This window comes from Narcine bancroftii, chromosome 7 (assembly GCF_036971445.1).
Source record: "Narcine bancroftii isolate sNarBan1 chromosome 7, sNarBan1.hap1, whole genome shotgun sequence".
Lineage (NCBI taxonomy): Eukaryota > Metazoa > Chordata > Chondrichthyes > Torpediniformes > Narcinidae > Narcine > Narcine bancroftii.
Window position 1 is genome coordinate 10,164 of NC_091475.1, and position 144,179 is coordinate 154,342.

Sequence of the window (144,179 nt, forward strand, 5' to 3'; positions counted from 1 at the left end):
AATCCAGCTGGGGAAAGGTGGAACATGCGTCTTTCTTCTACACCATCTTGCCACGCCCCCCTGGTTATTTGCTTTCATGGTGAATTAACAAACCCAGTCAAGGGTTAAATGAAGTGGCCATACAAAAATAGATCCAGTAAACTTCTGTCCTCTTTTCCAAAGAGACAATGAAAAGGTCTTCCTTATTTCAAAAGCCACTGATACTGTGTTCCCCCTTTCCATGAGTAACACACAACATCTATTCAGGTTACTGTAACTCAACGCTGTCTTTCATGAGGTTTCAACATCTGTGTTGCAGGGTTTTGATTTCTGTCAACTTCAAACTGAACTGATTGCTTTGTCCCTCATTTTGATAAAGTATTTCTCCAAATCATGTGACAGTCATTGGAATTTGTAACAGTTGCCAACCTCCATTTCTTGTAAACCATGTGACCTTCATACTTTTGTAGATAACAAGACTTTGAAAGATTACTTCACCTCTGTTTTAAAGGCTTAAGTATATCACTCACGTGGCCCTGAGTTTAATTTCTCTTGTTCAAGAGGCCTTAAATGATTCAGTTTAAAAACAGATGGCTTCCTTCAGTTTTTAATAAAGTGAACACTGCATTGACCTTGAATAATTAAAGAACCACTTAATCCATTAGCTCTGTCTTTCCAAGACATGTTGACTTTGTTTTCAATGAGAGTTCTTTTTCAATGGTTCTCTGTAAATGTGCTGTGTCCCTGTACCAGCCCACAGCTAACTTACCAAGAATACAGATACAATATTTTAACTCTAATTTACTGAGACTTTTTTATGAGAAATATAGTTTAACATTAAAGGTTAACACAAATGTGTTACAATTTTCTAAAGTAACCTTCTGTGATTGGTTTAAATTTTGCCTACCTGCATTTTTCTGGCTTGTTAAATGTATTGGAAAAATAATGTTGTTTATTAATTTTGTATTCAGTGCATAAAATCCAGAATTGTTGTTCTATTTTGTTATAGATACACAAGAAGTAGGACAGTGTAAAGCAGAGGTTGTGCAGTGTTGCAGAAAATCCATTGGCTGAGTTTGACCTTCCATGATGACTGAGTAGAGTGTGCACCTTCTCATTGAGATGGCATTTGATCTGAGAAACCCCATATCCTTCTTCATTCCATAGATGTGCTTTTATGTTGTAAATTATTCCAGATGTCGATGGTGGAAGAATCAGAGGTGCTACTGTGCATGTTAGAGAATAGGTTGCGAAGAAATGGTGAATAAGATTAATTGATTATTTCTGAGGGTTAGCATAATTTCAAGTTTAAAGTGGAACAGGGAAGTCTGAAGACACTGTAGTGAAAACAGAAATGCTGGAGGAACTCAGTAGGTCTCGCGGCGTCTGTAGAAGGTAAATATATATATCACCAACGTTTCAGGCCTGAGCCCTTCAAATGCAGACATTTCCGGTGTGTTCTGTAGGAGGATTGAAGCTGGATGTTAAATTTACCATTGTTCATTGACACTTTTTAAATGTTGTTGTTGTAAGGGGTGGTGGTGGTTGTGTTTGTAATCAAATCCAGATAACTTTTTTTATTTCCTTGCCCACCCTTATCGATTTCATTTTTCTCACGTCACTAGGCTGGTGCAACAACTCACCCATAACTTGATCCCACCACCAGACACATCTTTCCCTCTCTGCCTTCCGCAATGACTGCTTCCTCCGTGACTCCGCCTCCTCATCCATTCCCATTAATTGGCCTCTTGGTATCTCACCCTGAGATCACAGGAAGTGTTACACTTACACCGACACTATCATTCGGGGCCCCAAACAGACCTTCCAAGTAAAACAACATTTCACTTATGAATCTGCAGATGTCATCTTCTGCATCTGGTGCTCCTGTTGAGGCCTTCTCAACATCAGAGAGATTAGATGCAGATTGGGAGATCATTTCATTGAACACCTTTGCTCTGTCTGCTGCAATAGCAGGGATCTCCCAGAAGTATCCCACTCCCACATGCTTGTCCATGGTCTTGTGCACTGCCAAACCAGGGCCAACAGCAAAATGGAGGAGCAACGACTAATATACTGGGCACTCTCTAACCAGGTGGCATCAACATTGACTTCTCTGATTTCTGTTCAGCCCCTCCCTGTCTCCCTTTCTTCCACACAGCTCTGCTTCCTTTCCTTCAGCTCTTCACCCCATCCCTCTTCAGAGAGCTATCCCCTCCCCATCACCTCACAGATTTTTTTTCTCTTGTGTGTTTCCACCCATATCTACCTATGACCTCTTGCCTGTGACCCTCTGCTCTTTCCCTGCCTGTCATCCTCCCATTTTATTCAGGTTCCTTCCTCCTTTTTGCTCATGCGTTGGTGAAGAGCTCAATCCCAAAACATAGATTATATATCTTTAACTGTGCTACATTTACCAAAAAAAATCACTGAGCGACTTCTTCTTTCTTTGGCTTGGCTTCGCGGACGAAGATTTATGGAGGGGGTAAATGTCCACGTCAGCTGCAGGCTCGTTTGTGGCTGACAAGTCCGATGCGGGACAGGGAGACACGGTTGCAGGGGAAAATTGGTTGGTTGGGGTTCGGTGTTGGGTTTTTCCTCCTTTGCCTTTTGTCAGTGAGGTGGGCTCTGCGGTCTTCTTCAAAGGAGGTTGCTGCCCGCCAAACTGTGAGGCGCCAAGATGCACGGTTTGAGGCGATATCAGCCCACTGGCGGTGGTCAATGTGGCAGGCACCAAGAGATTTCTTTAGGCAGTCCTTGTACCTTTTCTTTGGTGCACCTCTGTCACGGTGGCCAGTGGAGAGCTCACCATATAACACGATCTTGGGAAGGCGATGGTCCTCCATTCTGGAGACGTGACCCACCCAGCGCAGCGACTAAACTGCGACTAAACTGCGATCACGATGTCTGCACACTATTTTGATTAAACTTAAGATCTTATATTTATTATCCTGCAGTCTATCGAGCAATTCTGGTTCTTGCAATATAGTGCACTGGAGCCAATATAAATATTTCATAATCTCTAAATGGACATTATTGCAGAATAATCGCAGTTGTGCACTTCCCATCCTTTCAACCACAGTTTCCTCCTGGCCGTGGCATCCTTGTGTAACATTTTTTAGTATATCTTGACCTGCTCATGCTGTTTGACAATTGATTCTTTTGTCTTCCTGTATTAAAAATCAAAATGCATTGCTCTTTTTAATTGCACTCTTATATTGCACTCATTAAATTTCGTCAAAATATGTTCTCTTGCTGCTAATCCAGAGTAGACATGTGAATCTATGTGCCACATCTTTAGTTTCTTAATGAATTTCTCTCGCTAGTAAAAATGTAGTATTAAACATGGAAATGAATTTATGAATGGTATTCATGAAGCTGAATAATGATCTTTGAGTCTATTCTTTTTAACCATTACATTTTTTTTGCCCAATTTTAGTTCCTCTTATAAAAGATGCAAAGGCATAATTTTTGATTGTGCCACAAATATTTGTTTTCAAATTATGAAGATCAAATAATCTGAATTATTTTTAAATTTGTCAAGTTACTTTACATTCTGGATTTTTTTTAAAATGAGCTGGATGTCACTATCAAGGCTTGCCTTAATTGTTAATTCCTAATTGTCACAAGCTTGAACTGCCCAAGTCTTTCTGCTGAGGACAGTACTGTTGGGCCAGACCTTATGGGATCTAGACTTTGTGATAATGAAGGAACTCTGATGTATTCTCAAGCTAGTATGGTAACTTAGAGGGAAATTGTAAGGTAATAATGTTTCCTGAAGGCCTTTTTAGTGGTAGAGGTCATGGATTTGGGATTACTGACAGAATAAGAATAAAATCTATATTGCTTTATTAGATGCAGAATGCCATATTGATGGGATTTTTACCAAGTAGATGCACTGTGAATAGGAAATAAATGCATCAACTTATCATTGACTTTATATTTTGTCCTAAAATTATCAAATTTTTTTTTAACAATCAAATGTAGTCTTGATCTTGCCTTGTCAGTACATAAGTTCAAGCAGCAAAATCTGAAGTTTCTGCCCTCCTGTTGCACATAAATACTGGGTGATGCTTGTTTGAGGAATACTAAGCAAATTTTGTGTTCCATTCAGTATAACTAAATCAGTGAACAGCTCTAAAACAGATTATTTATGTCATTTGCTGTTTGTGTGTTGAGGCTCCTTGCTGGTAGTGAAGTTACCAATATGAATAGATTTTTGGATGTTTTAATCCATAGACTGCTTTCCCCGTGCTCCTGTCATCTGTGGCCTAATTCTTTTATTTACCTTGCCAACTATGAAGGGAGAATCTTTTTAATTAATTGTTGACAAACAATTATCCATGTTTCCAATATTTTCATATCTATTGCAAGTCCTCGGAAAGGAAAATACTTCACAGCTCAAACCACCTCATTGTTTGCTGATGACATGACAGTGGTGGTGGGCCTTATCAGTAAGAATGAGGAGGCAGCAGATAGAGACACTAACGGACTGGTGTAGAGCAAACAACCTGTATCTGAATCTTTTTTAAAAAAGAGATGGTTGTCGACTTCAGGAGGCACCAAGGAGATCGCGCTCCCCTGACTATTGATGGCGCTACCATGGAGGTTGTCAAGAGTATCCAGTTCCTCAGTGTATACCTGGTGGAGAATCTCTCCCAGTCCTTAAACACCAGCTTCAGAGTCAAGAAAGCCCAGCAGCGCCTCTATTTCTTGCGAAGGCTGAGGAAAGTCAATCTCCCACCTTCCATCCTCACTACATTCTACAGAGGATGTATTGAGAGCATACTGTGCAGCTGTATCACCACCTGGTTTGGAAGCTGTACCATCTTGGACCACAAGACCCTGCGGAGGATAGTGAAGTCAGTGGAAAAAACCATTGGGGAACCTCTTCCTAGCATGAAGGACATCTACAACATTCGATGTGAAAGACTCCACGCATCCTACATGTAAACTGTTCTCCCTTCTGCCATATGGCAGGAGGTACTATAGCGTCGAGACATTACATCTAGAGTGGGGAAACAGCTTTTTTCCCCAAGCCATCAGGCTCTTGAACTCCCAGTACAGATGTGGATAGTGCACCATGGACTTTCAGTGTATACTTCTTCATACCTTAATATTTTAATTTGTTAACAGATTTTCTAACATACATCTATGTAAATATGCTCCATGGTCCTGGAGAAAGGCTCTTGTCCTACTGTGCGAGCATGGTATGAAGGATAAATAAAGTTGGCTTGACTTTTATAGTCTTTCTCATGTGATGCCAGGAGTTGTTCTGAACATATACGATTGAGACTTGAGTGCAATAAATATGCTTTATTTTTTTTTTTAAAATGGAGGTATTCTGGTATTATGAAGAGAATTTTGGCAGGATGAGAAATTCTGCAACCAATAAAATCCAAGTTAACTTGATTCAGTTGTTTAAACTATTTATCGATATTGGCTGAAATTACCCTTGCAGTCTTTATTCTCCTGGTTTTTTTTTGTTTGGTTATTTGTGGTCTCAAGCTCTATGTCAAGCCATCTTTTGAGAGGTATATTCAAATGTTAAAAAATTAGAAAAATATTGCAGCTTCTGGAAATCTGAAATAACAACAGATGCTAGAAACATTCAAAAGGTCAGGCAATATTTCTGGAATGAGAAAGAAAGTCAACATTTCAAATTAGACCTTTGCCAAAACTGAGAAAGAGAATAAACAAAGTTGCAGAGAAATTGAGCAAGGGCTGGATAGGACAAAGAATATGTGAGGTGAAGTTAGGATGAACTTTGAGATAAGTTGTAGATATCAATGGTTGAGTAATGGGGGTAGATAAAGGAAAAGATGGATCAAAATCAATGAGTGCCATGTACGAATGAGAAAATTCAGAGAAAGGAAAATGAAAAGGTACAAAATGTGAAGCTATAGTGCATGACTTAACAGAAGAGGGACAAAACTGAGTCAATACTACGTGCATGACCTGTTTTGATGTAGTGAAAGTGAATTAACCTGAAGTTGTAGAATTCAACATAGGCTTGAAGGTTTCTCATATGTTTTCCCATGCTAGTAGCCTTTCCTGACCAATCTCTATTGGCCTGAATTGATTGAGTTCTCTGGTGATTCCTTTAAAATTGATATTCTGATTTTTTTTTTCCCCAATCACTTGGTTTCGCTTGATCACCTCCTCAAGATCTTTTCATATTCTTGACTTCTCTGACTGTTGCCTCATGTATCCTTGCTCATTTCATACCAGTTATCAACTGACAGTTGCATAGATCATATGCTTCCAAATTTAAATCCTCTGCTTCTAATCTTACGTAAAGACCATGTTTTGAGAAATTGTTAATAATGCTTTGCCATCCCTCTTTATTGAAATATATTTTTAATATTATTGGAAGTTCACAAGAGAGCCCATGTAAATTTAATGTCTTGAGGATGTGTTTGTCTTAATGTTTTGGGAATTCTTTGTGAATATCTTGTGTATGAAGACCGACCTTTCATGAGGTCTTGCTTGTGGAATGTCTTTTTCAGTACAATGTGGAAACCTAGATGGCAGAAGGCTAAAAATATGAGAGAAAGTTTTGACTATTGCCAAACTGTCAATTATCCTAATAAACTCTTGAAAATATAAACTTTGATATTAATTTACTGTATTTTCTTAAATAATCAAATTAATATCAATCTTAGGCCGGTAATGTTTAGATTCTAAAATGGCATTTTAACTTAAATCACTGATATGGTGTGATCTTTTACTGAAAGATTTATCTTCATCCATTCCCCAGGGAGGAAGAGGAACAACTGCGAAAAATGATCAGGGCAGATCATGAGAGGGCTCTGGAAGAGGCGAAGGAAAAACTGAAAAAATCCAAAGATCAAATCCGGGCTGAGATTCAGACAGAGAAAAATCGAGTGGCACAGGATGTAAAGAAAAGAGAAGGCAAACAATTACCACAAGTACCTATTCCAAAATTAGTAGGAGTTAATAATGGAGACCCTGGTGATCCAGATACCCGAGAAAAACAAGAGAAGATTAAGGAGGTACATGAGATGCATGAAAAGCTGGTCTATTGTTTAAACTGGTAGCTTTTAGCAATTTTTCTCATGCCTGTTTCATTGCATATTTATTGAAGGTTATTGGGAGATAAACTGAGTAAAACTGCTTCACTATCTGCACCGACAGCACATTTTGTATTCCATGCATATGGTGTAAATTGTGAGTCGGTCATTAATCATTTCACCTTGAGTTGGAAGGTTGTCCATTTATAGACCACTTCAAACTTAATCCAGACAATAAAGATGGATGCAGAATATTTTAAGGAAGCTGCTTTTGAATGAAATGTGAAACCAAAGCTCATCTGTCGGACTGATGGATGCAAAAGATCCTATAATGCTATCTAAAGAGAAAATTTGCAATTTGCAGATTTCCTTGCTCTCCTCGTCAAAAATTGATTGGATCCAGAACTCTAAAATGGATAATTTGCGAGGAATTTAATGTACCAATCATCATTTGGAAGACTTTGCAGAAAGCAAAATCAAGTGAAAGCTTGGATTGAGAGAGGGAAAGGGACTATGAAAATATATGGTTTTAATTTGTTATATACGTCTCCATTGCCAATAAAGCACAGAAGGAAAACAAACAATGGAAGTCCTTTTCGTGACATTGAGGTGGATTGTCAATTACGTGTATTTGAGTCAGAAGGTATATTTGAACTAAAATGGATTTGTATTGGACATTTAGTTTTTAATCTAAGTTAACACTCTGTCTTTTATAGAAGACAACAGTAGTTTTTTGTACTTTTCTCTGCTTGCCTGAAGTTGTTGTCTGATTTGTACATAATAGCAAGGATTGCCGGGTACCCCATCCTTCCTATTACAGTAAATTCTGGTGCAATGTTCCCAGCCTTGAGTAGTTGTGTGCAGGTTGGCTGACGCTTTCAAAATACAAATCTTTCCAGACAGATGCTCACGACTTTGACTCATGCATCACTGTCCAATATTTCCCACTTGCTGTAAGCCATATGACATGGTCGTGGGAAAGCTTTGTTTTAAAGTCACAGACTAATTAAGAGTAAAAATGTTGCTTTGATATTTTGGATATTCACAAACACAATTTCTCACACCCCATTTTGGTTCAACAATAATCTTTGTAGCTTGTTGGGGTTAACATTTGTGTTGATTTAAATTTTGTATGATTGGGTTTTGGTGAAATTTTGCCTTGATTTAAAGTTGAATTTTAAACAATATATTAACAATGCTGCAAAATTATCAGACAACAGGTCGTCCCCAACTTCCGACCCTAATGGGGACCAAAGGATTGGTTGTAACTCTGGTTTGGTCATAAGTCAGGGAAAGGGGACTTCAGCCTGCAGAAGGGATTTCGGACTGCCACTGGGAGCGGGGACCACTGCATATAGAACTTTTAATATAAAATATGTACTTGTACAGTAGTTTTAATGAAGATTTTAAAAAATTTTGGTTATATGCGGGTGGACACAACTCGCATAGGTCTGAAGTCGAGGACCTCCTGTACATTCATCTAATGGACTATTTTGTATCATTTGTTGATATGCAATTTTTGGAAAGAGTATGGTGTCATTCACAATTTTAAATTTAACGACTCAACGTGGTAGAAGCTGATTCTGGTCATTGAAACCCATGCTACTCAATTAATCTATCAACCCTGCATATTTTTGGAGGGTGGGAGGAAACTGGAGCACCTAGAAAACCCATGGAGGTTCTGAGGAAAACCTGCAAGATCCTTGCAGACAGTGTTAGATTCAAACTCTGGTTGCTGCATTAAATGGTGCTAAGTTTAATTACTTAAAAAATGATTACATTGTGTTAGAAATTTGGTAAAAAGACAATGAACTGGTGCAGCTTTACAATGTTGTTGGGTGGGGATTTGGATGTTGTGCCAGCTTTATGGAATATGGGGAGGAACTTCAAGGTAGCGGTAATGAAATAAGTGCTGGAAATGCTCAGTACCATTTGTCTTCTCTGAACTTTTAGTGTTTTATCATTTTTCATTTTCAGCATCTGCATTATTTTATTGTAGTGGCATTTCCATGCAACTGCTCTCCTTGTACTGTGATAGAAGTCTCAAATTTTGGGGTTTCTGTCTGATAAGCATTACTCTATGATACAAGACATTTTGTGGATGGCGCACAGTTCATCTGCGGTGCCCTGGTGGAGGTGGAAGTGAAAGTTCAAATTTTAAGCTTCAAGTCTAACCCTAACCCTAGTCTGGCATCAACACTAATAATACAGATTTAGACTAAAAGAATATGGAGAAGTATCTGGTTATAAAATTAATGGGGGGAAAAAAGTGAAATTATGCCTTTACTAAAGGGGATTATGTAAACTGTAAGAAGGTCATTGATTTTAAATAGCCAGACGTGGGAATAAAATATTTCTGTACTCAAGAGGAAGCTGACTGAAAAAATATTTAATTCAATTATTTCAATTATTAAAAAGAATAAAAGATTTGGAAATGTGGAATACGTTACACAATTTACTCACCTAAAAAAATGTTTTTTTTCCTAGAATACTATCTTTTTCAATTTATTCCAATTCCAATTCCTCAAATATTTTTAAAATAAATATATATAAAGAACTGTTGTGTTGAGATTTGTTTAGGGTTCTAAAGGAAACGAGTCCAGACACAGGGAATGGATAACTAAAGGATTTATTATCCGAGAAACAAACAGGCAACACAGTGGCAGATCAGGAACAATGAACAGAACAAAGCAAAGTAATTCACAATTTACAAGCAGTTGGAGCCTAAACCCAGCAGCAGAAATGCAATCAGAAGCATTTCCAGGAGGGGGTGGGGAACGCAACTAGCTTCCGACCCTGGAATATGCCCGTAGGAAAAGGAGATTCCAACTATGGAAGGTACCTTACACGTTGGCTACCTACAGGGTTATACATGCTCTTGTACCCCTGATCATTGGGGGCAAGGCTACAATAGTGCTATCAGGTGGGTCTACAGCGATATCCTGATTAGCTTGAGGAGTTGCTAGTCCCTTACCTGCGACTACATGGCAAAGAGAAAGTAAAACTGAGGTACTGCAGTTTATAACCTGCCCTGCTCAACAGGGGCTGTGAGATAGGGGACGAGCCAGTGGGAATGCATGCTCTGGTTGGTCGGCTAACACCTGATTGGCAGGCTGGACGGTTCCTCGATGTTGATGGGCAGCCAGATTTGGCTTCAAACATAACAGAAAATGGTTACTGTCTATCAAGAATGTAGTAAAATAGGGGAGCCAAACACACAAGATTTTATTTATAAATGTAATTTAAGATTGTTAACAATGAATAGAGAAACTCCTATATTGAAGCATTTAGCTGAGCTTTTGAATTAGGATGATAAAGAAATTGGGGGAGGAGATTTATTGTCTGGAAAAACACCATTTATTTCAGAATAGATTGATTCTGTTTTCCATGGAAAATAGATTTTCAAAGATTTGGCAGTATCAGAGAATTAAGAAGAAAATCTGTTTTTGAAGCAGGAAAATGTATTTCTTTTAATAGAATGAAGAAGTACAAGATACCTGAAAATACTAGATTTTGTTATTATCATGTTATAATTTTTTGTGAAAATTATGGACGCGCCGTTATTACCAATAGAGATGGAATTATAGTCATTGTTATGTAATGGAAATATAAAGAAATTTTTCTCAGTTAATACAAAAGAAAGCCTGAAAAATAGGGCTTCATAATTCTTGACAAAGATGGGAAGTAGATTTGGAAAAAACAAATAGATGAACGAGATTGGATTAGGAAATGTAGAGAAAATATGAAAAGTACAATAAATGTCAGATATAGAATGATACTGTTACGAGCCCAGAGGACCCCAGAACCCAGCAGCAATAGATATTCACCAAGACAAGTGGTTACTTAAACAAAAGTTGGTTTTAATTATCTTTAAACATGAAAACAGAATCTCACTTTAACTTATCACCATTGATTTAACTAACCTAACTTAATCCCCTTCTAATTCTAAGCGCAATGAAAAGTTATTTTATTCACAGTCTAATCTCACTTATCATTCCTCCAAGTTCTCTGGTTGTAGGCAATTCTTATATTGTGCACAGAATTTAACATAAATAAAGTTCACCAGGCTGTGGTGCTTGAAGGGTAAATGGTTACCACTCAGGAAGGTTCTTGTTGGTTTTCAGAGAGAGATTTTGTTTTGATCCAGGACACCTATGACTGATTCCTTTTTAATCAGTCTTGCTGATGAAACTTGCCCCCTCAGGGTTCTCCACGTTGACCTCTTTCTTTCAGGTTGCCACAGAGTGCCTTTTTGTTTCTCTTGTTTCAAGTGACAGCCAGTCCTTTCCTCTTGCATGAACTACAATGGCTTTGACCAGGCTGAACTAAGCACTTACAACCCATCTTCCAAATGGGGTTTTCCACAAGCTTGCCAGCTTGTCCTGTTCCAGTCCCAGTTGCTGTTGCTGACTGTAATGCTGTAGAACTGATCTGTGTCTCTCTTTTCCTCTCTCTGAGAGAAAGCCTGTTTGACTCTCTGCTTGGAAAACCACATGACCCTCTTAGAACAGCAAGTTCCCCTCCACAAAATCTGCGGCTCCGACAAGCTCTTTCATCTGTTGCCTTTTTGTAAACAACAATCATTAGTCAAGTCTCTTGGGCTCTCTCCAAAGCTTTTGCAATGGCTGTAGGGCCGATATGTCTAGCATGAGCAGAACTCCAGTATTTTAAATAAGATCTATTTTTTTGTATGTTTGTATGTGACCTCCACTAAAATCCCTGCCCCAATTTATCTCCCAAAAACATATCTATATTCTGTCACAGTACAATATAATTGTATTCATCAGTTATATCCAACTCCATATAAATTTTTTTAAAAATTGGCACATTTGTGCATTCTACTTGCAGTATCCTAATGTTGAACCTTTTTGGTTAGAAATTAGTAAATTATTGGAACAAAGATTGGGGATTAAATTCTCATAGAATCCAATGTTATTTTTATTGAGTGATGTTAAGAATATTGAACCTAAGTTGAAATTGAATATGTGTCAAAAGAAGTTAGTTCAAATTGCTTTCATGGCAAGAAAATGTATTGCCATAACTTAAGTCTGACACTGATCTGGGGAAAGAAAGATGACATGGTGAAGTTCGGTGTTGTATACGACTTGAGAAAATTACTTACAATTTAATAGACAAATATATATTTTGGAAGATATGGAGCCCTTATTTACAAAATATGGGTGCTGATATTTAAATGAATCTCTGACATTCTCTTTCTCCTTTGGGTCTCAGAATAGTAAAAGAAACTTTAAAGTAATAGGCACCCTGTTGAGGGTCTCTTATCCCTTTCTTACTCTTTCTTTCTCTGTAGGGGGACTAGAGGGGGTGGTTATATAGAAAGGTTTTCTTTTTATATGGCACATGTATTTGTATTGATTTGAATTATCTTTCATTATGTGCTTTATTTATGTGGTTCTAAATTTATAAATAAAATTATATAAAAAAAAACACCAATAATACAATACAATGCCTTTATGGTCATTTAAGACCAGACTGTAAAACAGAAATATACGAAATAACCTTTCTCCAAACGCTAATGTTACCTACACATCATGAGATTACACAAAAACAACGTAGACAACACAAGACTGCTATTCCTACACCAGATAAAACAAAAGAAGACAAAACTACAAGACTGGAACACACCTATGCAGAGCTACATCTTGAATAAAACAAATCAAAAGAGAATCCCTTCAAAAAGTGTTCATGAATTTGCCTCCTGTGCTCCTGCAACCTCTGCAGCCATATAGCCTCCTGTTTGTTCCAATGGTGAACCCAAGATCCTAGTTCCATTCCTCTAAAATTAGAAAGCTGGTACAACCCAACTCCCTTCAAGGACCCTTGCATGTCATCAAAACCCTCATGAATCTTATGTGTCAATACCTGTTTATCATGCACTCAGCAGCCTTTTGTCAGTCCTTAGGCCACCAATCCCTTTGCTGGTGCACTGCTGTTGTCCTCTTCCCTGTAAGGTCCTCTCTCTTAACCAGGAGGTGTTCTGCTCTGGTGTCCTGCACTTCTCTGCTGATCACATGAAAATTGCGACCCTTGTGGTCTGCTGCCAAGGATGGGTTCTGCTGTCTTGGGCATGGACCTCCATGGGTTCACTGGTGTTTATATATTTAAAAAAAAACTGCCAGTCCCTTTCACTGACCATTTAAAATTTGTACAGGTCAGTTGCATAATGACTGGGCATTAGGACCCCACAGAGAAGCACTGTCACAACTGCCTGATTTCGCGGGTCTATGCAAGTGGAAGCGTTGCCATTATTGTAGCTGTAGCAGCACCATGGTAAACAGGATGCTATTCAAATAGGTTCATTGTTTTGGATGGTAATGAATTTCTTGAATATTGTTGGAACTATTCTCATTTAGCCAAATGTAGAGTTTTCCATTAATCTCTCGACTTGTTCTTTGTAGATAATGTGTAAGGGTAAAAGGTTCCATTATTATCACATAATACTACATATAGAATGTAACACAAATGAAATTCTTTAACTTTTGTTGACCGTAACGCAGACAGTTGTCACTTTGTCCAGCTTCCCTCACAGAAACCTACAGCACCTGGTGTTCCTAGGCGGTCTCCCCTCCAAGTATTGACCCAAGAGGGGAGTCACCTCTTCAGGAATCCTAACCTTTGACTTGTTTTTATGGGCAATATTTGTATGGTTTAATCGTCGTGTTTCTAGCTACATGTGAATCCCATAATGTTGATAGTGGGGTCTCGGATGCAGTAAAGCCATAGTATGTCAGTGGTAGGTTGTAAAACTTTCTTTTTGTTGAAGTTGTTACCTGAATGGTGAAAATATTGATCGTCAGCTCATGCCTGATGTTGTTGTGGACTTTCTACATGAAAACAGGATCTATTATATGCTTGAGAAATTGCCAAAAAAAATCAACCATTCTGGGCAATCCCTCTTGATACTGTCAGGGAGGTCATTGATGAAACTTCTGAAAGTTTCAGGTAGGACACTGCCCAGAGGAACACTTGCAGCAGTGTCCTGGAGTGGAGATGATTGACCACTATAATGGAATATTTGGGAGAAAAATTGATAAAATTAGAGTAGGTTATATACATACACACACTTTAAAACACATCTTATTTGAAATAGTGAAGAATTCATATTCAGTGAATTTACAGAAACTATGGAGAATGCTGTGCACATTTCACAAGTAGGTGCTAATTGAAACGATGTCATTAAAGCAACAAGTAGAAGACACTCTGGCTGTTAAAAGCTCTTTACAAGGGTTTTGACAAAGTGCTCAGAAAGGTCACTCCTAGGTTTTTGTTTATCTAAAGACAACAGCTTGACCAAGAAGACTAACTCCTATTGTTTGCTGGAGAAGGTCGGATTTTGCAAGTGAGAGAGTCACGTGGGCTTTCCGGCAGTCAGAGAGACAGAGACTGAACAGACAGCTGAAACAAGCAGGAGAAGCTTGTTGGAACTGAAACAGAAAACTCCAGAGTGGCGGATGGTTGGCACTGTTATCTGTCTGCTGTTTCTCTTGGAATAAGAGGACCAGAAAGGAACTCTGTGCTAGCCTGAAAGAAAGACATTATCATCTGGAGAACCCTGATGGGGCAAATTTCATCAGCATGACATTGAGGTGACTAATGGTGGTATCTCAGTCATGGAAATCCCAGAACAACAAATCTCTCTCGGCAAATCCTACGAGAACCTTCCTGAGCGGTAAGCATTTACCTTTCGAACACCAAAGCCTGGTGAACTTTATACATGTTTAATTCTGTGCACAGTATAAGAATTGCCTGCAACCAGAGAACTTGGAAGAATGAGAAGTGAGATTGAACTGTGAACCAAAGAACTTTTCTTACATTTACCCACACAACATACACGTGCGCTTAGAATTAGAAGGGGGTTAAGTCGGGTTAGTTAGTTAATAGAGATAAATTAAAGTTTGATTCTGTTTTCATGTTTGAAGATAATTTAAAAACAACTTTTGTTTAAGTAACTACTTGTCTTGGTGAATGTCTATTGCTGCTGGGTTTTGGGGTCCTTTGGGCTCCTAACACCACTAACACTACTCTTCCTTAAATGGAATGACTTATCATGTGTGGTGATTTTCTTTTCCCTTGATTTCCTTTGACTTCCATTTTAACAGATATTCTTGATTCCATAAATGCTAAAACACTGCCTCAATGCTTAACCTTGGCTCTGAAAATCAACTCTTTTATCCATATCTGGACCAAGACTACAAGGAGGTGTGGAACTGATACCTGAGAGCACTGAAATTATAACCATATAACCATTTATGGAGCGGAAACAGGCCATGTTGGCCTTTCGAGTCCGCTCTGGTTCACAGATTTTGTGCGCCCTCTTCAAACATACTTTTGAATAGTAGAGGAATTGAGGGTTGTGGGGAAAGACAGGCAAGTTTTAGCCACATTATTATTCTATTTTGTGTCCACAAAATTTGTTTTCACCACTCCTGGTTATTCTGTAATGCCAGGATTCTCAAGGAAGGTGAAAAGGCTATTTTCAGGTTGAGTTTAGTTCTTCTATCTAACTTGTGGTTTAGACTGTTCTTGTTTTGATTTATCCTGCAGATTTTGATCAGCACCAATTACCAAATTCAATAAATTAGGAACCATAACTTGTGTATAGTTTTGTGAATACTATGCAGAGATGCTTGTTTTGCAAATACATGGTGGAGATGTGGTTTCTGTGGAGTCAATGAAGCTGGCAATATTGTTCTAGTACAATAAATGTGATAACAAATTATGGGCATCCACAGTATTCCCACACTTTGTTTCTGAAGTGGCTGAATTATTCTAACTTCAGTTTTAATAATGGAGAGGATATTAACATCTGAACTTTAAAGAAACTTTACATCAAGTTATTAATGCTTGGCTGTTAGATTTGCTTTATCATCATACATGCTGCACTTTGCATACAATTTCCCAAGTGATAACAAGTAGTCGTGGCTGAAGTTTAGCCTTTCCTGGCGAGGTTAGGCAGACTTTGACACCACCTCCCCCCCCTCCCCCCCCCCCCCCAGGCCACTGGTCGGCCTGCTGCCGCCAACTAATTTCATAGTGATGCCTGAATTTGCAGCTAAAACTGGATTTCATATCTGTATCTGTTTGATTTGAGGACTGTGAAGGTAAATGCATTAATGAATTATAGTAGAAATGGAGGCTGCACCAGAAACGTTCAATTATGAAATTCAAAGGTGAGTTGTTATATTCTGTTCACCTAGGCACATCGAAATGGAAAGCAAATTATGTAGATCAAGTGAGCTTTTTTTAAAAATAAGTTTTTCATATGGAAATAAATATTAGATTGAACTTTAACCAGGTATAACTGAACATGCATGCAAAAAATAGAATCTTTGCATTGTGAACATCGATATTGCTCTATGCCTGAAACTGGGCATATTGGGATAAATCTGGAGTTGATCAATTAGTTTTATTTTAAATAGTCAATCTATTGCTTATATAATCCATAAATGAAATACTGCAGAAACAGGAAATTAAAAAAACACTAGAATTACTCACAGGTCGAGTAGGATAGAGGGGAAATGAAGAAAAATAATTGACATAAGATGCTGTCCAATCACATGAATGTTTTCAGAATTTTCTGTATTTTGTATTATTTAATTTTGCAATCATAAAATTTGATGCGAAGCTTGTTTTTACTCTTTGCAGATGATGAAGCATGCTTGGGGAAACTATAGACAGTATGCTTGGGGGCACAATGAATTGAAACCTCTTTCAAGGAAGGGCCATTCAACCAATATATTTGGTGAGTATCTGGATATTCAGTTAAAATCAATTGCTTCCATTGTGAAAGGAATAAAGCTATGGGCATTACAATGTGAGGAGCTGCAGTAAATACTGACAGTGTCCGTCCTTACTTATGATTGAAATGTGAATATTGTCAAGAAAACATTATTTGTATTTAAATTTAGTTAACTGAAAATGTGCTATTTGATAAATGGTGCTGATTTTTAGCAAAAAGAATAAGCCATGGAGTTGCTTTGTACTGGGGGGCCCTTAGTAGGTTGAAAAAGTTGGATGCAAAGTAAGGAAAATGGTTTGTTGTGATTATTAGAAGTTGAAATAAAATGTTTTGCATTGATCTGCAATGGCATCTCAGCTTATTAATATAAAATTGTGAATTAGTTTCTAGATTATACACTGTACAATTCTGCCTTAATTTTAGTGGTTTGTACACAAAAATTCCAATAATTTGGCATGCCTGTGACTTAGTTGGTGTTGGATTTTTCAGACTATTGGATGTTATTCTAATTAATACTCCAATACACTTTTTAAAAAAAAAAGAATGATGCATTTTCTAGCAAACCTGATAAGGTTCAAGATAGTGGGTTCTAGGATGTCAGTGGAGTGCAAACTATTTGGATTTCCAAATAATCAGATGACAGATCATTAAAGTTTTGCTGTACATCCTCCTCTGAATCGTCTGCTTCCTTGTCTGACATTGCCTGCAAATTTGCATTGATGTCAATACAGGTCTTTCTGTCTCTTTGGCTTGGCTTCACGGACGAAGATTGATGGAGGGGTAATGTCCACGTCAGCTGCAGGCTCGTTTGTGGCTGACAAGTCTGATGCGGGACAGGCAGACACGGTTGCAGCGGTTGCAAGGGAAAATTGGTTGGTTGGGGTTGGGTGTTGGGTTTTTCCTCCTTTGTCTTTTGTCAGTGAGGTGGGCTCTGCGGTGTTCAAAGGAGGTTGCTGCCCGCTGAACTGTGAGGCGCCAAGATGCACGGTTTGAGGCGAGATCAGCCCACTGGCGGTGGTCAATGTGGCAGGCACCAAGAGATTTCTTTAGGCAGTCCTTGTACCTCTTCTTTGGTGCACCTCTGTCACGGTGGCCAGTGGAGAGCTTGCCATAGAACACGATCTTGGGAAGGCGATGGTCCTCCATTCTGGAGACGTGACCGACCCAGCGCAGTTGGATCTTCAGCAGCGTGGATTCGATGCTGTCGGCCTCTGCCATCTCGAGTACTTCGATGTTAGGGATGAAGTCGCTCCAATGAATGTTGAGGATGGAGCAGAGACAATGCTGGTGGAAGCGTTCTAGGAACCGTAGGTGATGCCGGTAGAGGACCCATGATTCGGAGCCGAACAGGAGTGTGGGTATGACAACGGCTCTGTATACGCTAATCTTTGTGAGGTTTTTCATTTGGTTGTTTTTCCAGACTCTTTTGTGTAGTCTTCCAAAGGCTCTATGTGCCTTGGCGAGTCTGTTGTCTATCTCGTTGTTGATCCTTGCATCCGATGAAATGGTGCAGCCGAGATAGGTAAACTGGTTGACCGTTTTAAGTTTTGTGTGCCCGATGGAATGTGGGGGGGCTGGTAGTCATGGTGGGGAGCTGGCTGATGGAGGACCTCAGTTTTCTTCAGGCTGACTTCCAGGCCAAACATTTTGGCAGTTTCCGCAAAACAGGACGTCGTATAGACAAGGATATTCCCATACTTTTGCTTGAAGTATTTCAATTAAGATTTAGGCTTTAACTTCAATACTTTGAAAACAATTTCAGAATCAGAATTTATGGTTATGATCAAGTCAAGAAATGCTGTGGTTTATGGCAGCCCCACAGTGCAAACACTTTTATTTTTACCATCCTATACCATTGTTTAAAAAAAAGTAAGTAATTGTGCACGAAGAGTAAGGCAGTGTCTTTGGTTCATTGATTATTCAGGACTCTGATAGCAATGGGGAAGAAGCTGTCCTTGTGCCATTGAGTGCTCGTCTTTAGGCTCTTGTACTGCTTTCTCGATGGTAGCAGAGTGAAGAGGGCATGACCTGGGTGATGTGGGTCTTTGAGGATAGAGGCTGCTTTTTTTTTTAAAGACACCGCCTCATGTGGATGTCCTCGATGGAGTGAAGCCTGGTGCCTGTGATGTTGCAGGCCAAGTTAACAACCCTCTGGAGTTTATTCTTGTCCTGGGAGTTGGCGCCTCCATACCAGGCAGTGATGCAACCAGCTAGAATGCTCTCCACGGTCCACCTGGACCTACCGAATCTCCTCAGAAACCTCACAAAGTATAGCTGCTGGCAAGCCTTCTTTGACATTGCATCAATATGGACACATCAGGACAGATCCTTGAAGATGTTAAACCCCAGAAGTTTGAAGTTCTTGACCCTCTTCACGACTGAGCCCTCTGAGGACTGAGTCATGTTCCCATGACTTCCTCCTGAAGTCCTTAATCATCTCCTTGGTTTTACTGACGTTGAGCACAAGGTTGTTGTCGTTACACCATTCAACGAGCTGATTGATCTCCCTCCTGTTCACTTCCTCATTGCTGTTTGTGATTCTGCCGACAACTCATGTCATTGGCAAACTTATAGATTTTACTGATTTGGAAAAAAATATGTAGTTTGTGGAAATTTAGGTAAATTACACATTTTTTAAAAACTTTTCTCTGTACATATTGGTTATCTGTTCTTTAAAGGTAAGTGAGGAAGAAGCATTTTGTCTGCTTCCATGCCCATTGCTTCAGTGGAGTTCTAGACAGTGGGAGGGAGGAAAAGATGGTCATGTTGACTTGTTTGCAGTTTGAGTGACTTTTTACTGTTCAACTGAATTTTCTCTTCACCTTGATACCAATCAAACCTCCGAAACGTAGTGATTTTGATAATTTTTTTAGCATGTCTGAGATAAGCAACGAGTTTATGACATTGTCGTTAATTTTGCTTGGAGCATCTTTTTGTTCTGTTTAAACTGAGTAATCTGAAGTAAGCATAGGAACATCTGAGGTCTTCAATTTTTAATAAGACCTTCGATAAAGTCTCCACGGTTAAACTGTGTTTGAATTAATGAAACATTGCAGTATTTGAAAGTTTAAATTCTGGAAACATTTTTCTTGGATTCTTGTAAACTTGTTTTCCATCCACATTTTGTCTTTTAACCTATTGTTTACTGATCCCTCTGTATAATATGAAACCTATGTATGCAATGTAATGTGATTTTCTTTGGCTTGGCTTCGCGGATGAAGATTTATGGAGGGGTATGTCCACGTCTGCTGCAGGCTCGTTGATGACTGACAAGTCCGATGCGGGACACGCAGGCACGGTTCTGATTAATTAACAGTAATTAGGGTGGCACAGTTAGTGTAGTGGTTAGCGCAATGCTATTCCAGTGCTAGTGATGCAGGGCTGAATCAGGCACTGTCTGTAAGGTGTTTGTATATTCTTCCTGTGTCTGTGTGGGTTTCCTCCACCCTTCAACAAGTATGAGGCTTGGAGATTAATTGGAGTATTTTGGTGGCACGGACTTGTGGGCCAGTTACCATGCTGTATATCTAAATTAAATTACAGCAAATTTGTATAACTAGTTTAGAAAATCCAAAATTTTGAAGAAATTTTAGTTCAACATCCCACTCAGTCCTATAAATAGATGAAATTGTATATACATTTTCCCATCAATAAAATATTTTCTTTATTCACACTTTATTCTTAAGGGTGAAATACAGAAATTTCTCTTATTATAGTAAGCTTTGATTCAAAGATAATAGCAACTGTGAATTAAATAGTGTAAAACTTTTTAGTCCAGTTGTTAATCCATTTTTGTTATTTTTTTCTGTGTGCTAAATAGGTGATAATTTGAGTTTATTTCGAGGCCTGATCAGGGGACAACTTGTTACATTTTTGGTTAAATCGCCACTCAAACTAGTCTTTGATATTGTCAAATGCAAAATCCATCAGAAATTGATGCAACTGGGCATTTTAAGCAGTAACTTTATCAACTAAAATCCCAAATGTATCCTAAAGTTATATTAAAGCAAATAAAAAATGATTTATTGAAGTAAGATTTTTAATTAGTACCAAGCTGTCAGTAATTTGGTTTCAGATTGCAGAGAATCTCAGTAAAGCACCACATCAATAACTATTCTGAGCTCAGCAGAGACTCCCATGGTGATTAAGCTTTGGGCCATGGCCAATATTTAAAAAAAAAAATTTAGTGCAAATGGTTATGGAATCTCAAATTGGGCATAAAATTACTGTTTTTTTGTACTTGATATTCTGCTTTTAGGTGAATTGTTGTTGAGTGGTCTCTAAATGCTGTGGACAAGGGCAGCAGGGTTAGTGTATCAGTTAGCACACCGCTGTTACAGCACCCAGGACTAGGACTGGGGTTCAAATCACATGCTGACTCTAAGGAGTTTGTACATTCTCCCTTTGTCTGTCTGGGTTTTCTCCAGGGGCTCCAGTTTCCTCCCATCATTTAAAACGTACTGAGGTTGTTGGTTAATTGGGTGGCACAGACGCATGGACTGAAAAGGCCTGTTAGCATTCCATATGTCCAAATTTAAATTAAAAAAAAAATTGATACAAATAGAAAAGTTTAAAACTGCAGATGATAATTAAGACATCATCTTTGGGAAGAGAAACAGATTGGGGTCAGTGTTTAAAAAGTTAAAAAAAAAATCAAATGTCTTAGACTGCAGAGAACGGAAGGGGAAAAGATGACAAACAATCTCTAAGACTGAGAGAATGACGCATGTAATTGCGTTGGTGGAGAGAGGTGAAATCTTGCTAATCGCAGGCAGTCTGGAGAGATGCAGATAGAAGGAGTGGTCTGAGGACAGAGGAGGCAAAAAGTAAAAAGAAGTGCTCGAATTATGAAATGCAGCCCATAGAAATTGTTGAAATTAACCATCTGGTCAAGCAGCATCTGTCCAGAATGGAAGTACTGAGTGACATTGCAGTTTGATATTTCATCAGAATTGTCTGGTTCTAATGCAAAATGCAAAGACTAATTATCTAAAAATCTGATGTCATCAACCTGTAATTTTCTCTCTGCGGATGCTGCCTGGCTTAATGAGAACTGCCAGCATTCTGTTTTATTTTCGGATTTCCATCATTTGTACCCTACAGTGTTTTGTACCCTACAATTTCAGTTTTATTTATTCTCATTTGTATCCTTCAACCTGCAGACAAGTCGTCTATGATTAACAAGCCGACATCACTGCCATTCTCTTTGTCTTCTACCCATCCCTGTTTCTGCAACTTTAAAGCATGTTTGATTTATAACATATCCCAGTTCAGATGAAATATTACGGTAATTCTTTTCTCTTTGCTTGAACTTCTATTTCCAGTATTTTATGCCTTCCCCCAAGTGTAGAGAATAGACAACAGTCCAGTTGAATATGGGAAGAATAGGTTTTTTTTATTTCTAATGGTTCTGTAAAAAAACTTGGAACAGTTTTGTCACATTGAAAGCAAAATGAATATGCAAAACCTTTCTCAGTAACATCTCATTTGTTAATATTTTTACCAGTTACAATGAAAAGAAAGGATTGCAACTAAGTGATGATTACTGAATTTAATTTATGCACATGTATTTTGCATTGTTTTCTTGTGTTTGATCTTCCATTTATATTAAATGACTTTCAAATAATACAGCATCATTCCAGTCTTTGACCTACTTCTGTGATAACTTGCTAGAGTCGCGAGCAATGCACATTCTGTATCACCTTAATTCACTCTGTGGCTACATTTCTCCTGAATTTTGATGCCTTGAAGAGAGATCGAGCTCTGTCATGTTATCATGGAATATTCTTGCACCATAAGCTAGCACATGTCATGTGGAGGTGCATGTTCAGCTGGATCTTGTAATCTTTTGAATATTGCATCTGTGCTATAGCCTTGTTCATCATTTATTCCATCCTTGACCTATTTTTATGGGGACGAAATTAACACTTGGTGCGCTGACTTTTAAAATCCTTTCTGCATTTGTTCAGGGCAGTTTTAGAGATCTCATGTGACAGTGTTTCTCCAAATGTACTTTGCAGGATCTTGTGATGTTCAAATAGCTGACCTTCTTGAATGCATAAGAACTAATAGTTTGAGGTTGATAAATGAGAGAAAGAAATTGCTGTATTTCAGAGTGTGCTCTTTCAGATAGTGAAGTGTGGTTACTCTTTCTATTTGGAATATTAAATCTGATCAAGGTTCCAAATATCTTCCTAGTTACTAGAACAAATGATGAATTTATCTTGAGTTTAGTCATCTCAATTAGTTTAATTCCCATTAAATCTAAAACACCCTATTGTTTTAGATGAGTGAATCTTTATTTTTAAATTGACCACCTTGGATCAAAAACATTTGAGAATTTGACTAACATTTGACTAGTTCATATGCATTGGGGACAGAAATCTATTGAAGAAATGCTCTCTCAAAGATTTTCATCTGCCTCTTTCACATCCTGTGGAATTAGCTGTAAAATGAGCATGTTTGGAAGATTAAGACATCACTGTTCTGTAATCCTTTGTGATATAATTTTAGCCTATATTTAAAATCAGTCTGATAATTTTCCTTTTGCATGTGGATGATTATATAATCTTAACAGGACTGACTTTGTGCTGGTCTTGGATGCATTTCACTAATTTAAAATTAAATTTTGATTTGTATCCATCTTTGACTGGATTTATTGAAATACCACTTTTTTGTGGTTCTTGCTCTTCAAACTTTGTGATTTACTTTTCCTTTTTTTGTTGAAGACTTTATTTAAAATTTTATAACATGAATACAATAGAGAATTACATTTAAAGAAAAATTTAAAAAAATTAAAATGGTATGATTGCAATATAAAAATAGATTGAATACTTTTCCAAAACTGTTGCAATCGATCACAAAGCCAGACAGTATGCAAAAAAGTATTGGCCATCTGATCACATCGAAAACCAGAATCCAACTTACTAAGACCAAATTTTTAAAATTTCTCCGGCGTTAAATATAGCTGATGAATAAAATTATAATTAATCATCGTGATTTACTTTTCCATCGGATAGTTTCATGGATAGGAGAGGACTGGAGGGGTATGGACTGGGTGCTGGTCAGTGGGACTAGGAGGGTGGGGATTTGTTACGGCATGGACTAGTCGGGCCGAACTGGCCTGTTCTGTGCTGTAAGTGGTTATATGGTAAGTGGCATTATTTAGAATGCAAACACATTAGTGGAATAAACTGAAATGTCAAAAAAAAATGTATTTTCTTATTCTAATTGAAGTGGTTTTATGGTCTGTTGCAATATGGTGTTTTGATGAAAAATATTTGCACCTAAAGGTTGAGCATTTTTTACCCAATCCTTCAACCTTGCCTTGCAAAACAACGTTTCATCATGAAAACAAAATGTTCTTGAAATGTGTAGCAGGATACAAGATAATTAAGGTCTGAGGAAACATTGAAGTGAAATGTTCTCATAGATGTTGTTTGACTTGCTGAACATCTTTTGTGTTGTTAGCTCTCCAGTATCTCTTATAGGATGAGCAATTAATCTTGTATCGATATGATGTTCATATTTGAAAATCATAGTTACTGGCCATGTAATTACTTTTAAGAGAAGCAAGTGCAGAAGGAGCTTCTGTGGAGGGAATTCCAATATTGTGGTTCCAAGTGATAGGCAAAGTATGATAAATCTTGATTCCATTTCATGTTAGAAGTAGAAAACGCATGAAGTGTGGCATATATGCTATTTAGGAGACGAAAGAGCAAAGGAATACGGTAGTTGGAATAGTACTGACAAAGCAAGTTCTTGGTACCTACCATGTGTTTTGAGTTGAATAATGTTGAGGGTCGAAAGGTGAAGTAAAAGCTGATAAATATTGTTTCGACATGAATAAATGTTTTTGATTTGATGGTAGAGGAATAGATAGGGAGGAACTGTTACACTGCAAGAAGAATGCAGATTGTGTACTGAAAGCAGTGGCTGCTGTACCACCAGTTCGAGTTATGAAATAGTATTAGCACAAAAGTGAACCACAAGTAAAACGATAAATAAGGGTTCATTTGTTCACTGCCAATTGATGTATTGAGCCATGGCATTCTGAAACAAATTTCATGTCTTTTGGAAATTCTCAAATATACTGTGATTTTTATTCCTGCACTTCAAAAAAATGTTTTCAAAATGTTATTTAGTTCATTCTCCTGACTGAAGCTGACCTAGTTACAGTTTGCATGAATGCTCAGTTCCCAATTCAATTCTGATTTGGGAAATTTATGGATACAAAGTACTTGATGAACTGAAGAATTTTGTACTCTAAAGGACTACATCAAGTCTAGGCACTTTAATTGCTAAAAGATGGGTATATTTAAGTAGTTTTATGTTAGTAGTAATGTCAGCTTGCTTAAATTTCAGGCTGCAACTTGTAAATGAGAAAATAATGTTTAAAAATAAAAAATGGGACAGCAGTGCATGATGGATTGTGAAATACAGTAGATTTGCAAAATCACAGGGAAGCAAAATGATCATTTTCAATGTGACTGGTTCATTATTCCCCACTGCCACCCTCCAACTCCCAAATGATCAAGTCATTGTATGATTCACTAGATTTGGTGGAGAATGGATTGAAGGTTTGTTGAAATTTCAAAATGCAAGTTAGTATGTTTTTATTGGATGAGATTTTTAAGGGCTCCAGAACCAATATTACAAATTGACCATGATCTAATTGACACAACACACTTGAGATGATTTCTTCCACTGAGGGTAGGTGAGATACAAACCAGAGGATGTGGGTTAAGGGTGAAAGGGGGAACATTAGAGGGAATTTCTTCACACAGATGGTGGGAGTGTGGAATGAATTGAAGTGGTGAATGTACGCTCAATTTTAACATTTAAGAAGAATTTGCATAGGTATGTCGAGGGCTATGGACTGGCTGCAGGTCAGTGGGACTAGGCAGAAAAATGGTTCAGTACAGTTTATCTTCTGTGATGTTTTATACCTTCCAGAATTTACTGTACAATTTAAAAAATGGAAATGGCCTATCCAATTTTGGTGTTTATTAAAGTGAGTTCATGATTATGTTCTGTTGAAGGAATGTTATGAGGCAGAAAAACAAACCTGGAAGCCAGAGTTATTTGAAAAAAACTTGGTGGAAAAGTCTATACCAGTGGTACACCAGTCAACATCTGAGTTGACATGATGATAAAACTAAATTAATAAATTCATGAAGATTTCAGCACAAGATACTTTTCTAAAGAAGCAGAAGCAACAAACATTATGAAGCACTTCAAAAATTCCCAGACATTCAAAAACATTAAAAATCCATATTAATTATTCAATCAAATATTTTAAACCAATTATCAATATTACAGGAAACTTGAGGTCTGCATTTTTGACTAATTATTGCCTTTCTTGCTCAATGTCATTCCTCTCTGTAAAAGTAAATAGATTTGAAGCTCTCATGCCAGGCCTAATATGAGATTCCCAGTAGAATTGCTGGAGATTTGGTTATAAATTTTAATTGGAGTGAGTGAAAGCTGGCACGTTTACTATTGGTAATGTTCATAACAGTTCGAGGGAATGCAGATGTTAATTCATTTTTGTTGCTTGTACAAGGGCTGGATGTGCTTCGCCTGCCCTGCACCATATAATAGTGGAAAATTACAACTTCTAAACTTCTAGTGTATGAAATATTGCAGCTTAAGTAAAAGCAGATTAAAGTTCTCCATTATAGAATTTGCAGTTTCCTTTCATTCCAACATTCCTGGAATTCCAAAGACAATGGATGCTCTAATCTGAAGCTAAGTACAATCTGCTGGAGGAATTCAATGGGTTGAGCAGACTTCCTGGGAGAAAAACATGGACCATTCTTTTTCTTCCACTAATGCTTCTTGATTTGCAGAATTCTTCCAGCAGTGTGTTTAGTCTGGAATCCCAAGGATTGCTACCAATTCCATTTCAGGGCCTCAAATTTCCTGATGTGATAAAGATCTTTTCTCTATTCTACCTGCAGGGGTCCTATGTGAAATAAGTTTGGGCAGTCTGAATGGATTCTAGTGGGGTAAGTTGGGAGGACTAAAATTGTCGATATTTTGGTGGCATTTGGAAATCTTGTTCTGCATTTTACCAGAGATTTACTTTATGCCTATGATTTGGATGAGAAGATGAGATGCATCTTTGGAATAAAATAGATATAATTCCCTTAGTTTTTGGGGCAGTGTTAATGAAGTGAAATTGGAGTTTCAGAAGTGATTTACCACAGGAAAAGTGTGCAAGCAAATGGGTAGCACAAACTCTGCTTTTTTAAAAAAAAAAAAAAAAAATAGGCAGAACTGAAAGCATTTATCTTGGAATCTTGATCGGGAATTGAGCAAAATGAATTAAGAGGATTTTTTTGTAGTAAAACATGAAAGTCTGCAGACACCCATGATTGAAGTAAAAACACAATGCTGGAGAAACTCAGCAGGTCAAACAGTGTCCTTTATATAAAAGATACATAACTGACGTTTAGAGCTCAAGCCTGAAACTTTTAGGTATCCTGATGAAGATTACCTGCCTGCAGGCATGGCTAGTGGAGTTCAGCTGGCACGTTTAGGTGGCCATGGAATGGACGACTTTCTGGCACCTAAACGTGCCAGGTGATGGCTAGCCATCCAGCAGCGAAAGCTGGCTACCCAGAACAGCAGTCTGACAGCCTCCGGCGCGGGGCTGGGGTGGCTGGCGAGGGGGGTGGGCGGGGGAGTACGGGGCTGGGGCGGCCGTCCCAGAGAATCCTGACTTATCGAAAGCTCTCACCTTTTAAATTTAGCGGGATTTTGTTTTGCATGCGTAAGCCCTGTAGCCCCATGCCAGGGTGGCTGTCACCAGCGGGGAGGGTGGCTGTCACCAGCGGGTCGCCAGCTGACAGTCAGCCTGCCCGCTGCTAGGCAACTGAAAGCTGCTAGCAGCTTTGCCTTGGCTGCTTTCAACTGCAATGGGGAATTCTCCGAGCAGGATATTATACCTACTGGAGAAGGGTAGGGTGAGTAGACCTCCTGGCCACCTTTTCCCGTTTCAAATGGCCACCCGACAGCTGCGCAGGAGTATAATGTGTGGCTTTACAGTCGGGTACTGTGGCCATCTGAAAGCGGCTATTGTTTATGTATCTTTATCTTTGCTATATAAAGAACACTGATTAGTGTTGTAATTAGTTCTGAGTCATCTTTAAGTCTCAAATTATCCATCTTCCTAATTTGATTGAATTTGACTTTGGAGTGTTTTTTTTCATGTTTCGCAGTAGGTTTTTAAATTGATGCAGCTCACTTTAAAATACCATACCTATTAATATTGTGGGGGAGGGAAAAACACATGTAGTGAAGATACAGTTTGAAGAGCTAAGAGTTCTTAAACTATCAAGCTCATTTTTTCTCAGCCTACATTGCAAGAATTTTTGTTTGACTAATACATGTTTTTATATATATGACAAACAAAAATTATTTAATTTACTAGAATAAATCCAAATGTAATCTTATGACTATCAAGGGAGCTGCTTGCTCCAATTGCAATTAATGTTTCTCGTATCATTTGTGTCTATTGAACTGTCTGGTTTGCTCTTCTAAGCCCTTAATTATTGGAGTGAAAGTTATTCTGTAATTAACCACATCGATATGTGATCAAGCAGACATGAGCATCCAGTGTCTTGAATGTTAGTATTTTATTTGCCACATAGAACAGTCAGAATTTATTATCATGAACAAGTCATGAAATTTTGTGTTTTGCGGCGGCGTCATAGAGCAAACATTCATATTATAACCATCTTCCACCATTATTATTTTAAAAAAAGTTAAGAGTGTACACAAAGTAAGACTGTGTCTCTGGTTCATTGATTATTCAAGAACCTGATGGCGGAGGGGAAGAAGCTGTCCTTGTGCCACTGGGTGCTCGTCTTTAGGATCCTGTACCTTTTGATGGTGGCAGAGGGAAGAAGGCATGGCTTGGGTGGTGGGGGGGGTCTTTGAGGAGAGAGGTTGCTTTAAGACATTGCCTCATGTGGATGTTCTCGATGGAGTGAAGCCTGGGGCCTGTGATGTCTCAGGCCAAGTTAACAACCCTCTGGAGTTTATTCTTGTCCTGAGAGTTGGTGCCTCCATACCAGGCAGAATGGTCTCCGCGGTACACCTGAAGAGGTTTTTGTTTTCAGTGACATACCGAATCTCCTCAGACACTTCACAAAGTATAGCCGCTGGTGAGCCGCCTTTGTGATTGCATCAATGTTGAGGCTCCAGGACAGATTCTCAGAGAAGTTCTTGACCCTCTCCATTACTGAGCCCTCAATGAGGACTGGGTCATATTCCCCTGACTTCCTCCTGAAGCCTGCAATCATCTCCTTGGTTTGGCTAACATTGACTGCAAGGTTATTGTTGTTACACCATTCAACGAGCTGATCTATCTCCATCCTGTACGCTTCCTCATTGCCGTTTGTGATTCTGCCGACAACTGTGGTGTCATCGGCAAACTAGTAGATAGCATTTAGAATTGTGCCTGGCCACACAATCATGTATAATGAGTAGAGCAGTGGGCTGAGCACGCATCGTTGGGGTGCGCCTGTGTTGATAATTAGTGAGGAGGAGACATTGTTTCCAATTCGTACTGACTGTGGTCTTCTGATGAGAAAGTCAAGGATCCAGTTGCAGAGGGGGGTACAGAGGCTCAGAGTGTGTAGCTTCTTGACCAGCACTGAGGGAATAATGGTATTGAAGGCCGAGGTGTGTTTAGTGAAGAGCAGCTGTATGTATGAATTGCTGTTTTCAAGTTGATCCAGAACTGAGTGGAGAGCCAGTGATATTGCATCTGCTATGGAGCGATTGTGACGATAGGTGAACAGTGGGTCGAGATCTTTGCTTAGGTACGTGTTAATTCTGGCCATGAGCAGCCTCAGAAAGTATTTCATCACAGTAGAAGTTAGTGCTACAAATATAGAGGTATATTATAGGCTGGCAATAGAGGATAGGGAACTGGAAGATCAAATGTGCAGGGAAATAACTGAGATGTGTAGTAGAAACAGGGTTGTGATAGTTGGGCATTTCAATTTTCCTAACATTGATTGGGAAACACAATCAGTGAGAGGGCACGATAGCTTAGTCTTTGAACAATGTGTGCAGGATTTCTTTTTACAGCAGTATGTTGAAGTGCCTACCAGAGGGGAGGCAGTATTAGATCTATTGTTAGGGAATGGAATAGGGCAGGAGACGAAAGTATGCGTTGGTGAGAACTTTGGATCCAGTGATCATGGGTCCATCAGCTTCAACTTAAATATGGAAAGGGATAGGTCAGGTCCAAGGTTGAAGGTCTTTGAGTGGAGTAAGGCTAGATTGGAAGAAATGAGAAGGGATTTGCAGAAAATTATATGGGCTGATTTTTTTATTGGAAAGGATGTAGAGGAGATTTAGAGGGTATTTAAAGAAGAGATATTGAGAGTACAGGATCTTTACATGCCAGTCAGATCGAAAGGCAAAGCCAAAAACCGAATGGAACCGTGGTTTTCTGGAAAAATAAGGAAGCTGGTTTGGAATAAGAAGGGGGCATTTACTAAATTTAAGAAGCAAAAAATGGATAAGATGTATGATTATTACATAGATTGCAGAAAAAATCTGAAGAAGGAAATTAGAAAGGCAAAAAGAAGATATGAGATGTCAATAGCTGATAAGGTAAAAGTGAATCCAAAGGGTTTTTACAGATAGGGGAATAGTAAAAGGAGGGTTAAGGATGGAATAGAACCGCTGGAAAATGAGAGCAGTGAACTGTGCAAGGAACTGTATCAGATGGGAGAGATATTAAATGATTTTTCTCATCTGTGTTCACAAAGGAAAATGACATTGGATTATGTGAGATAAGAGAGGCAAATGGCTTAGTTATGGAAAAGATAGGGATTAGTAAAGAGAGGGTTTTGGAACTTCTAGGGTCAATAAAAGTGGATGTCTCCTGGTCCTAATGGGATTTTCTCCAGGATGTTAAGGGAGGTCAGGGGGCAAATACCGGTGATTTTTCAACGATCACTGGAGGACAATGTGGTGCCGTGGAATTGGAGGGTTGCTAATGTAGTTCTGTTGTTTAAAAAAGTAATGAGGTGTTGGCCAAGTAAGCTTGATTTCGGTGGTAGGAAAAGTTATGGAGGATTTTCTTAAAGATGGTGTGTATGAATATCTAGATAAACAGGGATTGATCAGGAGTACCCAGCATGGGTTTGTGAAGGGGAAGTCATGTTTGACAAACCTTGTTGAGTTTTTTGAAGAAGTGACAAGAAAGATGGATGAAGGTAGGGCAGTTGATGTAGTCTATCTGGATTCTAATAAAGGTTTTGATAACGTTCCACATGAAAGGAAGGCTCAGTCACTAGGGATTAATAGAGAAATAGTAAGATGGGTCCAGAGGTGGCTGAAGGAGAGACAGCAGAGGGTCATGGTGGATAACTATCTGTCAGGATGGAAGCCTGTGATGAGTGGAGTACCTCCAGGATCAGTGCTAGGTCCCATGTTGCTCATAATTTATATTAATGATTTGGATGATGGGGTGGTTAACTGGATAAATAAATACGCAGACAATACGAAAATAGGGGGAGTGGTGGATAGTGAGGAATGTTTTCAGGGATTACAGAGGGATTTGGTTTGTCTGGAGAGTTGGGCAGAAAGATGGCAGATGGAACTTAATGTAGAGAAGTGTGAGGTGCTTCATTTCAGTAAAAATAATTGAAATAGGGCATATGTGGTAAAGGGGAGGACATTGGGGAATGCACAAGTACAAAGAGATCTTGGAGTTATGGTGCAGGGTTCCTTGAAGGTGGATTCTCATGTTGACAAAGTGGTTAAGAAGGTATTTGGTATGCTGGCCTTCATAAATCATAGCATAGAGTATTGGATCTGGGAAGTGATGTTGCGACTGTTTAAAGCATTGGTGAGGCCAAGTTTAGAGTATTGACAATAGACAATAGGAGCTGGAGTAGGCCATTTGGCCCGTTGGGCCAGCACCGCCATTTTAGATCATGGCTGATCATTACCATCAGTACCCCCTTTCCAGCCTTATCCCCATAACCCTTAACTCCGTTACCCACAAGAGTCTTATCTAACTCTCTTTTGAACATAGTCAGCGAATCCGCCTCTACCACCCTCTGTGGCAGAGCATTCCACAGATTCACACTTCTCTGGGTAAAAAAAATGCTTTCTCATCTCCGTCCTAAAGGGCCTACCCTGTATTCTTAAACTATGCCCTCTAGTCCTCGTCTCCCCCATCATTGGGAACAAGTAATCCGACTTCACCCTGTCTGTCCCCCTGATAATTTTGTATACCTCAATCATGTCCCCCCTCATCCTTCTAATCTCCAATGGATACAAGTCCAGTTTTTCTAGCCTTGCTGCATATGACAACCCTGCCATCCCTGGAACTAACCTTGTAAATCTGCGCTGCACACCCTCTATAGCTAGTATGACCTTCCTCAAGTTTGGAGACCAGAACTGGACGCAATACTCCAGGTGGGGTCTCACCAGGGCCCTGTATAACTGCAGAAGGGCGTCTCTGTTCCTATACTCCAATCCCCTCTTTATGAAAGCCAGCATTCCATTTGCCTTCTTCACAGCTTCTGAACCTGCATGCTAGCCTTCAGTGACCGGTGAACAAGTACACCCAGATCCATTTGCACTTCCCCACTCCCTAGCTTGTCTCCATTTAAATAATACTCAGCTTTCCTATTACTTCCCCCAAAATGAATAACCTCACATTTGTTCACATTGAAATTCATCTTCCATTTAACCACCCACTCCTCCAGCCTGTCCAAGTCCCTCTGCATTTTCCTTACATCCTCCTCACACCCCACACCGCCACCCAGTTTAGTGTCATCTGCAAATTTGCTCATGTTATTTATTATCCCCTCATCCAAATCATTAACATAAATTACAAACAGCTGAGGACCCAACACCGATCCCTGAGGCACTCCACTCGTCACATCCTGCCATTCTGAAAAAGACCCATTTACTCCAACCTTTTGTTTCCTATCTCTTAACCAATTTCCTATCCATGTCAGCACCTTACCTCCAATACCATGCTCCCTGATCTTGCCCACTAGTCTCCCATGCGGTACCTTATCAAAGGCCTTCTGGAAGTCCAAATACACCACATCCACTGGCTCTCCCGAGTCCACCCTCTTTGTCACATCCTCAAAAAATTCCAGAAGGTTAGTCAAGCATGACAGTTCTGGTCTCCAAATTATAGGAAGGATATAGATAAGGTGGAAAGGGTGCAGAGAAGATTTACAAGGATGTTGCCTGGCTTAAGATACCTAGAGTACAGAGAAAGATTGGAGGTTAGGACTTTATTCCTTGGAACGTAGATGGTTGAGAGGGGATTTGTAGAGGTGTTTAAAATTATGAAGGGAATAGATAGACTAGATGCAAGTAGACTCTTCCTCCTGAAAGCAGGGGAGGTTGAAACAAGAGGACACAAGTTGAGGGTAAGGGGGCAAAATTTTAGGAGAAACATTAGAGGTGCTTCTTCACTCAGAGTGGTGGCTGAATGGAATAATCTTCCGGAGGAAATAGTTGAGGCAGAGTCAGTTCTTTCATTTAAGATGAGGCTGGATATGTACATGGATAAGAGGGGGTTTAGAAGATTATGGGCGGAGAATAGGCGGGGGGAGCTAGCGGAGTTGTTTGAGTGAACCGTTGTGGACTTGTAGGGCCGAGATGGACTGTTTCCATGCCATAAACGGATATAATGGTTACTGGGCGACAGTCGTTGGGTCAATTCACTCTACTCTTCTTGGGCACTGAAATGATTGATGCCCTTTTGAAGCAGGTGGGAACTTTTGACTACAGCAATGAGAGGCTGAAAATGTCCGTGAACACTCCAGCTAGTTGGTTGGCGCAGATTTTCAGTACCTTGCCTGATGCGCCGTCCTGATACCTTGCGAGGGTTCACCCTCTTGAATGATGTGACATCACCCTCCGAGACAGTCCTTCATCATTTGGGACAGCAGTGACCATTTGAGTAATATTTCTAACATTTCAAAGATCTGATTAACCAAAGGATTAAGGAATAAAATCATTTATTGGTATGTAAATAAATGACAGTTGTTGAAAATAGTCACAAAATCCAGAATAGAACGAGAAAGTTGGCTAACAAGCAGTGGGCCATTGCCTTTTTTTGCATCTGCTGTACCTTTGTCAGCTTCTTGAGCTGGTCAAAGTATTAAAACTAAGCCTCTCGTCATTCACCTCAAAACTCCTCTTCACCTTTGCTTGAGTCTGCTTTGCTCTACCCAACTTTGAATAATTTTGGTATTAGGGAAGACACTCAACTCGGTCACGGTTTAATTTCATCTCTCATATCATGCATCCAATTATAAGAAGGCAAATTATATGGAGGGAAAAGAATAAGTTGCTTTAACTAGTCTCTGAACACAATGAGTTCAGATAACTGAAGAAATCACTTCAGCAGAGAAGCACCAGACTTCTTTTGTGCTACACCAAGGTCTGTTTTAATGATCGGGATTCAGAGTTCCATTTTATTGTGAGAGTACATGCATGCCATCACATGAAACCCTGAGATTCTTTTTCATGCAGGTCAGCAGAATTTCTACTTATTGGCAACTGTAAGCAGCCCTCAAGAAGAAAGATTTGTATGCAAAACAGAGAAATGTAAACAAAGAAAGAAAGAAGCTGTGCAAGTATGGGAAAAATAAATATTCAGTAATAAATAATGAGCAAAGTAAGAGTCTTGAAATGAGTTGTTTAGGAGACTGATGGTTCAGGTGGGAGCAGCTGTTCCTAAACCTGGTGTTATGAGTCCTCTTTCCTGATGGTGGGGTGACTTTTGCCTTGGTACTGGGTCCACTAACTTTTGCAATATTTTTCTCTCAGGGGTATTGGTGCCCCCGTACTAGGCCATGATGCAGCCAGTCAGCACACTTTCCACTCTAGAAGTGAGCCATATTGAACCTCCATAAACTCCTGAGCATGTTGAGGTGCTGACATGCTTTCTTCACAATGACCTAAGTGTGGAGGGGTCAAGGAGTGGTCCTCTGAGGTGGTGACTCCCTGGAATTTCAATTTGCTCACTTCTCCATCTGACTTTTTTTCTTCTTTTCCCCTCCCCCCTCCCCTCAATGATCACTGGATCATACACCTCTGGTTTTCTTTTCCTAAAGTCCACAGTCAGCTCCTTGTTTTTGGTAACATTGAGTGCGAGGTTGTTGTTAATACACCATTCAGCCAAGTTTTCAATGTCCCTCCTGCATGCTGACTTATGACCCCTTTTTATACAGCCTAGAACATTGTTATCGTCAGCAAATGTGTAAATGGTGTTGTTCTCGTATCAAGCCACACTGTCATAGGTGTAAAGCAAATAGAACAGGGACACAATATGCAGCCCTGTAGAGATGGAGATTGTGGAGATGTTCTTGTCAATTTGCACTGATTGGAGAATGGAAATGAGGAAAAGTGTTCATTATTGTATTGCACCAAGAGCTCTGATCTGTGTCCATTGGGGCTTTTTTCCCCCCACTGATCTGTGTGATAGAGTATATAGAAATGTTTTTGGGAGATAAATTGGGAAAGGTTTGTTAGAGTAGGTCACATACAAAGACTTTAAAACAGATCTTATTTGAAATACTGAAAGCTCTGCTAATGCTAGACATATCGGGGCCTCAGAGCTTTTTGCAAGAGCTTGGAAGAGAGCTCCAGAAACGACACTAATGGATTATTGTTTATCATGAAAGAGCAGACTGGAGTCGCTATTGTGTGCAGTAACGTTTTGCTGTTGTAAGAGAGTCATGTGGTTTTGCAAGCAGACAAAGTCAAACAGGCTTTCTCTCATTCTCTGTGAGAGCGTGAGAGACACAGAGCACTTCACAGTGTTACAAACAGCAAGAAGTTGCTGGAACTGGAACAGGACAAGCTGCCAAGAATCCCCATTTGAAAGACGACCTGGTCAGAGCCCTTGTGATTCATGCAAGAGGAATAAGGAAACAAAAGGGAACTCTGTGGTGACCTGAAAGAAAGAGGTTATCACCTGGAGAATCCTGATGGGGCAAGTTTCGTCAGCAAGACACTGAGGTGACCGATGGAAGTACTTCAGTTGTGGATGTCCTGGAACAACGCATCTCTCTCTGAAAACTAACAAGAACTTTCCTGAGCAGTCACCATTTATCTTTCGAGCACCAAAGCCTGGTGAACTTTATAAATGTTAAATTTACATTTCTCTGTTTTGCATACAAATCTTTCTTCTTGAGGGCTGCTTACAGTTGCCAATAAGTAGAAATTCTGCTGACCTGCATGAAAAAGAATCTCAGGGTTTCATGTGATGGCATGCATGTACTCTCACAATAAAATGGAACTCTGAATCCCGATCATTAAAACAGACCTTGGTGTAGCACAATAGAAGTACAAGAATTGCCTGCAACCAGTGAACTTGGGGCAATGAGAAGTGAGATTGGACTGTGAACCAAAGAACTTTTCTGAACTTACATACGCATCCGCTGAGAATTAGAAGGGGGTTAAGTTAGGTAAAGTAAGTTAATAGTGATAAGTTAAAGTGTAATTCTGTTTTCATGTTTAAAGATAATTAAAAGCAACTTTTGTTTAAGTAACGATTTGTCTTGGTGAATATATATTGCTGTTAGGTTTTGGGGTCTTCTGGGCTCGTAACATCTGCATCTAAATTCTGCATTCAACTGTCCTTGTTTAAAATCGATGTATTACTTCAATCTCCTCTGTTTTAGCTCCTTGATTTAAAAAAAAATGATATTCAAGGTGGAGAATGTGTTAGTTCCTGGAAATGTTGTCAGTTGCTTTTTAACCTGAGCCACATTAACGGTTGATGTGTCGTTAAGTAAACATTAATATGAAATATTGAGAGGACATTGTAGTAGCTGATTGTTTTTTAAATTGGTTGACATAATGTTCTGATGTGTCTATTCAAGTGACACTGTCTTTGCATGTTCCCACTCTTCTCTGTGCAATCATAGAGGAAGAAATTTATGCAAAGGTTACTGTTTTTATTTCTGATACTTGTCTCAAGTTCTTCAAGAATGAATCCTTTCGCTCCTTTTTATTAAAATCATTTTGCACTGCTTTTCATGGTCTTTGGCAATCCAAAGCCTATCCTAGTGAATTCAGTATCACTTTGCTTGAAGCGTAGACATTTTTTGAAAATAAAGCACAGCAAACACAAGCTTCCACAAAATGAATGGTAATAATAGTCTGCCATCTGTTTTGGCGATCCTAAATGAGGGGTCAGGACCCTGGGTAATGCCCTTGTCTTTCAGAATAGTGCATGGGATGTTTTGCATGCTCTTCAGAGTTCAGTCAGATACTTGTTATGACATCTAATCGAAAGGCAGTACCTCCAGCAATGCAGTATTCTCTCAACGTTGCATTGATTTATCAGTTAGTTTGTATGTTCAGGTCACTGTGTCAAGCTTCACCCTAAAGCCTCTTGATTTGGATGCAAAATTGAACTGAATCAGAGTAAAAATGCTGTAATCTCCATGCTACAATGACTTAAACGATTTGATATCATCTAAAAAAATATAGGTTCAAATGACTTTAATTTCAGGTTTCTGCCAGCTCTTCATCACTGCATGAAAATGCAATTGTAGATGAGCTGAATAGGATACTTCACATTTTTTAATGAAGTAGAATAAAATAAGTGAATTGGGAGAGGGAGGTAGTCATATAATGGGGGAAATCTTAAAGATCAGTACGGTGGAATAGCTATTAGAGATGCTTTACAGTCTAATTTCAGTCTTGATCTCTGTCTGTGTGGGGTTTGCATCCTCTCCCAGTGACCTTAAAGTAGGTGCCCCAGTTTTCTCCCCAATTTGTGCAAGTTGGCCACTGTAAATTTGCCTTGAGGATGTAGAAAAGTGCAAAAATCTGGGAAGTTCATGAAATGTGGATGAAATAAAAATGGGATGAGAGTAAATAGGTGAATGATGATCACAAAGATACGGCGAATTGAAGTGACCATGGACAATGGTTCGTGCTGTTCTGTTTTTCTTCTCTTGGACTGGTCAAAAGGTGGAGATGAGAGTTATGCATCTCGAAGTCATGTCAATGACAGGCATGGGTTTTTAAAAAAAATTTTTTATTTTTCACACTATAGATCACATTATTCAAGATATACACATTTCTCCTTTCAAATACATACAGTGTCGTTTTCTCCTCCCCCCTCCTCCCCTCCCCCCCCACCTTCCCCTCCATCCATTCAAAACTCTGAGTCCAAGATACATCAAACCCATCAAACAACGTTGTCACTCAACATTAACGAACAAAAACTTCCACTGAGTCAATTCTTTCCATTCTCTTTTCCTTTTGTCATTTTAGGTGATAGATGTCCCGGTAGGTTTTCTCTATTATATTCCATGTACGGCTCCCATATTTGTTCAAATAATGTTATATTATTTCTTAAACTATTTGTTATTTTTTCTAATGGAATACATTTATTCATTTCTATATACCATTGCTGTATTTTCAAATTATCTTCTAATTTCCAGTTTGACATAATACATTTTTTTGCTACAGCTAGGGCTATCTTAACAAATCTTTTTTGTACACCCTCCAAATCAAGTCCAAATTCTTTATTTTTTATGTTACTTAGGAGGAAGATCTCTGGGTTTTTTGGTATATTGCTTTCTGTAATTTTATTTAATATCTGGTTTAGATCTTCCCAAAATTTTTTCACCTTTTCACAAGTCCAGATTGCATGAATTTTTTACAACGAAAACATCTGTCAGATACTGTTGGATCCCATTTATTTAACTTTTGAGGAGTGATATATAACCTATGTATCCAATTATATTGTATTATACGTAATCTCGTATTTATTGTATTTCTCATAGTTCCTAAACATAACCTCTCCCATGTTTCCTTTTTTATCTTTATGTTTAGATCTTGTTCCCACTTTTGTTTAGTTTTATCATTTATTTCCTCATTCTCCTTTTTGAACAGATTTTTTTCCTTTCAAGCATACTGTAGTTTATACATAATTGCTCTAGCAGTTTTAACTTTAATTTTTTTAATCAAATTTTCTAAAACTTCCTTATCACAATGTTGCTCCTTACCCCAACGTAGCTTCTTGCTGTGCAGGACCTCTTCTACAGGACAAATGCAGCAAAGCCAGTGTCTGCTTACAGTACGTAGTTGCGCAATGCAAGCTGAGTTTCAAGTCTTTTTTGATGTGTGCATTGAAGCAGAGAGAAAATGGGCTTTGAAGCTCTGCAAAATGTTCTTCACCCTCTGTCCCTTCATCTCGAGGTCACTCTCCCAGCTTTTCCCTCTTTATATAGAGTATATAGAGCATAGAAATATTCAGGACAGTGCAGGCACTTCAGTTCTCAGTGTTGTGCCATTTGCCGATGTTACTATATGATAGTCTTGTCAGTGATCCTGTTATATTGTACCTGCCTCCACCATTGTTGCTGGCAGTGCATTCCATGCATCCACCACTCTGAGGAACTTGTGTGTAATTTTTCCTTTTTATCTTAGTCTTGCTGAAGGGTTTTAACTTGAAATGATGAATCATTTCTACCCATGGACGCTGTCTGATCTGCTGAGTTCCTTCATCAATTTTTTTGCCTGCTCAAGATTCTATCCTCTACAGCTTTTGTGTCTCTCTGTTCTCCACTAGTCTATTCCTGCTATATCACATCTCTGGCAATAAAAGTTTAGGATGTCAAAACAATTATTTTTCCTCTTGTCTTGAAAATGCTTCTCAGTGAAGATGTATATTAATCTCCTGCAGTGTTCCAGCACAACCTTCGGCTATTTGAAAAAAAAATTGAAGATCAAGACCTTTATATTCATCATAAAGTTTCTGCCACGTAGCAGTGAATCCTGCTATCCTGCACACACATCGAAGACCTGGATTACCTCAAGGCATGGACCAGTGCTGTTCCAAAAAGATCTTCCAGGTTCACTGGCAAGATGAACAAAGCAGCATCCACAGCATTGAGGTTCTAATTACACCCATTCAGCTGTAGCTCTAATTTATTGTCACCTATATTAAGTGCAATGCAAAAAATTGAGCAGTCCACCTAGTCATTCCATACATAGTACAAGAAAGACACCATACCAAATTGAAGAGTTGCAAAAAGAGATCAGTTGATACGAGTGAAGGCCACATAATTTTGCTATTTTGAGTTTTAATCAGTAGACTAATGGTGGTGGGAAAGAAACTGTCCTTAAATCTGTTGGTGTGTGATCTCATTCTTGTCAATCTTCTTCCTGGTGGATGGACGGCTGGGATTGGGTCATAAATCCATAGCCAGGGCTTTGGGACCCTGACTGCGTGGGCGGCTAGGGCTGAGGTGAGAGTCCGCGGTTGAGGTGCTGGGAGCTCAGGTGGGTGGGCAGCAGAGGCTTTTACGTGGCATCGACTATGAGTGTATATTGAGATAAATTTGGAAAGCACCAAAGAAAGGGCTGGTAAGATGAATGAGCAAGATACTTTGGAAGAGTGTTGTTACAGATGAGATGGGACAGAAGCCTCTTTGTATACCATAGCTATTCCATGATTTTCTAATCCCTGATACCCAAATGTGCTCAAATTCTGTCACGGAAGACACAAAGATTAGAGCTGCAGTGGGACCTTCTAAATGTAGTATTATGTGACAATAATGGAACTTTTACCCTTTACTTTGACAGCTTTCAAAGCTTGCAGAGGAATCTGGACCGGCCAAAAAATAGGCTGCAAAATGACATGGAATTTAATGTAGACAAGTGTTGGAAGGTCAGCCCAAGGTAGGGCATGCATGGTAACTCGAAGGGCACTGAGAAGTGCGGTAAAATAGAGGGATTTAGGAATTCAGATTCCCAATTCCCTGAAAGTCTTATCGTAGAGTGGTAAAGAGAGATTTTGGCATATTGGCCTTCATGAATCAAACTATTGAGGATGGGTTGGGATGTTATGGTAAAATTGTACATTGATGAGGCCAAATTTGGAGTATTGTGTGCAGCTTTGGCCATCTATCAGGAAAGATATCAATAAAATTGAAATAATGCATAAAATATTTAGTAGGATGTTGCCGGACTTGAGAAACTGTTACAGGGAAATACTTAGCAGGTTAAGACTTTATTTGCTGCAGCATAAATGAGGGGAGATTTAATAGGGATGTATAAAATTGATGATGTCATTAAGAGTAAATGCAAGAAGGCTTTTTCCACTGAGGTTAGGTGTGATATAAACTAGAGGACATGGGTTAAGGGTGAAAGAAGAGTTTATTTATTTTTAGACATACAGCACAGTAACGGGCCATTTCGGCCCACGTGCCAATTTACACCTAATTAACCTACATCCCTGGTTTGTTTTGAACGGTGGGATATTAAAAGTTGACACTTTCATGAGAAGATGATGGAAAAGTGGATACAGAACAGATACCCGACTGCCCTCCCGGATCTTCGCTCCTTCTGATCCATGCTCGCTTCCCCCCTCCCTCCCTCCTCAGTGGTGCAATCACACTTTAAGGTCAGGCTGTCATTTTGCAGCACCAAATGGTGGCCCCACGCTGAGCTGTAATAGTTCCGGAGGTGTGGCGATGCCACATGGCACTGCTTCTTCCACCCGCCCCCCCCCCCCCCCCCCCCCCACTTCAGTGGATGCATGTCACTGGCCTCCTGAAGATTGAAGGCAATCTATCAAACAATTCAGATGTACGTATTATCAGATAATGGATATCCTTCAGAGAATAACCTGTTTCACCAAAGCTTGGCTAACAGCTATACTAATTACAAATATGCTATGCAGAAACGTATCATATTTCGGTGTATAAGTAGTCTTGAAACTCAAAAAATGGGGGTCAACTTGTATGCCAGATATACTTCTGACACTCAAAAAACACTGGTCACTGATTCAGTGTATAAGTCAGCCCATGAAAACTGATTCAGCGTACAAGTTGATGCTTGACAAAACAAAACAACCCGACCACAACAAATTTTTATGGAACCAAAACACAATTAGAACCCTTCAACATCGCTATCATTGAGGCAAAGATGACGACAAGCACATTCATGCTCTCACTGTTTAAACAGTCATCATATGGGGTCTAAGACTGTATCTGATGTGATGGCTTCAGCATCTTTATCAGTGTCCCACAATAAATCATCTTCCTTGCCATCAATTGTGCAAGAGATATGCACTTTTTAAAACAAATTTATTACGGTCTCTACTTTAACTTTATCCTGTGCTTTGAGCATGAAGTGATGCCGGGTGATGGGGGGGGATGCCGGGTGCTGGGGGGGAATGCCGGGTGCTGGGGGGGGAATGCCGGGTGCTGGGGGGGGAATGCCGGGTGCTGGGGGGGAATGCCGGGTGCTGGGGGGGGAAAAGCCGGGTGCTGGGGGGGGAATGCCGGGTGCTGGGGGGGAATGCCGGGTGCTGGGGGGGGAATGCCGGGTGCTGGGGGGGAATGCCGGGTGCTGGGGGGGGAATGCCGGGTGCTGGGGGGGAATGCCGGGTGCTGGGGGGGAATGCCGGGTGCTGGGGGGGGAATGCCGGGTGCTGGGGGGTGGGATGCCGGGTGCTGGGGGGGGGAATGCCGGGTGCTGGGGGGGGGAATGCCGGGTGCTGGGGGGGGAATGCCGGGTGCTGGGGGGAATGCCGGGTGCTGGGGGGGGAATGCCGGGTGCTGGGGGGGGGAATGCCGGGTGCTGGGGGGGGAATGCCGGGTGCTGGGGGGGGGAAATGCCGGGTGCTGGGGGGGGAATGCCGGGTGCTGGGGGGGGAATGCCGGGTGCTGGGGGGGGAATGCCGGGTGCTGGGGGGAATGCCGGGTGCTGGGGGGGGGAATGCCGGGTGCTGGGGGGGGGAATGCCGGGTGCTGGGGGGGGGAATGCCGGGTGCTGGGGGGGGAAATGCCGGGTGCTGGGGGGGGAATGCCGGGTGCTGGGGGGGGAATGCCGGGTGCTGGGGGGGGAATGCCGGGTGCTGGGGGGGGAATGCCGGGTGCTGGGGGGGGAATGCCGGGTGCTGGGGGGGGGGAATGCCGGGTGCTGGGGGGGGGATGCCGGGTGCTGGGGGGGGGATGCCGGGTGCTGGGGGGGGGGGATGCCGGGTGCTGGGGGGGGGATGCCGGGTGCTGGGGGGGGAATGCCGGGTGCTGGGGGGGGTATGCCGGGTGCTGGGGGGGGGGGATGCCGGGTGCTGGGGGGGGATGCCGGGTGCTGGGGGGGGGATGCCGGGTGCCGGGTGCTGGGGGGGGGGATGCCGGGTGCCGGGTGCTGGGGGGGGGGATGCCGGGTGCTGGGGGGAATGCCGGGTGCTGGGGGGAGTTGCCGGGTGCTGGGGGGGGGAATGCCGGGTGCTGGGGGGGAGGGATGCCGGGTGCTGGGGGGGGGGATGCCGGGTGCTGGGGGGGGAATGCCGGGTGCTGGGGGGGGAATGCCGGGTGCTGGGGGGGGAATGCCGGGTGCTGGGTGGGGATGCCGGGTGCTGGGGGGGAATGCCGGGTGCTGGGGGGGGGAATGCCGGGTGCTGGGGGGGGGAATGCCGGGTGCTGGGGGGGGGAATGCCGGGTGCTGGGGGGGGGAATGCCGGGTGCTGGGGGGGGAATGCCGGGTGCTGGGGGGGGGAATGCCGGGTGCTGGGGGGGGGATGCCGGGTGGTGCTGGGGGGGGGATGCCGGGTGGTGCTGGGGGGGGGAGATGATGCCGGGGTGCTGGGGGAGATGATGCCGGGTGCTGGGGGGGGGGATGCCGGGTGCTGGGGGGGGGGGGATGCCGGGTGCTGGGGGGGGGGGGATGCCGGGTGGGGGATGCTGGGTGCTGGGAATGTTGTAGCACGTATTGCCTCACCTTTTGTAAAGGACTTTTCTGCACTCGACATCCATGTATTCCATTCCTCATGCACATGGTCTTTGAATGGCTTGTTCAAGCAGACATCGAGAGGTTGCAATAGAGACATCAAACCACCCAGAAATAACAGTCATGTAAGTATTATGTAGTGCTAATCTACTTTTAAGTGGTTATGAATCCTATCCCAAACCAGCAAACTGTTCCTTGCATAAACTGCCTGGCCGCCTGTCCTACACGTTGTCTATCCATAGTTTCACACCATTTTCAGCCATCCACCCTTTTTATGAAAATGCACAAAAGTACCTGCTAGGAATTTTATTTTACACTTGAAGATTACCATGGGTCTTGTCTTCATCCCATCAGCCATGTACAATAACACCACTGTAAACCTGGTCCTTTCTTGGCCTGTACTTCTGGTTTCTACAGTTTTCACACCTTTCCATTCCACTGTCTATTGCCTTTCATGTGGAAATTCATGGAGGTTTTGTCCATGTTTTCAATATTTGCCTATGCAAACTGGTGTTTCTGCTGGTTCAGAATAATAAACTGGGGAAAATTAACTTTATGATCAACATTTTTTGGTAGTTTCTGAGCAATTTTTGTTTTTGGTGTAATAACAGATTTTTCCTGTTTAGGAAATGAGTGCACCAGCCGACTGTGGCCTCAAAATCTTTACTGAGGTCTGGGTGCGACTTTGCTCACTTCAGTGCAACTGTTCTTATTTTGAATGACTAGCAATTTTGGCTCTGTTCTACAATGTGATTTTCCAACTTTGCCCAGCGAGTGATTCCTCTTCTCATCAAACGTTGCCTTTTTGGTATTTTTCTTAGTCTTCTTTCTTTCTCCAATCTCTTACCAACTTCTCGTATCAAATTTTCTTGCAACAGCACATTTGTTGCTTTTCGTAGCCATTTCTAACATATACCCGATATATGATAAAACCCTTAAAATGACGTTGAAAAAGGGGAGGGGGATCAATTTGTATACTGAAATATTCAGTAATTCAGCAGATATCTTAAAGCCAGCGAATGGAAGGTGAGCTCTGCTCGAACCGGAAGTAGACATCATTCTCCCGGTCGACTTGTCGGTTTGTAACTACGGGTTGTTTGCAACTAAGATGTTTTCAACCTGGGGACCTGCCTGCGGTCATGTTCAGTACTTTGTTGCATATCCCTTGCATGCAATGACTGCTTGACGTTCTGTGATTCATAGACATCACCAGGTGCTGAGGTTCTTCTCTGGTGATGCTCTGCCAGGCTCCACTGCAACCATCTTCAGCTCCTGCTTGTTTCGGGGTCTTGTCCCTTTAAGATTTCTCTTCAGCTTATGGAAGCATGCTCAATTGGATTTAGATTGGGTGACTGACTTGTCTATTCAAAAACTTTCCAGATTTCAGCTTTGAAAAATTCCTTTGTTGCTTTAGCAGTACACAATGAACTGAATCTGGAGCAAGGATAAATTGACATTAGCAGAATCTTCACCTGAAATGTGGGTTATCTCTTTCATTCCACAGATACTGTCTGACCATTGAGTTCGCCAGTATTTTAAAAAAATGCTTCCTGAATCATCCTCAGGGCTGAGGATGACTTCCACTCCAAGTTTTTAAGGTATCTTACAAGCCCTGATCTTAACAGGTTCTTCCTGGGTCTCAAAATCCAGTTATTCATGTAGTAAAGTTAAGCACAACTTCTTGTTGTAAGGTCTACCATATTGAATGTTTTTTGTTTGCAACTTTTTCTATTGAAATTCTACAGATGCTGTCTGTCATTTAGAGTTTTTGGTTAATCTTCATTAATGCTGTTTGAAGGTGAATGTATCATTAACATTAAAAGTAGACAATTAATTAAAGACAAATCCTCTAATTTTGAGTTTGTTGCAGGATACTTGAGAAGGAAGATGGAAGGATAGTAGAATCAGAATTTGTCATGAATAAGTCATGAAATTCAGTGTTTCATGACAGCATCATATTGCAGACATATTATGACTGTCTTACAACATGACTACTAAAAGAGTAAAAATAATCGTGCACGAAAAGTGAGGCAGTGTCTATATTTCATTGATTATTTAGGAATCTGATGGCAGCGGGGAAGAAGCTGTCCTTGTGCCATTGAGTGCTCGTCTTTAGGCTCCTGGTACCTTTCCCTCTGGCAGCCGAGTGAATACGGCATGGCCTGGGTGGTGAGAGTCTTTGAGGAAAGAGACTACCTTTGTAAGACACCGCCTCATGCAGATGTCCTCGTTGGAATGAAGTCTAGTGCCTGTGATGTTGCAGGCCGAGTTAACAACTATAGAACACACAACACAGAAAATAGGCCATTCGACCCTTTCCAGTCAGCCAAAAACATCATACTGCTAGTCCCACTGACCTGCACCCATTCCATAACCCTCCAGACCTCTCCTATCCATGTATCTATCCAGTTTATTTTAAAAACTTAAGAATGGCCTGCATTTACCAAGTCGGATAGCAACTCGTTCCACACTCTCACCATTGAGTGAAAGAAATTCCCCCTAAACCTTTTCCCCTTTCACCATAAGTGCATGTTCTCTTGTATTTCTCTCCCAATTTAAATAGAAAGAGCCTACTCGCATTTACTCTGTCTATACCCCCTCATAATCTTGTAAACTTCTATCAAATCGCTTCTCATTCTTCTACTCTTCAAGGAATAAAGTCCTAACCTTTTAATCTTTCCCTGTAACTCAACTCCTGAAGATCTGGCAACATCCTAGTAAATCTTCTCTGCACTCTTTCAACCTTACTGATATCCTTCCTGGAGTTTGACAACCAGAACTGCACACAATACTCCAAATTTGGCCTCACCAATGCCTTGCACAACCTCACCAGAACATCCCAACTCCTATACTTTGATTTATTAAGGCCAAGATGCCAAAAGCTTTCTTTACAACCTTGTTTACCTGTGACACCTCTTTCAGGGAATTATGGATCTGAATTCCCAGATCCTTTTGTTCCTCTGCCCTCCTCAGTGCACCATCATTTACTATGTATATCCTGCCTTGGTTTGTCCTTCCAAAATGCTTTACCACACACTTCTCTGTATTAAATTCCTTCTGCCACCTACTAGCCCATTTTTCCAGTTGGTCCAGATCCCTCTGTAAGCTTTGAAAACCTTCCTCTGCCCACATCGTCGCAAACCTGCTGATCCAATTTTCTACATTATTATCCAGATCATTAATATGGACAACAAACAATGGTCCCAAAACCAATCCCTGAGGCACACCACTAATCACAGGCCTTCATTCTAAGAAGCAATTTTCCACTACCACGCTGTCTTCTCCCATTCAGCCAAGTTTGAATCCAGTTTACAAATTCTCCATGGATACCTAGTGTCTGAATCTCCTGAACGAGCCTCCTATGTGGGACCTTGTCAAAGGCCTTACTAGACTTCATGTAGACAACATCCACAGCCTTTTGTTATCTACTTTCTTGGTTAACCTCAAAAAAAGTTCTAAGATTTGTTTAACACGACCAACCCTGCGCGGAGCCATGTTGACTGTCCTTAATCAGCCCTTGGCTGTTCAAATACTTGTTTATCTGATCTCTCAGAACACCCTCCAATAATTTATCTACATCTGATGTCAGGCTCACTGGCCTCTAATTTCCTGGTTTCTTTTTTAAACAATGGAACAACATGAGCTACCCTCCAATCGTCTGGCACCTCACCCGTGATTAAGGATGTTAAAATATTTCTGCCAGGACCCCTGCAATTTCTACACTCATCTCTCTCAAGGTTCGAGGGAATATTATTTCAGGCCCGTGGTTTTTTCTATGTTTATCTGCTGTAAGACAGCAAGCACCACCTCCTCTTTAATCTCTATATGTTGCATGCCACTACTGCTTACTTTCCCTCCTTCCTTATACACTATACCAGATTCTTAAGTAAATACTGATGCAAAAAATCTGTTTAAGATCCTCTCCCATCTTGTAAAGCTTCACACAAAGATCTTCTAAGGGATGAATTTTGTCCCTTACTCTTAACACACCTGTAGAACCCTTCCCTGAACTCTCCTTTCTGGACCTCCTTATTCTTTATACCCATGTTGTTGGTCCCTTTGGGGACCACGATATCTGGCTGATCACCCTCCCTCCTGAGAATACCGTGAAATCGATCTGAGATATCTTCAACTCTGGCACTAGGGAGGCAATATACCATTTGGGATAATCAGTCTCCTCCATGGAACCTCTTATCTGTCCCCCAAACTGTGGAATTCCCATCACTACAGTTCACCTCTGCTCATCCCTTCCCTTCTTAGTCACAGAACCAGATTCCATGCCAGATACTTAATTGCCGTGACTTGTGCCTGGTAGGTCATGCCCCTCAGTATCCAAAATGATGTACTTGTTTTTCAGGGGAATGCCCACAGGGGTGCCCTACACTGCCTGACAGTTCCCTTTGCCCTCTTCTTACTGTTACCCATCCATGCTCCTCCTGCCTACCTTGTCCTGAAAGTTGGCGCCTCCATACCAGGCAGTGATGTAACCAGCCAGAATTCTCTCCATAGTACACCTGTAGAAGTTTAAGAGTCTTTGGTGACATACTGAATCTCTCAGACACCTCACAAAGTATAGCTGCTGGCAAGTCTTCTTTGTGATTGCATCAACATGGGGGCTCCAGGTCAGATCCTCATATGTTGACATGCAGGAATTTGAAGGTCTTGACCCTCTCCACTATGGAGCCTTCAGTGAGGACTGGGTAGTGTTCCCCTGACTTCCTCCTGAAGTTCACAGCCATATATAACCATATTGTGACAGATTATGTTGTGTTTGTATTGTATATAGGTATGTTTTTGGGAGATAAATTGGGCAAGGTTTTTTTTAGTGTAGGTCACAAATAAACACTTCAAAACAGATCTCATTTAAAATACTGGAGCTCTGCTTAAGCCAGACAGGGAGGCTCCTGGGGGTCTTTGGAAAAGCTTTGAGGAATGCCAAAGAAACTTCTCTAATGGATTGTTGTTTTGAAAAGTAACACATGAAAGAGATCGGAGGATTAGTTTCGGAATCACAGTCTGTCTGAGTGGAGGTTGCTGTTCTGAGAGGATCATGTGGTTTTGCAAGCAGAGAGGGTCAAACAGGCTGTTTCTCAGAGAGAGATTAATTCTGCAGTTTTACAGTCAGTAGCAATAGCTGGGACTGGAACAGAACAAGCTGGCAAGCTTGTAGAAAAACCCCATTTGGAAGACTGGTTGTGAGTGCTTAGTTCAGCCTGGTCAAACCTTTGTGGCAAGAGGAGAGGACTGACTGCCTAATGCTTCATTGAAATAAGAGAAACAGAAAGGCACTCTGTGGTGACCTGAAAGAAAGAGGTTATCTTCTGGAAAACCCTGATGGGGCAAATTTCTTCTGCAAGTCTCTGGCGTGGCTAATTAAAAGGGATCAGTTTGTGTCCAGGACCAACAAATCTCTCTGAAAACCGACAAGAACCTTCCTGAGTGATAACCATTTACCTTTTCAAGCACCAAAGACTGGTGAACTTCATAAATGTTAAATTCTGTGCACAGTACAAGAATTGCCTGCAACCAGTAAACTTGAAGGATTGAGAAGTGAGATTGGACTGTGAATCAAAGAACATTTCAAAACTTATATATTACATACAAGTGTGCTTAGAATTAGAAGGGGGTTAAGTTGATAGTGATAAGATAAAGTTTGATCCTGTTTTAATGTTTAAATATAATTAAAAGCAACTTTTGTTTAAGTAACCATTTGTCTTGGTGAATATCTATTGCTGCTGGGTTTTAGGGTCCTTTGGGCTCGTCACAATATAACAATTACAGTACAGAAATAGGCCATCTCTGTCCCTCTAGTCTGTATCGATCCAAGTGATCTCCTCTAGTCCCACTTCACAAGATTTACAAGACGAAGGAACAGAAGCAGGCCACTTGGCCCATTGAGTCTGTTCTGTAAATCTACACTAAGCTACACTAGTTCCAATTTCCATCCTTTTCCCCATATCCCTTGATACCCTCACTAATGAGATACTTATCTATTTCTTGTTTGAATACTCCCAGTAATCTGGCTTCCACTGCTGTATGTGACCATGAGTTCCACAGATCCATGACCCTCTGGCTAAAGAAGTTCTTCCTAATCTCTGCCTTATATAGATAACTTCTAATTTTCAGACTATGACCCCTTGTTCTTGATTCACCCACCAAGGGACACATCTTACCCGCATCCACCTTATCTAAACATTTCAAAATACGAAATGCCTCTATGAGATCTCCTCATTCTCCTATACTCCAATGAATAGAACCCAAGAGCTGCCAAACGCTCCTCGTATGAGGGAATCATCCTGGTAAATCTCCTCTGCGCCCTCTTCAACAATATCACATCCTTTCTAAGATGAGGGTCCCAAAACTGCACACAGTACTCCAAATGAGGTCTCACCAGTGCCCCATAGAGCTTCATCAACACCTCTTTACTCTTCTACACTATTCTTGAAATGAATGCCAACAATGCCCAAATCCCTCCAATCCCCTCACATCCATGCACATATTCAACTTTTCCTTAAATGGAAAAAATTGACCTTGACCTTGCTTCAACCACCTCTTCCAGAAGGTCATTCCACTCAGCCATTCCTCTCTGAGTGAAGAAGTTCCCTCTCATGTTACTTCTAAACTTTTGCCCCCTAACCCTTAACTCATGGCCTGTCATTTCAATCTCACCTACCCTCAAGGGGAAGAGCCTATTCACATCTATCAATCCCCCTCATAATTTAAAATACCTCTATCAAATCCCCCTCAATCTTCTATGCTCCAATGAAAAAAAGACCCAGTCTACTCAATCTTTCTTTGTATTCTAGGCACTTCAATCCAGGCAACATTTTGGTAAATCTTCTCCGCACCCTCACACAGTATTCCAAAATTGGCCTCACCAATGCCTTGAATAGTCTCAACAACACATCCCAACTCCTATATTCTATGCTTCAATTTATAAAGTCCAGCATACCAAAAGCCTTCTTTTCCACTCTATCCATATGAGATTCCACTTTCAAGGAACGATGAACCGTTATTCCTAGATCTCTCTTCCTCTGCATTCCTCAATGCCCTCCCCTTCACTGCATATGTCCTGTTTAGATTATTCTTCCCAAAATGAGTGAATTTGGGTCAATACAAAGCTGACCAACATGCATACAACTGTGTAAAGTAGAAGGGCAAGAAAACAAAAAGTATAGAAATGTAATGGGGGGGAGAGGAAAGTTACTATAAAGCATGGATTTCATTCAGGCTAACAAGATGGATGCCGGGTTCCTGTGCTCCCTCTCAACTCACTTTGACCCCAGTTCCCACTGCTTGTCTGGATCACTGGAAAATTTGTTGGCATGATGTGTAATATCCAAGAAATGTCAATTAAAATAATTTAATAGATATTAGCATTTGAATAATCAGGAAAAATCAGCATCACTGATTAAAATAACCCTGTATTTCAATCCAATGAAAGTCAATTGCGGGAAAAGGACTTTAACAAGAGGATTTAGATTTTAGAACCCTGATCCCATTCTGTACATGGGAGCCATAGGTGGACCACAAGCAGAAGGTGGTGTAACATTTATTCTTGAAGAGCTTGTTACTATTCATTTAAGCTCCATTGTTTCCCACCCAAAACTCTCACTCTGTTGTTTTGTGATACTGGCAGTAAGTTTGTTCTCATGAAATTTACCATTCCATCCATACCTCACCGTTCCATGCAGTCTTCTCTTGTATTTTAGTTGGTAGTCGAGTGAGCTTGTGATATGGCAGAAAGGAAGTGCACCAGGGTTTGGAAAGCATAAATAGATGAGATGGACTATCAAGATGTAAGAGTGGCTGTGCAAGCAGTCCCAGGCACCTTGGAGGGAATGACTCTGAGCACATTTCTGATTGACGAAGGCTGCACTGAAGTAATAATCTGTGTTTAGATTGGCCCTCATTTTTGGTCATCGTTCACTTGTGGACAAACACCATATAATGGATTGAAACTTTTTTTTAGGAAATTCTCAGTTGGGTGCTACGATAGTGGATGCATTAGATACCCTCTACATCATGGGTCTTTTTGATGAGTTTCGAGATGGGAAAGAATGGATTGAGAAGAACCTAGATTTCAGTGTGGTAAGTCATGAGAATTGCATTCTGTTTTAATGCTGAGTGATCCTTTTCCATTTGAAGGGAAGTGTATTTATGGTAAACATACTACGTTTTAGACTACATCATCCCAACATCACAATATTAGCAACATATGCATAGACAAAGGAGCTTGCCTTTTCATTCAAAGCCTACATAATTTAATTGTGTTCAATCCATTGTCTTTGCCTACCTTCTCTTTCTCAATTCTCATTAAGAACTTTCAATCTGAAACATTAATTGGTTTCTCTTTCCACAAAGACTACTGAACTGGCTGAATTCTTAAAGCATTTATGTTATATTTATGATAGCTGCTTGAACTGTAAATGAATTGACTTGATCAATGAGAGATCCACATTTCATTAGTAAGTTGATTCCATATGATACTCATGGGAATTTGGTGTTTGCCGCTCTTGCATTTTATGCCCTCACTACCTTTCATCCCTTATACTGGATATACACATGTAATAGTCAAATTTTGTAGACATTTTTAGGTGAAACTTAGAGTCGACTGTTACATGCATAATACTTTTGACCATGGTAAGAACCTGCATCGTTTGAGGCATCAGGAGATCGGATGCACGGGAAGCCAGGACCAGCCGAGTGGTAAGTCTGTGTTTGGGGCAGTGGGAACTCGGATGGACAAGTGGACAGTTGGGACCAGGTAGTCAGTCTGCATTTGAGCTCGGATGGGCGGGTGGCTTGGGCCTAGGCAAGAGTTCACAGTTGGGACATTGAGAACTCCAGTGAATGGGTAGCCTTGGCCAAAAATGGTGGGGAGTGGGGGGGGGCTGACTTTTACATGCAATATATGGAAAAGACCATATTTTTGGGCCAAAGCTAGGGGGTTAGAGTTTGACATGCATATACTGTATAGGGTAGTTCTTCTCTTTACTGTCACTTACTAGAGAGTGCCCAACGTGTTGATGGCTCCACGTTTTAATACTCCATTTAATATTAGGTTTTGATAACATAAATTGTTGGCATCCAAATATACCTAATTTTACTGAAAATTAAATACTGATCATACCCATTATTCAAAAATGATTCAAAGGACTTAAAAAGCAGAATCTTGTGTAAAGAATGATAAACTGCTAACAATATTGGTATGGTCTCAGTTTTGACATCCAGTTTGATGTTGTCCATTGGATTAACTTTTCTGGGAAAACCAAAGGGCAAATAGAGAGTCACAGATCAGAAGGAATCATTGATCATCTTGGACATAATTTGCTCAGCAAGTTTCACCTGCAACTGGATGCAAGTTTGAACAATAGAAATCCGGCATGCTTTAGAAATGTTTTCTATACTGTATGTATTGCAGGGTGGTTGATTTGAGTCCCATTGATAGTGTAGGTATATTGTTAAAGTAGTAAAGTCGTATTGGAGCTTTCAATGCCAGAGATTTGCTTGGAATTCTAGTTTGTTTATTATTACATGTACCAGATAGAGTAATTAGGGATTGTTTTGCGAACAGAGCAGTTAAACATTTTGTACATCGTACAATAGTAAGACGTAGAACAAAAGGGAAAAGTTAGAGAAATTAGTCATTGCAGAACAAAGACAGTGTAACTTTACAATTTTAAGGTTCATTCAGGAGTCTGAATTATTTAAATTCTGGTGGCTATGTTGTAAAATACATTTTAATATGGAATCAACTTTATGCTAAAAATAGAACAAATGCTTGAGATTAAAGTGGAAAATCATTGAATTCTACAGATTGCAATCAGAATCTCTTCTGCATTTTGAAGGGTATATCTTTCTAAAGCATAAATTGTATGCTCGATATACACAAGACTGGTATAGGAATATCATCTATTTTCCTAAGTTTGAAAAATTGATATTGGTTTTTTTAAGAAATTTGAGAATAAATTGGTGACAACTTTTCAGAGAAGTTTAATTTTTTTCTAAATATAGAAACACAGCACAGTAACCGGGCATTTCAGCCCACGAGCCCATGCTGCCCTAATCACACCCGAATGACCTACACCCCCAGTGGGTTTTTTGAACAGTGGGAGGAAACTGGATCCCCGGTGAAAACCCACACAGGGAGAATGTACAAACTCCTTATAGACAATGCAGGATTTGAGCCACAGCTCTGATCGCTGGCACTGCTACGCCAACTGTGCTGCCCAGAAGGATGAACTGATTTCAAAGTTTCTGTGTGTGTGCAGGTACACAGCTATTTTGGTCATCGTCTTCCAGCACAGCAATGGTGCCCTTTTCCCACCACATTCACTTGAACAACAACATTCCTGTCTCTATTAATCCTCTGTTGCCAGCTCTCATTTTGTAGCCTTTTGTGTCCTGCAAATCAAGTGCTTGTCAAGATACTAAAATATTGAGAGGACTTGCTTTCAACACAGTCAGGCATAATGTTTCTGATTCCACTAATCTTTTGGGTGAATCTATTCTTCTTTAATCCCCTCTAAAGCTCTTGCTACCCTAAACCTCTGGCCTTAACTTTTAAACATCTCTGCTATGGGAAGACATTTCCTGCTGTCTCCCCTATCTGTTTCCCTCCCAATTTTGTATAACTTTTTGTTTGTATTCTTGGTGCAGAAGAGAAACCCAGTCTTTCTAGACTTTCCTCCTAACTTCAAACAAATCTCTTTTACACTCTTGTGCTGCAAATATTTGACTTACTTCTGCAGTTTTAAATTTAATTTTAATTTGGAGATACAGTACATAACAAGCCCTTCCAGCCCCATGCTGCCCAAATACACCCATATGACCAATTAACCTACTTGTGCTGTTTGTCTTTGGAATGTGGGAGGAAGTTGGGGCCCACAGAGGAAGCACACACAGATGTGGGGAGAACAAACTCCTTAGTGGCTTCTTTTACTTTTGTTCATTCAAACTTGATGTACACTTTGAGACCCTTTCAATGATTTTTATCTTTATAATTGGTATATTTTAGCAAATTAAAACTGTCAAGGGCAGTTTAGTAAGATCGAAGCAAGAAATCAAATTGGAATGGTGGGAATAATATCATTAAATGGTTCTGGTGCTGATACCTGGCTGGTGAGAATTTGTTAGCAGGTGCTTCACAAGATATGATACTGTTCCTTGATTTTCGAGTAAAATAGGAGAAAGCAGGCAATACATCATCGAGAGAGACATTGATTAAGATAAACCGAAAGGATTCTGTGCAATAGGTTTGAATTAAATGACCCCAACTTTTCAATTTCCAGGATTGCAAATACAAAGTTTTCAAATTGGGATCTTATCTTTTGCAATAATCACATCTTTTTCCCCCAAAAGAGTTCCAATCCAGACATATAATTTGTGGCCGGCAAGAATATCATCCTGGAATCAATTTTGTAAATCCATGCTGCATTTCCTTCAGAACTATTGGATGATTTACTCCTTCAGTTTCTGAAAGTATTCCTGAAGCACATTGCTCTAAATTTAATTTGCCAAATTCCTGTAGGAAGATGTTTTAATCTTCAATTTCCTTGCAATTAAAGTCAACATACCTTCCAAATGGGTTTCTATACATACCCATATACACCATCTTGGAACAGCCACCAGGAGTTGGATCATGGAAGTGAAATGAGAGTAGTTGACCATGATGTCATGGCAGCATTGAACAAAATCTTGCATTAAGGAAAACCCTGCAATGGTTGGAATTGCACCTCTCATAAAGGACTATGTTTGTATTTATTAGAAGTCAACCATCCCAATTGCACAACTTCGCTGAAGGGGTTACTTAGGACCATGACTTAAGCCCAACTAGTTTTAGTTCCTTATCTGTTGCGCACCTTGCATCATCAAGTTGGGATTGTTGCGTCCTAAACCAGCAGCAATGGAAAATTCACGAAGACAAGAGTTTCTTCAAAAACAATCATTTTTATTATTAATTAGTAATAATATAACACTTCTTATTGAACTCTAACTTAACCCCCCACTATGTACAAATGTATGTGTGTATGTTAAAACACAAACCATTGCAGTTTAAGCTTGATTCTGAAGAGATGATTTTTAAAGTTCAGTCTCAGAAAGCTTTTGTGTTGAAACTCAGACTCCTGTTTAAAGCAATTAGAGTAAATGTGAGGTATCAGATTTCTTTAAATTGTTGCTCGTAGTTGTAAAGTATTTTGAAACATCAAGTTATCAGACCCCTTTAAAACTCTCAAATTTCTTGTTGAGTTGTTTTCAGAGTGTTGTTTCTTCATACGAGTGTTGCTTTCCCTCTCTTGCATGGAGATTTTGGAATCTGTCTTCCATACAATGAATCTGTTCAAAGAGACAGTGAAGTAGCTATTTTCTTCTACTATGATTTCACAAACCCAGGCAAGGGCTAAACAAAGTAACCATCTAAAAATGATTGTTTCAAATGCAAGATTACTTTTGCTTTCTTAATCAAAAGTGACCATTTCCATGGACACAATGAGGCTGCCTCTATTTTAAAAAGACATAATTTCCTACTTTGACATTCATAATGCCTTCTTCAAAGGTATAAATTATGAGCCAATGGACTCTGGCCTATCTACGCAGGTCATTGAATCAAGAACTTACTTGAATAGCTGCCATTTTTCAGCACACGAAGCATTCAATTCTAATTTTTATCGCTATGTTTTTTCAGATGCTTTGGCTCCGAAAATAGCTTGCCATCTGCCATCTCAAAGAATTAGGTGTGACCCTATATCCAAGCCACAAAATAACTTTGTGTATATTTTATAACTGATGATTGATCATTACACAATTCTGTCACAGGATCTTCACTGAGGATTGAGTAATGTTCAATTTCATTCACAACCCTTCAGCAAATGAAGCAGTTCATGTCTGTAAATAGCAAGATCTGGGCAATATTTACACACTTAATCTGATAAGTAGCAATTAAACATTCAGGCGGTAAAATTACATTGTCCTTTTTATGCAAAAAAAAGAGGTTAAGGACAGTTCAATTGTGATTCTTGTTTTATTTTTATCTATTCTGGATCCTACTTACTGGAACCACTGGCTTGTCTTGAACCGAATCACAATCCTGTTTATTGATGAATCAGTCACAAACATCACTGGAATGACACCATAAGAGGTCGATCTGACTGGAAATAAAACCCATATTTTTAGCAATGGTTCAATGATTGAAAAGTATATGATGTGATCAATGAAATGTTAAATAATGTTGGCTGTTTTAAATTGTTGGTATTTACCTCTGAAAGAACCAAAACTGATCATGAGGACAATTGTATATTCTATTAAAGCAAGTAAAGTTATTTATGTATTTAAATAATACACAGACATATGTACATGGCCAACTTCTTTTGTTCTTTTATAGAATGCAGAAGTTTCAGTCTTTGAAGTGAATATCAGATTTATTGGAGGCCTTCTAGCTGCTTATTATCTCTCAGGAGAAGAGGTACCTTTCTCATGACATTTCATATCAGTTATTTATAGTTTTGGTGCATTTACAACAGGAATGGTGGAAAAACCACAAGGGCCAGAATAAAATCAAAATGTTTCTGAAAGATTAAAATTGGCCAGAAATATAACGGGATAAAGCAAGTAGGTCAGAGGTTATCTTTTAGTAATTAATTTGTGGCTTTCCTCTCCAAAATAGTCTTCTATCTAGAATGCATTACAGGAATGTGATGAGTATTCTCTTCTTGGCTGGATGAGTGTAACTACTGTCTGGAGCAGTGGATTTCAAACTGCCCACCTCAACTTGAATTCCACCTTAAGCAATCCCTATGCCTTAAGTGCTCTGATCAGTAAGGGATTGTTTACGATGGTATGTGAGTTGAGGTGGGCAGTTTGAAATCCACTGCTCTGGACAGTAGTTACACTCATCCAGCCAAGAGGAGAATACTCATCACATTCCTGTAATGGATTCTAAAGATCGAAGACTATTTTGGGGAGGAAAGCCACAAATTAATTACTAAAAGTGGTTGAGAACCACTGCTCGAGACCAATTGTTACTGAAATATTTTGCATGGGAAAAATTGTCATTGGTCCATTTCCTTTGGTGTTGTGAAACCGTGCACATAACAAATCAATGAGCTATGATTAAAACAATGGTTTTCAAACCTTTTTCTTTCCACTCAAATATCACCTTAAGCAATCCCTTACTCATCATAAGGCATTTATAGGATAGTATTTACTTAAGGTGAAATGTGAACTTTGCGGAGCACTTTGAAAACCACTCGTCTGGAGAAACAACTGAAGAGTTTCTATTTGATTGGCGCCTCATTCACCACACGAAACATTCACTCCCTCTGTCACAAGTGCCTTGGCTGCAGTGTGTACTCACCACTCAGCCCACTCACCACACTAAACATTCACTCCCTCTGTCACAAGCACCTTGGCTACAGTGTGTACTCACCACTCAGCCCACTCACCACACTAAACATTCACTCCCTCTGTCACAAGCACCTTGGCTGCAGTGTGTACTCACCACTCAGCCCACTCACCACACTAAACATTCACTCCCTCTGTCACAAGCACCTTGGCTGCAGTGTGTACTCACCACTCAGCCCACTCACCACAATAAACATTCACTCCCTCTGTCACAAGCACCTTGGCTGCAGTGTGTACTCACCACTCAGCCCACTCACCACACTAAACATTCACTCCCTCTGTCACAAGCACCTTGGCTACAGTGTGTACTCACCACTCAGCCCACTCACCACACTAAACATTCACTCCCTCTGTCACAACCACCTTGGCTGCAGTGTGTACTCACCACTCAGCCCACTCACCACACTAAACATTCACTCCCTCTGTCACAAGCACCTTGGCTACAGTGTGTACTCACCACTCAGCCCACTCACCACACTAAACATTCACTCCCTCTGTCACAAGCGCCTTGGCTACAGTGTGTACTCACCACTCACCACACTAAACATTCACTCCCTCTGTCACAAGCACCTTGGCTACAGTGTGTACTCACCACTCACCACACTAAACATTCACTCCCTCTGTCACAAGCACCTTGGCTGCAGTGTGTACTCACCACACTAAACATTCACTCCCTCTGTCACAAGCACCTTGGTTACAGTGTGTTCTCACCACTCAGCCCACTCACCACACTAAACATTCATTCCCTCTGTCACAAGCGCCTTGGCTGCAGTGTGTACTCACCACTCAGCCCACTCACCACACTAAACATTCACTCCCTCTGTCACAAGTGCCTTGGCTGCAGTGTGTACTCACCACTCAGCCCACTCACCACACTAAACATTCACTCCCTCTGTCACAAGCACCTTGGCTGCAGTGTGTACTCACCACTCAGCCCACTCACCACACTAAACATTCACTCCCTCTGTCACAAGCACCTTGGCTGCAGTGTGTACTCACCACACTAAACATTCATTCCCTCTGTCACAAGCGCCTTGGCTGCAGTGTGTACTCACCACTCAGCCCACTCACCACACTAAACATTCACTCCCTCTGTCACAAGCGCCTTGGCTGCAGTGTGTACTCACCACTCAGCCCACTCACCACACTAAACATTCACTCCCTCTGTCACAAGCACCTTGGCTGCAGTGTGTACTCACCACTCAGCCCACTCACCACACTAAACATTCACTCCCTCTGTCACAAGCGCCTTGGCTACAGTGTGTACTCACCACTCAGCCCATTCACCACACTAAACATTCACTCCCTCTGTCACAAGCACCTTGGCTGCAGTGTGTACTCACCACTCAGCCCACTCACCACACTAAACATTCACTCCCTCTGTCACAAGCGCCTTGGCTACAGTGTGTACTCACCACTCAGCCCACTCACCACACTAAACATTCACTCCCTCTGTCACAAGCGCCTTGGCTACAGTGTGTACTCACCACTCACCACACTAAACATTCACTCCCTCTGTCACAAGCGCCTTGGCTGCAGTGTGTACTCACCACTGAGCCCACTCACCACACTAAACATTCACTCCCTCTGTCACAAGCACCTTGGCTACAGTGTGTACTCACCACTCAGCCCACTCACCATACTAAACATTCACTCCCTCTGTCACAAGCACCTTGGCTGCAGTGTGTACTCACCACACTAAACAATCACTCCCTCTGTCACAAGCACCTTGGTTACAGTGTGTTCTCACCACTCAGCCCACTCACCACACTAAACATTCATTCCCTCTGTCACAAGCGCCTTGGCTGCAGTGTGTACTCACCACTCAGCCCACTCACCACACTAAACATTCACTCCCTCTGTCACAAGTGCCTTGGCTGCAGTGTGTACTCACCACTCAGCCCACTCACCACACTAAACATTCACTCCCTCTGTCACAAGCACCTTGGCTGCAGTGTGTACTCACCACTCACTACACTAAACATTCACTCCCTCTGTCACAAGCACCTTGGCTGCAGTTTGTACTCACCACACTAAACATTCATTCCCTCTGTCACAAGCGCCTTGGCTGCAGTGTGTACTCACCACTCAGCCCACTCACCACACTAAACATTCACTCCCTCTGTCACAAGCGCCTTGGCTGCAGTGTGTACTCACCACTCAGCCCACTCACCACACTAAACATTCACTCCCTCTGTCACAAGCACCTTGGCTGCAGTGTGTACTCACCACTCAGCCCACTCACCACACTAAACATTCACTCCCTCTGTCACAAGCGCCTTGGCTACAGTGTGTACTCACCACTCAGCCCATTCACCACACTAAACATTCACTCCCTCTGTCACAAGCACCTTGGCTGCAGTGTGTACTCACCACTCAGCCCACTCACCACACTAAACATTCACTCCCTCTGTCACAAGCGCCTTGGCTACAGTGTGTACTCACCACTCAGCCCACTCACCACACTAAACATTCACTCCCTCTGTCACAAGCGCCTTGGCTATAGTGTGTACTCACCACTCACCACACTAAACATTCACTCCCTCTGTCACAAGCGCCTTGGCTGCAGTGTGTACTCACCACTCAGCCCACTCACCACACTAAACATTCACTCCCTCTGTCACAAGCACCTTGGCTGCAGTGTGTACTCACCACACTAAACATTCACTCCCTCTGTCACAAGCACCTTGGTTACAGTGTGTTCTCACCACTCAGCCCACTCACCACACTAAACATTCACTCCCTCTGTCACAAGCACCTTGGCTACAGTGTGTACTCACCACTCAGCCCACTCACCACACTATACATTCACTCCCTCTGTCACAAGTGCCTTGGCTGCAGTGTGTACTCACCACTCAGCCCACTCACCACACTAAACATTCACTCCCTCTGTCACAAGCGCCTTGGCTGCAGTGTGTACTCACCACTCAGCCCACTCACCACACTAAACATTCACTCCTTCTGTCACAAGCACCTTGGCTGCAGTGTGTACTCACCACTCAGCCCACTCACCACACTAAACATTCACTCCCTCTGTCACAAGCGCCTTGGCTGCAGTGTGTACTCACCACTCAGCCCACTCACCACACTAAACATTCACTCCCTCTGTCACAAGCACCTTGGCTGCAGTGTGTACTCACCACTCAGCCCACTCACCACACTAAACATTCACTCCCTCTGTCACAAGCACCTTGGCTACAGTGTGTACTCACCACTCAGCCCACTCACCACACTAAACATTCACTCCCTCTGTCACAAGCGCCTTGGCTGCAGTGTGTACTCACCACTCAGCCCACTCACCACACTAAACATTCACTCCCTCTGTCACAAGCACCTTGGCTGCAGTGTGTACTCACCACTGAGCCCACTCACCACACTAAACATTCACTCCCTCTGTCACAAGCACCTTGGCTACAGTGTGTACTCACCACTCAGCCCACTCACCATACTAAACATTCACTCCCTCTGTCACATGCGCCTTGACTGCAGTGTGTACTGCAAAATTCCAGTAACCAGAAACAAGGATTCCTGATGAAGGGCTCAGCCTCAAAAGGTTGATTGCCTTTTACTTCCTGTGGATGTTGTGTAACCTGCTGAGTTTCTCCAGCATTTTTGTGTATTGCACTCCAGTTACTTATCTGGGATTCCATGACCATGCCTATCTAGAAAAATAATCTCCAACACTTGCAAGTTACCTTGCAAATCTCGTGTAACTAATCCTGAGTGGGCCATATACTCTATTGGTATTACTGGTACTGCTTCATTATAATTTGGTCTGAAATTTGATTCTGAAGAGATGATTTTTAAAGTTTAGTCTCAGAAAGCTTTTGTGTTGAAACTCAGACTTTACTCCTGTTTAAAGCAATTATAGAGTAAATGTGAGGTATCAGATTTCTTTAAATTGTTGCTCGTAGTTGTAAAGAATTTTGAAACATCAAAGTTATCAAGACCCCTTTAAAACTCTCAAATTTCTTGTCGAGTTGTTTTCAGAGCATAGTTTCTTCATTCGAGTGTTGTTTTCCCTCTCTTGCATGGATATTTTGGAATCTGTCTTCCATACAATGAATCTGTTCAAAGAGACAGTGAAGTAGCTATTTTCTACTCCAAGGGTGTTGGAACAAGAAACAGAGCAAACTCTTTCTTGAAGATCCTACCACTGCAACCAAGAGGCCAATGAAGATTCACCTTGCCAATGTTACTCTGTTTCTTTTTCTTTTTTTTCTTTGGCTTGGCTTCGCGGATGAAGATTTATGGAGGGTTATGTCCACGTCTGCTGCAGGCTCGTTGGTGACTGACAAGTCCGATGTGGGACAGGCACGGTTGCAGCGGTTGCAAGAGAAAATTGGTTGGTTGGGGTTGGGTGTTGGGTTTTTCCTCCTTTGTCATTTGTCAGTGAGGTGGGCTCTGCGGTCTTCTTCAAAGGAGGTTGCTGCCCGCCGAACTGTGAGGCGCCAAGACGCACAGTTGGAGGCAATATCAGCCCACTGGTGGTGGTCAATGTGGCAGGCACCAAGAGCTTTCTTTAAGCAGTCCTTGTACCTCTTCTTTGGTGCACTTCTGTCTCGGTGGCTAGTAACACAATCTTGGGAAGGCAATGGTCCTCCATTCTGGAGACGTGACACACCCAGTGCAGTTGGGTCTTCAGCAGCATGGATTCGATGCTTTAGGACTCTGCCACCTCGAGTACTTCGATGTTGGTGATGAAGTCATTCCAATGAATGTTGAGGATGGAGTGGAGACAGCGCTGATGGAAGCATTCTAGTTACTAGCAAGTAAACTGGCTCCCAAAATGGCAGATGTGCTGTGGAAAATGCAGGAAATTTGACCTGAATCCAACACAGGTTTTTATCTTGGCTGATGATGTCACTTCCTGTCCATGTGACAGAAGCAGTGATGTATATAAGCCCAACATGAAAGCTTGGAGGTGTCATTCCAGTCAGATCTCCTCCTTACTTCACTCGGATGGCATGGAACACAGGACTCCTTCCATGCTCCTGAATGAAATGCTGGCACTCGTGGAAGGGCTTAGGCCCTGCCTCATGTTTGATCAGGCTTTCTTGGAGCAGGTGCCAGAAGATATCCACACGCCGATGAGGATTTCAGTGATCCATGGAGAGTTGCAGCCTGTGCCAACATTCTATGGCAGGCAAAGCAAGAAAGCATGACAGCCGTAGAACAGGTCACCAGATCCCGCTCACAGCAGCAGGACCGTTCAAATCCAACATTAAACTGGCAGCAGGGTCAGTCAAATTTGTTAGATCACCAGTCATCCAGGAGACGATGGGACGAAGATAGCACCCATTAGTGTTTCTACCATCGCGATGGGGTGCAGAGCTCACCACTGCCAACCTCCCTGGGCGTTTCAGGGAAAAACAGCAGGGCCTTTGGTAATGATTGCGGGAATTGGTCATTGAGACAGCCTTTTATGTCTGGAATAGATGTACCCTGCTGGCGCTTCTTGGTGGATACAGGAGCTGAGATCCGTATGCTTCCTCCTTCAGGGCATGACGCACACAACAGAAAACCCAGGCCATCAAGGAAAGCCACAAGCTGCAGTACTATCCAGACATTTGGCACGTGTAGGATGCCACTTAATTTTGGCGATAGTAAGTTCATATTGGCTGCGGTTGCCCAACCGCTACTGGGAGCTGATTTTCTCTGAGCGTATGGCCTACTGGTTGATCTAGGTAGACGAAGGGTCGATCGTACCAACCCTTTCCAGACATTTGCTCTAAGCGAGGCCAAGCTGCCAGCCCCGCATTTAGATTCCCTTACTCTTTCGTAGAATTAATTTGCCAGGTTGTTGGCAGAATTCCCACAATAATTAAGCTGCAGTTCACCTTGGCAATGCTGAAACATTGGGAGCAGCACCACATATCAACCGAAGGACCTCCACTGTATGCCCAAGCTCACAAGCTCTTTCCAGATAAACAAACTTCATCTGGCCAGAGGAGTTTGAAAGGATGGAGGACGTGGGTATTTTACAACAGTCTGATTGCTCCTGAGCCTCCCCGCTCCATGTGGTTCCCAAGGCTGCAGACGGATGGAGACCCTGCGGTGATTACCTCAGGTTGAAAGATTGCTACCTGGAACCACATTTACAGGATTTCACGTCCAACCTGCAGGGAGTCCGCATCTTTTCCAAGGTGAACATTGTCCGCGGATATCATCGGATCCTGGTCAATCCATATGACATTCCAAAAATAGCTATTATTACATCCTTTGGCCTTTTTGAATTCAGAAAGATGCCTTTTGGGCTCAAGAATGCCTTGCAGACTTTCCATAATTAAATGGACAGAGTGGGACGTGGTCTCGACTATACCTTCATATACTTAGACGACATACTTATCACTAGCTGCAGTCGTCAGAAACATCTGTCCTACCTGGGCAAGCTTTCCATTCATTTGAGTTTGGGCTGACCATTTACCTGGCCAAGTGACAATTCAGGTGAGCAACCATTGACTTTCTAGGCCAAACACTGAGCAAAGCCACAATGACAAAGGTCGAGGTGATCTGGGCATTCACTAAACCCAGCACAGTTGAAGGCCTCCAGGAGTTTGTTGGAATGGTGAAGTTTTATTGCCGATTTCTACCATCAGCAGCTCGCATCATGTGCCCCCTCTTCACCCTGGTGTCAGGCAAGGCACGGGATGTCACTTGGGATGAAGAATCGTCTTTCGAGAATGCCAAAGAAGCACTGGCTAATACTGCATTGCTGGTCCACCCAAGAACTGATGTCCCGACAGCCCTGACAATAGATGTGTCCAGTACGGCGGCAGGAGGGGTGCTTAAACAGTACATCGATGGGCATTGGAAACCATTGGCTTTGGTACCTAAGACCACCAGAACTCAAATACAGTGCTTTTGATCGAGAATCATTGGCACTATACCCATCTATCAGACATTTCAGATACTTTCTAGAAGGCAGGCATTTCACAGCTTTTATGGACCACAAACCACTTGTATTTGCCTTCACTAAAGAATCAGATCCTTGGTGGACTCGTCAGCAGAGACAATTATATATTTCTGAATTCACGACGACAAATGTAGTGGCAGATGTGCTGTCTCGCCCAGCCATACAATCCGTGTAGACCTTAGCCCAAGGGGTGGCCATTGTGCTCGCGAGAGTGCAACAGGCAGACTAAGAAATTCCACTTTGCAGAACAAGAGACTCAAACCTGCAGCTAGAAGAAAATCTGGTAGGCCCAGGGGGAGCACAAACTCTGTGTGACATATCCACAGGTTGTCCTTCCCCAATTGTTCCGGTGGCCTGGAGGCAGCAGGTATTTGACACAGTACACGGGTTGCAACATCCATTGATCAGAACGACTGTCCAGATGGTAGCCAACAGATTTGTGTGGCATGGTCTTCAAAAATGGGTCAGCAATTGGGTGAAGACATGGACTCATTACCAAACATCAAAAGCCCAGCAACACATGAAAGCCCCACTCCAATCTTCTGATCCGATGTATCGGAGATTTGATCACGTACACATGGACATTGTAGGCCCCCTGCCAGTGTCATGTGGTTCCTGTTTTCGTCTCATGATAGTAGATCAGGCCATGTGGTGGCCAGAGGTGGTTCCACTGGCAGACATGACTACTGACACCTGCACCAGGGCCCTCATTTCTGCCTGGATAGCATGTTCCGGCCTGCCAGCACACATCACGTTTGACAGGGGTACCCAATTCACTAAGCCTATGGTCAACAATTGACCACCATGCTTGGAACCAAATTGCACCACACAACTGCATAGAATATTTTAAAGTTACAAGAATTGACATTTGAAGAAATGTCATCTTGAAGTTTTTGATGTTTTCTTATTTTTTACTGTGCATTAATATTGGATGAATTATGATGCTTAATGCAGTCAACACGATGAAAAATATTGGGCAAATCTTAGTGTTGATGCCAAGAAAAGTCAACTGGAAATTGAATAAGGATCGCTTTCAGTGCTTGCAACAGTCCTGTTTGGCAGTGGCAAGGTCTGCCTTGCTATTTGTGTGACTAGATTTTAATGGGACTAGTAAATCTGCCCTTGTGCTGAATTAGATCTGGTACAAGTTCAACAGTTCCTATTCAAATGAATGGTGGACAGCAATGACCAGGTGCCAAGTAAGTCATTTATTCAAATAAAAATGTAAACAGCTGGAGAAACTGGGTGAGTTAGGCAGCATCCATGTAAGATGGACAGTTGATGTTTCCAGTCAAAACCCTGTTTTCCTCCAACTAAGAAAATGTTAAAGGTCTCAGGGATACGGTGGACTCAGGAGGGACGAAGGATGGCGGGGGCAGATGGGGCGAAGGATGGTGGGGGCAGATGGGGCGAAGGATGGCGGGGGCAGATGGGGCGAAGGATGGCGGGGGCAGATGGGGCGAAGGATAGCGGGGGCAGATGGGGCGAAGGATGGCGGGGCAGATGGGGCGAAGGATGGCGGGGCAGATGGGGCGAAGGATGGCGGGGGCAGATGGGGCGAAGGATGGCGGGGGCAGATGGGGCGAAGGATGGCGGGGGCAGATGGGGCGAAGGATGGCGGGGGCAGATGGGGCGAAGGATGGCGGGGGCTGATGGGGCGAAGGATGGCGGGGGCAGATGGGGCGAAGGATGGCGGGGGCAGATGGGGCGAAGGATGGCGGGGCAGATGGGGCGAAGGATGGCGGGGGCAGATGGGGCGAAGGATGGCGGGGGCAGATGGGGCGAAGGATGGCGGGGGCAGATGGGGCGAAGGATGGCGGGGGCAGATGGGGCGAAGGATGGCGGGGGCAGATGGGGCCAGGTACCAGTCGAGATTGGAGGGGGAGGCAGAAAATTGATAGGGAAGCAGAGAGGGCTCGCAAAATCAGAAAGAACCCCTGCCACTCCACCCACAGCATCTTTCAGCTACTCCCATCAGGAAAGAGATACAGGTGTATCAGGCAGAAGCACCAGGTTGAGAAACAGCTTCATCCCATGGGCAGTAAAACTGCTGAATCGCTGGTGAAATGCTTATACAGATTACAAACCCTCCGTGACTCAGCTATTTATTTAATAATAAGATTTACTTATTTTAATATTTATCTGCAAATACTGTGCGTATGTATCATTTGTCTATATGCGCATGCGTGTTTGCACTGAGGACTGGAAAGTGCTATTTCATTGGGTGGTACTTGTACAATCAGATGATAAATGAACTTAAATAAAGGGATATAAAGAAAGACAGGTGCAGGTGAGGCAGCCATTGGATGAAGGAAATGGATGGGATTGTACTAGGGAGGGATAGTAATCAGGTTGGATCAATGGGGGAAGGAACTGGGTAATGAGGCTGGGGGACGATAGAAAGAATGATATGTACACCCATGTGGATAAGAGAGAAAGGATCTGAAAGGAAGTGGTTCCATGAAATTAAAGAAATCAATGTTTTTTAAACATTTTGTTATAATTAATTTTATTAGAATTCTAAGAGAACTTTATAAATTTATATTTAGAATGAAAAATAGTTAATGAATTAAAATGTTTTATTTTGTGTACTGAGAATATGTGAATGTCACTCACATTTGGTGGCCCCAAGCACCCTGAAGTTTTTAACGCCTGTGAGTATGGACACAGGTCTTACTTAAAGATAGTCTGTGAAAGCAGCAAGCCTCCTCTGTTGAGACAATGCCAGAACAGCATGGAGTTTCACCCAAGTGAAGCGAGCTCAACATCTATGAGAACATTGTGCTGGGTGTCATGCTGGATCAAAAGGCATGGCATGTCGACAAACTGCCTGATGACATTTGAAGCCACAAATCTGTTTTATTGTTTATTGATTAAGAGTTAAAGATATGTATATTGCCTTTCTAAAGAATTTGATAAATATATAATGGAGGAAGTGGAAAATTAAAGACCAAGGCACAATGATGCAAAAGTTGTAAGGCAATTGAGAAGTTCTCTTTGATGTCTCTAGAGGACAGTATTGGTATTGATGTGCTACTGCAATGACAAAACAAGGTCTAATATCAGTTTTCAGATTGCAATGGTGAAGAAAATAGTAATCGATGTGAAGATGAGGGTAGAATGGCAAGTAAAATTTAAAGCAGAGGAATTTGAAGCGATTCTTTTTGGTTGAAACAATGAGGAAATAATCTAGTGTGGCGACCCACTTACCAACAAATGAACTGGCTCCCAAAATGGTGAACGTGGTGTGGAAAACGTGGAAAATTGACCTGTATCCAACACGGGTTTTTTCTGAGCTGATGATCTCACTGATGTCACTTCCTGTCCATGTGACAGAAGCAGTGATGTTTCGAAGACCAGAATGCAAGTCAGTCTTGCACAAGACTCCACAGCATGTACATCGACTTGACAACGTGTACAGTGATTCCACAATGTGTACACCTACGTCAATAGTAACTCAGTATGGAATACTTCTCTACAATAGAACAACTTTAATGAGACTGAATGAACAGACGTATGGTGTTAAAACTTGCTGGAAATTAACATAACAAATTATTGGTTTATAAATGGAAGAATTAGTGTGGGAAGTTGAAATTTAATACATCAAAAACAAGAACAATTCTTCTGTTTTAGAAGAAACTGCATTATTGTTCAAGAGGAGGTGACTAGTCCATTCTTTGGTCAGTCCTTCATTTAAATATTTAAATGCTGTTGTGATCCAGCTTTAACACAGGGAGGTTACTTTTTCTGGTTATGAAGGAACTGTGACTGAAGAGATTAGGATTGGTGGAAGGAATAGGCAAGTATTTGCGTCATTGCAAAAGTGGAGGTGGGGGGAGGTGGAAACAGAACAATGATTGCTTGCCCTCCATGAATTATTGAACTGCAACCTGCCCCTACTCTTCAAACTTTTGAACCCATTTATCTGTCCCTTTCAGTGTGGAGCTAAGTTTAGGAAATTAATTGGGGGCTATTGAAAATCAGAAAATCAGAAACTGATTTAAGGTAACCATCAAAAGGATCTGAAATAATCATTGGAAAAGAGCATAATTGCTGAACAGTGAAGAAATATTTTGCGAGCTTTTCCAAAGATGAAACCCGGGCTTCTTGAATTATATTGTTATAAGATAGTGTCTTTTTTATTAATTAATTTGTAGCAGTTTCAACCAAGAAAATATCTTTAAATGTTTGAATTTCTCATGAAGATGGAGGGTGCAATAGATAGATCTCAAACTAGTCTTATACTTGAGCAGGGGAGACTACAACAGGATGAGGGAGGAATTGGTCAGCATGGACTGGGAGCAGAGGAGTCACATGATGGAGTAGTGGCCGGACGGTGAACTCCAGCCCTCTCCAGAAAAGTCGGGAAAAACAAAGGAAAACACAAAGGCACAGAAATAAAAGTTAAAGAAAAGTGAGTATAAAGGTGGAAAGAAGATGGCGACAAAAAAAGAAAAATCGAAAGCAACGGTAAGAAGAGAGGAAGAGAAGACAACGGAGGAAGAAGGTGAAGGCCTTACCTGTTCGAAGAGGCCCGCGGTGGAGAGAGAAACCCGCTCCCTCAGGTCGGTAGACAGTGGACTACAAAAATGGCTCGCTGAGCCGAGTAAAAGTGCGCAACCGCGCATGCGCGAGGAGTCGCGCATGAAAAAAAAACACACCGACGGGAGGGGGGACCAGCTGGGGAGTCGATCTCCATAGCCGGCAACGACAGCTGCAGAACACCTGCAGCAAGAAGAGATCACAGAAGACAATGAAAACAAGAAAGAAGAGGAGGAAAGGGCAACAAAGAAACAACAGATGGACTGGGAGCATATGTTAGTTGGCAGAACAGTTGAGGAACAGTGGAAAATTTTCAGTGATTTTTTTTCAGTGCTTAACAAAAATATATTCCTGTAAAGATAAGGGCAGTAAGAAAGGGAAGAGCCAGCCTTGGTTAACTAAGGAAATAAAGGAAAGTATAAAATTAAAAGCTCATGTGTACAAAGTCACCAAGAGTAGCTGGAAATTGAAGGTTTGGGTAAACTTGAAAAGGTAGCAAAGGACAACTGAACAAGAAATAAAAGAAGGATTATGGAGGTAAATTGATACAAAGTATAAAAACAGATAGCAAAAAATTTTACAGACCAATAAAATGGAAAACAAGTTGCTGGAGTCAGCCTAGGGGGGTCCCTTGGAAGATGAGAATGAGAAATTGATATTGAATAATGAAGAAATGGCCGAGGCATTGAACAGATATTTTGTGTCACTTTTTATGGTGGAAGACATGTCCAGCATGCCAAAGAGTGGTGATGAGGATGCGAAGGAAGGAGAGGGCCTTGATAAAATAATTGTTACAAAAGAGATAGTGATGAGCAAACTAATGGGACTGAAAGCGAACATCCCCTGGTCCTGATGGGATGCATCCCAGGGTACTGAGGGAAATGGTGGGAGTTATAGTCGATGAATTGGTAGTCATTACCAAAATTCTCTGGATTCTGGGCAGATCCCGGCAGATTGGAAGACAGCAAGTGTCACACCATTTTTTAAAAAGGGATGTGGGCAGAAGACAGTAACTATAGGCCAGTTACTTTAACGTCTGTAGTCGGGAAAATGCTTGAAGCTGCCATTAAGGATAAAATAGTGAGACATTTAGAATGAAGGGGTTCCATCAGGCAGACTCAGCATGGATTCAGAAAAGACAGGTCTTGTTTGACAAACTTGCTGGAGTTCTTTGAGGATATAATGGGTGCGGTAGATAGAGGGGAACAGGTTGATGTTGTATATTTGGATTTCCGGATGGCGTTTGATCAGGTGCTGCACAAGAGACCTATCAATAAGATGCAGAGGATTGGAGTCGGGGGAAGTATATTGGCAGGGATTGAGGATTGGTTAACTGACAGAAAGCAGAGAGAGTCGGTATAAATGGGTGTTTTTCTGATCAGCAGACAGTGGGAAGTGGGGTGCTGCAGGGTTCGGTGCTGGGCCTACAGCTATTCACTATTTACATCGATGAATTGGAAGAGGGGGCAGAGTGTAGTGTAGGCAAGTTTGTGGATGGAACTAAATTGAATGGAAAAGCAAATTGGACAGAGGATGTGGAAAGGCTGCAGAAGGATATAGTTAAGTTAGGTGAGTGGGCAAAGGTCTGGCAGATGGAGTACAACGTTAGTAAGTGTGAGGTCAACCACTTTGGGAGCTAAAATAGAAAAGCAGATTATTATTGGTGAAAGACTGCAGCATGCTGTTGTGCAGAGGGACTTGGGAGAGTTTGTGCATGAATCACAAAAAGTTGGGTTGCAGGTCCAGCAGGTTACTAAGAAGGCAAATGGAATGTTGGCCTTCATCACTAGAGGAATTGAATGCAAGAATAGGGAGGTTTTGCTGTAACTCTACAAGGTACTGGTGAGGCCATCCCTGGAGAACTGTGTGCATTCTGGTATCCTTCCTCAAGTATAGACTGGCCTTGGAGACAGTCCAGAGGAGGTTCACCAGGTTGATCCCGGAGAAGAGGGGGTTGACCTAGAAGGAGAGACGAAATTGTCTGGGATTATACTCACTCGAATTCAGAAAAATGAGAGATCGTGTAGAAACATATAAAATTATGAAAGGGAAAGATAAGATAGAGGCAGGAAAATTGTTTTCACTGGTCAGTGAGACCAGAACTAAGGGACACAGCCTCAAGATTCAGGGGAGTAGATTTAAGACTGAGAGGAGGAAAAACTTTTTCCCAGAGAGTCGTGAATCTGTGGAAAGTGGTTGAGGCCACTTCATTAAACATATTTAAGGTTCAGTTAGACAGATTTTTACATGAAAAAGGGATGAAGGGATATGGGGAAATGGCAGGTCGGTGGAGTTGAGTCAATGATCAGATCAGCCTCGATCGTATTGAATGGCGGAGCAGACTCAACGGGCCAGATGGCCGACTCCTGCTCCTGTTTCTTATGTTTCTAAATGCAGCTGGCATTTTGTTTATTGCCCCAAGAATGGAAATGGCCTGCAAATAATCCCACCTACTGCTTTCAAAGTTAAACCAAGTGTGATAGTACTAGAAAACAACCAGATTGTTATTAAATATCTGGTTTACTAACTTTTAAAGGAGGTAATTTTCTGCCCACAATTGACCTGCTCTTTGTGACTTTGAACTGCACAAATGTCGTTGAACCTTAGTTGCTCTCCATAATGGCACTGTAAGCCATTAAAGAAAAATGGAGTGGATCCCAAAACATCAGCATTCGAACTGACAAAAACTTGGTTCATCGAGTCCAAAGATTACAGCAAAATCCTCTTATTTAACAACTGATGACTTGTGTTTAATGATGAAAGAGTAGTTCTGGGTACTTGTCGAGGAATATGATATTCTCAAAAAGACTTTTCAATCAATATTCCAGGGAATTCCTTGACCAACCAAGGTGGAAGTACATTTGGAAGGGAGTAGATCTGAAAGATCTCAGCATTGAATTTTGACTTGGTGTTTTTTCTTCACCAGCACACCTTTACCACTTTTTTTTCACCCTCCAACTTCCCCCATTACCAATCTGGCCCCCCTACAACCCTGACCTTTTCAAACCTTGTAGCCCAATTTTAATTCAATACTGTTATCTTGGGTGAGACCAATGCAGCCTGCTAAAAAAAAAAATTGGAACTTGTTATTTTTAGTACATGATCAAGATATTTCAGAGCAAAACAATTTTCATCTCACTTAGTCTCACTCCATTGGGATTCCTTTGAAAACTCTTAAGTATTGTAACTGCTTTTGATTTATTTCTAGTCTCCAGCGTGTAGGTATGAAGCAAGCAGGTTTAAAACAAAATAGTTGAATTTGCTTTTCCAGGTCTTCAAGCAGAAAGCTGCACAACTTGCTGAGAAGTTGCTGCCTTCGTTTAACACCCCCACAGGTATCCCTTGGGCAATGGTGAATCTGAAGAGGTGAGCCTGCTATTTTAATATTGTACTGATAGATCAAGGAGTGATTACAATATTCACCTGACTCTTGCTTTGGTATCATTTAAATTCCACTCTGCATTAAAGTAGGAGGCAAGAATAGTTGATTTTGTACCTTTCAGTTCATGGTTTGCAAAAGTCTCAAGTACAATTAAGGATGATGAATAAGTAATTGAGGACCGGTTCTTCAATGCAGCATTATAATTTCCCTTTAAATACCCAATGTGAAAAAGTTTCATAAGCTGTTTTCACGTCCAGTACTTTGTGATTACATTTATGCATGTGCACTGAAATACTGAAAATTTGCTAAATCTGAGTGGTAGTCTATTCCAATCTGCGGCTTGCATATTCATAACACAACCTCGTTTTGATTTGTAAATACAATATGATTACAATTTAAAATGACCTTTTTTACTTGCACATGAAAGTCTATTTTACAAGTTAAATTGATGTCTGGATGTAACTCACTCTCTGACATGTTCACTGTTAAACCATGATTTGGTGGGGTTTTTTGAAAGATTTTGTGGAAAGTGTTTATTTTCAATTCTTTGAAATTTTGCACTAATTTATTTTGATGACAAATAGTATTTCAGATTAAAATTCTGAGAAATATTTGACACATATTTCAGGTGTGCTTGGAATTTGACATGGAAAAAATAATTAAGCAAATGTTTATTTTATGAATTTGAATTCCTGAGTTAACAAATTATTTAATTTGTATCCAATCTTATAAATTCTGAACCAACAAATTAAATTATTCAACAATAATTAAATTTAGTTTCTATAGCATGAAGATTTAATTTTGTTTAAAAATTGGTTATCGTACTTGGTGGTGTTTGAAACATACTGACTTGTCTTTCACCTATGTGGTTAATATCAAGTCTGTAGCTTGTGCACATCCAGACAAATGGATTAACAAGCACAAACTACATCCATAATTGAAAATGTTGATGCATTGACAGCTTCTGAGAGTCTAAAACAGGGGTCTCCAAAGTAGTCTATATAAACCCCTGAAGGGTCGATGGGATAATCCAAGGGGTTGATAAAATGTCAGGGGGGGGGGTGTCAATAAATGGCTGGGGGGGAGGGGAAATCGATTGAACTATTGTGATCAAAAGCAGGGGTGTGTCTATGGAAAATAGCACCTATGGCAGGGGTGACTAATCCCACAAGAGCTGTCCTTGGTGGCCACCATGTTGTATTTGGCTTTGGCCTCCTAATTAGTAGAGCGAAGGAGGCACGTGTCCAATGTTGCTGCCAGCCCTGCCCCATCCAGTGTCACCGCCATCCCCATCCAGCGCAGCAACTCCCTGCACCCCCTGTCTGTCTAGCATCGCCAAACACCCCAAGGATTTCATGCCCAGGGGGAGGGATCAAGGATTCCATGATGGTCTAAAATGTTTGAGGAGTCTTGGCCGAAAATATCAAATCATGAGACTGAATCTTGGTAATTTCCTTGGTTGCTTCATAAGTCCCAGACTTGTCTTGGAAATACTGAGTCATAGATGCTGATGCAAGGATGTTTCTTTGCTCGAGTTAAAACAATATCTAAGAATGATCTTTCTGAAAAACAGCAGCATTACACAGAGGTGAACTCACTTTTATGATTTTGAATGAGTTTCCTAACTTGTGGGTTAGTTTTAAAAAAACAAATATTTTATGACTTGATGCGTTTTGTATGTAATTTTTCAATAATAAATTTTTAACTGCCTTCAAATATTTGGGATTTTAAAACATTCTTTTAAAAAAGCTTCAAGCCACTGTGCTCCCTACCTACCCCCCTCCCTGCCCCCCAATCACTTTCTCCTCACCCCTCCCTCACTTCCTTGACCTCACCTCAACTACTGACAAAGACTGTCATGGGGAGTCCAGGAATGATCCCTCAGCAATATTAAATTTGAGGTCCACTCACCACTGATGCCTTGTTGCATTTTGCTACATGCATGCCTCCTGGGTGTGGAGGATCAATTTGATCAGCCCTCTGCACCTCACCAAGTAACTCAGGGCAGGCAATGAATCTGGCAGTGGCACAGATCCAGTGTGATTTGGCCACCACAGTGTCACTCGACGTGATATCTGGTGATTTATTGATGTACTTAACTAGGATGAATATTGACCACTGAATCAATATGCTGCTTCATCTTGCTTATAGGATTTTTTTTCTGATGTTTTAACAGCATGGCACAGTGTGAGTTCTATTTAATCATACTGTCTCAATTTTGAAAAGAAATACAAATCACATGGGCCATTTAGCATTGATACATAGCACAGGGACAAAAACTATGAATGAAGTATAGAATATTTTAACAAAACATAACAGTATTCATGAAATGACCACAAAGCTGCCTTAAAATGCTAAATGTTGAAATAGTATCCTCTTTTGAGAAGACAGATTCTTGCCGCACATTGTAGCCTCATTTTTGTGTGAACCAAAGACACTGCCTAACTTTTCCTGCATCTTTGTTGTAATTTTTTTAATATAGTAACGTCATAAGATGGGTATAATTTGAGTGTTTCCACTATGAAACTACTGCAAACACTGGACTTCCTAACTTGTTCATGACAATTACTGCAGAAAGTAATTGATCTTTAATGTTTTGAAAACTGATGTAGCTTTCAGTTTATCATATAAATATGCATTTTTTTAAAAATGGCCAGTTTCTGTTTCTCCTAACTATACAAGCTGATTTGAATCAATTGTGTAGCTTTTGATAACCAATCTATGATATGGAGCAGAATTGAGCACGTCTGAGAGAAATCAGATCATAAAATTGCATTTTTTGGAATAATTATTATATTGGAATCCTCATTTTGAGTGTAGTCTTGGGCAGCAGGGTTAGTATAGCAGTTAGCACAAAGTTCTTAGAGTGCCAGTGACTAGGGTTTGAATCCTGCACTGTCTGTTGCTCTGGGGTGCTCCAGTTTCCTGCCACCCTTCAAAACGTTCTGGAGTTGTAGGTCAAATGGGTGTGTAGCGACTGGCATCTATTTTTTTTAAAGAAAGCTGCTTGAAAGCTAAGTAGGTTCTTTACTGTGACACGTTAGAACAAATTCATATCAAAGTCCAGATGAGTTTTAAAAGGTTTATTAATCAACAGAGAAAGACTTGTAACATCCAGGATAACGTGCTTGAGCTTGGTAATGCTCCTGGTAATATTGTGATGTGCTTGCTAACGATAACTGTTACAACTAGGGGTTAACAGAAAATATCAGAGTCCCGCTCCCTGACCGCCTATCCCTCAATTAGAGTCAAAGCAGGCTAACAACTCACTCGGCCCATCCAAACCCCCACTCGTGCGCCAACCCCTAGTCCATAGCGTATGCACACCAAGATACCGATCGTGCGCAGCGTCCAGACCTCAGGAGGCTGCCAACACCTGCAGCCAAACCGACAATGGTTTATTCTTGAATGAAGCTGTGACTTGGGCCTCCTTGCATCTTTGCTCACTGTTGGAGTGTCTTTAATATCTCCAAATACTGGATCTGTTGGAATTTGCACTTGCCATTCAAGGAAATCCACCATATCCTTAAAGATGGCTCTTTGACTGTGTTTTTTCCCGGAACTTGCATGCTACAGTTCCCCATCTATCCCTTGGCTGGTAGGGCAACTTCCTTATGATGACTAGCATATTAGCAGGCATGCAAAGCTCATGCATGTAGTTGATATCTTCCATGGCATTACAATATCCTCTTAGAAAGAGAGCATATGCCTGTAGAGCCTTTGTGTCATCCAGTTTTATTGACGATCATGAAAGAGCCTTCTCCATATAAGCTGTCGCAATTTTATGCTTGTTGCCAAAAAGCTCCTGAAGTAGACTTGGCTTTCCTGAATCTTCTGTCCGAGGCCATTTGAAGGCAACTCTTTACAAGTTCCCTTTGCTGTCCACTTGTGTATTGTTCCAGATACTATCTCTGGGGTTTTTTCTTCCTTTCAATACTGTGTTTGGATTTAATGACTGGTTTATACTGAAGTGGGTCACCATCAAAAACCTGAATCTCCTTCTTGGACATGGAAGAGAGATGCGAGCTGGATTAATAATGCAGTGATTTCATTTTGCCTTTCAATGGCTGAGAATTAGTTCTGTTTATCGTTGCTTGTAGCAGGTAATGTAGCTGGAGTTGTCGATGTCTCTCCCCCTGCACATTCCTGGGCAATGTTAAAACCAGCCCATTTGGACATTGCACAGCCGATTGACAACCCTTACCCCCCCCCCCCCCCCCCCACAAAAGAAGCTGGCCTTCCAAGAATAACAACATTCTGATCATTGGTTCTGGTGGGGGGTGGGGGGGGGGAGGTCGTGTGGTGGTCCTTTGCAGCTCCCCCATGGCGCCTCACAAAATGAAGGACGAATGCAACAATCTAGCAGGTTACACGAGGCCTGCAGCGCTGCCCTCCAATTGGCCACAACCAAAAGAACTTAACTGGCCTGTCAGGGAAAGCGGATCACAAACACACCAATCGGTGCTGAGAGGGTTTTGACCATGCCTCCTCAGCTTGAGAATAAAAGCAGGGCTGTGAGCCCAATAAAGTTCAGTGTTAACTGCACTCAACTGGGTGCACATCCTTTCTGGGAACAACATGTTCTTTCTGAGCTAACCTGCATTCAGCTATAACTTCTCCTGTGCTTAAGCCTCCGCAGAGCCATAGCTTGGAGCAGCTCGCGACAGGAGTCCCATTCACCCACCATCTATCTCACCATTACAGTCAATGCAGGCTAATGACTCACCAAGCCTGCCCAAATCCCCGCACGTGCACCAACCCTGTCAAGAGCCTCTGGACCCCAAAATACCCCACTGCCATTCTTTCTAAACTGAAAAGATGTTAAAGAATGATATTTATGAGGGAATTGGGTCTAATTGGTTAAAGGTTACACATTTTGACCCAATATCATAATCGATGTTTACGACCAATTAATACGGATTTTTTTGGTTTTGCATTTTTTCAATGGTTTTTCAAAAAAATATACAATATATTCAACTTTTTCTCACAAACACAACAGACGAAAGCAAAAGAGACCTTCCCTCCCTTCCCTTCCATATAAGCAGATCCGTTCACTGTCAGAGCTTACATATTTTAAGTATAAAGCTTACATTTGGGAAACTACATTTTTGTATATATAGTAGTTACTTTTATACCTCTTTTGTTCCTTTATATAAACTGGTCCAGGTTTGGCTACCAGACCTTTACAAAAGTGTCATATTTATTCTTTAAGTTGTGTATGAATTTTTTCCATAGATATACAGCTGTTCATTTCTGCAGTCCATCGTGCTATAAGTAGAGGGGAGTCAAACATCCAAGTGATCGCGATACATATTTTGCCTCCGCCAGTGCTATTTTTATAAATGAGATTTGATATTTGGTCAATTTGTCGCTTATTTCCATGAAATTACCTAATAGATATAGCTCCGGATCACCTGTGAAGACCACTCCTGTGATCCTGGTTAATTTTTCTGTGATTTCTTGCCAATAGGCCTCACTTTCACGCACGACCACATGGCATGTAGAAAAGTTACTTTTTCAGTCCCACATCTGAAACACATCTCTGAAATTTCAGCTTTTGATTTGTGGGGTAAGATATCATTGCGGTTTTAAAAAAAATTATACTGAACCAGTCCATAATCTTGCTTTTATAATTGACATCTTGTTGTCCTTGCACCAGTCTGACCAGCTTCTTTCTGAAATCACACCCCCCCAAAGTCCGACTCCCATCTTTCTCTTGACCTCTGCAAACCTGGCAACCCTGGTTTTGCGCTTTCGCTCTGAAGAGCAGAGTACATTTTTGTTATAAATTTGGGTGCATTCCCCATCCAAACCATTCATTCAGTTTCACTAATTGCAGGTGGGATCAATGTTGGTCCCCATCTTTCTCTTAATGATTTAAGCTGGAGAAATCGAAGAAGGCCCCATTGGCCACTCAGTATTTGTTTTAATTGTTCAAAGGACATGATTTCCTTCTGTGTAATAGTCCTTATTATATTTTAATACTTGTCATTTCACAAATTTAATATTTTATTGCCATGTTCATAGGCAATAACACATTTTTACACAATGGTGCTTTTATTGATATCCCTACTTTTTTCGTATACATTCATTAATTTCTTGCCACGTTCTAATCATATGTATTAAATGGGGTTGTCAGTCTTTTTCTGTAGTGATTTGAAACTCCATTTATGGATTAACTCCTTTACTTCCCCCTCCTCCATTGAATACATTCATATTTCAAACCCAAGATGGTGGGGGGGGGGTCCTTCAGTGAGAAATCTAGCCTGTACAGCTAGTTAATATTTTTGAAATCTTGAAGTCTAAGTCCTCCCAGCCTGTAATCGCATATCAGTTTTTCCAATGCAGTTCTTGGTACCTTATTCCGTAAGAACTGTCTAATACGGTGGTTTAGTAACTTAAAAAAAGTTTTTAAATCATGGAATAGGCAGTGATTGGAAAAAGATATTGCAGTCTTGGCATCACTTTCATTACACGCAGTTGACCCTTCCCACTAAAGTAATTGGTAAGTCTCTCCTTTTCTGTCGGTCTCTTTCTTTCTTCCCAAGAAGAGGAAGATCATTTAGTTGGTACAGAATTTGCAAGTTATTGTCAGTCGCTGTTCCAAGATGTTTTATTCCATCCGTCTTCCATTTAAATTTACTTCCTTTTTGGTGTCTTTCATATTCAAACTTTGTTAATGGCATTATCTCACTTTTGTCCATATTTATTTTGCAGCCAGATTTTTCAAGTGTTCTGATAGGTACAATAACACATCATCACCTAATAGACTAATTTAAAAAAAATTTTTTTGCCCGACTTTGAAGCCCTTAATATGTGGATCCCTTCTTATTATCTCTGCCAGCAGTTCAATCACTAAAATAAAAAGCATTGGGGACAAGGGGGTGTCCATGTCTGGTTGATCTACTCAAGGGGAACACTGCTGACATCTGATTATTTTAGCTTGTAGTTTATGGGATAAAATTTTTATCCAATTTATGAATGTTCTGCCTATACCAAATATTTCCAGTGTTTAAAATAACAAGAGCAGTTCCAAACAGTCAAATGCTTTTTCTGAGTCTAGGTCTAGGGAGACTGTAATACTTTGATTTTGTTGAATAATCTTCCTAGACTATTTGAGGAATGTCTTCCTTTAACAAATCCTTTAATTTGATAAGAATTTCTTCTCCCCCCCCCCCCCCCTTTTTTGTTTCATCAGTCTTTTCACTGGTTCAAACTCTTTCCTGTGCCTAAAAAGTGCCGCGCTGATATCAGGATAGAAGAATATATTGTTCCTCTAAATTTCCATCGGGCCCCCTCTTTGCCTTGTTCTGTCTGCTCCTGCCCCCAAGATTTTCTCCCTATCCTGCTTTCGTACCAGTTTTATCAGGACCAAATGAAATTTCTGTCCAGGGCCTGGTTTTGGAAGGGATGTCTAACTCACCCTCTCTACCTCCACCTTCTCCCCTAATATGTCTTTTCCCAATGCTTGAAGGATCCAGTGCAGGAAAAAGTCTATGGGGTTTCTCCCTTCAGTATCCTCCCTCAGCCCCAATACCTTGATATTATTTCTGCATGTATAGTTTTGCAGGGCATCTAACTTCCCCCTTATTTGTGCTCTCTTTCTTGTCAGGGATTCTAATTCTCCTTCTACTCTATTTAATTTATCTTCAGTTACTCCCACTCTTTCCTCCACCTCTGGAATTCTCCCCATTAAGACCATAATAGTCACTTACATTTTATTTAATTTTTCATTTAAATCCTGTGCTTTTTTTTTCTACAGCGTGAAATAGCCTGCCCTCCGTGCATCCCAGAGCTTCCAAAACATCCCTCAGGGTGAGCTCTGAGTCTTTTTTGTAGAGTACCCTGGCCTCATGGCATCTGCCATTATTGTTGATTCCGCCTCCATCTCCTTCCCGCTTTCCTCATTGCTCCCACTGCAGCTTTCTGCATCGCTAAACCCAATGCTGAGTCTCTTTGGACTCACTGCCCCGCTGCTGGAGTCCTTCCCTGCGCTCCCTGGTCTCTCGCATACTATTAATAGCGCTAGTACAGGCATCACATACAGTGTGAAAGCGCTTGACGCTCTCGCTATGGGTTGGGGGTCCCGAGTCTCTCCCTCTCCGTGACAATTCCTGTGGTTTTTAGTATCTGCTTGCCAGGTCAGGATGGTTTCACCTCCCTGCTCACTTTTCTTCTGGGAGGGCGCCGCAGGTTGTGGGAGTTGAGATGTCGTCTTCCACAGGCCTCATTGTGACCCTGCCATTTTCTTCCTCATGAGGCACCTTGATGCAGTCCCCTGACTTTGGGGCTGTATCCTTGATGTTTTATTGTTTTTGTCATCTTGTTCCTGGTGTATTCCCACATCTTTAGGAATCGTTCTGGCATTTGCTTTATTTTTTTTTTGGTATTTGATCTGGGACCTGCTTCCTCCACTCCTCTCACATCACGTGATCCCTTAAACTGTCTTTTTAATACTTTTTGTGGAGAGCTCTTTCAAACCTCTTCTGATCAGCTCATTCGCCTTGCCCCTTGAACTATCATCCTTTTGAAAATCAGTTTGTGATTTTAGGAATCAATAAATTTAATCTTTTGGAATTGTGGATTAACCTTTTGATTTCTAATGGTTCATATTTTAAGTTTTGGGATCTCTAATTGAATTCATTAAGTAGAAATCTGGCAGTGTTTTTGAATGTGACATGTTGACATATGACATATGTGACATATGACGTGTTGGTTTGGATCATGTTGGTTACATTCATCCTTCCCATTACAGTTCAATCTTAATCATTAGTTCTGCAGAAAAACTATTTGTGGAGGCGAAGAAGAATGTTGTAATATTAGTGTGTTAATGATGCAGCGTAGTATTTGTAAAGAACACATTTGGTGGGAGTATTGGATATCCATATTGTACAAACTTGAACCACACAATTAAAATGAAAAGATAGCTTCTAGGAACAAAATTAATGATGTGTCTATGCAAAATACTGATCCTTCATCTTGAAAACCATGGTAAGACCATCGTGCTCATTTACTAAAATATCACGGATAAGGAACTTTATGTAGAAGTATCAACATCTCAATTTTATTTCTATTCAAACAGGGGGCAATGAGGAAGTACAAAATATGACAAAGAATTCTCATTAAACTGAAGCACGAGTTGAAGGGATATGATCATTTAAAACTGAGATGCATAGGAACTTTTCGGACAGAGTGGTGAATCCTCTACCTCAGAAGTTATTTAAAGAAGTTGTAGATACATTTTTTGAACTATCAGGAAGCCAATGGGAAGACACAGACGATAGGGCAAAGCCTGAGATTGATCAGGCCCAATGATAAATGCAAAACAGAGTTGAGGAGTCAGGTGGCCTACTCCCATTTACCATATTTTTGTGTCATTGATCTTTGGCTGTAAACTTCTAAAGTTCCCAAAGCGCAAAAATGTGAATATCCCCATAAACGCCAGAGGGTAGCATTTTAGCAACATTTGGGATTTGCAGACTGTCATACTGTACTTGTGGCTTCCTAGATAGAATCTTTGGATAATTATGAAGCCACCTGGCAACTTTTGACTAACTTGTTTAAATTACTATTTCTGGTTTAGTTGCTACTGTATGAAGCAAGGTGTTAGGGTCCATGGGAAGCATCCTGATATAACATTGCAAAAGATGGACCTTGGCTTGGAATTGTTTACTGGCTGCACGACACATAGATGGGAAAAATCTCTATGATCTGAGAAAAAAGTTCATTAATAGTGCACCAATGGCAGTAATGAGTACATCTGCATGTTCTCCTTTTCCTGAAGCATTTTGTCCCTTAATTGTTATGGACGAAATGGATCACTAAGTAGTTGCATGTCTGTTTACTAAAGTTAGCTTTGTAGGATGCTGTTATAGGAAAACATCTGTGAAGTTACTAGTTTGTTTGGTGAAGCCTTGTCAATTTGCTTATTGTCCTAACCTTGGCTGCGATCCTGTTATTATTTTAATGTTTTAAGTTCAGAGATACCCATCATATTGATGTCTAAAAATTTCCAGGGTTGATTCTGTGAAGTGATTTTGGTCTTTGAGGAAAATTCCCTTGTGTCTTGGGTAAACTTATACCTCTCATTTTGTTCATTTTAGATTGGTCACAGTGTTTGAGCTACCGAAAGAAAATAGACACACACACCGAGAGCAGTTCAGTTTATACAAATGTTTATTACTAATTCAAAAGCTGATTTCACACTACAATATGCAAGCCCTTCCCAACTATACTTATCAACGCTTGGACTGGTCCCAACTGCCGAAGCGAGGCAACGACTGCACACTTGTAGTAGGTTGTCAGGGCGCTGGTAGCAGCTTCTCCACCTCCCCCGACCAGGACGTTGCTCGGACTCTGGCTGTTCTTCCTTCTTGACAAGGGGTGTTCCCACCTCTCGGAGAGTCTAAACTTCAGCAGCAGGACCACAGGCTTATATACCCCAAATAAATTAATCATGCACCTACTCCTTCTAATATTTGTCAGTCAAAATCAAAACTGAACATTACATTCTACAATTTAGAAGATTAATTATTATGGAACCAGGATGTTATGATTTCCTGGTTTATCTCGTAGATACAAAGACTTATTAAAACTTCTCGAGCAAGACAGGTTGTGACCAATTCGTCAATTTCAGAGTGTTGCATTTGACAACTGCTTTCCCTGGGCCTCACAGTGGAATTCCATTTCAAAGTGTATCTTCAGATAAGTCCCCATGGCTGAGTTTAATTACATCTGCTAGTTCTGAAAGTAAGGTGACCTGCGTGTGGACCTAGTGTCGTCAGTTCCACATAAGCAAAAAAGCATCTGGGTACATGGTTTTAATCCTTCATTACACCTTGTTTCCAAGGTAATGAAGTGCAATGAAATGCTGCTTTGCTCCAAAATTGTGCTGGTGGCAACATTGCAGTGGTTGTTTCTTCAACCACCTTGTTCAGTGATCCAATCGATAAAGGCTGTATGATTTTTTTTTAATGATCAAAATTCTCGGGAAAAATTGTATGCAAGTACAGTTGCAATCTGCCATCTCTCTTACACCAAAGGTAATGTGAAATGTAGATTGCAAGAACAGACAGGTTAATATTAAAGTAGGTGCATTTCAAAACATGTTTTGTGTATTTTTGTAATTTGGTTCAGACTGTTACATAGGTGAGATCAGTAATGTACATGGAACTTACAGGCCCTTCAACCCATGATGTTGTAGCAACCTATGTAAACCTACTCCACAACCATCAATTCTTCCCACCTTGTACCCAAAACACACTTTTTCTTTCATCCATGTACCTATCTAAGACACTTTTGAATGTACCACCTTCCACCAACACCCCCAGCAATGCATTCCAGCCATCCACCACTCTGTGTATATATTTAAAAAAAATCTTAACTCTGACATCTCCCCTAAACTTTTCTCCACTCACCTTAAACAGATGTCCTCTGGCATTTCCTTTTGTACTCCGGGGAAAAGATGCTGGCTGTCCACCTTATCTAAGCCCCTAAAATCTTTTATTTCTCTAAATTGCCTCTCCTCCTTCATTGCTCCAAAGAGAAAATTCCCAGGTCTGTCAAGCAACCTTGCTTCAGAAAACACGTTCTCCAATCCAGGCAATATCCTGGTAAATTTAGACCTTGTGATCTTGTCAGCAGGAAAATACAGATAAGAAAAATAGAGCGAGAGAGGAGGTAGAGCGAGAGAGGAGGTAGAGCGAGAGAGGAGGTAGAGCGAGAGAGGAGGTAGAGCGAGAGAGGAGGTAGAGCGAGAGAGGAGGTAGAGCGAGAGAGGAGGTAGAGCGAGAGAGGAGGTAGAGCGAGAGAGGAGGTAGAGCGAGAGAGGAGGTAGAGCGAGAGAGGAGGTAGAGCGAGAGAGGAGGTAGAGCGAGAGAGGAGGTAGAGCGAGAGAGGAGGTAGAGCGAGAGAGGAGGTAGAGCGAGAGAGGAGGTAGAGCGAGAGAGGAGGTAGAGCGAGAGAGGAGGTAGAGCGAGAGAGGAGGTAGAGCGAGAGAGGAGGTAGAGCGAGAGAGGAGGTAGAGCGAGAGAGGAGGTAGAGCGAGAGAGGAGGTAGAGCGAGAGAGGAGGTAGAGCGAGAGAGGAGGTAGAGCGAGAGAGGAGGTAGAGCGAGAGAGGAGGTAGAGCGAGAGAGGAGGTAGAGCGAGAGAGGAGGTAGAGCGAGAGAGGAGGTAGAGCGAGAGAGGAGGTAGAGCGAGAGAGGAGGTAGAGCGAGAGAGGAGGTAGAGCGAGAGAGGAGGTAGAGCGAGAGAGGAGGTAGAGCGAGAGAGGAGGTAGAGCGAGAGAGGAGGTAGAGCGAGAGAGGAGGTAGAGCGAGAGAGGAGGTAGAGCGAGAGAGGAGGTAGAGCGAGAGAGGAGGTAGAGCGAGAGAGGAGGTAGAGCGAGAGAGGAGGTAGAGCGAGAGAGGAGGTAGAGCGAGAGAGGAGGTAGAGCGAGAGAGGAGGTAGAGCGAGAGAGGAGGTAGAGCGAGAGAGGAGGTAGAGCGAGAGAGGAGGTAGAGCGAGAGAGGAGGTAGAGCGAGAGAGGAGGTAGAGCGAGAGAGGAGGTAGAGCGAGAGAGGAGGTAGAGCGAGAGAGGAGGTAGAGCGAGAGAGGAGGTAGAGCGAGAGAGGAGGTAGAGCGAGAGAGGAGGTAGAGCGAGAGAGGAGGTAGAGCGAGAGAGGAGGTAGAGCGAGAGAGGAGGTAGAGCGAGAGAGGAGGTAGAGCGAGAGAGGAGGTAGAGCGAGAGAGGAGGTAGAGCGAGAGAGGAGGTAGAGCGAGAGAGGAGGTAGAGCGAGAGAGGAGGTAGAGCGAGAGAGGAGGTAGAGCGAGAGAGGAGGTAGAGCGAGAGAGGAGGTAGAGCGAGAGAGGAGGTAGAGCGAGAGAGGAGGTAGAGCGAGAGAGGAGGTAGAGCGAGAGAGGAGGTAGAGCGAGAGAGGAGGTAGAGCGAGAGAGGAGGTAGAGCGAGAGAGGAGGTAGAGCGAGAGAGGAGGTAGAGCGAGAGAGGAGGTAGAGCGAGAGAGGAGGTAGAGCGAGAGAGGAGGTAGAGCGAGAGAGGAGGTAGAGCGAGAGAGGAGGTAGAGCGAGAGAGGAGGTAGAGCGAGAGAGGAGGTAGAGCGAGAGAGGAGGTAGAGCGAGAGAGGAGGTAGAGCGAGAGAGGAGGTAGAGCGAGAGAGGAGGTAGAGCGAGAGAGGAGGTAGAGCGAGAGAGGAGGTAGAGCGAGAGAGGAGGTAGAGCGAGAGAGGAGGTAGAGCGAGAGAGGAGGTAGAGCGAGAGAGGAGGTAGAGCGAGAGAGGAGGTAGAGCGAGAGAGGAGGTAGAGCGAGAGAGGAGGTAGAGCGAGAGAGGAGGTAGAGCGAGAGAGGAGGTAGAGCGAGAGAGGAGGTAGAGCGAGAGAGGAGGTAGAGCGAGAGAGGAGGTAGAGCGAGAGAGGAGGTAGAGCGAGAGAGGAGGTAGAGCGAGAGAGGAGGTAGAGCGAGAGAGGAGGTAGAGCGAGAGAGGAGGTAGAGCGAGAGAGGAGGTAGAGCGAGAGAGGAGGTAGAGCGAGAGAGGAGGTAGAGCGAGAGAGGAGGTAGAGCGAGAGAGGAGGTAGAGCGAGAGAGGAGGTAGAGCGAGAGAGGAGGTAGAGCGAGAGAGGAGGTAGAGCGAGAGAGGAGGTAGAGCGAGAGAGGAGGTAGAGCGAGAGAGGAGGTAGAGCGAGAGAGGAGGTAGAGCGAGAGAGGAGGTAGAGCGAGAGAGGAGGTAGAGCGAGAGAGGAGGTAGAGCGAGAGAGGAGGTAGAGCGAGAGAGGAGGTAGAGCGAGAGAGGAGGTAGAGCGAGAGAGGAGGTAGAGCGAGAGAGGAGGTAGAGCGAGAGAGGAGGTAGAGCGAGAGAGGAGGTAGAGCGAGAGAGGAGGTAGAGCGAGAGAGGAGGTAGAGCGAGAGAGGAGGTAGAGCGAGAGAGGAGGTAGAGCGAGAGAGGAGGTAGAGCGAGAGAGGAGGTAGAGCGAGAGAGGAGGTAGAGCGAGAGAGGAGGTAGAGCGAGAGAGGAGGTAGAGCGAGAGAGGAGGTAGAGCGAGAGAGGAGGTAGAGCGAGAGAGGAGGTAGAGCGAGAGAGGAGGTAGAGCGAGAGAGGAGGTAGAGCGAGAGAGGAGGTAGAGCGAGAGAGGAGGTAGAGCGAGAGAGGAGGTAGAGCGAGAGAGGAGGTAGAGCGAGAGAGGAGGTAGAGCGAGAGAGGAGGTAGAGCGAGAGAGGAGGTGCGGTACCATTTATAACTGAACCTGACTCTCTTTTCAGTGGGATAAGGCTGTTATTATGTGTGGGCCTTGCTGCAAGCGAGCATTCTTGCAGAGTTTGGCTCTCTTCATTTGGAGTTCCTCCACATTTCCTGTTTATTGGGGAATCCTGTTTGAGGAAAAGGTAAAATCTGTTGTTACATGTTTGGGTGCTGAAATGCCCAGTACTGATGTGCAACACTAAACTGCATTGCATGATTCAAACAGTAGTCATGTTAACAGTTTTCTGCCATTCTTGCTGTGTATTTTATTTTCTAACTAATCCCAAAAGAGATTTCCTTGTATAAATTTATGCTTTTAGTCAAGAGATCATTATTAAGGATTAGACTAGACAGTACACTTCTGGAAGTCATTGTTATTAGTAAATCTGAGGAAGTTGCATTGGTGGATGGAGTAAGGCAATTTGCTTTTGTGAATTTCAGTGGTGAAATATATAAAGCATTAATTCTTCACAATTATTTGTTGGAAAGGAATAGATTTATTAATCTTCAGATTGGGTTGTATACAAAAATTCTCAAATGTAACTGATCAACACCATTGAGAAACTTGCTAATTTGAACATCGAAACTAAAGTAATCAGTATTGCTTTGTCAGAATGGTTTGATTGGCAATTTAGTTCTGGATTAAAAATTCAAGTTAATAAATTGTCATTCAGCTGCATTGTTGACCTTCACTGAAATGTTAAATGGAAGACCTACCTTTCTAGTTGGCATGTCAAGTCTGCAAACCATTATTTTAAAATGATTGCAACCTTTTTTGAGGTTTTGGATCACCTCGCCTTTTCACCCAATATATACATACATGAAAAAAAAGTATTTTCTTTTGGTCATTCATCCCAAACAAAAACAGAATGTGGAGAGCACAGTAAGTCGAGCAGAATCTATGGAGGCAAAATGTGTAAGTCAATATTGGCTATCACAGACACAGCAAGGGGGCTCTGCAAAATGGTCTACCTATCACCTACCTTCCTGCATTGTGTGTGTGTGTGCGTGTGTGCGTGTGCGCACATGCACCTTGGTCCAGAGAAACACCGTTTCACCTGGTTGTACGTGTATAGTCAGATGATAATAAACTCGACCTTGAACTGCCTCTATCCCATCCTGTACTTAATGCTATATACTAGCAATCTTTCTTGCTCCCTCAGCCCTGATGCAGGGTCTCGAACAGAATCATCGATTTACACCATTTGCCTCCACAAATGGTGCTTGACCTGCTGAGTTCTTCCCATTATTGTGTTTTTGTTCGAGTTTCTGGCCTCTGCAGTTTCTGTAAGTCATTCATCTTGATGTATTTGAGAAATTTTGCTCAGTTGTCAGCAGTGTTGTTTTGAAATGTGCACAAAGTACTTTTGCGAGGCAGTGTTGCTTATGTCTGCCTTTTTAGTCACTGGTTCATTACTGTCCTCCTGCTCAGTTGTTAAGTTTTTCTTGTTTCATTACATTTTAATTGCTTCAATGCTGCAACATTTCACAACTAGCATTGTTTATCTCATTACTAGTTTGAAATGCTTTTACTGAAATGTAGTCAGTTTATTTTCCTGAAATCTGTTGACTTAAGCAACAAAGATATATTGAGCAGTTCTGCATCATATCAATTCTACTCGATGCTTGGAGCTACCCGAAAAGATGGTCTCTTTGGGGCATGAATTTCTGATCTTACTCCGTCTGACACCATTTCTGATGTTACCTACCAGACATTGAAGGAATCAAAAGATGCACTTCAAAACAATGCTGCTAGGACCAGAATTATTTGAGGCGAGACAACAAGGCCATCTTGTAGACTTCTCGACTGAAAAATTAGCAGTCAAAGGATTGTAGTTTAGAAGGCTGGAGGGCAGGAAAAGGTTCGGATGAAATTGAAATTAAGTGGATGATTATTTGGTATCATTTTTTAAAATAAATTTGGTTGGAATTTTGTTTGCCTTTATTTTGATATTGCTTCCACTTTTGATGTGTAGGCACGTTGATAATAAGTCCAAAGAAATTTATATTTCTGATTGTGTGAATAAGGAATCTAGATGGTTCATTGCAACACATTGGGCCCTTTCTAACTGGATGTCTGTAGCCATTCAATTTTCCACCCTTCAACTGTTTTTCCTCAACATACCTTGCAGCCACTTTCCATGAAGACCCCGACACAGCAAAGCCACTGCAAATCGTGACATAATTTCTGCCAAGCGTTGTAGGTCTTCATTGCTTGAGCAGACCAACGTTTCGCTTTATCCTATCTTGTATTTGGTATTTAGCCCACGTGGATGGATTTAATATTAGATTCAAAAGTCATTGTCAGCGAGCCCACCTCTGACCCTTCAATCTGGCAGACCCTTCAATCTGGCAGGCAGGCCAACACATGCAACATCTTACAATTATATGCATCACCCCTCAAGTTAGAAGGTGCGTGGTTTTGTGTTGATGGCCACTGGCAAACTAGTTCTTGCTCTGTTCACAAGCTGTAGTTGAAGCAATTTGTATTTTCACTCTCTAATAAAGCACTAAAGCTTTAGAAGGTGACCCTTATTGAAGTTTAGGTAGGACATTTTGCTGATATTCCTGCCCTTCCTCCAACCAGCTACTGGTTATATTGCCCCTTAATAAACCATTTTGGGAAGCAGCTGATGTGCACAGAAGGTTACAAGATCCCAGCACATAACTCATCACTTCCTATCAACCTCAACTTTCAATAAATGTAGAATCTCTTTGAGTTGAAGCAACATTCGGAGGAAGTTGATCAACAGTTATTCTGCAAGTAATAAATGATCTTTTACACACAATGTGATGGGTTTGGGAGAGCTTGAATCAAACCCCAGAAGTCTGTTTGGAATGCTGGCGTCACATGACCTTTTGGACTCTGATTTGATGCCGTTATCTGCTTATTTCTGGTGGGGATTAGTATTGCAGGCTCTAATAATTTTGCCAATATTTATACTAGTGTGACAAACATCGGTTTTATCTTGATTTCAAACTTAGACTACAGACCTCTTGCAGCCATCCTCTCAATTTTAGGTATTTTCCAAAACCTAGGTTTAATTAATGACCCATTTTAAAATTTCTTCTCTCAATAACTGATCATCTTCATATATTTTTGTTGAGTGCTTACAACACTGTTCAACAAAAATTTGAAATAGTTTGTCATTTAATGATGAATAGCAGTTCATCTGTAAACTTTTGAATATCAACTTCAAATGACAAAAATCACCTATTAATCTATTTCAGCAATATTCATGATCAAGGTGATGCTTGATTACATTAGGACGACATGGTTAGCGTAGCGGTGGCATGCTTTTACGTAATTGCGGTGCCAGAGACCGGGACCGGGGTTCAAATCCCACGCTGCCTTTTAGAAGTTTGTATGTTCTCCTTGTGGGTTTTCCCCAGGGGCTCCAATTTTAATCCACTGTTCAAAATGTACTGGAGGTTGTAGGTCAATTAAGTGTAATTGGGCGGCATGGGCTCGTGGGCAGAAAGGGACTGTTACTGTGCTGTATGTTTAAAAAATAAAATTACCAACAGGCAGTTGTGATGAATGATGCCATGTATCCAAATGAGAGGAGCAGCAAAGTAAGACTGTTTCAAGCCCTTGCAGATAACTTTTCATTTCTAAATTGTGCTTTGTGATATATTAACTTGAAATTTGCAAAGTTTGCAGAATGTACATGGATCTGCTGATGGGTTGTTAATGTGGGAAAGTTTTTTTTACACTGCCATCCCACTAATCTGCTTTGTTATTATATAATTTTTTTGCCTATTGTTCTTGCATGAAGTTTACATTATCAATGGAACATTTAAACATGACCAGAAGTCTTGACCAGTGTAGAAACAGAAGACATTACTTGTTTGAGGTGTAATTTTTGAATGTATGTTCCGTGATTTTACCCAAACATAGGCAACATTTCTATGGTGCATGAAGGTTGCACCTAATTTAAATGCAGTATACCTTGTAAGTAGCTAATGTGCGCAAATACTTAAAAGTTAAACTTGACTGCAATTTGGGTTTAGGTTAATGTGTGCATGTTTTGGATTGGATTCTAATGCCATCAAATATGTAGCTGATACTGTGACCAGAAGCAGACAAGATCAAAATGGAGGTTTATTTCAAATTCAGAATTCAAAGTTCAAATTTGTTGTCAGAGTGCATACTTTATAATTACCAGTATCTTTAAATTGTACTCAGGAAGAAAGAAATGTAACCAAACTGAAAATACAGAAAATAAATATTCAGTAATACATATGAGCAAATTAAAAGTCTTTAAATGAGTCTGAGCCTGTTGTTCAGGAGTCTAATGGTTGAGGGATAACGGCTATTTGTGAACCTGGATGTAAAAGTCTTGTGGAACCTATAACTCTTTCCTCATTGTAGCAGTGAGAACAGACCACGTCCTGGGTGATGTGGATCCTTGCTGATTGCTGCTGCTCTCATAATGTAGTGTTCCTTGTAAATTTTCTCAATGGTGGGGAGGGTTTTGACTGTGATGTACTGAACTGTGTAGGTGTTTCCACTCATGCATTTTGTGCCCCCAAATCAGGCCGTGATGAATCTGGCCAGCACACTTCTCACTACACATCTGTAGAAGTTTGTCAAGGTTTCTGATGTCATTACTAGACCTCCACAAAGCTCTAAGGAAGTAGAGGTACTAACGTGCTTTTTTCCCAAATGGCATAAGGAATGATGGGTCCAGGAAAGATCCTCGAGATAGTGACTCCCAGGAATTTAAATTTGCTCACTTTCTCCACCTCTGATTTCCCCAATGATCACTGGATGGTACACCTTTGGTTTTCTGTTCCTCGAGTCGACAATCAGTGTCTTGTTCTTTGGTGACATTGTATGAGAGGTTGTTGTTAGTACACCATGAGCCAAGTTTTGAATCTCCCTTTGATATGTTGACTGATCACCCCTTTTTATTAAGCTCACTACAATGGTATTATAGATGGTGTTATTGTCAGGCCAAGTCACACAGTCATAATTGTAGATCAAGTAGAGCATGGAACTAAGTAGACAACCCTGTGGTGCTCCGGTACTGATGGAGATTGTGGAGGAGACATTCTTGCCCCAGACACTGATTGGGGCCTGGAGGTAAGGAAATCTAAGATTCACTTGCACAGTGGAGTATTGAGACTCGGGTCTGGGAGGTTTGCTGATTAGTTTTGAGGGAATGATGGTGTTGATAAGGAGCATCATGATGTTTGCTCTGCCGCTGCCTAGGTGTTTCAGGGCTTTGTGTAGAGACAGAGATTGCATTTGATTACACCTGTTGCTGTAGTAGTCAGAGTGGAACAGATTCATGTTGCCTCTCAGACAGGAGCTGAAGTGCTTCAATACCAGGCTCTCAACACACTTCATCAATGTGGATTGGAATGCCTCTGGTTGGTAGCTGTTTAGGCAGGTGACCACACTCTTCATGGGCGTTGGTACAATTGAACTCTGTTTGAAACAGGTGAGTACCACATCCTATCAAAATGAGATGTTGAATATATCCATGAATACACTAGCCATTTGGTCTGAAGACAGCCTGCATGTCATCTTTGAATACTGACAGTAGAGGATTATCAGGGGGACATAGGGGTATGCCACAGTTCTTCCTTGATCTGGTGGTCAGATCCGGCATAGAAAGCATTGTTGAGTTTATGTGGGAGTGAAGCCTTGCTGTCTCCCACTGCACCATATTTGGCTTTATAGCAGCTGTTTCATTTAGGCCCATAGCTGTCAGCCATCCTTTGTTGCTTCCATTCTCATGTTTCACAGGTGCATTTATTAGTCTGAAGTTAAGCTGATGATTAACTCTGGGGGAGATATTCTGTGGCAATGGCAGGTCAGACTTGTACCAGAATAGCTCTCAATGAGAAATGTGAGTTCTTAAAATTGGTAGCAACCAATTGTGGATTAAAGAATAAATGACTGTGGCTACACTGTGATGGTACAAATTTATTGTACCATGTGTATATTTGCTGCCAATACTATGGTAGCGGGTCCTATAAAGGAAGTGGGGGGGGGGGGGGTGAGTCAGCAGGACAGGATGGAGATTGAAAACATGGCTGAATGGTGCACTAACAACAACCTTGCACTCAAGGTCACCAAAATTAAGGAGCTGATTGTTGACTTCAGGAAAGGAAAGCAAGAGGTATACAATCCAGTGATCATTGGGGGATCAGAGATGGAGAGGGTGAGCACATTTAGGTTCTTGGGAGTCACTATCTAGGAGGATCTTTCCTGGACCCAACACACCAATGGCATCGTGAAGAAAGCATATCAGTGCCTCTACTTCCTTAGGAGTTTGCAGAGGTTCGGTATGACATGAGAAGTCCTGGCAAACTTCTGCCGGTATGTGGTGGAAAGTGTGCTGACCGGCGACATCATGGTCTGGTATGGGAATGTTAATACCCCAGAATGTAAAGGCCTCCAAAAGATAATGGACACAACCCAGGGTATTACAAGCAAAACCCTCCCCTCTATTGAGTACATCTACAGGGAATGCTGCCATTGGAGGGCAGCAGCAATCCTCAAGGATTCACCCCACACAGCACATGTTCTGTTCTTGCTGCTGCCATCAGGAAAGAGATGTAGGTGCCACAAGACTTGCACCCCCAGGTTCAGGAACAGCTGCCACCATCAGACTCCTCAACGACAAACTCAATCAGGAACTCATTTAAGGACTCTTGTGCACTTTATTGATTTTCTTTGCTCTTCCTGCATTGCAGTTTGTTTACATTTGTCATCTGTTTACAGTTCTTTTGATTGTTTACATGTTCACACTGTGTACAGTTTATTTTTACACTACCAATTGATGGTAATTCTGCCGGGCCCACAGGAAAAAGGAATCTCAGGATTATATGTGAATGTCATGTATGTAATCTGACAATAAATCTGAAATCTGTATACTTCCAGCTCATCAAGTACAAATGCATCCATTCCACCTCTATTCTTTTCATGGATAAAGAAACTAGCTACTCATCATTCTAGTTGAATAGAAGTTATGAGAAGGTGAAATTCCAATTGATATGATCATTTGTGGACAATATATCTCTTTTTAAAGGGAGTGACGTGAGAGGGATTCAAAATATAAAGACAATCGTGGTTATCAGCATGTCACCTGATTTATTTTTTGTGCTTTTGAGGAAATGGAGAATCTCCACATTAAGCTTTTAGATGATCGACAAAGACATTGTTACAAGGAGAAGCCCATAAGCATTGAACATCGGGGAGAGACAATGCTAGATACGATGCCTCTCTTTGGCAACCTGATATTCCTTTTGAGATCCTACATACTTATTTGAGATTTCAGCTATTTAATTTGAGATTTTCCACCTTTTTTTTGTTTAAATAGCTCTAACATCTTTATCTAATAAAGTAAACATTATAATCTGTTTGCTTGCAGTTTTCAATAACCAGCTTTACGCTGATTATATGTTTGTTCTTGCTTGGGTTCTTGCATTGCCAGTGGCGTTGGACGTAACTGGGGCTGGGCATCAGCTGGGAGTAGCATTTTATCTGAATTTGGGACCTTGCATTTGGAGTTTGTGCATCTGAGTTACCTGACAGGGGACCCTGTCTACTACAAAAAAGTAAGTGCGCATTGGACATTATTATTTATCAACTGATGCTGTTATTTGTTGTGTTGTAAAATGTAAGAAGTTACAAAATGTTGAATGGCAAGTTTTTTGACTTAACTGTTGCATTAAAGCATTCTATCAAATAGCTGCTCAGCACCTGAAAAACTACCATCTGGATTGCAGTATATTAAAGTTGTCCGTAAAACGGTGACCACAAACGTGATTTTAGTTCTATAAATTATTGAAGGATGGTGTAAGTGAAAATTATAGGTGTCATGAATTTAAATTCAATGTTAAACCATATAATTTTAATTTTATAAATCTAGTTATTTTGTTCACCATCTTCAGAAATGTCAGTATTAAAGAACAACCGTTTGCCTAAGTAGTAACACAAAAATGCTGGAGGAATTTGGCATACAATGGAAGTAAAGATATATAACCCATGTTTCAGGTGAGCCCTTCATGATGTGAGCAAAAAGCTGTCAGGTGCCCGAAAGGCTGGGGAAGGAAAGGCAGTGGGTGGAGCAAAGGTCCACAAAGTTCCCTAATATCTTTTGGAGAAGGAACTTGCCGTGACAACCACAGGTTTTTAATCAACTTCAGGGCTTGATAATAAAAGCTGCTTATATTGTACTGCCCATATTCCAATAATTTGTTTTGAAAGAAAAAAATCAAAGTTCATTATCTTCCTCAGAGTTCTTTCAACTGTTTTCCTTTAAATCTACTTGTCATCATTTGTGTGTGTCTCAAGCATGAAAGTGTGCCAGTTGTAACATAACTAATGAGAAAAGGCTGGACCTGATCACTTGCACTCCTATCTGAAAGACAAGATCATTGTTATCCAGTCCTTTTGTCTTTCAGATAAAGGTCATTACCAACATTTGTGAAAATAAAAGTACTATAAGAAATTTATGACTGAAAGTGGCATTAATTGCACCTCTTCACAACTAACTGCAGGTGTTGGATATTCGGAAGTTATTGCAGAATATGGATAGACCTAATGGCTTGTATCCTAACTATCTTAATCCAAGGACAGGTCGCTGGGGCCAACGTGAGTATTCTTTTACACTTGAAATGAGCTTGTTCATACAACTGCTATGCAGATATTAAACTCGTTTACAAAAGTTATTTTGAAATGTAGTAATTACCATCTTATTTCTTGGTTTGCAGAAGAGGTAACTGATGTTTTGGTAAACTCAGTTCACGTATCCCGAAAGAGGAGCTCTGGGATTCGGTCCTATAAACATAGCCTTTTAAATGCCCCCTGACTCTTTCTCCCCCCCCCCCCCCAAATCATTCTATTTTTGAAGTAACTAATTAAATGTAAAGAGCTGTATTTTTAAAGATGGTTGTGCATTTGATGCTAAGTTTGGAATGCGTATGTTTTGCTTATCAGCTTACTGATATTGTTTTCTATTTTGGCCCACTTGTAAAATCTCCCTTTATCTAAAAAATACGTCACACTGATATTTACTCAAAGAACTTCTTGTCTAAAGCATAGTTGACCCAAAATAAAATAGCTTTTGAATATGGAGAGAGAAAATATTAATGATTCCAATCAATGACCATTAGAAATCAAGTCTATTTTGAGTTCTAGAGAAGGGACAGAGGGGTTCAGAACCAGGAGAATGCTTGTGATAGGGTACAGACCAAGGTAAACTTAATTCAGAACTGGTGGTGATGCTGGCTAACCAAAAGTGGTGAAATGTGATTATTGCAGCAGATCTGGCTAAGTAACATTCATGTAGAATGAGAAGAATTAAATAAAAAGAGGGAACAAGATACCGATACTGGAAATTTGAGGACTAAAGCTGGGAATTTAAAATAAAAATTAAATTAAAAAGTTGAGGGGAAAAATGTTGAGCTCCTCAAGAGGAAATGCTGCTTGCTCCAGGTCCTCAAATTAGCACAGCGCTGACACACCAGAGATGTCTGCATTTTCTGATTGTATTTGTTTACAATTAATTGCTTTAATACAGAATAGCACATGTATATGGTGGAGCCCATGTAATTTTTTTTGGCTGTAAATGTGTAGTCCTTCCTTCCCAGTTTTGCATTTTATTTGGTATTTGGGCAACCCTGCATATATTTGATAGATAAGACAGTCATGGGTTTTTACACTTGTCTTTTGTTGTTATTCTTGATGTTTCGAGCAGTGATGCTGACTTTAAATAATTTACTTTTCGATTGAATAATTATATCAATGAATAAAAGAATGAATTACTTAAATCATACAGTAGATCAGAATATTCTCACTTTGACAAAGATTTTGCCGTTAAAGGTCTCGAGAAAAATCTTATATTTCCGTGGACCAATTGGCTGCACATCTTTCTTTCAGGTGTAGTGTCAACCAAGATGGTCGTGACCCACAGTGTTTCTAAACCGATTTTCCCAGATCGCACTTAAGTTGATAATCTTATTTGCAATGTGATTAATAGAAGGTAGAACACAAATAGCTGTTCGATGTAGTACCATGCTCATAAAAAAAATGGTTTCATTTCTCATTTTCTGCACAGAAAATTCCTTTGGACCTACATTATGTAAGTTTCTGCAGTCAGCCTTAATATTGCATTGGACCCAGTCAGCTAGTCATATCCTCTACATCAGCCATTCTCAACCTTTTTTGGCTATGGTCCCTTTTGGACTCTGCTCAGTTTATGAAGCCCCTTTCCCTGTAAAACAGTCAAATTTAGTTGGTTTCTACTGACTACATAATTTTTTTTTGATTTTCGTCTATGGTTCTTCTCCCTCAGTGTTGTGGTCCCCGTTGAGAATGGCTGCTTTACATGCTTCTAGTACCAGCTTTCCATAGTTTTGGCAAGCATATTAAGCTGCAGTTTCATTTCTTAAAAGAATTTTGATGACTGTGTCAGTAAAAGACATGTTCTCTTCTGGATTCTGTGGAAAATTTATGTAGATGTAAATTGTAATAATACCAAAGAGGCTGTATCACATTGCTGTTTACCTTAAATTCCTTGGCCCCTATGGAACTCTTTGCAAATAATTTGCTTGTTTCTGTTCTGAGTTGCTTCTCTGGAAGTACCCTAACTTGGTTCCACTACCTGTAGCAAAACCGAGCGTGCTGCCTTCAGGTTTGTTGCACTGTAGGTCCAAGTATTATATAACCATGGCAGGACTAAATTAAATAGCAAACAACATTTTCCTTTATATTCCTTGTGATGTTTATTCATATGAAAGGGGGCCTGTACCTTGTGAGATCTACATTACCAGTAGCAGATTTCACACAGCAATCAACATATTTTAACAATTAAGATCAATTACATTTCCTCTAAGCAGCAACTCATGCTACAGATTAGTTCTATGTTAGCGTTCGATATTTATCTTGTGTGGCTATTATTCATGTATGCCAATTATAAAGATTAGCCGTCTTTTTGACATTTGATAGCTGAATCAGTTATTCTGATCACTGGGAATTTCTGAATGCTATTACAGAAGGTAGGAGTTCTGAGTGATTTCCTAGCCAAGTTGATAACCTACTTGTATCTTTTTTTGCCCTTACCATTTATTATAGTTTGAAATTATAATACCAAGTCTATATCAGTGATCAGTTTTTATCGATTGCTGAATAATAAACCAAATAAAGCCAGTTTTGACAGAATCCTTAATGTTATCACAGGTACTACGTGATCTTTAAAAAAAAAAATTCTGAATTAATGTATCCACTAGAGTATTTGGATTTCATGATGTATTCTGTTCAGTAACAGCTGCAACCCCTCCACCTTCAGACTGAAACAACAAACTCAGTCAGAGATTAAGGTCTCTGACTTTGCACATTATTTATTCCTGAATATTTATTTTTCTCTGTTTGTTTACATGTTTCTTTTTTGAATGCATATCTTTTGAGTATAGTTGTTTTTGCACTACCAATAAATAGAATTTTTGCTGGCCGATAGAAAAAAAGAATCTCAAGGTTCTATGTGATGTCTTTTATGTACTCTGGCAATAGATTTGCACTTTGAATACAAAACAGCCATGGAAGTTCTCTTTGCAGTTACCTTTTCTATATACTTTATGCTTCTAGTTATTTGTGATGCTAATTTATACAAATTTATCTTCAATTCCAAAAATTTAAATATAATCTTTATACTGGTGAAAAAAATATTTCCAAACTCTTTTTTAATCTTAGTTTTCTGTCTATCCCAAATTCCTTATCAATGTGAACATGTCACCCCTCAACCCAATTCTGTTTGCAGCATTTTCCAATCTATTTTTTTGTGCCTTTGTCTTTGTTCGTGAGTTTAATTTGATTAAGTTTACAGTTTGAAATCAAATTGCTTTATGTTCAGACTGAATTAATAGACAATAATGATTGCCCAGGAGGATAAAAAAGTCATGTCAATTTTCCCATTTTTGTGCAGATCATACCTCTGTGGGTGGGCTGGGAGACAGCTTCTATGAATACTTGCTGAAAGCTTGGCTGGTATCTGATAAGACTGATGCAGAAGCAAGAAAAATGTATGATGATGCAATGCAGGTAAAGTAAAACCCATGAATGGATTTTGAAAATAAAGCTCCTTCCTATGGCTTTATTTTTCTGCAGGAGTTTACTTTTTAAATAAAATAGCAAGAATAAACATTGTCTGGTACAGATAACTTATCAAGCTTGTTGATTAATTTGTTGTCATATATGACAATTTCAACAACTGAGCGTTGAATTGGAACATTGAAATTGTATATTATGACAAAAGGTATGAAAGTCCATTTAAAAATGCACACAATAATCCTACTGCTTTCTGATTTCTCTTTAATATCTGATTGAGGACAAGTCTATTAACTTTAAGATTTTGGGATGAAAAATTTGCAAACAGTGTTGAGGAAGAAAGCCTGATTTTGGCCATGATTATTTTCTTTACAAAAGAACTTTGCAAAATCATAATCCTAAAGTTCAGCAAACTTTCCTCCAACCTCAATCTTCTGGGATTGAGATGGCGTTGATATGCACATGAATCGTGTATTAAAATTGCTGCCCTCCATTATAATAGATATTTGATGATTTTTACATTCCTTACTAAATGTCTTAAACTCTTCCACCATCCATAACGTTATCTTGAATTGCAATCAGTCGTGTGGTTAGGTGAAAAATAATTTTCTCACATTCAGTTCTGACAAAGCACACGATGATAATCCCCAGAAATTGCTTTTGCTGATAAGGGCTCAGTATTGTCCAGATCACTCTGCTGATTTTGCACTTCCTTGGAGAACACTTCTGACAATGCAGCAATCCCTTGGTACTGTATACAACCATCAGCTGGTTGTTTTTGTCAAGTATCTGGAGTAGGACTGAAACCCAGAACTTTCATACTTTGGTAATAAATATGCTCATGTTGGCACAGTGATTTATCTCTGGAGTGTACAGCAAAAAGGGCAGCTTTTAAAATTTTCCATGGAGCTAGTTTCTGAAGGATTTGATAAGTACAGCAGTTTTGATTAGCCACTCTCTTACCAATCCCCAAATGGATTCTTGTCAATCAAGCAAAGAGAAATGAAGGGCCCATATTGATGTGTTATTGATGAAAGGAAAGGAAAGCCCAAGAATGAGCTTGGCCTACATATGTCATGGTGGATGAACAAATGACTCAGTGCTGGAGAAGCTATGGTTCGAGAAGCATTTATTGGAGTAAAAGAATTATAGTTTTCAATGTGAAATTTTGATACCTGTGTCTGCATTTCAAAGCTGCTTGTATCTCCTGGTAATCTCAAAGGATTTTCTCAGTTCATGCCTGTGAAAAGCAATGCTATCACTTTACATAAGAATGTATCCCAAATCTTTGCGCTAGAACTTGTTGGAAAATTCAGGCAGCCTGTAAAATTCTTGAAGTTATGACATTCGCCATATACAAGAACATTTCTATCTGAAAGTATGCAAAATAGATTTGAAATGTGTAGCAGTTTGATTACTTCCAACCTATTGTTGATATTTTTGATAGGCTATTGAAAAACATCTTATCAGGAAATCAAACAGTGGTTTGACTTTTATTGGAGAATGGAAGAATGGTCATCTTGAGAGAAAAATGGGTCATCTGACATGTTTTGCTGGAGGAATGTTTGCTCTTGGAGCAGATGGGTCACCGAATGAGAAAGCAGGGCATTATCTACAGCTTGGTGCAGAAATTGCTCACACTTGTCATCAGTCATATGATAAAACAGGTAAGGTGTAGCTCTGGCACAAAGTTTAAAAATAAAAATTCTGTGCATGTGCTTCTGTGCCTGTGATGACATGAAGAAAGTGTTATGTGCGATCAGATTTCAGTATTAATTACTACATTTGTTTTCAATTTTAGCATCTAGTCCAAAGCATTCTTGGGTGGTATTCATGAGGGCAAGGCAGTACAACTGTACTCCAGGGAATGTCTGAGGCCTTAACATTAAAGTAGCCATTTTCAACATTTTTTGACAAATTTCTTATAATAGTTAAGTATTTAATTTGAGTTGGGAACTTTTTTCTGTTACTAATAAATCTGTGCAAGTATTTGACATTTCCTTTACTGAATTATTCTGATCATGCTTGAAATCAACAGATCTAATAACATATCTGGAAGAGAAACCATTAACCTTTCAGGTCAAAGGCCTTTATAGTCAACCTATAATGTTTGCTGTGTCTCTTTCCATTGATGCTGTCTGGCCAATTGATTTGTTTCAGGCCCTAATAAGTTCAATTTAAACTGACCAAAGTCTCCTGGTTGTCTGCAGAAATATCTGAAAGATCATTCCTTGCTTTACAGATTTTTGATCTTTACTGTGAAATGTGTTGCAAGTTCATTTCCAATCACCATTTCTTTCTTTGTTTCCTAATAGAACAATACTTGTATTTATAAAAAAAATACATCTGACATCTCAGTCTTCGAAACTTTAAAATAAAATGACTTTTTGTCTGTCAGTCAGGGTCTTTACTAAAAACTATTTTAAATAATAATTATTGAGGAAAATTTGAAGCTCAAGAATCTAGAATTGATGTGTTCACTTTTATCACGTTTCTCTTTTCCTATAAAACAGTGCTAAAGTTGGGCCCTGAGGCATTCAAATTTGATGGAGGGACAGAAGCAGTGGCATTGCGGCAAAATGAGAAATACTACATTCTTCGGCCAGAAGTGATAGAAACCTACTGGTATATGTGGAGATTCACCCATGACCCCAAATACAGGCAGTGGGGCTGGGAGGCAGCTCAGGTGAGAAAATAAATAACTTTCAGGTGGTACTAACTTTAAAAGATGCCACTTACAAAAATAATGTTCATGTTCCATATTCAAATTTTACATTGTACTCTGTGTTTAAAATGGTGGATGTGACTGTGCCTATCTAAACGTACCTTTTACTGTTTAATTCAAATTCCTTTGGTAAAGCACATACAGTGCCTGCCATAATCTTTGAGGCAAAGACACTATTTTCCTTTATTTGCCCCTGTTTTCAAACGATACTTGTGATTAAAGAGCACATTTCATATTACTGGTATATATAAGGTTATTTGCATACATTATGTTGAAATTGCAGCACTTTTTGTACATAGTTCCCCCATTTCAGGGCACTATAATGTTTGAGACATTTGGCTTCACAGGTGGTTGTGATGTATGTTTAATTGCTTCATTGGTGCAGGTAAAAGATTGCTGGGCTTCTAGGCTTTTGGAGCCTGTCGCTGCCATTGTTCAACATGAGGATCTGAGTTGTCCCAATGAAAGTTGAAGAAGCCATTATGAGGCTGTAAAAGAAGAATAAAATGGTAAGAGTCATTGCCCAAACTTTAGTATTACCAAAATCAACTGTTTGGAATATCATTAAGAAGCGGGAGCTCATTAATCAGAAAGAGACTGGTATTCCAAGGAAGATCTCCACTACTCGTGACAGAAAAATTCTCATCATCACTCTTAGGTACATGGATGAAAGAAAAATAGATTATGGGGTAGGGAGGGTTTAGTTCTTTTTTAGGAAGGAATACAGGTACACAATCCTTCATCCAGAACTCTTGGGGGACAGTGTGTTCCGAATTTTGGATTTTTCCAGATTTCAGAAAGCCCACCTGAATTGTGCTGCCATATCCACCCCAACCCCCTTCCAGTTGCCCTGAGTTCAGTTAAGTTCGCCTCTCTCCCCACTTAACAGATTTTGGGGCTTTCCGGATTTTCGATGTTGGATAAAGGATCGTGTACCTGTATATGGGTTGGCACAGCATCAAGGACTGAAGGGCTTGTACTGTACTATTCTATGATCTATAATGAAGAAAAATTCCCATGCACCTGCCCGACAGATCAGAAACACTCTTCAGGAGGCAGGTGTGGATGTGTCAATGACAACTGTCGGCAGAAAACTTCATGAACAGAAATTCAGAGGGCCACATAGCAAGATGCAGATCTTCGTTAACTACAGGAAGGATGGCCAGGTTACAATTTGCCAAGAAGCTTTTAAGAGTCTGCAGAATTCTGAAAATAAGTCTTGTGAACAGATGAGACTAAGATTAACCTGTATTAGAGTGATGGCAAGAATAAAAGAACTGCCCAAGATCCAAACCATACCACCTCATCTGTGAAACATGGTGGAGGGGGTGTTCTGGCCTGGGCATCTCTGGCTGCAGCAGGTACTGGTGCATTTATCTTCATTGATGATGTAACTGCTGATGGCAGTAGAAAAATGAATTCTGAGGTGTATAGAAATATATTATCTGCTCAAGTTCATTGGACGGCTCTTCATCCAACAGCAAGACAATGATCCTAACAACAAAGGAGTTTTTCAAAGCTAAAAACTGGAAAATTATTGAATAGCCAAGTCAGTAACCAAGTCTAAAACAATTGAGTATGTCTTCCATATGCTGAAGAGAAAACTTCAGGGGACAAGACCCACAAAACAAGCAGGAGTTGAAGATGGCTGCAGTAGAGGTCTGGTGATGTCTGTGAATCACAAACCTCAAGCAGTCATCGCATGCAGTGGATATGCAACGAAGTACTGAACATGACTGCTTTAATATACATAACATTGCTATGTCCAAATATTATGGTACCCTGAAATGAGGGGACTATGGATAAAAAGTGCTGTCATATCTGCATGGATAAACTAAAATGGTGTTGACGATTAACTTTGTCATTGTACCAGTAAACCAACCAATGAAATACAATCAGCATTGATCGGAAGTTTAAAAAATACTGCTATATACATTGGGATAAAACATGTGGAATTAAAACCAACAAACACACTATTCTACAACAAATTGTTAAAAAGTCCTGATTTTATAATATGAGTGCAGTCCCACTCAGTTCCCTGCTTCACTGTCCCACTCAGTTCCCTGCTTCACTGTCCCACTCAGTTCCCTGCTTCACTGTCCCACTCAGTTCCCTGCTTCTCTCTCCCACTCAGTTCCCTGTTTCACTCTCCCACTCAGATCCCTGCTTCACTGTCCCACTCAGATCCCTGCTTCACTCTCCCACTCAGATCCCTGCTTCACTCTCCCACTCAGATCCCTGCTTCACTCTCCCACTCAGTTCCCTGCTTCACTGTCCCACTCAGTTCCCTGTTTCACTCTCCCACTCAGATCCCTGCTTCACTCTCCCACTCAGTTCCCTGTTTCACTTTCCCACTCAGTTCCCTGCTTCACTGTCCCACTCAGTTCCCTGCTTCACTGTCCCACTCAGTTCCCTGCTTCTCTCTCCCACTCAGTTCCCTGTTTCACTCTCCCACTCAGATCCCTGCTTCACTCTCCCACTCAGTTCCCTGCTTCACTCTCCCACTCAGTTCCCTGCTTCACTCTCCCACTCAGTTCCCTGCTTCACTCTCCCACTCAGTTCCCTGTTTCACTCTCCCACTCAGATCCCTGCTTCACTCTCCCACTCAGATCCCTGCTTCACTCTCCCACTCAGTTCCCTGTTTCACTCTCCCACTCAGTTCCCTGTTTCACTCTCCCACTCAGATCCCTGCTTCACTCTCCCACTCAGTTCCCTGCTTCACTCTCCCACTCAGTTCCCTGCTTCACTCTCCCACTCAGTTCCCTGCTTCACTCTCCCACTCAGTTCCCTGCTTCACTCTCCCACTCAGTTCCCTGCTTCACTCTCCCACTCAGTTCCCTGCTTCACTCTCCCACTCAGTTCCCTGCTTCACTCTCCCACTCAGTTCCCTGCTTCACTCTCCCACTCAGTTCCCTGTTTCACTCTCCCACTCAGTTCCCTGCTTCACTCTCCCACTCAGTTCCCTGCTTCACTCTCCCACTCAGTTCCCTGCTTCACTCTCCCACTCAGTTCCCTGCTTCACTCTCCCACTCAGTTCTCTGCTTCACTCTCCCACTCAGTTCCCTGCTTCACTCTCCCACTCAGTTCCCTGCTTCACTCTCCCACTCAGTTCCCTGCTTCACTGTCCAACAGGCACAACTTTGTTAAAGTTCTTCTTGAGCCCTATTGGTACATGATTGAAGGCTCCTGTAGTGCCTGCCGTTTGGAGAAGAGTGAATAGTCCGTGATTTGGATGTGTTGCACTTTTGACAATGTTTCTCACCCTCCTCTGACATCATTCCCTATAGATGTTTTCAATGGTAGGCAATTGGATTCCAGTAATCCATTAGGTAGTTTTCACTCCTCGCTGGAGTCCCCTCCAATCTTGTGCAAGACAATTCTGGCACCACAGCGAAATAGCAGATGTCAGCCCGCTCTCCATTGTCCATCTGTAGGAATCCAACTGTATCCTGAGACAGAGGTGGATCTTCCTCCTGCTCCTCAAAAAATAAAGGCGCTGTTGTGCCTTTTTCATCAGAATTGAAGAATTCAAGGACCAAGAGAGCTTCAGAGATAAGGACAGCAAGGAATTTAAAGCTCGGTAAATGCTCCATTGATGTAAATCGGGCTCACCTGAAGTCCACGATGATCTCCTTGGTTTTCTGAGTGTTGACTGTCAAGTTGTTATTGGCACATCACAAGGCCAGGTGCTGAATCTCATCTCTGTAGGCCATTTCATCGTCCCCTTTAATCAGGCCTACCACCGTGGTGTCATCTGCAAACTTGATTATTACATTTGTACTATACATAGGAACACAGTCGGAGGTAAAGTGGGAACACATAATCCTGAGGCAGACTGGTATTCAAGGTAAGACTGGAAGAGAAAATATTGCCCATCTTAACAGATTGAGATCTATTAATTTAAAAAGTCCAAAATGAAATTACGAAGGGATGGGCTGATACCATGCAGATGAGATTCGGTTATCAGCTTAGAGGAGACAACGGTGTTGGAAGCTGAATGTAGTCAATGAATAGCATTTTAACACAGGGGGCAGAGGTGTCCAAATGAGTCAAAGCAGAGTTGAAATGGCATCCTCGGTTGACCTCTTAATATGGTAGGTGAATGGATGAGAATCCACAGTGGCAGGCAAACAGGATTTGGGATGAGAGAAGACCAGCCTCTCAAAACACTTGGAGATGATGAAGGTGAGTGCAACTGGAGGGCAGCCATTTCGACTCATGGTGGTAGAGCGCTTGGGCACAGGCACAGTGAGAGCATCTTAAAGCTTGGGGCAGATTGAACAACTGTCTGGGATGCATCAGTGATGGAGATTGAGAGGCACCTTGTAAGTGACCTTATTCTCTCTGTCAAAGCAAGCATAAAAATAGTTAAGCTCTTCAGAGAATTTTAGGGAGTCACAACTAGGAGGTGCACTACCAATGTATACAATAACCTTAATAAAATCTGGAATGTTCACTTTAATTGCTTGTGAGCTGTTTGATTAAAAATTTAAAGCTGTTCATGATGGGAAAATAAAGGAATAAAAATGTTTTTGTCCCAGACATTATGGAGGGCACTGTATGTGCTAAATGGCCTGCTTCTACGCTGCATCATTCTGTGTCTTTCAGGATCTTTCCCATGATGTACTAATGCTCAATATCTACAATGCATTTTAGTTCATAGTTGTGATGGATTCCATTGAAAACATGAAATGCCTCCTATTGAAAGAATGTTTTGGAGTCTGGATTGTCTACATCTGAGTTGCAATTAATGGGGGAGAGGCTGTGTTGTCATTCTCAGAGATGAGAGTAAGAGAAGAAGTTTGTGTATGAAATGACTTGCAATTGAATTGTGAATTTGGTCACAGCCACCACTGTCTGCTTCTTGTGGAAGATGGAATAGATGTGTATTTCTGAGAGCCATGGAAGGGAATTTGTTATGTTTGCATATTTAAAAATTTGAATAATGGAGCAATGCATATTAATTTAATGACATAACAGGAAAATTACATTTCTGTTATGCTGTTTTTTTATGAATAGTTTTTGATACTTATTGTTGTCACATGACTGTGAAGTGACATCTTGCATAAATAGATATCGGTACATCTTGTCCAAATTAACTACAGTATTTGAAGTTCCACCATCATAAAATGCTGAAACAAACTATTTTTCATTTCTCTCTCCCTATCTATATTTCAATCCATTCTAAATTTTTCATCTGAAATTTCTGAATCTAAAATACAAAATTGTAAAATTGCAACATAATGTCCTTATTTTTATTATCGCAAATCTATCGATGTGTGTTCCACTTGCAGGACTCGATGGACTTGGACCCTGGGGTCTCTCTGTTCATCAGCATTCCTTAAAGCCCTACTATTTACTAGGGATATCCTTTTCCTATTTTTGTTCTAAAATGCATCTCCTTGCTTTTGATGGGAGTAACTTGCATCTTGCAATGTTCTGCCCAATTTTCTATCTGATCAATATCCTGCGGTAGTCTTGCATCAACTTGATTTCCACGACCTTACTAACGACGAATCCTACGTTCACATCCAAGTTGATAAATACAGCAAAGATCCCAGCACCAATCCCTGTGGTATATCGTCCTAGATTTCTTCAGGAAAGTGCCCTTCCATCACTGCCCTCTGTCATCCAACCAATTTTGGGTCCTGTGTGCCATGCTCCAAAATAAGGTATGCTTTGAATAAAGAAATCTTTGAACAAAGGCAGAAATAAATTATAATGCCATTACCTTGAAGACAAATTTTGTAAGCAAACTTGAGTATTGTACAGGAAGACCAAAAATTGAATTTAATTGTATTAATGTGACTGACATTTCAGGAAAATGTGTAAATTTGTGTAATTTTTTTTAAGACATATTTATTGCATTGGCAATGTAAAGCTAATCTTAAAGGCAGAGCACACTTCCATGTTTGACAGTCTCTTGTATCAATGTTGTCATCTCCTTGAGGTGACAACATTGAGCTTTGTATTTTTCTCTGATGTACAAGTGTCTGCTTTTTGTCCTATCTAAAGTATTGGGTTGATATGGACAGGCATAGAATCTAAAATATATTTCTCCATTGACCTGGTAAGTTGTCATTAGTTCTTGTTGGTGAATGATGAGCGGGTAGAATTGAAAGTAATGTTGCGCTTTTCATGATATTGAACATCTACTCAAAGGTTATGAATGCAGGAGCTGGTTTCCTCCACAATAAGTTCATCAAAATTGAAAATTATTATTTTTCATGAAGATTCATTTTTAAGACACTTAAATTTTAATGATTTTTCAGATATAATAATGGTATTTGTTGATTATGTTTCTTGATATTTTAATTCCCTGTTATGTTTTCAATAAGAGCATGTTAAACATGTCTGCACTTTAATTTTGCCAAAATCTTTTATTTTATTATCTATTCAAAACTTTGGAGATTTGTTTTCCATAATTTGAAAAGCTGTTTCAATTCCAGCCTGCGGAGAGTGTGTTTCTTGCACGAACCTGTTACCTCAAGAATTTTTATTTAAATTGTGAAACTGCATTTTAGTAAACATTTTTCTGTTTTCAGGCTATTGATAAGTATTGCAGAGTAATCGGCGGATTTTCAGGTGTTAAGGATGTCTACTCTTCATCACCAGCCTACGATGATGTTCAACAAAGTTTCTTTTTGGCTGAAACATTAAAGTGAGCAAAAATAATTAAGTTAAACTAGGTTTCTGAAAATGTTATAAAGAATATTTTGTACTCTGTTCATTTTTTTAATTAGTTATCAAATTTTTCTGTCATATTTTAAAATGTGGAAAATAATTCTTTGTAGTATTGAAAGTATTGTTATTTTATCAGTTAACACACAATGGCATTGGATTTCCTTTACAGAACATCAACAAATGACCGTTAGAATAGTTAATTTAGTAATTAGCGAACAAGTGTGCTCTGAAAGACCATTGTGCTATTAGTAAATGCATATTATATTTATACAGGTTAAAAATTACTCAAATTATAGAAATAATGGCTAAGTGCTGCTGACCTCAAAGATGAATCCAATAAAGATCCAACAATAGGTGCTTTCACACTGCCCCAAAAGCCAATATTTAATCACCATTTTACCATTTCACATACCCATGTGAACACTGCCAACAGTGTATTGGGGAGGGGGGGTGGGGACGTCATTTTCATCCCATGTATTACCCGCCAAGGTGGGTAGTATCAGAGCTGCTGCATTTTGCATTGGCTCCTGTGTAAAAAGTTTACCTGCCTTCCCGAGACACCAACACTGTAATGCTTCAGGTCCCATCTCCTTTAGTATCGGGATCCCGGGTCCCTACGTTAAAGGTCGCACTGAACTGGCTTTTCTTGGTTCATTGTGAACACTCCTATCTAACCAGGCTTTGAACATGGGTCATTGACACGCCAGTTTAAGCCCCTGTGTGGCAAGATCTTGGTGTTTTCTGACACTTGGTATTGTCAGGCAAACAATTAAGGTCACCAGTGTACATCAGGCTAGGCAAGCAATTTGACCTTTTACCAAAATGAACAAGCCATAATTTTTAATTGGTTGTGCACATTTCTAAATATACATATAATATATTATATAATATACTTATAATATAAATATACTTATATAATTAGTGAAATGATCATGAGTGTATTTTAAATGCTTTTATTAAAATCATCCCATATCTTGAAATTGGCTGCCCAAGAGGTTGCAGGTACTGGAATGTGGAGCAAAAACAAACTGCTCGAGGAACTTACCAGGATGAGCAGTGTCAGTGGAGGAGGGAGATGCAAATTAATTGTCAGTGGTTTGGGACAAGACCCTGCATCTGGGCTGAAAATGGAGAGAGAAGATAGCTCTATTTTTCCTTTCCACTTGAGTAGTAAACAAGTGTACTTTTAGGATACTTTACAGTGGCATCAGTTCATAAATATCTGAGTTCTAGCTCATATAACTAATATTCCCTTGATTATACAATAGCAGGTTTCATTATTCTGTAGCAATCACCAACCCTTTCTGCCTTCTGCAGCGATGAAGCTCTCTGTGATTCCCTTGTCTATTCATTCCTTCCAATCACCTTTCCGTTACCCCTAGTACTTTCCCCTGCAACCACTGGAAGTGTAGCACTTGCTCTTGCACCTCTTCCCTAAATCTAGAGTGCAGAGGTTGAGCTGAAATGCTGAAAGGGTGTTTAGATAAATATGAGGATTTGGAAACGTTTGGATTGGGATCTGAGCCGAATGCAAGCAAAGGGGGATGGCTTAGGTAGACAACATGGTCAGCATGCACCCTTGAATGGAAGGACCTGTTTCCATGCTGTAAAATGTTTCAATGCATGTCTTGCATATTTCACACATGCAACTGTCTTTAACAGATTTGTTTTCCAGAGTGGAGAGAGTGCAGAGAAGGTTTACCAGAATGTTACCTGGGTTTAAGCATCTAGAGTATAGGGAGAGATTGGACAGCTTAGGTCTTTATTCTTTGGAGCGTAGAAGGTTGAGAGGGGATTTGATAGAAGTATTTAAGACAGAGTGGATGTGGATAGACTATTTCCGTTAAGAGGAGGAAAGATTAAAACAAGAGGACATGAGTTAAGAATTAAGGGGCAGAGGTTTAGAGGTAACATGAGGGGGAACTTCTTGACTCAGAGAGTGGTAGCCGTGTGGAATGAGCTTCTGGGAGAAATAGTGGCGGCGGAGTCAATTGTATTATTTAAGAAAAGGTAGGACAGGTCTATGGATGAGAAGAAGATGGAGGGTTATGGGCATTGTGCAGGGAGGTGGGGCTAGAGAGGGGTGTTTGGTTCGGTGCGGACTAGAAGGGCCTAATGGCCTGTTTCCGTGCTGTAAATTGTTATGTTATGTTATATGTTTTTGGGATGTCCCTGCTAATCACTTCTGTAGTGGAGACTGGAACATGATCTCAATTTTAAAAAAGGTGTAATTAGTGTTTCACAATGGAAACATTTTTTCTTTGATTTTTAGGTACCTTTATCTCCTGTTTTCCAGTGATGACCTCTTACCCTTGGACCATTGGGTTTTTAACACAGAAGCTCACCCTCTTCCTGTTTTACGTTCTCTGAACTCTACCTTATCTGGAAATAGAGTATTTCAATGATGACCACAAGTGAAGTGAAGGTGAACTAGCAGGACAAGTGCAACTGATCTTCAGAGGAAAAAGAGAATCCTAATCAAAATGGCATGAATGATTTGAGAGTAAATCATGCCAAGAAGATGTGGACGACTGGGATAATGCATCTTTCATAGCAGAGTAACCATGAATGTACAAGTTTACGATGGTGTAGTTGGCAATCAGTACAGTATGAATGCTGTACAATTAACTTTATGAGTGATTTTCAAAGAAAGCTTAACCGCACTAGAAGTATGTCAGTAGGACAGGATTACCTAAAGCCATCAAGTCCCTGGCAAGAGTGGAAAAGCCTTTGTTTTAAAGAAATGATGTCCCTTTTGTGGAGTCATTGATACATGGTTCTTCCCAGCAAAAAAAGGATATTTCATTTTTTGAGGGAAAAATCTTTGCAAGAGGCTCATTCCTTATTGAACAGAGAGTTTGTTCCAGTTTTGATGTAGCATATTATTGCTGATACTTTGGGATTATTGGAATCTCACCAGAATGTGCTTGTAATATTTCTGCATCTTGCAAATTTTCTTTTACTCAAAAAGAAATTTTTGTTTTTTTTCCCCAAAAATATTGGTATCACGGCTTTAAATGAGAAAGCCCAGTTGACTACCAATTTGGTTCACTTTGGAAGAATTTTAATCTTGTAGTGTAGTTTCCAGTGTGTTTAAAAAGGTGTTTTTTCCAGGCTGTTTCTGCCCTCATTTGGATAGGAATAACTGTAACACTTGTAATACTGCAGTATTAATTTTTAACAGGCAGAAAGTTAGGACTTCATTTGAGGCGAAGCCTCTTAAATGTGGTGAAGTGGCTAAAAGAGACACTCATTTTGATCCTTGCTTTCTGCTTAGTTCATAATTGGCTGGTGTTCAAGATTAATCAAAGTGCTCTTCAGCACGAGTGAATGGAGATCCAAATAAGAGTGAATCAAAACTTCCTGCAGTTGGTACACATTTTTTACACTATTAAAAGAAAAAAACGAACAGTTATATTGTGAGTATCACATAATCAAGGTCTGTAAAAACATTTCTGAATGAATCCTGCTTATTTCTTTTACTTCCCCAAACTTCTTAACATATTTATTTGATACAATCTGCTCCTCTTAACTCAATTGCTTAAATTAACTGGAATTTCAATTTTTTAGCTCTTAAATTCTTAGCGTAATGTATTATTTATGCTGAATTAAAAATAATGAATACTTCAGTTATTTAGTGCAAATGTGACTGAATTATTAGGAGTAGAATGTATGTATACTGAAACAAAAGTGTACCTAATGATTAAAAATTCGGATGTCTCTGAAGTTATTTTGTTTACTCTGTAACCTGGTGTTTTCTTTAAGGTCAAACAGGATGTCTCCCTCCCCCTTCCTCAAACTGGTCTAAAATCACTGCAAGGGATTCAGTGGAAGGGAAAAGGAGGCCTTTCAAAACTTGTTGCCATTTCCACTCCCTTGCCTTACAGAGCAAATCGACACAAGCTCACTCCAACATTCTTCCTTGCACATTCCCACCTTAAAATGTGGCTTATCCATTCAGTTCAGTCATCGACACAGTGGCCAAGTTGTGCCCTTGACTCCATTCCTTTTTACATTGCTTATTGATCCACATGGTATTTACATTGTGAATATTTCCTTTTTCATAGGTTTGAGCCCTCTCTTTTCAAATATAATTGATCATACCCTTAAAAATCCATCCTTAATCTTTGTTTGAAAGTTACTAATTATCATCAGTTGTTAAATGGTACATCAGTTCTAGGTCCATTTTTATACAGCATGGTTTCAAAAAATAATGAACTAATTTATTCCCCTCTGTCCTTTAAGGAAGGTTCTTTATTTTATTTTATAGTTTCTTTCTTGCCTGAAGCTCATTTTATTCTGGTGTACTACTGTTTTCATCCTTCTCTTTTTGGAATATTCAACTCTACATGGAATGTCTTTTTGCTGTCTAAAGTCCTTGAACGTGTGACTTTCTGAATCTGTTGATCACTACAGTCCTTATTTAAAATTGGGGTTCTACCTTTTAACAGCCCCTAAGTGGTCATAAACACTAGAAGTATGCCATTCTGTATGATTGTCTTAATGCTGCATTTCCTTATTGACTCTAGTCCTTTAATTCTGTGCAAGCTTTGACACAAAAATTGTATCAGTGGGAGTACAACAGATTGTTCTGCATCCATCAATTTGCTACTGAAACTGATGATCAAAAATGGAAGATGTCATTAAACTCAGCAGGGTGCAAAAAACATGGATGAGGATGTTGCTGGAGAACTTATTACAAAGAGACTAAAGTTTCCCTCAAGTGTGGGAGACTGATGGGTGACCTTGTACTCCTGGTCTTTCCCCCAGCTAGGAGTAAAACTAGAGGGCATTGATTTAAGCTGAAGGAGAGGGGGATTTAAAAGGGAACTTGAGGGGAAACTTTTTCCCACACAAGTTAATACGTACATGGAATGAGCTAGCACAGAAATGGTATTTCAAAGACATTTGGATAGATACTTGAGAGCCAAGAGAGATGAGCTCAGGTTGGTAACTTGGTCAGCATAGAGGTCGACTAAAGGGCTTGTTTCCTTGCTGTATGTTTCAGAGAGCAAAAGTGCAAGACAAAGGTAATTAAACATCTGAAAATCTGGTCTTTTTGAATATTTTATTTAAGAATTTTAAAACCACATCCATGTACACATTCAATAAAACGAAAAGAATAAAAAAAGTTACGCATGTGGTATGTGCGTGTGTGCGTCTCCCTCCCTTCCTCCTCCCCCACAAAATATATCAAAGAAAGAAGGAAAGTGAGAGTTGGGAGAATTTCAAAATGAAATATAAAGTCTCAATACTAATAATAATGGAACTGGGGTTAACCAACAGGATGGGCTTTCAGAGAGTCCTTTTCAAACCAACATGTTGTAAGTATGAGTTCCATATTTAAACAAAAAGGTATTTGTGACATAAATTATGTTATTTTCTCAAGTGGAATACAAGTACGCAATTCAGCATGCCATCTCTCCATCCCTACATCTGTATCAGATCTCCAGGTAATAGAAACAGCTCAAGCCAGTCGTAAGAATCCAATTTGATACGTAGTTAACCTTAATTTAGGACTAACCACTCTTGCCTTATTTTTACTTCTTCCTCCATCATAAAGGCCAGTGCATTTTGTTGAGCATTTCGAGTTGTCTTAAGGGGTGGTGGTTTTCTGCTCTTGAAGCATAACGGTCTGTATAGTATTGTTGGGCAGAGTGTGCCAACATATTATCCAGCAATGCTGAACATGGGGTAGGATGGATGGTATGTGACTTGGAATGAAAATTTAAAGAGATGAAATTCTTCTCTTTCTGGGCGACAGAGCTCATAGTTTTGATAGAATCTGCTGAAGAAGCCTTGCTGAGCTGTTGCGTTGGAATTTGTAGATAGGCCAAAGCTCTATAAATAGGGTACATGAGCTGAAAGTTTGCTTACAATATTTTTACATTATTTTTGACCAAAATGACAATTATCAATGAAGAACAGTTGCCTTCTGTATCTTCTAATCGTTAGTCTGAGTGGATGAAAATTTATTTTGTTTTAGACAAAAATTGTCAACAGAAAGGATACCAGTATTTCCAGTACTGTATTTTTCTTTTTAAAAACTTTTAACTATTTATATCTGCTGAATGAATTTCTCGTGCTAAATGAAACTTAAAGTGCTTACATAAAATGCAGAAACTGTAGAATTTTGTATTTTGAAGTATTTTTCCATTTGGCTGTTGTAAAGTGATAGATAAAGCAAGAAATATTATTCAGTTTTGGGTTCCTGAATAGGTAAAAAATGCATGTGGAAGATTTTAGTCAAGAGCAGAAAAAGTAATTAGCCAAACAGTATCTTATGAACAAAATATTTGAAATGTGAACCCTCTCTCCAGCTGTTTTAATAGTCTTGTGATGGTTGGTTTCCCTAAAACTGCCTTTGATATTCTCTGTATTACTTTCAGATGACTTAGTTTTGTAAATACTTTATTTACCTTGTGTGAATAATTGATGAAAGAAACAGTGTGAGGAAAAAAACATCTATTATTCATGGAAAGCCAAGTGCACGTTCTAGGTACGTATTAAAGCAGTGTACCTCCTGCCATCGCTGAGTTGTGAAAGTATCATTAAAATGGGTTGTTTTTCTCTCCTTGGGGCTGGGTCTGTTTTTCACGTTGTGCTGTATGATTTCATTCTTGCCAAATGCTTGCTCTAAATTTTGTATGTTTTTTAAAATTTCATTGTTTTTAGTCAACAAAATTTTAACTCTCATTCATTTTTCTTTGTCAAGCTTTCCGTGTTGTCTGGCCTCCATATGGGAATTTTGAATATATAACAAGGTTAAAGAAGGTAATTCATATTATCATTTAACAATTACAGTACGGAAACAGGCCATCTCGGCCCCTCTAGTCCGTACAGATCTAAGCGATCTCCTCTAGTCCCGCCTACCTGCATTTTGCCCATAACCCTCCAATCCCCTCCCATCCATAGACCTATCCAACTTTTCCTTAAATGAGAAAATTGACTTTGCTGCGTCCATTCCACTCAGCCACCACTCTGAGTGAAGTTTCCTCTCGTTACTTCTAAACTTTTGCCCCCTCACTCTTAGCCCATGACCTCTTGTTTGAATCTCACCTACTCTCAAGGGGAAGGGCCTATTCACATCTACTCTATCCCTCTCATACAGGAGGGTACAGGAGCCTAAAGACAAGCACTCAACAGCACAGTACAGTTTCTTCCCTGCTGCCTTCAGGTTTCTGAATAATCAATAAACCAAAGACACTGCCTTTTCATGCACTATAATTTTTATAGGGTGTCGTAAGATGGTTATACTATGAATGTTTGTTCTATGACACTACAGTAAAACACTGAATTTTGTGACTTGTTCATGACAATAATTTCTGATTCTATTTGATAGATCAGAGAGGCTGGACATGTTCTCATTTGAGCATAGAGGATGGGAAAGAAATACTTTTAGGTTTGGTAAATGAAGAGAAGTTGTACTCTTAGCTGATGGTTCATGTACTAGATGTAGACATAAAATGATGATCAAAAGATATGTGGGAAATTTAAGGAAAACTAGTTGGAGCTGGTAAGTAAAATCAACCAATCTGGGCTTTCAGGTGGAAATGTTTGAGGCACAAGGGAATGTAATTAAAAGGGTCAGGAGAAAAAATCACTCTCCAGGAAACTGGTGTAAATTTGATGGATAGAATGGTTTGCTTCAATGTTTAATTTTATTCTCGTTCTCACCTCACCACCCATCTGTTGACCATAATGACTCCTTCAGTTTGTTTTAGCATTTGAGTTGACTATGGCTAATGTCTATTTCAACTCTAATTACTTACTTCTGCTCCATATTCCTAAATATCAAAGATCGGTCTTTGTTTTAATTTTTTATTTGTTTAACTTTTCTAGCTTTTTTAAAATAAGGACTTCATTTCATTGGGGGGCAGCGGAATATTTTGTTCCAATGATTTTGAAAGATTTAAATAGGTTTATATACAACAAAATGATCATAAAGTAAGTTTACATCAAGGCAAATACACAGTCACCAAAACAGTTAGTAGATGTCTTGCAATCTCCGAATTGTGTGGTCTTGATGTCAGTGTTCCTTCATGAAGAGGAAAGGGAATATTTACAATCAACAAATTCTATAGACATGTTTGACAGAATTGGGCTGAAGCAGATCTGAATTTTGTCAGCAGTAATTCACTGATATTAATCCTCTTCAAGCTGGAAAAGAACCATTGCAAAGTGCAGGCAGGCAATAGAAATGGTTTGACACTTTAGAAAAAGTGCATCGAGATGGTGAAAGGCATTCAGATGGAAGTCATCTGACGTTACTCTTGATTCATTTTTTTGTGCAATTGTTTGGACTAATTTTTAAAACTCACTAGTCACAATCAAACTAATAGATTTTTTTGTCTTTTAATTACGCTAATGAATTTGGGCAGAACATGGATAATAACTTCATATGAAGCAGCTTGTTTCTTATGACTAAAATGGATACTAATTTTGTGTATCTTCTGAAAAATGCTTATTGCAATTAGAAAGTCAACAATCTAATGTGATTCCATTATATAATCAAATCTTTATGAGAATATAATCTGGATGAAGTCACCTGGTCCGACCACATGATTTTTCCAATTTTATATTTTGTAATTCATCTCCATCTATTAGTTTTAATGCATGGCTGAAATCATTCACATTGTTTATTAATTCCTACACTAAATAAGACAAGTGTACTTTGCAACCTGATAAAAAAATCCAAACTTTTCGACAAAAGCAAGCGCCATTTCTGCCTCTATTGCAGAAATGTGGGTGCCAGCCTGGTTCCACACTATATTCTGTCAATTCTGTATATAAAACAATGATCAGTTGCATCAGATCTAGGGGTCCTTTCCATTCAACATCTAGACATTAACAGGTTTGACAACTTGCAAGGCAAAAATGTAATTCTCTATCATAAAGGCAAAATTGCCAAGCTTTTTAATGACGTGAAAAGAAATCTACCTCATGAACACTGTAGATAAGGATGGGTAAAGAGGAGATTCCTTGAGACAAAGTACAAGACAGTGTTTTGTTTCTGATTTCTCATTGCAAACATTCCATCTCAATTCAGCACAAAATTTTGTTTGGATTCACCAGTGATTAGTTGCTATATTTGGAAAAGGTTCACTAATGTGAATTATTTGTAACATTTACTATTTCATTTGAAAGCAGAAAAATGGGTGGGAGGTTGGGACCTGTGATGGATTTGTCTTTGTTTTTTAATTTTTGCAGCCTTTTGTTTTGGGTACACCAAACCAACCCGTGATGTAATCAGTCAGTTTATTGTCAAAGTGCACACAAAGAAGTATGATAGAGCATACAACAACATGCCAATTCATCTCACACTTCCAATATTGATTTGTCTTCATGGCTGACTCAATTTGTGGATTCCCAGGGACTTCAAAATATAAACCATCTCCACCCTCCCCATTAACATGAACAAGTGTGTGTGTGTAAAATCGACAAGAAGTTCCTAGGAGGTCTTGATACTGAAAATAAGGTTGGGTGGTGGTGCCAAAAAACAAATTGTCAATCTCCTCCTTGTATTCTGGCTATCATTTCTCATTATTTGGCCTATAATAGTGGTGTCCTTGGTGAATTTATAGATTTGGAGCTAAACTTTCCTGTGCAGTTGCAAGTGGTTTGGAAATGGAGCAGGAGATGAAGGACACAGCCCTTGAAGTGCCCTTGAAGAGAGAGGGACAGTGTCCGAGATCCCTTAGTTTGGTCATGATTTGCTGGTATGATTGCGGAGCAGCAAATGACAGACTGACATGGGTGTTCTTGTGCTCCAGGTGATCTTATGCAGAGTGATGGGCTTACAAGAGAGCATCTATTGTTGATCTGTGTGTCAATAAACAAAGGTATAGGTCCTTCCTGAGATAGGAGATGGTAAAGTCAACTTCCCAAAGAACTTCATGTTATGAATTTTACAATCCATTGTTTACATAATCAATAATGTTGCTTTTATTAGCTGAATTTTGTTTCCTCAAGTACCCTTATATAACAGTAACAGTACAGAAACAGGCCCTCGGTCCCTCTCTCCTGCACTGATTTAAGTGTTCTCCTCTAGTCCCACCTGCTCCCTGTCCATAACCCTCCAATCCCCTCACATCCATGCACTCATCCAACCTTCTCTTAAATGACAAAATTGTCTCTGCTGCAACTACCTCTTCTGGAAGGTCATTCCACTCAACCACCACTCTCTGAGTGAAGAAACTTCCTCTTATGTTACTTATAAAGTTTTGTTCCTTAACCCTTAACTTATGACCGTTCGTTCCAATCTCACCTACTCTCAAGGGGAAGAGCCTATTCACATCTACTCTATCTATCCCCCTCATAATTTTAAATACCTCTATCAAATCACCCCTCAAACCTTCTACGCTCCAATGAATAAAGTCCCAGTCTACTTAATCTTTCTTTGTATTCTAGATTCTGAAATCCAGGCAACATTTTAGTAATTCTCTGCACCCTCTCTACCTTATTGATATCCTTCCTATCATTTGGGGACCAGAACAGCACATAAATTCCAAACTTGGCTTCACCAATGCCTTGAATAATCTCAACATCATCTCCGAGCTCCTATAATTTTATGCTTTGATTTATAAAGGCCAGCATACAAAAAGCCTTCTTCATCACCCAATCTACATGAGAATTCACTTTCAAGGAACAATGAACTGTTATTCCAAGATCTCTCTGTTCCTCTGCATTGTTCAATCCCCTCCCCTTCACTCTGTATGTCTTGTTTTGATTATTCTTCCCAAATTGAAGCCTTCACACTTATCTACATTAAACTCCATCTGCCACCTTTCAGCCACTCTTTCAAGCAGTCCAAATCCTTCTGCAGTCCCTGAAAACCATCCTCACTATCCACAACTCCTATTTTTGTATCGTTCTCATATTTATTAACCCAATTTACCACTCCATTATCCAAATCATTAATGTAAATGACAAACCACAAGGGACCCAACTCTGATCCCTGAGCACACTGCTCATCACCGGCCTCCATCCTGACAGTTATCCACCATGACTCTCTGGAGCCTATCTTCTATCTTCCGTTGAACCCATCTGACTATCTCAACATTAATACCTAGTGCCTGAACCTTCCTCATCAGCCTTCCATGTGGAACCTTATCGAAGGCCTTACTGAAATCCATATAGACTATATCTACCACTCTATCCTCATCAACCTTCCTAGTCACTTCCTCAAACCATTCAGCTAAACTTGTCAAACATGACCTTCCCCTCACAAACCCATGTTGGGTGTCCCTGATCAGTCCTTGCCCATCTAGATACTTATACATATTATCTCTAAGAATACTTTCCATTAGTTTACCAACCACCAATGTCAAACTTACTGGTCTATAATTGCTGGCCCTACACCTGGAGCCCCTTTTAAACAGAGGAACCACGTTGGTGACACGCCAATCCTGCAGCACATGCTCCCCTCTAGTGACTTTTGAAAAGTCACTGTCAGAGCCTCCGCTATTTCCTCCCTGACTTCCCTCAAGGTCCTGGGGAAAATGTTATTGGGACCCAGAGACTTATCTACCTTCATATGCCTCAAAAGTTCCAACACCCCCTTTTTCCTAATGCCTATGTTTTCCATAATTACCCCTTTTGCCTCACTTATCCTACGCAATTCCATATCCTTCCTAGTGAATACCGATGAGAAGAACTCAATCATTATCTCCCCCATCTCATTAGGCTCCGCACACATGTCCGCTCGGATTTTCGAGTGGACCAATTGTTTCGTTCACTCTCCTTTTGCTATTCATATATTTGTAAAAACCCTTTGGATTGACTTTGAACTTGCAAATCCTTAATCAGGGTGTCTGGATTGCTGCAATGGCAGAACTACCATTCTGCCTCCATATTATATACCATTCAGTACAATGTTGGTTTTTCTCCTGATGATGAAATGAAAGCAAACAATGAAATTTGGAAGTGTTTAGAGAGGGATTTTATGGAGTGTAAGAATCATTGTGTATGAAGAACCATAGAGTATTGATTTTTCATTGTTGATTTCAATTGTACATTGAGATATGGTTAACATAAGGAATGTTTGCTGGACAGGTGTAAAAAGCTTTCATTTCAGCTTGTAAGCAATCTTATGATAGCAGGCACAATAAATTTTTAATTTTTGTATGGAAAATGAACTTTACCTTAATCACAACTTTTGTATTTCAAACACAAATTAATAAAGGCAACATTTGTTTTGAAGCCTTCAAGCAGAGTTTTTATAAATAATATAATTGTCATTCCAATGGAAAAGTTTAGTTCAATGTTAAATTATGACAATACTTCCTAGATGAGTTAACCTTTGTCAATATAAATTCTATCACCAATGCTCTGCAAAAATATTCCTAGCATGAACACGATTTTCAGCTTTCAGCTCGACTTCCCACAGGAGAGAGCTTGGTGTCTCTTTCGAGGCAGCAGTCTAGTTTTTGACTTTTATATTTAATTAAACTTGAGTCATGTGCTGACTCGGAGAAATTGAAGAAGTCCTTTACCTTCGAACAGTGCCTGTTCCTTTCCCACCAGATTCTTTTATACTTGCAAATTCAAATACTTGTTACTATGTTTCAGACACTTTAATAGGAAAAGGAATTGAAGGTTGTCGAGAAATCAGGATAGATGGTGTTCTCCAGGTGCTTGAAAATAATGTCCTTTCAGCAATTTGTAATCTTGTTGGAAAATTTCCTCACAGACTGCTTTACTTAAAAAAACTCAAGTTAACCAGAAGCCAGAATACTTGAAGTATTTCCTGTTGCTAATGGCTATGGAGATTGGCTAAGAGAGGAAAGAAAATCTTTTGCATTCCATGTCTTATTCTGAGTCTTGCCGGATAAAGAAGGGTAGATTAAAAAACCCTTCCTGCATAATTCCAACATTACTTCGTTGTAACTGTGGAGGGCAACAACTTCTGGGCAGTGATCTTCTAGGAAACGAACCCGTGTTCCTTGATAAGTTTAATCGTTTTTTGAGTGGACCAACCTAAAAATTATTTCTTCTGAAAATTGTGAAACCGAATAATAACAGATCTGGGGGCTCCTGAGGTATCCTTGATTGAGAGTGTGCTCTTTCAAGCAGTCTTTTCCAACAGCTCCTTTCCCTCAGAAATTTTAAAGGCAGTTTGTCCTTCTTGATCCCTTCCTTTAAGCCTAAAATGTGGCTGTTATTCCAGCGACTCTAACATTCCAGATTAATTACATGTTGTTTTAGTTTGTTGTTATCAGCAGTTTGTCTCGTTTTGTTGTTGAAACTTATCCAGCCATTCATTTAAAGCAGCCCAATCCAGCTCCCAAATAGTCCAGTGCTGCTCAAACTGAGGTATTGATTCCAGAACCAGCTCCAATTTCTTCCCAATTTCTCTGGCCCACATTTTTAAAACATTATTTATCTCCACAGAATATATTGAAATAGTTTTCAAGGCCATACTCAGCATCCAAGTAGCGTCAATTCTCCCTGTATCAGCTCTGTTTCTTCCCTCTCTCCCATTGCCTTGAGTTGAGGAATTTATGGTATTTTAAGAATTTTAACTCCTTACTTTGGCATGAAAGATTTTATAGTATCTGCATCTGTCATAAAGATAAGTTGCAGAAAGTTTGTTAAGAAACATTGTAAAGCTGGGAAATATTTGAAAAGTATATTGAGCTCCCATCCACACATCTTCACATCTGGTCGCCAGCGGACACCCCATCAAGCTGTTGGAAAGAAACTGTTCTTGAACCAAGAGCTGCTGCTCCTCATGCTTTTGTATCTACTACCTGAGGATAGGACTGAGAAGAATTTGTGACCAGGGTCTTTTATAACATTGGCTGCCTTCATGAGCAACACAATGAATCCAACAGACTAAAGGTCAAATCAAAGTTCATATTTATTGTCAGAATGCATATATCAAATACATCCCTAAGATTTTTTTCCTTCAGGCCAGGAAGAATTTATAATTACTGGTAGCTGAAAACTGTACTCAAGGAAAGACAGAAAACTGCAGAAGAAGAAATATTCCTAAAAACATAATGAACAAATTAAAAGTCCTCAAATGAGTCTGATTGAGTCAGTTTTCAGAAGTCTGATGGCTGAAGAATAACTATTTCTGAACCTGCACCTTAACATCCTGTGGTGCCTGTACCTACCTCCCTGGAAACAGCAGGGAGAAAAAAAGCATGCCCTGGGTAGGGTGAATAATTTCTGCTGCTCTCTGATGGCAATATCCCATATGGATGTACTTCCCAATGGTCGGGAGAGTTTTGCCTGTGATATACTGGGCTCTGCCCATTATCTTCTGCTCAGGGGTACTGGTGCCCCATACCAGTCTATGGTTCAGCTGGTTAGCCCACTTCCACTACATATCTGTAGCATTTTTCCATGACTTCTGATGACATACCAAACATTTTTAAACTGCTGAGGAAGTTGAGGGTTAACATGCCTTCTTTACAATGGCATGAATGTAGTGGGTCCAAAGCAGGTCATCTAAGATAGTGACCCCATGAGAACTTAATGTTGCTCACCCTCGACATCTCAGCTTCCCCCATGATTGCTGAGTCTAGTTTTCCTTTCCTAAAGTCTACAATGAGCTCCTTTGTCTTGGTGACAGAGGTTTCTGTTCATACACCATTCAGCCAAGTTTTCAATCTCCCTCCGGAATGCTGACTCATTGCCTCCTTTTATACAACCCACAAGGGTGGTATTGTCAGCAAACTAGTGCTGATGCCATACTGAGCCCCACAGTCATAGGTGTAAAGTGAGGAGAGCAGGGAACTTGGGATGCATCCCTGTGGTGCTCCAGTGGTGATGGTAATTATGGAGGAGATGCTCTCACCCATCCACACACTGGAGCTGATCATGTGCATGGTCTCCACTCTCCATGTCATGGTCCTGCATTGCCCTTCTGACACTGACTTTCCACCATCTCACTGAGAATCAAAAAATACCACATCACACAAATGGCCCTTCGCCCCTTCCAATCTGTGCCAGACCATTTTCTTTTTTGCCTCGTGCCACTCACCTGCACCAAGTCCATACGTCTCCAACCCTATCCAATCCAGGTACATGTCCAAATTCTTAAATATTAAAATTGAGCCTGCATTCACCACCTCAGCGGGCAGCTCATTGCACACTCCCACCACTCTGTGGAAAAAGTTCCCCCTCACCCTAAACTTTCCCCTTCTGGTTTGTATCTCACCTACCCTCAGTGGAAAAAAGCCTATCTACATTTACTCTGTCCTCCTCATCATCTTAAATACCTCTATCACAGAGGTTCTCATCCTTTTTCATTCCACTCACATCCCACTTTAAGTATATCCTAGGCCATCGGTGCTCTGTGATTAGTAAGGGATGGCTGTAAGTGGGAAGGGAAAGTTGAGAATCACTGCTCTGGACCCAATTGTTACTGAAATATTTTGCTGGAGAAAAATTGTCATTGATCCATTTCCTTTGGAGATATGAAACTGCACATCACGAGTCAATGAGGGATGATTAAAACAGTGGTTTTCAAACTTTTTCTTCCCACCCACATTCCACCTTAAACAATCCCTGACTAATCACAGAGCACTGATGGCACAGGGAAGAGTTAAAGTGGGATATGAATGGAAAGAGAAAGGTTGAGAACCACTGCTCTATCAAATCTACCCTCATTTCTATGCTCCAGAGAATAAAGTCCTAACCTCTTTAATATTTCACAGTTCCTTAAGTCTGGGAATCATTGCAGTAAATCTTTTTGTGCCATTTCTGCATTGCCACAGCCACTCTCATTTGGTGTGTCGCGCAGTAAGTGAATTTGGGGCAGACGGCTGGGGGCTGGAGTTGGATCTGGGCGTGATGCAGGCCGTGGACTTCCCCTTGTGCAGCAAACCCTTGCCTCATGCCCTTTCTTGCCACAGCTGGAACACACTGAGTCTTTAACTGGGCAACAAGATCGGGGGTGCTGGCTCTTGCCGCACAACAAGCCCTCCCTAGCACGGGAAGCGGCAGCCATTGGGGTTGGGGGTAGTGGGAGCTGCCGGTCCTTGGAATGGGTCACCTGGGTGAGTGAGCTCGCTGGCTTCGAGGTCGTCGTTCTCGAGCTTGGCCTGTTCCAACAATTTGGCCAGTTCAACGTGTCTAGCCAGGTCCTTCTTTCCAGACTCGAGCAGTCGCTGCCTCGTGTACCTCGACTGGACCTCCGCAACTAGAATGTCCCAGATCTGTTCTTCCTCACGAATGTGGCCTGTTGCTGCTTTTTGGCAAGCGTCTGCAGATCCAGCAGGTAGTCATCGATGGTCTCTCCTGCCTGTTGGCAATGTAGAGTAAGTCGGTGCTTCACTAGGACCTCGTTTTGTGACTTCAGGTACTGAACCTTCAAAGCCTCTGTGGCAGCATCATATGTCGTGCAGTCCCTGATGACTGCATACCCTTCGAAATGAGTGCAAACTCTTGAGTTCATGGGTGTGGAAGATATCTCTGGTCATGTTCAGTTAGGCTTGGAAGCAGTCTAACCATTACGTGAACTCCTCAGCCTTGTCAGGAGACAGAGGGACTATCAGGAGTGTACCTGGCTTGAGTAACCCATCATTTAGGGCAGGGGTGTCAAACTCAAATTCACAGAGGGCCAAAATTAAAAACTTGGACTAAGTTGTGGGCCAAACTAAATATTTATTGAAAATTTTCAACAATATCTGCATGTTTTCTCTTCTTTCAACATATGTAATGTTAAACTTTTTCTTATTAAAATAAATGTTTAATAATAGTTTTGGTTAAACTCTTTCCAGAAGAAGCATTAACAAATGAGAAATAAAATATTCAATAAATAATATTTCGCTATAGCCTTTAAGCTCCTTTTAAATGTATTTTTTTTCACAAACCAACAAGTCAAAAAAATAACAACTTGCTTCAATGACAAACAGGTTTGTCTTTTAAAATGATGAACATATCGTCTGTCTCCCACCTGTCTTGAAAGGTCCTGTTTTCTGCATTTTTCGTAAGTGGTTTATTACGTGTGAGTTGGGCGACAGGTCACAGATCCTAATGAAAGTAAAGAGAGGAGGTGGGGGCGATTAGCGGGCTGACGGGCCGGCGCCAACGCATTTGCAAAGCATTCTGGGATTTGTAGTATTAGCTGTGCATGTGCTATACTGGCGTGGCGGCCAGCGGGCCAGCTCTAATACATATTTGATATGATCTTGCGGGCCAAATATAATTATATCATGGGTCAAATTTGGTCCGCGGGCCTGAGTTTGACGTGTGATTTAGGGAATAAACTAATAAAATTGTACTGTGAATAAAAGCTCTCGTGACTGGAAGGAGAACATGGTCTTTTATTAGCTTATAATGATGGGTAGGGTTTCACAGTCATCTGGGTTTTGGTGGGAAACTGCAGTTATATGTGAGCAGATGGGGGTGTTGCCAGCCTTCAGCACAACACACTTTATCAGTGAATCCCAGTTCAGTGCAGACATTATGGTCACTGGACCCAAAATGTTTCCCTATAGATACTTCTGTCACCTGCCTCATTCCCTAATAGGAGATCCAGTATTGCATTCTCTATAGTTGGTAACTATATATATTGATTTAGAAAACTTTCCTGAACACATTTGACAAACTCTAAGCTATCCAGCCCTTTTACAGTATGGGAGTCCCAGTCATATGTGGAAAATTAAAATCTCTACTATCACAGCCTATGTATAAGGTACTGGTGAGACCGCACCTGGAGTATTGTGTCCAGTTCTGGTCTCCATACTTGAAGAAGGATATACTGGCTTTGGAGACGGTCCAGAGGAGGTTTACTAGGTTGATCCCTGGGATGAAGGGGTTGACATGATGAAAGATTAAATCGTCTAGGATTGTATTTGCTCGAGTTCAGAAGAATGAGAGGAGATCTTATAGAAACATATAGGATTATGAAGGGTATGAATAGGATAGATGTAGGAAGGTTTTTTGAGCTGGCCGGGGAAACTAAAACGAGAGGACACATTCTCAAGATTCGGGGGAGTAGATTTAGGACAGAAATGAGGAAAAATAGTTTTTCCCAGAGAGTAGTGAATGTTTGGAATTCTCTATCCAGGGAAGTGGTTGAGGCTGCTTCATTGGACATATTTAAAATTCGGTTAGATAAATTTTTATATGATAGAGATATTGGGGGATATGGGGAGAAGGCAGGTAGGTGGAGTTAGGTCATAAATTAGATCAGCCATGATCATATTGAATGGCGGAGCAGGCTCGATGGGCCATTTTTGGCCTACTCCTGTCCTACTTCCTATGTGTCCTGCAGTTGTCTGTCATCTCTCAACAAAGTTGCTCCAATTCTTGCTGACTATTGAGCTGTCAGACCTGCCCCTCCTGCAACTGTTTCAAAAATGTCCACAATGTCATATTTCCATGTGCCAATCCACAACTCTAAGCTCATCTAGAATGCTCCTTGCATTGAAATAAATGCACTTTAGAAAATTTCCACCATGTAAAATCCATTGACATTTAATGGTTCATGTAATTTTCACATCATCTTTTCCCTCTTCCTCTCCTCTATCTGCTCTGGTACTCTGGTTCCCCTCCCCCTGCAAATCTAGTTTAAACCGGAAAAGCACTAGCAAACCTTCCCGCAAGGACATTTGTCCCTTTCCAGTTGAGATGCAAACCATCCAGTCGGAACAGGTCCCACCTTCGCTGGAAAAGAGCCTAATGATCCTGAAACCCTCCTGCCACATGTCTTTAGTCACATGTTGAACTATATTATCCTCCTATTTCTAACCTCACTAGCACATGGTATGGATAGTAACCCTGAGATCACAATCCTGGAGGCCCTGTCCTTCAGCCTAGTGCCCAACTCCCTGAACTCTCCTTGCAGGACTTTCTCATCCTTCTTACCCACATCATTGGTCCGTATATGGATCACAATGTTTGGCTGCTCACCCTCCCTCCTGAGAATGCTATGAACTTGTTCTGAGATATCTCAGACTCAGGCACCAGGGAGGCAATATACTATTCGAGATACTCAATCTCTTCCACAGAACCTCTTATCTGTCCCCCTAACTATAGAATCCCCTCTCACAACAACTCACCTCTTCTCCTCCCTTCCCTTCTTAGTCACCGGACCAGACTCTATGCCAGAGACCTGATCACTGTGGTTTGTCCCTGGTAGGTTGTCCCCCTAACAGTATCTAAAATGATGTCCAGGGAGTCCCCTGGCTATTAATGAGATCCGTTCCTACATCTGTCTTTTAAGTCAAATTTGTAGAAAAGTAAAAACCAGTACATATGGTTCTTATTTAGCATCAGTTAGTCAAATATTTGTCTTAGTAATGTTTAAAAAAAAACACATTAAAACAGTTTAGATGGAAAAAAGAATAAAGATCATGATTGAAAGTTAACATTCTGATTCCATCAATGTCTTGCATATGGAAAGGGGCATTTGTGAGGTAACATTATGTTCAAGCACAATTTGTTCCTAAGTATGAGTTAACCTGGGAACTCCTTGTACTTGTTATTGAGGTGAATGACCACAGGGGTGCCCTCGACTGCCTGCCTATTCCCTTTCCCTCTCCTGACTGTCACCCATCTACCATCCTCCTGCCTCCTAGGTGTGATTGTCCCTGTAACTCCTGTCTATCACACCCTTTGCCCTCTCAATGATCCAGAGTTCATCCAACTCCAGTTCTAATTCCTTAACTTGGCTTGACAGGAGTTGCAGCTGGATGCACTTATCACAGATGAAGTTGTCAGGGATATTCTGCAAGAGGAACATTCCCTTCCCTTGGCTGCCATTCCCACTGTTTATGATGAGAGGAACAAAACATAAAATCGAAAACCTACCTTTACCTGTGCCTACCTGCTGAATCCTTTTTGTTCCCCGAATAGGATGGCCCTTTCTTACTTCAATTCCTTCTATCCCTCACCTCTTACCTGTTTTTGCTGAAGCCTGTTGAGCTAAAGCCTTATTGAAAGATCTAATGGAATGGCTACTCTTGTCTCCATTAATGTAGCAATTAAATATAATTTAAGAGTAAAATCTCAAGCACAGCAATAATTTTCCAAGAAAAAAATAACAATCAACTACCTAAATCAATTACCTAATGACTGCCATTCAAAATCATCTATCAACAAATATGCAAGTCATGGAGAGCTCCACTAAATGAAATGGATTGAGATGTTCTTCCAGCTGCTAACTGCCAGGTCCAAGCAAAGCATTAGGTAGACTGTCACAGCTTTGTTTGATGATGCTGCCATCAAATCATTACTCAGGGATTCGCCTTGCTATCTAGCTCTTCATCTCTACTTCTGGCACACAGAAACACTGCACAACACTCTCCTCTTTGCCAAGTTGACCACGTGCTCTAAAAATAAAACTGATCTGTGAACAAAATTTGAAGCCAATCAGTATCTATCGTGATGTTGAAAGCACCACTATGCAGTCTGATTTGAGAATCATATGTTTTCAATTACAAAGCCAAGGAAAGGAAGGGGAAAACTAAAAGGTGGGATCTTCAATAGAATGGAGGGCAGGAGCGATTGATTGATAAAGGTGTCAAGAATGAGTCAGCAAAAACAAAAGGTTTCTAAAGTCTTACATGAAAGAAGATTAACAGAAGGTGCGGGGATCACCGGAATACAAGGGGAGGAATGAAGATGCATTGGCCAGCTGTGTATTTAATAATAGCACACCAGCTACCTGTCTGCATCCAAAGGCTCTGGTGCCCTTCTTCATCATCTACAGTGTATAAAACAGCCAAAATATGTCCTAGTAGTGGTGTCACTGTTCAGGCTGGAAAGTTTTAACTCATTCAGGGGATTCAGATGCGGTTCCTTGAGCTTGCTTTGATTTTCATTGGAACAGTGGAGGAGGTGACGAATAGTGGCAGTGGGGTGAAGAATTAACATGGTTAGGTTCATATTTTCAGATTCTAAGATACTTGCCTAAATTGCTTTTAATCATCCTAGAATAGACTGGTTTATATCATGACCTGTACTGTTCATGGTGGAAGAAAGGCATGTAAGTTGGCATTTCATTTGAATTTCCCTGTTTATGGCCTTGATTTGTGGATTTCAAATGAAGTAGCTTGTGTCTTATCCCCTTTGCTTTCTTGGAAGGTTTCCGGAGGTGACTAAAGGTCAGCTGAGGAGAGAAGATCGTTGCATTATGTTGGAGATGGCTCTACAGATGGGGATAATTGAAACACTTTTGTGGATCTGAGCAAGGAGGGGGTTGGAGGGTGTTGCCAAAACTTGCTCGCTAATTAAATATCCTGCTTGTGTCTTCTTCCACATTCATAATATAAAATTAGATCTTCTATGACATAAACTTTGCTTTTGATGTTTCTGATTGTAGCCTTACAAAAAGCAAACTATATTGTTAAAATTCCATGCTTGGTTAGTTTTAATGTACATCCAGCAACAAAAACAAATCAACATAAATTAATTTTGCCGTCAAGCTAATGAAATATAAATTATCTGACGGGAAATACTGGATTCTGGCCTTTCTAACAGTTTGCCCAGGTTGGCAGAAGAACATCGAGCACCATCACTGGCAGTTTGCTCAGCCTACTCTTATTCACGCTACTGACCCATGACTGCAAAACCAGATCAAGCTCCAACAGATTAAACAGTTTGCTGATGGCGTGAAAGTCGTTGGCTCCATCAGCAACTACAGAAAAGAGGTGGGGAATCGTACGAGAATAACAACCTGAGTCTCAATGTGGACAAGTTGAAGGAGATGATTGTGGACTTCAGGATCCTCCACGACACAGTAATAGCTCGGTAGTGAAGAGAGTAGAGAGCACCAAGTTCCTTGGAGTCCACTTTTGAAGTGATCTATCCTGGACACAACATCTCACCTGTCAGGAAGGTGCAACAGAAGACTGAGGAGGGCAAGGCTACTAACCACCATCTTGTCAATATTCTATGGGAGCTCTATCGAGAGAGTCCTAACTGGCTCCATCAAAGTGCAGAATGGTTGCTGTCGAGCATCAGATTGGAGGTCATGAGCAGCAGAGATGATCACAAGGACCTCCTCCCTCACCATTCCCCCAAGCCCCAAGGTGATTTACTGGGATTGTTGTCCAAAGAGGGCTTGCAAAATTAGTGAGGACTCTTGATTACCCTGCATGCAGCATCTTCCAGCTACTCTTGTGGGGAAAGGGATACAGGAGTATCAGAGCCAGAACCATCAGGCTCAGAAACAGCTTCTTCCCATGCCCAGTGAAAATGGTGAATGACTGATGAACTGCTCATAGAAACTCTGTGATTCTACTGTTTAACAATAATGTCCATTTATTGATTTATTTAATATTTGTATAGATGTACTGTGCATATGCATCATTCGTATGCATCTATGTCCGATTGTGTGTTTGCAGTGTGTTGCACCGAGGACTGGAGAACATTGTTTCCTCTGGTTGATAAATGAACTTGGTTAATTCATTTACTAACTGTCACTTTATAAAATGTATTATTTGAATTATTGAATAAAAACATAATCATACCATGGTGTCTAGTTCCCATTGTGTATAACCAGAGGTTACACATGATCATTTTGTAAAGGTTTTGTTTGCAAAATTGTTATTGAACTCATCAACAAATATTTCCATACAGTTTTTATATGATAGCTGAGCTATCACTCTATCATCATTAGGTGGTGCCATTTTACAACAAATGTAAAATACTGTTGAATCTGAAGAACTATAAAAACTATATCTATCTATATAAAATATGCCCAAAACTTTTACAGTGAAGATGTTCTCAATCAGAGTTGCTTGTTTTTCCCCTTCCTTGTTTTCCTCAGTTGCTCTTATGGTGGCACTTGGTTGTAACAGGTCTGCCCGGATATAGTTTCTGTCAGTTTTGATTTCAATGTATTTGAAATTTTATTGCAAAGAAACAGTCTGAAAGTAGCTTTTGGTTTCTTGAGGGGCAGAAAGCCTACAGTAGCATTTATAGGTATGAAAGTGAATGAAGCTTGCAAAAACAACAATAAAATGAATGGCAAAAATTAGAAACATTTGGAGTCACATCTCTACCCATTTATACTGGTGAAGCTTTTTGGCTGACAGTGATATGTGAAATTAAAATTATACATTTTGACTGGCTGTCTGTCAGCTTTTCTAAATTAAAAATGTCATCTTCCTATTAATTGAGTATTTTAAAAAAATTATTCACTCAATTCTATGGATAAACCCTTATCTTAGCAAATGACACAAGAGAATGGAAAAGAGATTTTCAGAAATTATTTAATTTCATTGGCGTGCATTCTTTATTTATTGGTCAGTGTTGAAACTTGCCAATGTTCTTCATTTGAAGTTTGTCCCCATGAAGCAGTAAGAAATTTGAGGATCTATACATGGAATGGCACCTGAAACTCTCAGAGCACAGAATGACTAAAACCTTTAGACAAAGAAGATTTTGCTTCCTGAACACTTTGGGGTGTATTTTATAGATTTTGGGCTCCTGTCATGTACCATTTTTAGATATAACCTATTCTTGTAATTTCCTGTTATATTTTCAGTCTACTTCAAACTTACAAAAGTGCAACATGTCACTGAAACTTCCTTTTCTGCATTTGCACTTGGACTTCTTCCCTGCTGATCCTGGTGCAGTCAGTGACATTGTGACCATGGAAAAGTGGTATCATGGCAATTGGAATCCATCAAAGCTGGCCGGCTATTTTTGGACACTGACATGAGAGGCATCAGATGCTGAGTACAAACAAAAATCAGAGGCAAAACATTTTTAGGCCAATTGAACTAATGCAATGAGTCAGCGTCGATATGTGATTAAATATGCTAAATTCAATAAAAATTTATTTGATATTTGATACAGCAAATATGAAATTATCTTTGTGTTCAACTTGAAGTTGTCTGTCATAATCCCCATTTTTTTTAGGAAGAAAACCTTTTGAAAAAATTTGTTGTCAGAGGTGAACACAAATATCTCATCATTCTAAATCTCCATCTGGAAACAGATAGCATGAAATTCTCTCGTCTGTAACGAGTTATTCAACAGAACATTAAAGAGAATCTTAATGCAACACAGTTGCACTTTTTCAGTGACACGGGTATTTTCTGGTTCTGTTGTTGTGGTTGTCTGTTGGTATTTTTACACAGAAACGGCTGAATTATTTTTAAAAAAATGAACATACTTACTTCCGGTGGGTTCCAATGTGATCATTTACACAGGGGCATTTTTTCGCAGCCTTCCCGGGTTGCAGAGTTTGTTGGAGGGTGAATCTGGGTTGATCTTCCGACAAACGTGGGTGGACACCGATGCACATTGTCACCAAGTGGACATTGTAAGTGACGTCATATCCATTAGGCCTGTTTCTCACAGAGTGGCTGCGGTCATTTTACATGGCACTCACTCCATAAAAATGTGTCGGGATCTCAGTGGAAAAACTATGGGATGGAATTCACGTAATAAATTCCATCTCAACATTTTTACACCGATACCAGAGCAGAAAATTTCCCGTGGCTTGTCCTGTGAGAAGACATTTTCGCTATTTTCAAATCTCTCTGATATATAAATATTTTAATTAAACATATTAAAAATATTTCATTTAAAATAGCATTCAAATTGTATAATTAATAAAATTTAAAACAAAATTTAAAAAATTGCCAACTTTCTCACAATTATTGGGTATATTTAAAGCAGAGATTGATGTTCTTGATTAGTAAGGGTGTCAAAGGTTATGGGGAAGAGGCAGGAGAATGGGATTGAGAGGAAACATACATCAGCCATAATTTGAATGACATAAGAGACTCGGTGGACCAAATATCTTAATTCTGCTCCTATCTTATGGCATTGTCTAAAAATGTTGAGTGAATGTGACAGGGTTCGTAGGATTGCCCCCATTCATAATATGTCAGTGGTGGTTGGTTAAATCTGAGGGGCCAGAAACTAATTGCATGTAGTCTTCTCAGTATGGAACTCTGCAGACTGTATGATGAGTCTGTGAATCAAGTGGAGGGCAATTGCTGGCACATCTGACTTCTGGCACGATCAATATTCCTGTGCAATGCACTGGTATGCATCCACAGTGGCAGCCTGCGAGCATTTTTCTCCAGAATTAATGGATGGTTGTTGGCGTTATCCTGTGCAATCACTGAGAAGCATATGCAAAGTTTAAAGTGCTTCCTGCAACATAAAGGATGTGAACTAATGGTGTTTTTCATGTGCTTTCTAATTCCTTCCCATCAATGGAAGCAATCACATTATTCATCAAAAAATTAGCACAGGCATAAACTGATTTTGACTAAGTTTTTTGATTTAGATATACATCCAGCATGGTAGCTGGCAATTTCAGCCCATGAGTCCATGCCATCCAATTACACCCAATTAACCTACAACCCCTAGTGCATTTTGAAGAGTGGGAAGAAACCCACGCAGACAAGGGGAGAACTCCTTACAGACAGTGTGGGATTTGAACCCAGGGCCTGATCACTGGTGCTGTAACAGTGATGTGGTAACAGCTATACTAACTGCCCTGCCACTAATTTTGGAAAGACAAAAACAAAAATGTTCTTGAACATCTTTTGGGGTAAAAGTAACACATTATTCCACTTAAAAAGAGCAATTATGAGTTAAATTCTACCACGTGGCTATTGATATTTTTGGATCAAAGCTTTCATTCCTGATATTCATTGGAAAGTTTTTCCAGTGCCAAGGATTACTTTCTGACATTTATTTGTTATTATTGGTCATGAGTTATATTGAATTTTACATGCCAAAGATTTTGTTTTTGTATTCTTATGAAAAGAGACAATCTCCCACTGTCAGGTCATTCACAGCATCTCTTTGGGATGATGGGCATTAAAATTGTAAAAGAAAAACTGAACATTCTCGCCCAAATGATCTCGAGATCTCTTCCAATGGGACAGTCTTTGCTTTTTAAGATCCCCAATTAAAAAGCCAGAAGGAAGACTGAAGTAACATAATCTCTGCATCGCTGTGTTGTCCCTCAGAAAATGGCAGTAGAGAGTCCAAAATGTGAGCATAAATCTTCTGGACATGGCTGCCCTACAGTTGTTCTAGTTCTTACCGACAATCCTTTTTCCTTCATAAACTTTGACATCCAGGGGAACCTGCCTTGAAATCCGGGATGCCTCTTTCAGGTGCCCATAGTCTTACTTTCATCTAAATGGCAATTGTAGGTACTGTTACGAGGCCAGAGGACCCCAAAACCCAGCAGCACTAGATATTCACCGACCAATGGTTACTTAAACAATGGTTACTTAAGCCTGTTTTTGTTCTCTTTGACTAAGAACCCGTTCCTTCAAGGCAGACTCTAACTGGGGCCATTCAACCTTTGGGCCACAACATGTGCGTTTTCATGGATTCATCCTCTCAAGCTCATTTTCTCTTTCCTCCATTCGCAAATGGATGATTCATCAACCTCAGAATCTCTTGCTGCCGCTCTGTTGCCAGCTTCTTCTGCTCTGGTAACATCTTTCAGTTTGAAATTAACGGTGTAAGATTTGCATTCGACTTTTCTCATTGCTAAAACGGCCGGTACTCTACATCTCAAAGGTAGCACTAAATGCAAGGGTCTTTTATACTGGTTAGGTGAGCAAATACAGACTGGTAAAGTTATCTGCGCATGTGTCACTTTGTTTTGTGTGATTTTTATAGGATATTTTAAGAAGGTGCAGGACAGGGCTACTACACCCATGATGCTGAACCAAGCCATGAAAGACCTCAACAATGAAGACACTGTTTACATCCGGTACCACACGGATGGCAGTCTCTTCAATCTGAGGCTCCTGCAAGCTCACACCAAGACACAAAAGCAACTTGTCCATGAACTACTCTTTGCAGATGATGCCATTTTAGTTGCCCATTCAGAGCCAGCTCTCCAGCGCATGATGTCCTGTTTTGCGGAAACTGCCAAAATGTTTGGTCTGGAAGTCAGCCTGAGGAAAACTGAGGTCCTCCATCAGCAAGCTCCCCACCATGACTACCAGCCCCCCCACATCTCCATCGAGCACACAAAACTCAAAACAGTCAACTAGTTTACCTATCTCAGCTGCACCATTTCATCGGATGCAAGGATCGACAACGAGATAGACAACAGACTCGCCAAGGCAAATAGCGCCTTTGGAAGACTACACAAAAGAGTCTGGAAAAACAACCAACTGAAAAACCTCACAAAGATTAGCATATACAGAGCCGTTATCATACCCACACTCCTGTTCGGCTCCGAGTCATGGGTCCTCTACCGGCATCACCTACGGCTCCTAGAACGCTTCCACCAGCGTTGTCTCTGCTCCATCCTCAACATTCATTGGAGCGACTTCATCACCAACATCGAAGTACTCGAGATGGCAGAGGCCGACAGCATCAAATCCACGCTGCTGAAGATCCAACTGCGCTGGGTAGGTCACGTCACCAGAATGGAGGACCATCGCCTTCCCAAGATCGTGTTATATGGCGAGCTCTCCACTGGCCACCGTGACAGAGAAGAAGGTACAAGCACTGCCTAAAGAAATCACTTGGGGCCTGCCACATTGACCACTGCCAGTGGGCTGATATCGCCTCAAACCGTGCATCTTGGCGCCTCACAGTTCGGCGGGCAGCAACCTCCTTTGAAGAAGACCGCAGAGCCCACCTCACTGACAAAAGGCAAAGGAGGAAAAACCCAACACCAAACCCCAACCAACCAATTTTCCCCTGCAACCGTGTCTGCCTGTCCCGCATCGGACTTGTCAGCCACAAACGAGCCTGCAGCTGACGTGGACATTTACCCCCTCCATAAATCTTCGTCTGCGAAGCCAAGCCAAAGAAAGAAAAGAAGAAACAGCACATGATGCATCTATAAATGCCAATTTTTATTCATCTTATTTAATCTTAACAGTTTAGGATGAATTCCAAAATTCTACGTGTTGTCCCTGGACAACAGTAGGATTTTAAGGCAAAGAATTCCAGGCCAGATGAATCATTTCTCGTCCAGAGATCATAACATACATAAGAAATACTTCCCTGGGGAAATGTGATCAGCATGTATTTTTCTTTGGTCGATTTCCATGAGGCTTTGTAGATATGGGCACGCTATGTCAGTTACCAGATGCACGGTTGGGTGTGAGAGAGGGTCATGCTGGGATGCTCCAGAATATTCTTTGAGGAGGGAGCAGTGAATGGGGATTGAATTGTTGATTGCCATGTATACAGAGTGAATGCAATAAGTAAACACAGAAGGGTAAGGGGGCATGTTGCTTAGATGAAAGAAATTAAAGACAAGAGACAAGTCATTGCTGCAATTAAAACATTTTAGACAAACAGGAAGGTGTCAGGCCCAGACACACATTGTATTAAAATACAATATTCAGAATTGTAAATCTGAAGGGCTGGATGTTACAGAGTTTTGGATTAGTGAGAGTTTCTGGAAGATGGAGGGGCCTGAAGGAGCCAAATGCATCTTTGGAGATTCCAGTTGAAAGCTGTTTGCAAAAGGTGAGGATCCAGTGAATGTAAAGGGAAGGGAACAAAAGTACAACTTGATGTGAAGGGAATATCAGTGAGTTGGCATGGAGAAAGATGATTAATTGAATAGCCCTTCATTATGCTAGCACAGGAAAGGGGGACTTAAAGGAGTTCCTTCGATGTGAATGATTCCCTGTTAGGAAAGAAGCAAGTTGTCCTGTGCTTTTTTGAATGGGGCAGAATAGGCAAGAAGGAAAATTGTCTGGAAGAAATTCACTGAGCTAGGAAATTAATCTTGAAATTACATTAAATCTTTGACTTCATTGTTTCCTGATTTGCTGCCAATTGTGTTTTAATGACAACCTGACTAATAAAATATTGACATAATTGTATCATAGATGTAGCTTTCTTTGATGCACATTTATTTTATATTTGTACGAGAGAATTCTGTTTGTCAGTTTGTTCCCACTTCCTTCCTTGTGTGTTGTACCTAAGTAAGGCCCATGGAATGTGTAACAAGGAGATATCTTGCTAACAGGGACCTTGGCATATTTTGATTTAAAATAACAATGGATAGGAAACAGAAAATATTGAACATAAAATCATTCCTTGATGAGGCACTAAGATGTAATGATTCAAAAAGTACTTGTTTTACGAAGGCTGGAAAATACATCCCCAACAATGGAGGAAAATTAGTTCAGGTACAATCCAGGGAAATTTTTTTGAAGTGAAAAGGTAGAGCATCCAAACTTCTAAATGTGACAACAGAAATTAAAATTAATACAGAAAATAGATGATGACAAATGAAGCAGGGAGGATGTAAACAAAATGTTTGCATAATGAATAAAAAAAGTGCAGGAAGAATTCAACAAGTCACACATGGAAAGCGGTAGACAGTCAATGTTTTGGGCTGAAATCCCTTCATCAGGAGTAGATTTAAGATGTGGAGGAACTGCTTTTCGCAGAGAGTACTGAAGTTTTTGGAATTCTCTCCCAATGAAACAGCAGAGGCTTCCTCATTAAACATATTTAAGGCACATTGATTTTTGAACTGTATGGGAATTGAGGGTTATGGGAAACGGCTAGGTAAGAGGAGCTGAGTCGTCAATTGGATCAGCCATGAACTTTCTGAATGGTGGAGCATGCTCTATGGGCCAGATGGCCAACTCCTGCTCCTATTTCTATGTTCATAATAATGAGCAAGTTTTTGAAACATCAGGGAAGAAATTGAAAAAGGAAATATGGGAAGAGAAAGGAGATGAAAATAAAATATTAGCAAGCAATATTAAAATTAATTCTAACATTTTAATAAAGCTTCAAAATTCATCTCCTCAGTCCTTGCTGTTTGGAAGCAATCGGGTACTGAATTGGTTCTAATTTGTGATTGCATTTATTGGTAGTGCAATTTTCTGCAGTTATCTCACTGCCAAGTGTATTTATTATATTCCAGCAATGCTAAATTGAAGTCTCTCAAAGATATCTCACATGATTTGAAAGGATAATTGACTTCTTGCAGGCCAGTTGACAAAGGATTTCAACTGCATATTTGTGGCACGATCAATGATCGCTCGCAGACACGAAGCAGGTAGTCAAAGACTTTGTTAATCAGAAGACCCAGACATGCCTCTACATGCCATTGGCTCATGTCCAAGGCAGGTATAGAGGGAGGAAACTAGGGCTCTTGGCCTTTATTAGGGATCTTACAGTGAGGAGCTACAGGTACAGAAGGTGGGCCCACCTGCCCAGCCTGCGTTCTACCACATTCACCCCTTCCTTTTTTGGATGAAGTTCAGTAGTGTGAGGTGGGGCAATGTCCATTGGCACTGGTCATATCGTCCATAACAGTTTGTAGATTCAGCTGATCTGGTGGTTTTATCTGGCGCTGTGTTCGCCAGATATTGTTCCTGTGGAACAATACATTGTTCAGCAGGCTGCGTGTCTGAGGACTGAACTGTGTCTGTGTATACCGGTTCTGCTAGAGGTGGGGAGACAGCTTGAAGGGCCAAGGTTTTGGTTTCTATGGGCCATCTGGCCCATAGAGCCTGCTCCACCATTCAGAAAGTTCATGGCTGATCCAATCGACGACTCAGCTCCTCTTACCTAGCTGTTTCCCATAACCCTCAATTCCCATACAGTTCAAAAGTCCACTTGACCAGCAGGTCCGAACTTGCATCTGGAGAAGCACCGCCCCTGGGGTCATCAGCTGGACCTAAAACGTGGTTCCTGACGCCAACCTCCTAGGGAAGGAAAACAAATCTTCATGTCGGATGGCATTAGTTGTAGTGCAGAGTAGGGATCTGATGGTGTGCAGTGCTCCTGGAAGGACCTCTTACCACTGGGAGGTGGGCATCCCTTTCAATTTGAGGGCCAATAGGACTCCCTCTCCACCTGCCTGTTCCTGCGAGGGTTGTAGCTGGTGGTTGTACTCATGGTTGTCTCCTTGGAAATAAAATATTGCCGCAACTTCACACTCCTGAAGGAAGACCCCCAATCACTGAATGTAACTGGGGTATCTGAACAGGGTAAAGATGGTGTGGAGTGCTTTAATGACCGTGGTCATGTTGGGGCAGGGGATGGCGAAGGGGAAACCTGTGTACTCGTCTATGATATTCAGGAAGTACACTTTCCAATTTGTGGACAGGAGGGGCCCCTTGAAGTCCATGCTGAGACGTTTGAAGGGGTGAGTGGCCTTAATGATCTGGGCTCTCTTCAGTCGGTAAAATTGCAGCTTGCATTCTCCACAAAATGGACAATTGCGTGTCAGCTCCCTGACCTCCTCTACTGAATGGGAGAGGGTCCGAGCCATCACAAAATGGTAGAGCCTCATGACCCTGAGGTGGCAGAGGCTATTGTGGAGGTCTTGGAGGCAGTCTACTTGTGCCCTGGTGCAGGTTCCCCTGGATAGTTTGGCCGATAAAAGATCTCGTAATTATAGGTGGACAGTTCAATTCTCCACTGCATGATCTCATCATTTTTAATTTTACCCCGCTGTTTGTTATTATACATGAAAGTGATGGCTCTCTAGTCTGTCACCAGGATGAATGACCTGCCAACCAAGTAGTGCCTCCCAGTGGCACATGCCCTCCACTACTACCTGTGCCTCATTCTTAATGGCGAAGGGCCTGAGTTCTGCTTGGTTCAGCATGGCAGCCACAAAGTAAGAGGCGATGCTCTCCACTTGGAATGGGATGAATTCATCAATGGTGTGCATCGCCACCTTGGTAATCTCATCCTTCATGCCCTGGAAAGCCTTATGGGCCTTTGCTGACAGGGGAATGATGGTGGTTTTCACCAGGGATTTAGTTGGGGATCCATTGGGCATAATGTGAGAAGAGCCCCAGGCACCTTTTTAAAACCTTGGGATTCTAGGGCAGAGGAAGTCCCAGAAGGAGATGCAAGTAGTTGGGGTCAGTGGGCAATGACACCAGGCTCCACCACATACCCCAGGATTCTCAGCCGCTTGGTGCTAAACACACACTTTTTTTGATTGAACGTGAGGTTGAGGGATTTGGTGGTGGCCAGGAATCTCTGCAGGTTCTCGTCGTGTACCTCCTGGTTCCTGCTGCAGATGGTGACGTTATCCAAATAGGGATAGGTAGCTTTTAGTTTGTTGTCATCCACCATGTGATCCATTTCCCTTTGGAATACTGACACCCCATTTGTAAGGCCGAATGGGACCCAAAGGAAGTTATAGAGGTGGCTGTTTGCCTCAAATGCCGCGAATGGCTGGTCTTCTGGGTGAATCAGAATTTGGTGGTTCACCGATTTGAGGTCAATGGTTGAGAAGACCCTGAACTGGGTGATCTCATTCACCATGTCGGCTCTATGGGGAAGAGGGTAGGCATCTAATAAGGTGAGCCTGTTGATGGTCTGGCTGTAATTGATGACCATCCAGTACTTCTCCCCGCTCTTCACCACCTCAACTTGCGCCCTCCAGGGGCTGTTACTGCGGTCTATGATGCTCTCTCCCAGCAGTTGCGCCTCTTTCGTTTTTATAAATTTTCTGACCCTGGGGTTGTGTCGCATGCTCTTAGAGGTAACTGGTTTGCAGTCCGGGGTGAGATTTTGGAACAGAGGGAGCAGAGGGACCCAGAGGGTGGCCAAGCCGCAGGTCTGGTGCCCTGTCTGGTGTTCTGGTGTGTGATGAGCCTATTCGGGAGGATAGGTGGGGCCTCCAGGAACTGGTTATTACTGCATGGGGGAGGTGGGGGTCTGTCAAACTGCATCAGTCCACCCTCAACCTGGCACAGGAAACTCAGCCCCAGTATGATGGGCACGCAGAGATAGGGCATCACCAGCAGTCTAAAGTTTTTATATTTTGTGCCCCTCATGGTTAGGGTCATGGTGCAGCACCTGCGGTTTTCTGCAGAGAGGGATTTGGAGGCTTGTGCCATTTTGCACTTGGCTGGGGACACGGTCAGGGAATAATGTTGGGCCCGGGGTTTATGAAACTCCCTGTACTTCCTGTGTCAAACAGGCAGCCTGTGGGGTGGTTGCTTACCTCAATGTGCATCATCAATTGGCCCAGCTGGTGTGGCCTTCTCTGGTCCAGCACAATGGAGGCCAGCGTCAGCTCAATGTCCGAGTCACTGCTGCTATATCGTTGGGATGGCTGCCACCAAGATGGCTGGCTGGGAAATTGGGAAGATGGCCACCCCCATGGATCGCCCGCAGTGGTGTCTGGAAGAGATGCCGGATGTGACGAGGCCCCATGTCATCATGCTCCTGTTCCGAATGTTCGGTTCTTGGCCACTGGAAATTATGCCGGAAGTGGGTTGGCCCAAGATGGCGACACGGGTTGCAGTCCACACATAGTACTGCTAGAGTGGGGTTTAGAGCGGCATACCTTTATGTCGTACCCTTTTCTCCAGCAGTTCAAGCAGGTCACGCATGCTATGGGCTGGGCAGTACTTAGTGGGTGTTTGCCCTGGGTGCAGTAGTTGTACCTTGTGTGCTTGGCAGTGGCAACAGCAGTGAGGGACCCTGAGTGCCAAGATGGTGTCACCTGTTCTCCCCACCTGGTGGCCGCATGGCCTGCTGGGTAGGCCTCTGTGTTCTTTTGGGCAGTCTCCAGCGATCGGGCCATCTGGATGACAGAGACTGGTCACCCTTCTCCAGGAGTTACTCCCAGATGTGGTTGGAGCAGAAGCCTGCGACTCGCCCATCCATGGATGAGCTTCTCCTGGTAGGTCACTGAAGTCACATCCTGGCACCCACAGGCTCGCCCCAGCTCCTGCATGGCCCTTATGAACTCATCAACTGACTCACCAGGGCCTGGCATCGGGAGCCCAGTTGCTAGCGGGCATATATGGCATTCAATGGGACTCTGTATTACTGTCGCAGTAAGGCCATTGCCTCATCATACTCTTCACCGTCACCAATGATCTGGTACACTTAGTGGCCCACCACTGTGAAGGGCAGATCATATTGATCGCCATCGGCTGTGATCTTGTGGCACCTCATGTCAGCCTTCAAGCAATATAGCTCCATATCGAACCTGACGGAAGCCTTCTCCAGTCTAATCATATTGTCCATGGCAAATAAAATTCTGATTAATAAATTGTGGCGCGATCAGTGACCACCCACAGACACGAAGTAAGCAGTCAAAGGCGTTATTGATCAGAAGACATTGGCATTTTGCTACATGCTGTTGGCTCACGTCCAAGGCAGGTATGTGGGAGGAGACGATGGATCTTATGGGGAGGAGCTACAGGGATGGAAGGTGGGCCCACCTTCCCAGACCAGCGAGGACATGCCTGCAGTACTGCGTCCACTGCACAATTATAAAAGAAATAAAGGATGACAGAACTGGGGTTTTGGCCACAATCAATAAATACCCACAGGTTTTTCGTTTGAAGGTGCAAACCTGCTGCTGTCTTGCTATGTAGGAAAGGTGAAAGAGATAAACGAGGAAAGTACACACAAGTCTTGACTCCAACACAGTGGAATGGCTGCAACACTTGGGCGTATTTTATGGATTTTGGGTGACTGATCACGAAAATCACTTTAAAAATTTCCTATCATGTACCCTTTTTTAGATATAACCTATTTTTGTGATTTCCTATCATTTTTTTGTCAACTGGTATGTTGCCCACAAAACAAGCTGTTTTGGTCAGTCCAAGCCTGCCTGGGCCTGCATTCAGTGCACTGCTATGCCTATGATGTCTTAGGCATGTAAGGCTTTTAAAGATGTTGGTGAGAATTTTCTTGGCGACTACAGAGTACAAATTACATCCAGCAGATTAACAACATGCTTCAAGCATACAAAATGGACAGAATTAATACATACCCAAGCAAAGATCTGGGCCCACTGCAATTCATCTGTCTTAACATAACATAACAATTACAGCACGGAAACAGGCCATTAGGCCCTTCTAGTCTGCACCGAACCCAACACCCCTTTCTAGTCCCACCTCCCTGCACAATGCCCATAACCCTCCATCTTCTTCTCATCCATAGACCTGTCCAACCTTTTCTTAAATAATACAATTGACTCCGCCGCCACTATTTCTCCCAGAAGCTCATTCCACACGGCTACCACTCTCTGAGTCAAGAAGTTCCCCCTCATGTTACCTCTAAACCTCTGCCCCTTAATTCTTAACTCATGTCCTCTTGTTTTAATCTTTCCTCCTCTTAACGGAAATAGTCTATCCACATCCACTCTGTCTATCCCTTTCATAATCTTAAATACTTCTATCAAATCCCCTCTCAACCTTCTACGCTCCAAAGAATAAAGACCTAATCTGTCCAATCTCTCCCTATACTCTAGATGCTTAAACCCAGGTAACATTCTGGTCAACCTTCTCTGCACTCTCTCCACTCTGTTTATGTCCTTCGTATAATTAGGCGACCAGAACTGCACACAGAACTCCAAATGAGGCCGCACCAACGTCTTATACAATCTCAACATCACCTCCCAACTCCTATATTCCATGCAACGATTGATAAAGGCCAGCATACTAAAAGCCTTCTTCACCACCACAATCATCCCACAGCAGATGCAATATCGCTGACTCTCCACTCAACTCTTGATCACCTCGAACAATTCATACATACAGCTGCTCTTCATCAACTACAGCTCGGCCTTCAACAACTTTATTCCCTCAGTGCTGGTTAAAAAGCCCCTGTACCCTTCTCTTCAAATTCCTGGGTGTTATCATCTCCGAGGATCTGTCCTGGAGCCTCCATGTTGATGCAATCACAAAGAAGGTTTGCCAGTAGCTATACTTTGTGAGTTTTCTGAGGAGATTTGTTATGTCACCGAAGTCTCTCGAAAACCTCTCCAAGTGTACCGTGGAGAGCATTCTGGCTGGTTGCATCACTGTCTGGT

At 41.1% G+C, this 144,179-nt stretch overlaps 1 protein-coding gene across 3 annotated transcripts; it reads left to right on the forward strand.

Moving 5' to 3' along the window:
• The first annotated feature begins 6,737 nt into the window (after positions 1-6,737).
• man1a2 (mannosidase, alpha, class 1A, member 2) lies at positions 6,738-112,216 on the forward strand. Of its 3 annotated transcripts, none has more exons than XM_069888381.1 (12): positions 6,738-6,992; positions 16,677-16,773; positions 51,515-51,633; positions 56,927-57,007; positions 72,657-72,769; positions 94,469-94,592; positions 95,538-95,631; positions 98,960-99,075; positions 100,529-100,748; positions 101,595-101,767; positions 108,352-108,467; positions 110,763-112,216. In XM_069888381.1, the coding sequence occupies exons 1-12, from the start codon at positions 6,762-6,764 to the stop codon at positions 110,893-110,895; spliced, it is 1,617 nt and encodes a 538-aa protein (XP_069744482.1). In that variant the 5' UTR covers positions 6,738-6,761; the 3' UTR covers positions 110,896-112,216. The 3 variants fall into 3 exon arrangements, with proteins under 3 accessions (XP_069744482.1, XP_069744483.1, XP_069744484.1); XM_069888382.1 differs by having other exon boundaries at positions 72,675-72,769; XM_069888383.1 differs by lacking the exon at positions 56,927-57,007 and having other exon boundaries at positions 72,675-72,769.
• Positions 112,217-144,179: the final 31,963 nt, after the last annotated feature.

Coding starts and splice junctions, on each gene's coding strand:
- man1a2 (XM_069888381.1), top strand. CDS start 6,762: ATGATCAGGGCAGATCATGAGAGGGCTCTGGAAGAGGCGAAGGAAAAA. Junction 16,774..51,514: donor CCATTCAACCAATATATTTG/GTGAGTATCTGG, acceptor ACTTTTTTTTAG/GAAATTCTCAGTTGGGTGCT. Junction 99,076..100,528: donor TGTATGATGATGCAATGCAG/GTAAAGTAAAAC, acceptor TATTTTTGATAG/GCTATTGAAAAACATCTTAT.